The 144179-nt window shown below is 47.3% G+C and overlaps 2 protein-coding genes across 2 annotated transcripts; one reads left to right on the top strand and one right to left on the bottom strand.

Moving 5' to 3' along the window:
• Positions 1 to 16973: 16973 nt before the first annotated feature.
• Positions 16974 to 21896, top strand: SPATA2 (spermatogenesis associated 2). Its single transcript, XM_038750025.1, has 5 exons — positions 16974 to 16997; positions 17325 to 17761; positions 18641 to 19261; positions 19308 to 19471; positions 19532 to 21896. Exons 2-5 carry the CDS (start codon positions 17435 to 17437, stop codon positions 19746 to 19748), a joined length of 1329 nt encoding a protein of 442 aa, XP_038605953.1. The 5' UTR covers positions 16974 to 16997; positions 17325 to 17434; the 3' UTR covers positions 19749 to 21896.
• A 26341-nt stretch (positions 21897 to 48237) lies between these two features.
• SLC9A8 (solute carrier family 9 member A8) lies at positions 48238 to 120825 on the bottom strand. The gene is made up of 16 exons (XM_038750572.1): positions 120767 to 120825; positions 115469 to 115650; positions 111235 to 111315; positions 99292 to 99350; positions 91083 to 91166; positions 85416 to 85517; positions 83926 to 83960; positions 75110 to 75253; positions 72281 to 72419; positions 69839 to 69944; positions 64819 to 64935; positions 61345 to 61427; positions 58449 to 58560; positions 53142 to 53362; positions 51605 to 51751; positions 48238 to 48761 (listed from the first exon to the last, which is right to left on the bottom strand). The coding sequence occupies exons 1-16, from the start codon at positions 120811 to 120813 to the stop codon at positions 48654 to 48656; spliced, it is 1767 nt and encodes a 588-aa protein (XP_038606500.1). The 5' UTR covers positions 120814 to 120825; the 3' UTR covers positions 48238 to 48653.
• Positions 120826 to 144179: the final 23354 nt, after the last annotated feature.

The raw sequence follows: 144179 nt of genomic DNA, 5'->3' as shown, positions 1-144179 counted from the left end.
CCCGCCCGCCCGCCCGCGGTGGCCCGGAAGGCCCAGGAGGAGCCGCCGCCCGCCGCCGGCACGTGACCCGCACACGTGACCCCCCCCACCGCCCGGCCCGCCACGGACGGCCGCGCCCCCTAGGGGACACGGCTGGTAGTCCTTCCTTCGTATTTACCGAGCGCTTGCTGGGTGCGGAGCGCCGGGCTGAGCGCTTGGGAAGCACAAGTCGGCAACAGAGAGAGAGAGAGACGGTCCCTACCCAACGGCGGGCTCAGTCTAGAAGGGGGACAGACGAAAAAACAAAACATATCAACAAAATAAATAGAATAAATATGTACCGGTAACATGAATAAATAAATAGAGTAATAAATACGTACAAACATATAGACATATATACAGGAGCATTCATTCACTCATTCATTCATTTACTCATTCATTCATTCGTTTACTCATTCATCCATTTGCTCGTTCGTTTACTCATTTACTCATTCGTTTACTCATTTACTCATTCATCCATTCACATACTCATTCATTCATTCATTTACTCATTCATTCATTCACATATTCATTCATTCATTTACTCATTCATTCATTCACATACTCATTCATTCATTCATTTACTCGTTCATTCATATACTCATTCATTCACTCATTCATTCATTCATTTACTCATTCCTTTACTCATTTACTCATTCATTCATTCATTTACTCATTCATTTACTCATTTACTCATTCATTCATTCATTCATTTACTCATTCATTTACTCATTTACTCATTCACTCATTCATTCATTCATTCATCATTTACTCATTCATTTACGCATTCATTCATTCATTCATTTACTCATTCATTCATTCATTCATTCATTCATTTACTCATTCATCATCATCATCAATCGTATTTATTGAGCGCTTACTATGTGCTGAGCACTGTACGAAGCGCTTGGGAAGTACAAATTGGCAACATAGAGAGACAGTCCCTACCCAACAGTGGGCTCACAGTCTAGAAGGGGGAGACAGAGAACAAAACCAAACATACTAACAAAATAAAATAAATAGAATAGATATGTACAAGTAAAATAAATAAATAAATAAAGAGTAAAAAAAATGTACAAACATATATACATATATACAGGTGCTGTGGGGAAGGGAAGGAGGTAAGATGGGGGGATGGAGAGGGGGACGAGGGGGAGAGGAAGGAAGGGGCTCAGTCTGAGAAGGCCTTTACTCATTCATTCATTCACTCACTCATTCGTTCACTCCCTTCTAGACTGTGAGCCCGCTGTTGGGTAGGAACCGTCTCTACATGTTGCAAGCTTGGACTTCCCAAGAGCTAAGTACAGTGCTCTGCACACAGTAAGCGCTCAATAAATACGATTGAATGAATGAATGAGTACAGGCAACCCAGGGCTTTGCAGCCAACTTTTCTGTTCTCATTCTTGCTGCGCCTCACCTGCCTTCTAGACTGTGAGCCCGCTGTTGGGTAGGGACCGTCTCTATATGTTGCCAACTTGGACTTCCCAAGGGCTTAGTCCAGTGCTCTGCACACAGTAAGCGCTCAATAAATACGATTGAATGAAGTGACTTGCCCAAAGTCATACAGCAGACAAGTGGCAGAGCAGGGATTAGAACCCACATCCTCTGACTCCCAAACCCAGGCTCTTTCCGCTAAGCCATCCAATCATTCATTCATTCATTCGTATTTATTGAGTGCTTACCGTGTGCCGAGCGCTGTAATAAGCTTGGAAAGTATAATGCAAAAATAAAGAGGGACAATCCCTGCCCACAACCGACTCATGTTTAATTGAGTGCTTACTGTAATAATAATAATAATAATAATTGTGGTATTTGTTAAGTGCTTACTGTTATTATCGACAGGGTGCAAAATAAGTTAACCGGTGTAAATCGGCCGCGGGGTTCGCGAACCCAAGGTGGTGACGCAGATAGGGACGATGAGTCGGAGACATTCATTCATTCATTCAATCGTATTTATTGAGCGCTTACTGTGTGCAGAGCACTGGACTAAGCGCTTGGGGGGTACAAGTTGGCAACATATAGAGACGGTCCCTACCCAACAGCGGGCTCACAGTCCAGAAGGGCGAGATAGAGAACAAAACAAAACATATTAGCAAAATTCAGATAGAGCAGTAAAGGAGGAAGGTGTCTACCTGCCCGTTCACCTCCCGAGAGAGGAATGATTGACAAGCAGCCCTGATCCCATTCCCACCATGTCTTTTGTTGTTACAGCAACGCGGGAATGAGCAATGGGAACTTCAGGGAACCAAAGAGGACCGACAGGACGGTTGTGAATTTTCATTGACCCCTGTTATCACAGCCTTGTAATAATAATAATAATAATGACATTTATTAAGCGCTTACTGTGTGCAAAGCACTGTTCTAAGTGCTGGGGACGTTACAAGGTGATCAGGTTGTCCCACGGGGGGGCTCGCAGTCTTAAACCCCCATTTTACAGATGAGGTAACTGAGGCCCAGAGAAGTGAAGTGACTTGCCCAAAGTCACACAGCTGACGATTGGCAGAGCCGGGATTTGAACCCACAACCTCTGACTCCAAGGCCCGGGCTCTTTCCAGTGAGCCACGCTGGAGTTACTTGTTGTAGGTAGGCCTCACAACCTTGCTGTACAGACGGGAGTTACTTGTTGTCGCCCCCACAACTTTGCGTAGACAGGTGTTACTTCTTGCTGGCCTCGAAGACTGTGAGCCCGCTGTTGGGTAGGGACCGTCTCTATATGTTGCCAATTTGTGCTTCCCAAGTGCTTAGTACAGTGCTCTGCACATAGTAAGCGCTCAATAAATACGATTGATGCTGATGATGCTGGCCTCGAAGACTGTGAGCCCACTGTTGGGTAGGGACTGTCTCTATAGGTTGCCCAAGCGCTTAGTACAGAGCTCTGCATACAGTAAGCGCTCAATAAATACAATTAAATGAATGAATGAATGAATAAGCGCTCAATAAATACGATTAAATGGATGAATGAATGAATGAGCTTACAGTTAAGAGGGGGAGAGAGACAACCGTCTGCCCCTGCCCCTGCCTCCCTGGCCCTGACCGTCTTCCCCTGCCTCCCTGGCCCTGACCGTCTGCCCCTGCCCCTGCCTCCCCGGCCCTGACAGTCTTCCCCTGCCCCTGCCTCCCTGGCCCTGACCGTCTTCCCCTGCCTCTGCCTCCCTGGCCCTGACCGTCTTTCCCTGCCCCTGCCTCCCTGGCCCTGACTGTCTGCCCCTGCCTCCCCGGCCCTGACTGTCTTCCCCTGCCTCTGCCTCCCTGGCCCTAACAGTCTTCCCCTGCCTCCCCGGCCCTGACAGTCTTCCCCTGCCCCTGCCTCTGCCTCCCTGGCCCTGACCGTCTTTCCCTGCCCCTGCCTTCCTGGCCCTGACCGTCTGCCCCTGCCTCCCCGGCCCTGACCGTCTTCCCCTGCCTCTGCCTCCCTGGCCCTAACAGTCTTCCCCTGCCTCCCCGGCCCTGACAGTCTTCCCCTGCCCCTGCCTCCCTGGCCCTGACCGTCTTCCCCTGCCTCTGCCTCCCTGGCCCTGACCGTCTTTCCCTGCCCCTGCCTTCCTGGCCCTGACCGTCTGCCCCTGCCTCCCCGGCCCTGACCGTCTTCCCCTGCCTCTGCCTCCCTGGCCCTAACAGTCTTCCCCTGCCTCCCTGGCCCTGACCGTCTTCCCCTGCCCCTGCCTCCCTGGCCCTGACCGTCTGCCCCTGCCTCTGCCTCCCTGGCCCTAACCGTCTGCCCCTGCCCCCCTGGCCCTGACCGTCTGCCCCTGCCTCCCTGGCCCTGACAGTCTGCCCCTGTCCCTCTGCCCCCCTGGCCCTGACCGTCTTCCCCTGCCCCTGCCTCCCTGGCCCTGACCGTCTTCCCCTGCCCCTGCCCCCCTGGCCCTGACCGCCTGCCCCTGCCCCTGCTCCCCTGGCCCTGACCGTCTTCCCCTGCCCCTGCCCCCCTGGCCCTGACCGCCTGCCCCTGCCCCTGCCCCCCTGGCCCTGACCGTCTTCCCCTGCCCCTGCCCCCCTGGCTCTGACCGTCTTCCCCTGCCCCTGCCTCCCTGGCCCTGACCGTCTTCCCCTGCCCCTGCCCCCCTGGCCCTGACCGCCTGCCCCTGCCCCTGCCCCCCTGGCCCTGACCGTCTTCCCCTGCCTCTGCCTCCCTGGCCCTAACCGTCTGCCCCTGCCCCTGCCTCCCTGGCCCTGACCGTCTGCCCCTGCCTCCCTGGCCCCGACCGTCTGCCCCTGCCTCCCCGGCCCTGACAGTCTTCCCCTGCCCCTGCCTCCCTGGCCCTCAGGGAGTTTTTGCAGTTCCCTCATCTGCAAAACGGGGATGAAGCCTGGGGGCCGCCCATGGGACAACCTGATCACCTTGTAACCTCCCCAGCGCTTAGAACAGTGCTCTGCACATAGTAAGCGCTTCATAAATGCCATCATCATTATTATCATTTCTCTGGGCCTCAGTTCCCTCCTCTGCGAAACGGGGATGATGCCTGGGGGACCACCTCATCGCCTTGTAACCTCCCCAGCGCTTAGAACAGTGACGTGCACACAGTAATCGCTTCATAAATGCCATCATCATCATTATTGTTATTTCTCTGGGCCTCAGTTCCCTCATCTGCAAAACGGGGATGAATAATAATGATGGCATTTGTTAAGCGCTTACTATGTGCAAAGCATGTGAGCCCACCCGTGGGACAACCTGATCACCTTGTAACCTCCCCAGTGCTTAGAACAGTCCTTTGCACATAGTAAGCGCTTCATAAATGCCATCATTATTATTATTATTATTATTTTTCTGGGCCTCGGTTCCCTCATCTGCAAAATGGGGATGAAGCCGGTGACCACCCCGTGGGACAACCTCATCCTCTTGTAACCTCCCCAGCGCTTAGAACAGTGTTTTGCACATAGTAAGCGCTTCATAAATGCCATCATCATCATTATTATTATTTCTCTGGGCCTCAGTTCCCTCATCTGCAAAACGGGGAGGAAGCCTGGGACCACCCCGTGGGACCACCTGATCACCTTGTAACCTCCCCAGCGCTTAGAACAGTGCCGTGCACACAGTAATCGCTTCATAAAAGGCATCATCATTATTATTATTTCTCTGGGCCTCAGTTTCTCTGGGCCTCAGTTCCCTCATCTGCGAAACGGGGATGAAGCCTGGGGGACCACCTCATCACCTTGTAACCTCCCCAGCGCTTAGAACAGTGCCGTGCACACAGTAATCGCTTCATAAATGCCATCGTCATCATTATCATTTCTCTGGGCCTCAGTTCCCTCATCTGCGAAACGGGGATGAAGCCTGGGGGGCCACCTCATCACCTTGTAACCTCCCCAGCACTTAGAACAGTGCCGTGCACATAGTAAGCGCTTCATAAATACCATCCTCACTATTATTATTATAATTATTCTAGGCAACCTTCAGGCCGGCGGGGAGGAGTCTTTTAGACCGTGAGCCCACTGTTGGGTAGGGACCGTCTCTCTATGTTGCCAATTTGTGCTTCCCAAGCGCTTAGTCCAGTGCTCCGCACCCAGTAAGCGCTCAATAAATACGACTGATTGATTGATTTTGCCAATTTGTGCTTCCCAAGCGCTGAGTCCTGTGCTCCGCACACGGTAAGCGCTCAATCAATACGATCGATTGATTGATTTTGCCGATTTGTGCTTCCCAAGCGCTGAGTCCAGTGCTCCGCACACGGTAGGCGCTCAATAAATACGATCGATTGATTGATTTTGCCGATTTGTGCTTCCCAAGCGCTGAGTCCAGCGCTCCGCACACAGTAGGCGCTCAATAAATACGATCGATTGATAGATTTTGCCGATTTGTGCTTCCCAAGCGCTGAGTCCAGTGCTCCACACCCAGTAAGCGCTCAATAAATACGATCGATTGATTGATTTTGCCAATTTGTGCTTCCCAAGCGCTGAGTCCAGTGCTCCGCACAGTAAGCGCTCAATAAATACGACTGATTGATTGATTTTGCCAATTTGTGCTTCCCAAGCGCTGAGTCCAGTGCTCCGCACACGGTAAGCGCTCAATAAATACGATCGATTGATTGATTTTGCCGATTTGTGCTTCCCAAGCGCTGAGTCCAGCGCTCCGCACGCAGTAGGCGCTCAATCAATACGATCGATTGATTGAGAGGAGCCCAGAGCGCAGCCCTGAGGCGCGGGCCCCTCCCCACGGCCCGTTCCCATGGCAACGGGAGCCGCCGGCGCCGCGCGCAGGGCCCTGCTGACGTCACATCCGCCCCCCCGCGACGACCACTTCCGGGTCACCGCCCCGGCGCCTCCTCAGAGGGGGCTTCCCGACGCCCCTTCCTCCTTCTCCTCCTCCTCCTCTTTTTTTCTTCCTCTCCTCCTCCTCCTCTTCCTTTTCTCTTTTTCTTCTTTTTTCCTTTTCCTTCCTCGCCCTCCCCGGCCCCCTCCCCGCCGCGGCGGCCATCTACTTCCGGGTCACGCCCCGCCCCCTTCGCCCCTCCCCCCCCTCCCCCGCCGTGGTGTCGCGCGACGCCGGGGCCTCGGGCCGCTGGGCGTCCAGTACGGGCGCGGCGTCCATCACAGGTGTTTGTCCGGGGGACTTCCGGCCACACGCAGCGCTTACGGCAGTGCTTCGCGCGGAGACGTCGCCTCACAGGTGCCGTTAGTCAGTCAGCCATTCGTATTTATTGAGCGCCTACTGTGTGCACAACACCGGGCTAAGCATTCATTCATTCAGTCGTATTTATTGAGCGCCTACTGTTTGCAGAGCACTGCGCTAAGCATTCATTCAGTCGTATTTATGGAGCGCCTACTGTGTGCAGAACACTGCGCTAAGCATTCAGTCAGTCGTATTTATGGAGCGCCTGCTGTGTGCAGAGCACTGCGCTAAGCATTCATTCATTCAGTCGTATTTATTGAGCGCCTGCTGTGTGCAGAGCACTGGGCTAAGCATTCAGTCAGTCAGTCGTATTTATTGAGCGCCTACTGTGTGCAGAGCACTGCGCTAAGCATTCATTCATTCAGTCGTATTTATTGAGCGCCTGCTGGGTGCAGAGCTCTGGACTAAGCATTCAGTCAGTCGTATTTATTGAGCGCCTACTGTGCGCCAAGCACTGGGCTAAGCATTCAGTCAGTCAGTCGTATTTATTGAGCGCTTTCTGTGTGCAGAGCACTGCGCTAAGCATTCATTCAGTCGTATTTATTGAGCGCCTGCTGTGTGCAGAGCTCTGGACTAAGCATTCAGTCAGTCAGTCGTATTTATTGAGCGCTTTCTGTGTGCAGAGCACTGCGCTAAGCATTCATTCATTCAGTCGTATTTATTGAGCGCCTGCTGGGTGCAGAGCTCTGGACTAAGCATTCAGTCAGTCGTATTTATTGAGCGCCTACTGTGCGCCAAGCACTGGGCTAAGCATTCAGTCAGTCAGTCGTATTTATTGAGCGCCTACTGTGTGCAGAGCACTGCGCTAAGCATTCATTCATTCAGTCGTATTTATTGAGCGCCTGCTGTGTGCAGAGCACTGGGCTAAGCATTCAGTCAGTCAGTCGTATTTATTGAGCGCTTTCTGTGTGCAGAGCACTGGGCTAAGCATTCATTCATTCAGTCGTATTTATTGAGCGCCTGCTGGGTGCAGAGCTCTGGACTAAGCATTCAGTCAGTCGTATTTATTGAGCGCCTACTGTGCGCCAAGCACTGGGCTAAGCATTCAGTCAGTCAGTCGTATTTATTGAGCGCCTACTGTGTGTGGAGCACTGCGCTAAGCAGTCAGTCAGTCGTATTTATTGAGCGCTTACTGTGTGCAGAGCACTGGGCTAAGCATTCAGTCGTATTTATTGAGCGCTTTCTGAGTGCAGAGCACTGGACTAAGCATTCAGTCAGTCGTATTTATTGAGCGCCTACTGTGCGCAGAGCACTGGACTAAGCATTCAGTCAGTCGTATTTATCAATCAATCAGTCGTATTTATTGAGCGCTTTCTGTGTGCAAAGCACTGGACTAAGCATTCAGTCAGTCGTATTTATCAATCAATCAATCAGTCGTATTTATTGAGCGCTTTCTGTGTGCAGAGCACTGGACTAAGCATTCAGTCAGTTGTATTTATCAATTAGTCAATCAATCGTATTTATTGAGTGCTTTCTGTGTGCAGAGCACTGGACTGAGCATTCAGTCCGTCGTATTTATCAATCAATCAATCAATCAGTCGTATTTATTGAGCGCTTTCTGTGTGCAGGGCTCTGGACTGAGCATTCAGTCAGTCAGTCGTATTTATTGAGCGCCTACTGTGTGCGGAGCACTGCGCTAAGCATTCAGTCAGTCGTATTTATTAAACGCTTTCTGTGTGCAGAGCACTGGGCTAAGCGTTCAGTCAGTCAGTCGTATTTATCAATCAATCAATCGTATTTATTGAGCGCTTTCTGTGTGCAGAGCACTGGACTGAGCATTCAGTCCGTCGTATTTATCAATCAATCAATCAATCAGTCGTATTTATTGAGCGCTTTCTGTGTGCAGGGCTCTGGACTGAGCATTCACTCAGTCAGTCGTATTTATTGAGCGCCTGCTGTGTGCAGAGCACTGCGCTAAGCATTCAGTCAGTCAGTCGTATTTATTGAGCGCCTGCTGTGTGCAGAGCACTGCGCTAAGCATTCAGTCAGTCGTATTTATTAAACGCTTTCTGTGTGCAGAGCACTGGGCTAAGCATTCAGTCAGTCGTATTTATTGAGCGCTTTCTGTGTGCAGAGCACTGGGCTAAGCATTCAGTCAGTCAGTCGTATTGAGCGCCTGCTTTGTGCAGAGCTCTGCGCTAAGCATTCAGTCAGTCAGTCGTATTTATTGAGCGCCTACTGTGCAGAGCACTGGGCTAAGCATTTGGTCAGTCGTATTTATTGAGCGCTTTCTGTGTGCAGAGCACTGGGCTAAGCATTCGGTCAGTCGTATTTATTGAGCGCCTACTGTGTGCAGAGCACTGCGCTAAGCATTCAGTCAGTCAGTCGTATTGAGCGCCTACTGTGTGCAGAGCTCTGCGCTAAGCATTCAGTCAGTCAGTCGTATTTATTGAGCGCCTACTGTGCAGAGCACTGGGCTAAGCATTCGGTCAGTCGTATTTATTGAGCGCTTTCTGTGTGCAGAGCACTGGGCTAAGCATTCGGTCAGTCGTATTTATTGAGCGCCTACTGTGTGCAGAGCACTGCGCTAAGCATTCAGTCAGTCAGTCGTATTTATTGAGCGCCTACTGTGCAGAGCACTGGGCTAAGCATTCGGTCAGTCGTATGTATTGAGCGCTTTCTGTGTGCAGAGCACTGCGCTAAGCAATCAGTCAGTCGTATTGAACGCTTTCTGTGTGCAGAGCAGTGGGCTAAGCATTCAGTCAGTCATTCGTATTTATTGAGCGCTTTCTGTGTGCTGAGCACTGGGCTAAGCATTCAGTCAGTCAGTCGTATTTATTGAGCACCTACTGTGTGCACAGCTCTGGACTAAGCATTCAGTCAGTCAGTCGTATTTATTGAGCGCCTACTGTGTGCAGAACACTGCGCTAAACATTGTCAGTCAGTCGTATTTATTGAGCGCCTGCTGTGTGCAGAGCACTGGGCAAAGCATTCAGTCAGTCAGTCGTATTTATTGAGCGCCTGCTGTGTGCAGAGCACTGCGCTAAGCATTCAGTCAGTCGTTTTTATTGAGTGCTTGCTGTGTGCAGAGCACTGCGCTAAGCATTCAGTCAGTCGTATTTATTGAGCACCTACTGTGTGCAGAGCACTGCGCTAAGCATTCAGTCAGTCGTTTTTATTGAGCGCTTACTGTTTGCAGAGCACTGGGCTAAGCATTCAGTCAGTCAGTCGTATTTATTGAGCGCCTGCTGTGTGCAGAGCACTGCGCTAAGCATTCAGTCAGTCGTTTTTATTGAGTGCTTGCTGTGTGCAGAGCACTGCGCTAAGCATTCAGTCAGTCGTATTTACTGAGCGCCTACTGTGTGCAGAGCACTGGACTAAGCATTCAGTCAGTCTTTTTATTGAGCGCTTACTGTGTGCTGAGCACTGGACTAAGCATTCAGTCAGTCGTATTTATTGAGCGCTTACTGTGTGCTGAGCACTGGACTAAGCATTCAGTCAGTTGTATTTATTGAGCGCTTTCTGTGTGCAGAGCACTGCGCTAAGCATTCAGTCAGTCGTATTTACTGAGCGCCTACTGTGCAGAGCACTGGACTAAGCATTCAGTCAGTCAGTCGTATTTCTCAATCAATCGTATTTAATGAGCGCTTTCGGTGTGCAGAGCACTGGACTAAGCATTCAGTCAGTCAGTCGTATTTATTGAGCGCTTACTGTGTGCAGAGCACTGGACTAAGCATTCAGTCAGTCAGTCGTATTTATTGAGCGCTTACTGTGTGCAGAGCACTGGACTAAGCATTCAGTCAGTCGTATTTATTGAACGCTTTCTGTGTGCAGAGCACTGAGCTAAGCATTCAGTCAGTCAGTCGTATTTATTGAGCGCTTACTCTGTGCAGAGCACTGGGCTAAGCACTTGGGAAGGACAAAGTGGCAGCATAATGATTATTATTATTTCAGTCATATTGAGCGCTTACTGTGTGCGGAGCACTGGACTAAGCATTCAGTCAGTCAGTCGTATTTATTGAGTGCTTACTGTGTGCAGGGCACTGGACTAAGCATTCAGTCAGTCATATTTACTGAGTGCTTACTGTGTGCAGAGCACTGGACTAAGCATTCAGTCATATTTATTGAGCGCCTGCTGTGTGCAGAGCACTGGACTAAGCGCTTGGGAAGGACAAATTGGCAACATAATTATTATTATTATTTCAGTCGTATTTATTGAGCGCTTACCGTGCAGAGCACTGGACTAAGCAGTCAGTTGTATTTATTGAGCGCTTTCTGTGTGCAGAGCACTGGACTAAGCATTCAGTCAGTCAGTCGTATTTATTGAGCGCCTGCTGTGTGCAGAGCATTGGACTAAGCGCTTGGCAAGGACAGATTGGCAACATAATGATTATTATTATTATTTCAGTCATATTTATTGAGCGCCTGCTGTGTGCAGAGCACTGGGCTAAGCAGTCAGTCAGTCGTATTTATTGAGTGCCTACTGTGTGCAGAGCACTGGACTAAGCGCTTGGGAAGGACAAATTGGCAACATAATGATTATTATTATTTCATTCGTATTTATTGAGCGCTTACTGTGTGCAAAGCACTGCACAAAGCGCTTGGGAAAGACCAATTGGCAACATAATGATTATTATTATTATTTCAGTCGTATTTATTGAGCACCTACTGTGTGCAGGACACTGGACTAAGCGCTTGGGAAGGACAAATTGGCAACATTGTTATTATTATTATTTTTATTTCAATCGTATTTATTGAGCGCTTACTGTGTGCAGAGCACTGGACTAAGCGCTTGGGAAGGACAAATTGGCAACATTATTATTATTATTTTTATTTCAATCGTATTTATTGAGCGCTTACTGTGTGCAGAGCACTGGACTAAGTGCTTGGGAAGGGCAAATTGGCAACATGATGATGATGATGATGGTGATTATTATTATTATTTCAGTCGTATTCATTGAGCGCCTATTGTGTGCAGAACACTGGACTAAGCACTTGGGAAGGACAAATTGGCAACATAATGATGATTATTATTATTATTTCAGTCGTATTTATTGAGTGCTTACTGTGTGCAGAGCACTGTACTAAGCGCTTGGGAAGTACAAATTGGCAACATAATGACTATTATCATTATTATTATTATTGTTATTATTATGCTGGGCAACTAGAGGGGCTTTGAGCCTAAAGACGCCGCCCCTTCAGGCGCAGAAAGCGGGCAAAGGAGGCCCAGGATAATCACCATGGTGGTCATTCATTCATTCATTCAATCGTATTTATTGAGCGCTTACTGTGTGCAGAGCACTGTACTAAGCGCTTGGGAAGTATAAGTTGGCAACATATAGAGACGATTCCTACCCAACAGTGGGCTCACAGTCTAGAGGATTGGCCCAGCGCTTACTATGTGCCAAGCACGGCGATCCGAATGGGGGAATCGTCCATTCGCTAGCTCGTGTTTGTTCATTCATTCATTCATTTGTATTTATTGAGCGCTTACTGTGTGCAGAACACTGGACTAAGCGCTTGGGAAGTACAAGTTGGCAACATAATGATTATTATTATCATTATTATTGTTATGCTGGGCAACCAGAGGGGCTTTAAGCCTAAAGACGCCGCCCCTTAGGGCGCAGAAAACGGGCAAAGGGGGCCCAGGTTAATCACCATTTTGGTCGGATTTGCCCAGTGCTCACTATGTGCCAAGTGCTGCGATCCAAACGGGGGAATCGTCCATTCGCTCGCGCCTATTTGTTGAGCGCCAACTGTGTGCAGAGCGCTGGGCTAAGGCAGTCAAGTTGGGCGCAGCCCCCCGTCCCACGGTGTCCATCCCCATTTGACAGATGTGGTCACCGAGGCCCAGGGAAGTGGCTTGCCCAAGGTCACGCGGCAGATAGGAGCCGGGATTAGAACCCACGACCTGGGTTCTAATCCCAAGGTGAGCTCGTGGTGGGCCGGGGTTGGCACTCTTTATTGCCATGGTGTAATAATAATAATAATAATAATGGCATTTGTTAAGCCTTCTAGACTGTGAGCCCACTGTTGGGTAGGGACTGTCTCTATATGTTGCCAACTTGGACTTCCCAAGCGCTTAGTACAGTGCTCTGCACACAGTAAGCACTCAATAAATACGATTGATTGATTGATTAAGCGCTTATTATGTGCAAAGCACCGTTCTAAGCGCTGGGGAGGTTACAAGGCGATCAGGTTGTCCCACGGGGGGCTCCCAGTCTTCACCCCCATTTTCCAGATGAGGGAACCGAGGCCCAGAGAAGTGAAGCGACTTGCCCGATGTCCCCCAGCTGACAACTGGCAGAGCTGGGATTCGAACCCCTTTTAGACTGTGAGCCCACTGTTGGGTAGGGACTGTCTCTATGTGTTGCCAATTTGTACTTCCCAAGCGCTTAGTACAGTGCTCTGCACATAGTAAGCGCTCAATAAATACGATTGATGATGATGATGATGAACCCATGACCTCTGACCCCAAAGCCCGTGCCCTTTCCCCTGAGCCACGGCGCTTCTCCACTTTCCCAAGTGCTCCGCGCACAGCAAGCGCTCAGTAAATACCGAGCGAATGAGTCTTGCCACCAGGCCCTGCTGCTTCTGACGGGAGAGGGGTGGGCCGTGGGTTGGCAACTGGAGGGGTCGAAGGGCGGACGTGTTTCTGTGCAGAAACCCTTAAATCCCACGCACGTTGGGCCCTTGGTTCCAGAAAGATGGACGGCAGGACCCGTTCCCCCGGGGAGAGGAAGAAAGCCCCGGTGAGCCCCTGCCCGTTGAATCGGAGGAGCGCGGCGGTTAAAAGACATCCCTCCTTCAAAGCCCGTCCCACCACGGCAGATAATAGGACCAGAAAAGATTCATCAGCCGTTTCTCTCCTCCCCTTCCCTCTCCTCACCCGAAGGAAAACCGTTTCGGACCGAGAGCGACCGTGGTTTTTGCGGCCAGAAAAGACTCATCGGCCATTTCTCTCCTCCCCCTCCCTCCCCTCTCCTCACCCGAAGGAAAACCGTTCGGACCGAGAGTGATCGCGGTTTCTGCTAAACGCTCACCCCGGGCCGCACGCCGGGGTAAGAGGCGGCCCAGGTTGGATCAGACGCCCGGCCCACCCTGGGCTACGGGGGAGGGAGGATGCGTCTTTATAATAATAATAATAATAATAATAATGATGGCTTTTGTTAAGCGCTTACTATGTGCAAAGCACTGTTCTAAGCGCTAGGGAGGTTAGAAGGTGATCAGGTTGTCCCCCGGGGGGCTCACAGTCTTCATCCCCATTTTCCAATCAATCAATCACTCGTATTTATTGAGCACTTACTGTGTGCGGAGCACTGTACTAAGCGCTTGGGGAGTCCAAGTTGGCAACATATAGAGACGGTCCCTACCCAACAGTGGGCTCACCGTCCAGATGAGGGAACTGAGGCCCAGAGAAGTGAAGTGACTTGCCCAAAGTCACACAGCCGACAGTTGGCGGAGCCGGGATTTGAACCCGTGACCTCTGACTCCAAAGCCCGGGCTCTTTCCCACTGAGCCACGCCGCTTCTTTCATCCCCGTGGGCAAGTCACTTAACTTCTCCGTGCCTCAGTTCCCTCATCTGTAAAATGGGGATTAAGACTGTGAGCCCCTTCCAGACTGTGAGCCCACTGTTGGGTAGGGACCATCTCTATGTGTTGCCAACTTGTCCTTCCCAAGCGCTTAGTACAGTGCTCTGCACACAGTAAGCGCTCAATAAATACGAGTGATTGATTGATAACCTGATCACCTTGTAACCTCCCCAGCACTTAGAACAGTGCTTTGCACATAGTAAGTGCTTTATAAATGCCATCATTATTATTATTATTATTATTTTACAGATGAGGAAATTGAGGGCCCGGAGAAGTTGTGACTTGCCCGAGACCACCCAGCCGGCAAGTGGCGGAGCCGGGATTAGAACCCAGTTCCCTCGCGCTTAGTACGGTGCTCTGCACACAGTAAGTGCTCAATAAATACGATTGAATGAATGACTCCCACTCCTGTATTGAGAAGCAGCGTGGCTCAGTGGAAAGAGCCCGGGCTTTGGAGTCAGAGGTCACGGGTTCAAATTCCGGCTCCGCCAACTGTCAGCTGTGTGGCTCTGGGCAAGTCACTTCACTTCTCTGGGCCTCAGTTCCCTCCTCTGGAAAATGGGGATGAAGACTGTGAGCCCCCCTTGGGACAGCCTGATCACCTTGTAACCTCCCCAGCGCTTAGAACAGGGCTTGGCACATAGTAAGCGCTTAACAAACACCATCATCATCATTATTATTATTATTCGCTCATTCATTCGGTCGTATCTATCGAGCGTTTACTGTGCGCAGCTTGGGAGAGTGCATTATAACAACAAACAGACACAGTCCCTGCCCGCCAGGAGCTTACATTCATTCAATCGTATTTATTGAGCGCTTACTGTGTGCAGAGCAGTGTAGCCTACACTCTTGCCACTCGGGTATGCTGCTCAGTCAGTCCGTGGTATTTATTGAGCGCTTAGTGGGTGCAGAGCACTGTAGTAAGCCTGTGGGAGAGGGTAGTCGAACAGTATAAAGACACAGGCTGCTCCCGTCCCAGTCAATCAATCAATCAATCAATCGTATTTATTGAGCGCTTACTTTGTGCAGAGCACTGTACTAAGCGCTTGGGAAGTACAAGTTGGCAACATAGAGAGACGGTCCTTACCCAACAGTGGGCTCACAGTCCTACAGGAGGGCCCTCAAAAGCTGTTACGCTGGCCGCTTTCTCTCTCCCCCGCCAGACTGTAGACTGGTCTACAGTCGGGATCGCCGTCTTAATCCCCATTTTCCAGATGAGGAGAGCAGCGAAGTGACCCGCCCGAAGCAAGAGGCGGAGCCAGGATTAGAACCCAGGTCCTCCGGACTCCCAGTCCCGGGCTCCAGCCACCAAGCCACACCGCGTCGAGCTGGGCCCTGCCCGTCCTCCAGTACCGTGTCGAAGACCAGAAAAGTCTCCGAGCCAGGACGTAAGGCAAACCTTTACCTATTTTGGGGGGGGGGCGGCTTTGAAAGGCCGTCTGTCGTATTCACCCGAGCGTTGAGCCGCGCTTCGCACACAGGCGCTCAGTACATAGGATTGACCCTTTTGGCTTGGTCATAAGCGAACCGAGAAATTTAGCCCCGACCGAGCCGGCCGTGCGAATTCATTGTGAGTTTTTTGGGTTTTTTTCCCCGTTCGGTTCCCCCTCTGGGGTCAGCAGGACCCTCGGGCCGGATCATCATCGTCATCATCGATCGTATTTATTGAGCGCTTACTATGTGCAGAGCACTGTCCTAAGCGCTTGGGAAGTACAAATTGGCAACATATAGAGACGGTCTCACAGTCTGAAAGGGGGAGATGCCTCCAGTCCCGAGCACCCCGCCGGCCGTCGGGAGGGAGCAGCCGACCCGCCCGGAGGGAGCTTGTTAAAATGGGCCGCTGGTCCCCGGGCCCTTTCGGAGGCGGCCTTCGGTCGGAGGCTCCCGTCCGGGGGGGACGGCAGAGAACCGCGCCAGAAATAGCTTCCGCCTCCGCCGCCGGACGAGCGGAGCGGCCTTGCAGACGCGGGACCGGCCGCGGTCGTTTGACTTCAGCTGGCACTTCTTTCGGCGGAGGTGGGAGAAAATCCCAAAGACGCCGCATTCCGCCTTTCATTTTTCCGTCTCCTTTTCCAAGACGGCGGGCCGGGCGGGCCACCTTACCGGGCAGTGTCTGGTAACGGGGATCTTCAAGGGGCCCGCTTTAGAAATGCTCACGGGGCGGTTTTTGAGCCGGCAGAGACGGAGTCTATTAACGAACCGCTTTCGCAGCTGGGAAGCTTCGGTCTCCGGGAAGCACACTCGGCGTGGGTCGTTTTGTTGCGGCCGGCCGAACGCCGAGACTCTCGGTTGGGGACGAATAAGACGTTCGTCTCTTAACGAGGGGTGTGGGGAGGGAGGGCCGTACCAGCCGGCGAGGAGACGAGAAAAGATGCCGAGCGTGAGCAGGAAGGACGAGGAGGGAATCGTTATCTGGGGGGCCCCGGGGGGTGTGTGAGGAGAATCGCTGCCAGGGAAGGCGAAATGGCTCAGCCCGGTCCGCCTCTCTCCCAGGCTTCCCTTTCGTTAGGGCCGGCTGGGGGCCGGCGAAGTCCGGTTCTGGGCAGGGAGGGGGTGGAGTAGCTGTTTTTTGGTTTCTGTTTCTTTAAAATGGCATTTGGGCCACCCTTACTGGGTGCCAGGCCCCGCACTAAGCGCCGGGGCAGACGCAAGCCGCCCAGGTCGGACACGGTCCCCGTCCCACATGGGGCTCACCCCCTTGATCCCCCCGTTTTTCAGATGAGGTAACCGAGGCCCAGAGAAGCGAAGCGCCTCGCCCAGGGTCACCCGGCAGCCAACCGGCGGAGGCGGGATTAGGATCCAAGTCCTCTGGACTCCCGGGCCCGGGCTCTATCCCGTAAGCCTCGCCGCTTCCCCACCCTACGGTAGCATGTCGGAGGCTAGAAAAGCCTCCGGAGCAGGACGTCGGGTGACCGTTCCCCTTCCCGAGGGGTGGGGAGGGGGTGTGGCTTTTGGAAGGCCGTCTTGGGTCGGTCTCCCGACGGCGTCTTTCCGGCCGGGAACCCCGACGGGGGGGATGTAGGATCCTCTCGGATGCGTCTGCCGGCCCCGCGAGTCGAACGCCAGACTCGGGCCGAGCGGGGGTCCGTCGGCGGGGGCGAGGGGTCGATTCTCCCGGAGGTCCGGCCGCCCGCTGAAGGGGCGGGGTGGGGTCCCGTTGCAGAGCCCGCATGGCCGGGGGCCGGCCCGCCGCCCGCCGCCCGGCCGTGGCGGAGAACAGGTAGCCGCGGGAGCCGGCCGGAGCGGGCCGGGCCGGGCCGGCGGCGGCCCCCCATGGAGTCGAGGTACAAAGATGACCTGTTCCGGAAGTACGTGCAGTTCCACGAGGCGCGGGCGGACGGCGCGGACCCCGGGGGCCGGCGGCGGGGGGCCTCGGCCGACGAGGGCCTGCGCGTGGCCGCCTCGGCCCTGCTGAGCCTGCAGCAGGTGGAGCCCCCGGCTCGCTTCCGCCTGCTCCAGTTCTACGAGGTGGCCGAGGGCTCCCTGCGCGGCCCGCGCTCCTCCAACCTGCGGGCCCTGCGCGGGGCCTTCGGCCTGCTCGAGACCCTCGGGATCAACCTCTTCCTCTACCCCTGGAAGAAAGAGTTCAGGAGCATCAAGGTAGGGCGTCCGGGCCGGTCGCGGGCCCCCCTCGCTGCCGAGGATCCCCTCGCGGACGTCCCGGCCCGGCCGTTCGGCGCGGGGCGCCGGGGGAGCGGGCGGTCACCTGGCGTCGAGAGCGATTTCGGCCGGGCCGTCGGCGGGAGGGGCTCTTGCGGGGAGAGGAGAACGAGGAGGAGGCGGCTCGTCGATGGTTCCGTGTGCAGAGCACTGGACTAAGCGCTCGCGAGGGTACAGAACCGCACAGCGGGTGGCTGCCAAGCGGGTTTATCGAGCGCTCACAAGAGAACGGTACCATCGAGTGGATGGGTACCGGTCGGAAGGATTTATTGAGCGCTTACGACGTGCAGGGCGCTATATCAATTGCTCGAGAGGGTCCAGTATAGCGGAGTGGATAGATACGTTCCCGCACGAGGCCCGTCCCACGTGGGGCTCGCGGTCCAAGGCGGCGGGAGAACGGGCGGTCCACCCCCGGGAGCTGGAGCTCGGGAAAGTGAAGTGACTCACCCAAGGTCTCCCCTCAGTCGGGAGCCGGAGCCGGGATTGGAACCCAGGTCTCCGGACCGCTAAACCTCGCCGCTTCTCCTTCGCGACATTTTAAGTTCGGAAAGCGCCTCCTCCGGTTGTTTCCCCCCGCCCCGTCCCCCTCGGCCCCGCCGATCTTCCCCTCGGAGAGCCGGGGTCGGGTCCCCCTCGGGGCCGCCCCGACGAAGCGAATATCCTCGAGGCCGGCGGCCCGGTCGTCGGTCCTCGCGTGCGGCCCCCGAACCGGCCCCCGGTGTCCGCGGTCGGGTCGGGTCCCCCTCGGCCCCCTCGAGCGTCGGCCCGGGTCGCGGGGGCGGCGACGCGGCGGGGAACGGAGGCTCTCTTCTGTCCTAGACCTACACGGGCCCCTTCGTGTATCACATCAAGTCGACGCTGCCGGAGGAGGCGGTGCGGGGGATCCTCAGCTCCCTGGGCTACGTGCCGGAGCTGGGCACGGCCTACCGGCTCCGAGACCTGGTGGAGACGTTGCGCGTGCAGATGGTGTCCTTCGAGCTCTTCCTGGCCAAGGTGGAGTGCGAGCAGCTGCTGGAGATCCACTCCCAGGTGAAGGAGAAGGGCTACTCGGAGCTGGACGTGGTGGCCGAGCGCAAGCGCAGCAAGGAGGACGTGCGCGGCTGCTCGGACGCCATGCGCAGGCGGGCGGAGGGCCGGGAGACCCTGACGGCCGCCTCCGCGGCCCGGGTGCTCCTGCAGAAGTCGGCCAGCGAGCGGGCCGCCAAGGACTACTACAAGCCCCGGGTGGGCAAGGCCTCCAAGTCCGTGGACGCCTACGACGGCGGCCCCTGGGAGGGCAGGAAGGCCCCCCCGCCGGGCTGGCCGGGCCCGCGCGAGGAGCCCGCGCCCGCCGGGGACCCCGATGCCCAGCCGGGCCGCCCGCCGCCCCCCGCTCGCGGCCGGGCCCGGGCGCCCCGAGGAGCCGGCCTCCGCCCCCGGCCGGCCCGAGGAGCCGGACCTGTACACGGCCCCGGACCCGCGGGGCGCCGCCGCCTTCCGCCGGCAGGACGCCCTCAAGCCGGACGTCTGGCTGCTGGGCAACGAGCCCAGCCCCGTCTACCGGCCCAAGCGGGGCCCGGCGGCGTGCCAGGCCTGCGGCCTGGCCGGGCCCGGCCCCTGCCCGCGCTGCGACGGCGCGGCCCTCAAGGCCAACGGCGGCGGGGCCGGCCGGCCGCCCCCCGCCCGCCCCGCCGCCCGGGACAAGCCCCCGCCGGCCCCGGGCCCGGCCAGGCCGCGGCCCGCCGGCTCCTCCTCCCCCCGCTGCAGCTTCTGCAACCGGCCCGGGGCCGCCAACACGTGCACCTTCTGCTCCAAGGTGTCCTGCGACGCCTGCCTCGGCGCTTACCACTACGACCCGTGCTGCCGCAAGAGCGCCCTGCACAGGTTCCTGCCCAGCCACCAGCTGGGCTCCAAGGCCGTCCAGCTCTCCCACCTGGTGTACAGATAGCCGGGCGTCCTCACCCTGCCGCCTCCGCCGCCGCCGCCGCCACCGCCGCAAGGGCCCAGGCGTTGCACCGGCGTCCGAGCCGGACCCCGGCCCGGGGAGCCGAGCTCCCTCGTCGCCCGGGGCGGGCCCCGACCCCCCGAGCTCCCCCCGGCCCCTCGCCACCGGGCCGTCGGGCGGGAGACCGGGCGCTCGGGCTTGGGGTTGCTCGCCCGCGCCCTTCCCCGGAGAGGATTCGGGGCTCCTCCTCCCTCCTACAGCTGGCAGGGAGGGAGAGAGAGAGAGAGAGAGAGACAGAGATAGAGAAAGCGGTCTTGCCGTCCAGGTTAATCACCCACTCCCGGCGGCCAGCGGGCTTCCCGGCGGTCTCTGGGCCGGCAGACCCTTTTCCATTGTGCCAGACTACTTCCAACGGCTCGTCGGTCCCCCTCCCCGCACCCCGACCCCTCCCAAGGGCTGACAGCAAAGCACTTCTCGTCCCACGGTCCGCCGGACCTCCCCTCCTCAAGCGAGAGGACTTCTCCGGACGTTTTCGCCCGCGGGCCCGCCGGGTTTTCCGGTCGAAAACCGAGCCGAGCACCTGCCGTCTTTCGCCACGCTCTCGGCGCCGGACCCCTCCCCGCCGTACCCCGGAACGCCGCCGCCGGACGAGGAGGACCCGGCGGCCTTCGTTTCCGTTGCACGCGTACCGCCGCCTCCTCTCCTTCCTACTGTAAATAGGCGATTGGAAAAGTTTTATTTTTCAATAAATATATCAAACCCGTCGTGCGCTGAAAAGCGGTAAGGTCGCCGCGTAGCCTCTGTCCGGTTTCCCCGAGTGATCCGCCCACCCCGGGTGGAGGGACTTGGGCGGGCCGCGGTCGGGCCCCGGCCACGGTGACTTCTGCACCACGATGGAGAGGGCTGGAAAGCCGCAGGGGAGAAAGTCGTCTCCTCCTCGGAGAGAGCGGCTCCCCGATACACGTCTGCCTACCTCCCTTTTGAGCTCCCGGGGGCTACCACGGGCCCAAAGGTGAGCGTCGACCCGCCGCCGGCTGGATTCGCCCGTTTAAGATATCCTGGGCTCCCTCTCGGCCTCGACCTCCCCCCTTTCCCCAGCGAGGCCCGGGAAACGGGGAGACTCCCTGATTTTCCCCCGCGAGAGGCCTCGAGCGTCAGCCGGGGGTGGCCGACCTCCGTTCGCACCGAGAACCGTCCGGGCTCCGGCCTCGGGGGCCGTCTCCTTTCTCAGGGCAGAGGCTACCGCTCCGTCCCGTTTGCTTTTGGGAATAAGAGCGCCGGGGGCCCAGGGGGATTCGCAACTAGAGCTGGGCTTTTGTGAATCAGAGAAAAAGATTTCAGCCATAGGTTCGACGTTCAAAACCCTTTGGGGCCGAAGCAGTCAGTGGACTTCCAGCTCCCCTTCAAGGGAGCCAGGCCAAGAGGAAACATCTGACTGTTGGAGACCCAAAAAGTCAAACGAAAACGAACTCAACTGAACAAAATGGTACCTTGCTGATTCCGAAAGCTTCCACGGCTCTGAGCTCGGTCGAGATATTTTAAGATTTCTTACCGTGTTTTTTAATCGCTGTCTCTATAAACATATAGACGTGTAGCCGCTAGATCGCTCTGTAGATAACCCGAGGTGTGTAGACGGCCAAATTTAAAGGGGATTTTACTACTGAAACTGACCTGAGCCGTGGTTTCCATTTCTCGTGAGCCTTTCTCCCTTTTCTGAACTGCCCCGCGTGCTCTGCTTCCAAGACGAGCTCTCCCGGTTCCCTCGGCCCGCGTCCATATCGCTACCTGCAGTCAACGGATTGATAGACCGCGACGCCACGTAACTCAGACAGTGAACAGAGCAGGGGTGACGACGTTTTATTTCCGCCTTGAAAGGAAAAAGTCCCGTGTACATATTGTCCCGGAGATACGATCATCTTGAACTGTGTGGAATCGCAAGTGTGCCTGTGGTTTTCTTTATTGATGTGTATCTTATTGTATGAGGTTGCTGTGATTGAGAGAGTAAATATATATATTATATATATATGTACGATATATATATATATAATATGCACATTTGAAATGCAGGTGGTTCGCCTTTGACTTTGACCAGTGAGCTGGCATATTTATTGAAAGATGATTTTCAAAATAAAGGAAGCGTCTTCCATTCTGGTTAAATGGCACCTTCTTTCTGGAGGGTTTTTTGGTGATTGTTGGGTTTTTTTGTTCGAGCTGTAGTTCCAAAATTAGAGCGGCCAGTGCTGGAGTCTAGTTCGTTCTCAGTCGGCCCCCCGGAAGGCGCGTGGATGGGCTGCCCTCAGCGTGGCTCAGTGGGAAAGAGCCCGGGCTTGGGAGTCAGAGGTCGTGGGTTCAAATCCCGGCCCCGCCACATCAGCTGTGTGACTTTGGGCAAGTCACTTCACTTCTCTGGGCCTCAGTTCCCTCATCTGTAAAATGGGGATGAAGACTGTGAGCCCCCCGTGGGACAACCTGATCACCTTGTATCCTCCCCAGCGCTTAGAACAGTGCTTTGCACAGAGTAAGCGCTTAACAAATGCCATTATTATTATTATTATTACCCTCGTCTCCCCTACCCAAGTCGGGGAAGTCAGGGTAAGGCGGTCTCATTTTTCAAATCTTCCAGAAGGCACTGGGAGCCGGGGAATAACGATAATAATAATGGCATTTGTTAAGCGCTTACTATGTGCAAAGCACTGTTCTTTGGGGGAGGGGACAGGAGTGGGTGTGCGGGCGTGTCTGGGGAGGGGCCGTCTCCAGGTACGATGCATCAGAGGAATAATAACTGTGGAATTAATCAAGGGCTTAGGAAGAATAAGAATTACGGTACTCGTTAAAGCACGCATTCATTCATTCAATCGTACTTATTGAGCGCTTGCCGCGAGCAGTAAGCACTTACTAGGTGTCGGGCGCCGTGCTAAGCGCTGGGGTGGATTCGAGACAATCAGGTCAGGCCCAGTCCCCGGGCTCTCCGTCCAGGTGGGCGGCAGAGACAAGTGTCGAACCCCCATTTTGCAGATGAGAAAACTGAGGCCCAGAGAAGTGGAGCCGCTTGTCCAAGACCAAACAGCGGACAGGTGGCAGAGCAGGGGTTAGAACCCAGATCCTCCGCCTTCCGGGCCCATGCTCTTTCCACTAGGCCACCCTGCCAAGCACGGTGCTCAGCGCTGGGGGAGAATCAGGACCGTTACGTCCAACACCGTCAGAGGTGATCAGCAGTCGATCCATCACTCAATCGACGTGGTATTTACTGAGCACTTACTCTGTGCTGAGCACTAGACGTGAAGTGATTGGGAGAGTTAGTAGACGTGTTCCCCTGCCCGCAATAAGCTTACAGTCTACAGCGGGGAAGAGTCACCGGCCTCGCCTCACCGTTTAGGTGAGGGTTGAACCCCTCTGCCCTTTCTGACTTGGTTTCCATCCCGCTGTCGTTCATTCGTTCATTCAATCGTATTTATTGAGCGCTTACTGTGTGCAGAGCACTGGACTAAGCGCTTGGGAAATCCAAGTTGGCAACATCTAGAGACGGTCCCTCCCCAACAGCGGGTTCACAGTCTAGAAGGGGGAGACAGACGACAAAACCAAACGTGGACAGGTGTCAAGCCATCAGAATAAATGGAAATAAAGTTAGATGCACATCAACAAACTAGACTGTCGTACGCAGTCAGTCCATCGTGTTTTTTAAGCGCTTACTGTGTGCAGAGCACTGGACTAAGCGCTTGGGAAGTCCAAGTTGGCAACATCTAGAGACGGTCCCTACCCAACAGCGGGCTCACAGTCTCGAAAGGGGAGACAGACGACAAAACCAAACGTGGACAGGTGTCAAGCCATCAGAATAAATGGAAATAAAGTTAGATGCACATCGTTAACAAAATAGACTGTTGTACGCAGTCAGTCCATCGTGTTTTTTAAGCGCTTACTGTGTGCAGAGCACTGTACTAAGCGCTTGGGAAGTCCAAGTTGGCAACATCTAGAGACGGTCCCTACCCAACAGCGGGCTCACAGTCTAGAAGGGGGAGACAGACAAAACAAAACGTGGACAGGTGTCAAGTCATCAGAATAAATGGAAATAAAGTTAGATGCACATCGTTAACAAAACAGACTGTCGTATGCAGTCAGTCCATCGTATTTTTTAAGCGCTTACTGTGTGCAGAGCACTGTCCTAAGCGCCTGGGAGGGTACAGTGTAACACACAGGTCCCCTGCCCACAACGAGCTTACAGTCTAGGGACCTGCTTCTGTGGGCCAGTGGAAAGAGCCCAGCCTTGGGAGCCAGAGGACCTGGGTTCTGCCACTTGTCTGCTGTGTGACCTTGGGCCCCTCTCCGTGCCTCAGTTTCTGCCTTGGGAAAACGGGGGTTCATGAGTGCTCTATCCACTAGGCCACTCTGCTTCTCTACCCTGTTAAAATTAAGTCTCACACGAAAGCGACAGCAGAGGGAACGTGAACAAGCTGGTAAAGCCACCTGACTTCCTCCCCCTGCCAGATAATAATAAAAATAATAATAATAATGGCATTTATTAAGCACTTACCATGTGCAAAGCACCGTTCAAAGCGTTGGGGAGGTTACAAGGTGATCAGGTTGTCCCATTGGGGGCTCACAGTCTTAATCCCCATTTTACAGATGAGGGAACTGAGGCCCAGAGAAGTGAAGTGACTTGCCCAAAGTCACCCAGCTGACAAGTGGCGGAGCCGGGATTTGAACCCATGACCTCCGACTCCAAAGCCCGGGCTCTTTCCACTGAGCCACGCTGCTTCTCTTCTGCTAGAGACAGTGGTTTCCCTTGTCCCCTTTCCTGGAGAGAACTGGGACACCTCACTTTCCAAGATCGGGGATGATGATGATGGTATTTGTTAAGCGCTTACTATGTGCAAAGCACTGTTCTGAGCGCTGGGGGGATACAAGGTGATCAGGTTGTCCCACCACGTGGGGCTCACAGTCTTAATCCCCATTTTCCAGATGAGGGAACTGAGGCCCAGAGAAGTGAAGTGACTTGTCCAAAGTCACCCAGCTGACAAGTGGCGGGGCCGGGATTTGAACCCATGACCTGTGACTCCAAAGCCCGGGCTCTTTCCACTGAGCCACGCTGCTTCTCTTCTGCTAGAGACAGCGGTTCCCTTGTCCCCTTTCCTGGAGAGATCTGGGACACCTCACTTTCCAAGATCGGGGATCAGGAAGCAGTGGGGCTTCACTGCGGACGCTGTGAGTGACAAAGAAGCAGCATGGCCTAATGGTTAGAGCACAGACCGGGAGTAAGGAAGGACCTGGGTTCTAATCCCGGCTCCGCCACTTGTCCACCGTGCGAACCTGGGCGATTCGTTTATCATCTCTGTGCTTCAGTTGCCTCATCTGTAAAATAGGGAGAAGCAGCGTGGCTCAGTGGAAAGAGCCCAGGCTTTGGAGTCAGAGGTCATGGGTTCAAATCCTGGCTCTGCCAGTTGTCAGCTGCGTGACTGGGCAAGCCGCTTAACTTCTCTGGGCCTCAGTGACCTCATCTGTAAAATGGGGATGAAGACTGTGAGCCCCCCCGTGGGACAACCTGATCACCTTGTAACCTCCCCAGCGCTTAGAACAGTGCTTTGCACATAGTAAGCGCTTAATAAATGCCATCATCATCATCAAAATAGGGATGAAGACTGTGAACCCCATGTGGGACAGGGACTGTGTCCATCCTGATTACCATGTAGCTACTGCAGCGTTCAGTACAGTGCCTGGTGCATTGTAAGCGCTTAAATACCATTAAAAAAAAGCTCCATTTCACTTCTTCACTACAAAGCGGGGTGATGGGATTTAGTAAGCACTTACTATTCATTCATTCATCCATTCATTCAGTCGTATTTATTGAGCGCTTACTGTGTGCAGAGCACTGTACTAAGCGCTTGGGAAGTACAAGTCGGCCACATATAGAGACGGTCCCTACCCAACAGCAGGCTCACAGTCTAGAAGGGGGAGACAGACGACAAAACAAAACGTGTGGGCAGGTGTCAAGTCATCAGAATAAATAGAAATAAAGTTAGATTCATTCATTCATTCAATCGTATTTATTGAGCGCTTACTGTGTGCAGAGCACTGTACTAAGCGCTTGGGAAGTACAAGTCGGCAACATATAGAGATGGTCCCTACCCAACAGCGGGCTCACAGTCTAGAAGGGGGAGACAGACGACAAAACAAAACGTGTGGGCAGGTGTCAAGTCATCAGAATAAATAGAAATAAAGTTAGATTCATTCATTCATTCATTCAGTTGTATTTATTGAGCGCTTACTGTGTGCAGAGCACTGTACTAAGCGCTTGGGAAGTACAAGTCGGCCACATATAGAGCCGGTCCCTACCCAACAGCGGGCTCACAGTCTAGAAGGGGGAGACAGACGACAAAACAAAACGTGTGGGCAGGTGTCAAGTCATCACAATAAATAGAAACAAAGCTAGATCTTAATAATAATAATTATGGTATTAAACACTTATTATGTGTCAAGCGCTGTTCTAAGCACTTGGGAAGATACAAGTTAATTAGGTTGGACACAGTCCCTGTCACTCATGGGGCTCATAGTCAAGTAGGAGGGAGAAGGAGAATTGGTTGAATTCCCTCTATTTTTCTCTGACCTTTCCTGCTTTCCTTTCCTTTGATTCCCTTCTCCTCCCCTGCAGCACCCCACAACACCTGTTCGCCGGTACCCATTCATTCACTCAATCGTATTTATTGAGCGCTTACTGTGTGCAGAGCACTGTACTAAGCGCTTGGGAAGTCCAAGTCGGCCACACAGAGAGACGGTCCCTACTCAACAGCGGGCTCACAGTCTAGAAGGGGGAGACAGACAACAAAACCAAACATGTTAACAAAATAAAATCAATAGAATAAACATGCACAAATAAAATAGAGTGATAAATCCATACAAACATATATACAGGTGCTGGGGGGATGGGGAGGGGGAGAGGAAGGAGGGGGATGAGTGTGGGAAGGCCTCCTGGAGGAGGTGAGCGCTCAGTAGGGCCTTGAAGGGAGGGAGAGAGCGAGCTTGGCGGATGTGCGGAGGGAGGGCTCCTTGCCGTGAGAGCAAGAAGACACGATGGCCTCCCTTCCTGGCCTGTCAGGGCCCTCCTCCAGGGCTCCCCCCTTCTTCCTTTGTCCCCCCGTCCCCCCTGTGTGGGGGGTCCGCACGGGGTGGGGGGCTTTACCGGCCGTTTGTGCCACGGCTAAGTTTAGCGGCCGCCCCGGTGGGAGGGAGAGGGAGACAAGCAGCTCCCACCCCTCGCTGGGCCTGGGCGCTTAGTAAGCACTAAGCGCTTAGTAATAATAATAATAATAATAATGTTGGCATTTGTTAAGCGCTTACTATGTGCAAAGCACTGTTCTAAGCGCTGGGAGGGTACAAAGTGCTCAGGTTGTCCCACGTGGGGCTCACAGTCTTAATCCCCATTTTACAGATGAGGTAACTGAGGCTCAGAGAAGTGAAGTGACTTACCCAAGGTCACACAGCAGACATGTGGCAGGGGCGGGTGCTCTGCACACAGTAAGCGCTCAATAAATACGATTGATGATGATGATGATGATGGGCCTGGGCCTGGGCCAGGAGTTGGGGGCGGCAAGGTCGGGGCAGAGCGGCCCGCAGGCCCCAGCTCGCTCCCTCCCTCGTCCCTCACGCTGTCCGCCCCTTTCCTCTCGCGGTCCAGGACAGTCCCGCAGCAGCCCCTCCAGACCCCGAATGGACGGCGGTCACCCCGAGGAGCCTTTGTGGGCTGGAAAACCCACCGGCCCCATCCAGGAGGCCGTCGGCATTCCAGCCGAGGAGCCTCTTTGGGCTGGAAAACCCACCGGCCCCATCCAGGCAGCCGTCCGGCAATCCAGGCCGAGGAGGCTTTGTGGGCTGGAAAACCCACCGTCCCCATCCAGGCGGCTGTCGGCATTCCAGCCGAGGAGGCTTTGTGGGGTGGAAAACCCACCGTCCCCATCCAGGAGGCCGTCGGCATTCCAGCTGAGGAGCATTTGTGGGGTGGAAAATCCACCGTCCCCATCCAGGAGGCTGTCGGCAATCCAGCCGAGGAGACTTTGTGGGGTGGAAAACCCACCGTCCCCATCCAGGTGGCTGTTGGCATTCCAGCCGAGGAGACTTTGTGGGGTGGAAAACCCACCGTCCCCATCCAGGCAGCTGTCGGCATTCCAGCCGAGGAGACTTTGTGGGGTGGAAAACCCACCGTCCCCATCCAGGAGGCCGTCGGCATTCCAGCCGAGGAGCCTCTTTGGGCTGGAAAACCCACCGGCCCCATCCAGGCGGCCGTCCGGCAATCCAGGCCGAGGAGGCTTTGTGGGCTGGAAAACCCACCGTCCCCATCCAGGAGGCCGTCGGCATTCCAGCGAGGAGCCTTTGTGGGGTGGAAAACCCACCGTCCCCATCCAGGTGGCTGTCGGCAATCCAGCCAAGGAGACTTTGTGGGGTGGAAAACCCACCGTCCCCATCCAGGCGGCTGTCGGCATTCCAGCCGAGGAGCCTTTGTGGGGTGGAAAACCCACCGTCCCCATCCAGGAGGCCGTCGGCATTCCAGCCGAGGAGCCTTTGTGGGCTGGAAAACCCACCGTCCCCATCCAGGAGGCCGTCGGCATTCCAGCCGAGGAGCCTTTGTGGGCCGGAAAACCCACCGGCCCCATCCAGGAGGCCGTCGGCATTCCAGCCGAGGAGCCTTTGTGGGGTGGAAAACCCACCGTCCCCATCCAGGAGGCTGTCGGCATTCCAGCCCCGGCCCCCTCTGCCCGCCATGAGTCGCCTGGGTTTCACATTCTCAATTTGAGGTCAGCTCATAATAATAATGAAAATGATGGCATTTATTAAGCGCCTACTATGTGCAAAGCACTGTTCTAAGCGCTGGGGAGGTTACAAGGTGATTGGGTTGTCCCATGGGGGGCTCACAGTCTTAATCTCCATTTTGCAGATGAGGGAACTGAGGCCCAGAGAAGTGAAGTGACTTGCCCAAAGTCACCCAGCTGACAATTTGAACCCATGACCTCGGACTCCAAAGCCCAGGCTATTTCGATTTGAACCCATGACCTTGGACTCCAAAGCCCGGGCTATTTACACTGAGCCATGCTGCTTCTCATCACATAGACTGTGAGCCCACTGTTGGGTAGGGACCGTCTCTATATGTTGCCAACTTGTACTTCCCAAGTGCTTAGTCAAGTGCTCTGCACACAGTAAGCGCTCAATAAATACGATTGAATGATTGATTGTAGCCTCCCCAGTGCTTAGAACAGTGCTTTGCACATAGTAAGCGCTTAATAAATGCCATTATTATTATTATTATTATTATTATTCTCTGTGCCTCAGTGACCTCATCTGTAAAATGGGGATTGAGACTGTGAGCCCCCCGTGGGGAAAACCTGATCACCTTGTAACCTCCCCGGCGCCTAGAACAGTGCTTTGCACATAGTAAGCACTTAATAAATGCCATTATTATTATCATTATTATTCTCTGTGCCTCAGTGAACTCATCTGTAAAATGGGGATTGAGACTGTGAGCCCCCCATGGGGCAACCTGATCACCTTGTAACCTCCCCAGCGCCTAGAACAGTGCTTTGCACATAGTAAGTGCTTAATAAATGCCATTATTATTATTATTATTATTATTATTATTATTATTCTCTGTGCCTCAGTGACCTCATCTGTAAAATGGGGATTGAGACTGTGAGCCCCCCGTGGGGCAACCTGATCACCTTGTAGCCTCCCCAGTGCTTAGAACACTGCTTTGCACATAGTAAGCACTTAATAAATGCCATTATTATTATTATTATTATTATTATTATTCTCTGTGCCTCAGTGACCTCATCTGTAAAATGGGGGTTGAGACTGTGAGCCCTCCGTGGGGCAACCTGATCACCTTGTTATATGTTGCCAACTTGTACTTCCCAAGCGCTTAGTACAGGGCTCTGCACACAGTAAGTGCTCAATAAATACGATTGATTGATTGATTGACTGTAACCTCCCCAGCGCTTAGAACAGTGCTTTGCACATAGTAAGTGCTTAATAAATGCCATTATTATTGTTATTATTATCATTATTTGAAGCCCCCGGCATTTCCTTTTGTTGTATATATGTTTGTACGTATTTATTACTCTATTTATTTATTTTACTTGTCCATATCTATTCTATTTATTTTGTTAATATGTTTTGTTCTCTGTCTCCCCCTGTGAGCCCGCTGCTGGGTAGGGACCGTCTCTCGATGTTGCCAACTTGGACTTCCCAAGCGCTTAGTCCAGTGCTCTGCACACAGTAAGCGCTCAGTAAATACGATTGATTGATTGATGATTGATTGATTGATTGATTGATATTGGAGTCAGAGGTCCAACCAGCCAGGGAGGCGAATTCTGAGGATGGGGAGAGGGAGGGAGGGAAGGAGGGAGGTTGGCAGCTTACCTGGCTGGCAGGTGGGCTTGTCACATGCAATTCCATACGGAGAGTGTTGACACGGAGGAAGAGATAGCAGGCTGCCATGGAAACCTGGGAATTTATTTTTAGGTGAACCGCATCCGACGATTTTCCCGAGCGGAGCCAAAGTCAGCCGGGTGCCGAGTTAACCCGAAAAGCTCCAGCGCGGCTCCTTGGAAAGAGCCCGGGCTTTGGAGTCGGAGGTCACGGGTTCAAATCAATCAATCGATCAATCGATTGATTGAAAAAAAAAAATCCCCGCTCCGCCACTTGCCAGCTGGGTGACTTTGGGCAAGTCACTTCACTTCTCTGGGCCTCAGTTCCCTCCTCTGTCAAATGGGGATGAAGGCTGTGAGCCCCCCATGGGACAACCTGATCACCTTGTAAATCCCCCAGCGCTTAGAATGGTGCTTTGCACATAGTAAGCGCTTATTATTATTATTATTATTATTATTATTATTATTATTCGTTACTTGGCCAAGAGGAGGCCGTGCTCTCTGGACTGCTCAAAGCAGTGTAGCCTAGTAGATAGAGCCCGGGCCTGCGAGTCAGAAGGATCTGTGAGCCCACTGTTGGGTCAGGACTGTCTCTATATGTTGCCAACTTGGACTTCCCAAGCGCTTAGTACAGTGCTGTGCACACAGTAAGCGCTCAATAAATACGATTGATTGATTGATTGATCTGGGTTCTAATCCTGGCTCTGCCGCTTGTTTGCTGGGTAACCTTGAGTTGCTTCACTTCTCGGAGTCTCAGTTCCCTCATCTGCAAAACGGGGGTGAAGACTGTGAGCCCCAGGTTGGGATAATACTACTACTACTACTACTACTACTAATAATAATGTTGGTATTTGTTAAGCGCTTACTATGTGCCGGGCACTGTTCTGAGCACTGGGGTAGATACAGGGTAATCACGGTGTCCCACGAGGGGCTCACGGTCTTAATCCCCATTTGACAGATGAGGGGACTGAGGCACCAAGAAGTGAAGTCCAGTGCTCTGCACACAGTAAGCGCTTGATAAATACGATTACAGAGAAGCAGCGTGGCTCAGTGGAAAGAGCCCGGGCTTTGGAGTCAGAGGTCATGGGTTCAAATCCCGGCTCCGCCACTTGTCAGCTGTGGGACTTTGGGCAAGTCACTTAACTACTCTGGGCCTCAGTTACCTCATCTGTAAAATGGGGATTAAGACTGTGAGCCCCACGTGGGACAACCTGTTCACCTTGTAACCTCCCCAGCGCTTAGAACAGTGCTTTGCACACAGTAAGCGCTCGATAAATACGATTGAATGAATGAATGAAGTGACTGGCCCAAAGTCACACAGCTGACAAGCGGCAGAGCCAGGATTAGAACCCACGACCTCAGACTCCCAAGCCTGGGCTCTTTCCACTGAGGCCCGCTGTGGGGGAAGAAGGCATTTACCTTCCTTGAATGGCCCGTTTTCTAAAGGAGAATGAAGTCAGTCAGTCTCTCTCTCTCTCTCTTTTCCGAGGTCATGGGTTCAAATCCCAGCTCCGCCAATTGTCAGCTGTGTGACTTTGGGCAAGTCACTTCACTTCTCTGTGCCTCAGTTCCCTCATCTGTAAAATGGGGATGAAGACTGAGCCCCCCGTGGGACAACCTGATCACCTTGTTACCTCCCCAGCGCTTAGAACACTGCTTTGCACATAGTAAGCGCTTAATAAATGCCATTATTATTATTATTATCTAGGTGACTTGCTGTCCTCCAGACTGTAAGCTTCATGCGGGCAGGGAGTGTGTCTACCAACTCTGTTACATTGTTCTCCCCCAAGCGCTTAGTACAGTGCTCTGCATACAGTAAATGACTTGCCCAAAGTCACACACAGCTGACGAGCGGCAGAGCCGGGATTAGATCCCGGAGAAGGAGAAGCAGCATGGCTCAGTGGAAAGAGGCCGGGCTTTGGAGTCAGAGGTCATGGGTTCAAATCCCAGCTCCGCTGCTTGTCAGCTGGGTGACCTTGGGCAAGTCACTTCACTTCCCTGGGCCTCAGTTCCCTCATCTGTAAAATGGGGATGAAGACTGTGAGCCCCAAGTGGGACAACCTGATCACCTTGTAACCTCCCCAGCGCTTAGAACAGTGCTTTGCACATAGTAAGCGCTTATAAATACTATTATTATTATTATTATTATTATTATTATCATCCCACGATCTCTGACTTCTAAGCCTTTCCACTAAGCCACAGCAGCAGGATGTGGACAGCCCACTGTTGGGTAGGGACCGTCTCTATATGTCGCCAACTTGGACTTCCCAAGCGCTTAGTACAGTGCTCTGCACACAGTAAGCGCTCAATAAATAGGATTGAATGAATGAATAAATGATTAGCTTGTATCTACCCCAGGGCTTAGTACAGTGTCCTACCTAGTAAGCCTTTAACAAATACCATTAAAAAGACAAACAAACGAAAAAACCCCTCTCCCTCATCCCCGGACTGCTGAAAGCCGGGTCCCAGGCTGGTACCCAAGACCATTCAATCAATCAATCGTATTTATTGAGCGCTTACTGTGTGCAGAGCACTGTACTAAGCGCTTAACGGCGCTTAGTACCATTCAAACAGGGTGCTCAGCTGCTAGCAGGAAAGACAGCGTGTTGGTGTTTTGTTTGTTTTTCTGGTATTTGTTAAGCACTTACTGTGTGCCAGACACTGTTCTAAGCGCTGGGGTAGATACAAGGTAATCAGGTTGGACACAGTCCGTGTCCCCCATGAGGCTCACAGTCGTGGCTCAGTTTATTTTATTTTGTTAATATGTTTTGTTTTGTTGTCCGTCTCGCCCTTCTAATAATAATAATAATAATGATGGCATTTATGAAGCACTTACTATGTGCAAAGCACTGTTCTAAGCACTGGGGAGGTTACAAGGTGATCAGGTTGTCCCACGGGGGGCTCACAGTCCTAATCCCCATTTTCCAGATGAGGGAACTGAGGCCCAGAGAAGTGAAGTGACTTGCCCAAAGTCACACAGCTAAGTGGCAGAGCCAGGATTCGAACCCATGACCTCCGACTCCAAAGCCCAGGCTCTTTCCACTGAGCCACGCTGCTTCTAGACTGTGAGCCCGCCGTTGGGTAGGGACCGTCTCTAGATGTTGCCAACTTGGACTTCCCAAGCGCTTAGTCCAGTGCTCTGCACACAATAAGCGCTCAATAAATACGATTGATTGATTACTCTATTTTACTTGTACATATTTATTCTATTTATTTTATTTTGTCAATATGTTTTGTTTTGTTGCCTGTCTCCCCCTTCTAGACTGTGAGCCCGCTGTTGGGTAGGGACCGTCTCTATATGTTGCCAACTTGGACTTCCCAAGTGCTTAGTACAGTGCTCTGCACACAATAAGCGCTCAATAGATACGATTGATTGATTGGAGTAGGGCCATTGCAAAAATAAAGTTAAAAAAGCGGTGAGGGACAGGCAGAAGGAAAGAGGTAAAGACCTAAGGCGCAGACAGGGACAAGGAGAGAATGAGAGGAGAAACTGCCCCCACAGCTACCTGTATATATGTATATATGTTTGTACATATTTATTACTCTATTTTACTTGTACATATTTATTCTATTTATTTTATTTTGTTAATATGTTTGGTTTTGTTGTCTGTCTCCCCCTTCTAGACTGTGAGCCCGCTGTTGGGTAGGGACCGTCTCTATATGTTGCCAACTTGTACTTCCCAAGCACTTAGTACAGTGCTCCGCACACAGTAAGCGCTCAATAAATACAATTGATTGATTACTCTATTTTACTTGTACATATTTATTCTATTAGTTTTATTTTGTTAATATGTTTTGTTTTGTTGCCTGTCTCCCCCTTCTAGACTGGGAGCCCGCTGTTGGGTAGGGACCGTCTCTAGATGTTGCCAACTTGGACTTCCCAAGCGCTTAGTACAGCGCTCTGCACACAGTAAGCGCTCAATAAATACGATTGATTGATCGATCTGAATACCGCCCGTCACATCTGCGGACCCCCGGAAAAGTTCTGGGCAAAGAGAGCGTGCAGCATGCCCCACGCAGCCCACGTCCAAAACGCTTGAATATCGCGCGCCTGAGAATCAGTCGAGATCCAGAATGAGTCACAAGCCTGCGTTCAACGGTGTTTTACTGTAAAATAAAATACCCCATTCTCCGTTATCGTCTCCCTTCCTCTACGCAAACCGAGAACAAATAGATTAGCTTAGCCTTTCGCAGAAATCTGATTCTAAGGACTAAAGAACAGAGAGGATTTCATCACAGCTTATTTGGGAAGAAAAAAAGGCCCACCCCTTACTTTACCCGTTGAAAGGCATCACAGCATTTAGAGAACCAAACCGAACACCATCCGCAGAACCGCGGTCGTAAATGAGATATCGTTTGAAAGGATAACGACAGAAATTCAGTCACAGAATGCAGGCAACAGGGAGCTTTGCTTTGCGGAAGCTCCGCGGGGAAGAGAAGAGGGGACCGCTTTGGTTTGAGCAATAAATACGGCTGCCCGGGCAGCAAGCAACGCAATCCGCGGCATCTTGCTGGTGTGACTGCGTTTCTTCGCGGCCACGTTGGGGCAGGGGCCATAAAGTGCAATTTTCAGGTGACACTAGACACACTCAGACAGCATGTCTGTTTCATTTCATTTTCACTTAATCTTATTTATTGAGCGCTTACTGTGTGCAGAGCACCGTACTAAGCGCTTGGGAAGTCCAAGTTGGCAACATCTAGAGACGGCCCCTACCCAACAGCGGGCTCACAGTCTAGACAGAGAACAAAACACAACATATTAACAAGATAAAAGAAATAGAAGGAAGTGACTTGCCCAAAGCCACACAGCTGACAATTGGCAGAGCCTGAATTTGAACCCATGACCTCTGACCCCAAAGCACGTGCTCCTTCCACTGAGCCACGCTGCTTCCTTAGAAGTCACAGTCCCCTCCCCACAGCACCTGTATATATGTACGGATTTATTATTCTTATTTGTGCATATTTACTATTCTATTTATTTTGTTAATGATGTGCATTTAGCTTTAATTCTATTTGTTCTGACATCTTGACGCCTGTCCATGTGTTTTGTTTTGTTGTCTGTCTCCCCCTTCTAGACTGTGAGCCCGTTGTTGGGTAGGGCCCGTCTCTATATCAATCAATCGTATTTATTGAGCGCTTACTGTGTGCAGAGCACTGTACTAAGCGCTTGGGAAGTACAAGTTGGCAACATATAGAGACAGTCTGTTGACCGCTGAGAGAGTGGCTTTCGGAATTCACCCATTCAATCGGATTTCTTGGGCGCTTACTGTGTGCGCAGCACTGTGCCAAGCGCTTGGGAGAGGACAACAGAACGATAAACAGACAGATTCTCTGCCCTCAACAAGCTGACAGTCGAGAGGACGAACTTACATCACCAGGCCTACATAGCCTCCCGGCCGCACCTCAATACGTTCTTTGACCGTTCCTGCCTGCCGCGTGGGACCACAACCAGTTTTCCTAAATGTGACATTTTAATAATAATAATCATCAATCAGTCGTATTTATTGAGCGCTTACTGTGTGCACAGCGCTGTACTAAGCGCTTGGGAAGTCCAAGTTGGCAACATATAGAGACAGTTCCTACCCAACAGTGGGCTCACAGTCTAGAAGGGGGAGACAGAGAACAAAACCAAACTTACTAACCAAATAAAATAGAGTAGATATGTACAAGTAAAATAAATAGAGAAATAAATATGTACATATATACAGGTGCTGTGGGGAAGGGAAGGAGGTAAGACAGACGGTCCCTACCCAACAGTGGGCTCACAGTCTAGAAGGGGGAGACAGAGAACAAAACAAAACATACTAACAAAATAAAATAGAGTAGATATGTACAAGTAAAATAAATAGAGTAATAAATATGTACATATATACAGGTGCTGTGGGGAAGGGAAGGAGGTAAGACAGGAGGAGGCCTTTATGGCATTAAATAAATAATGGCATTTATTAAGCGCTTACTATGTGCAGAGCGCTGTTCTAAGTGCTGGGGAGGTTACAAGGTGATCAGGTTGTCCCATGGGGGGCTCGCAGTCTTAATCCCCATTTTACAGATGAGGGAACTGAGGCGCAGAGAAGTGAAGAGACTTGCCCGAAGTCACCCAGCTGACCATTGGCGGAGCCGGGATTTGAACCCATGACCTCTGACTCCAAATCCCAGGCTCTTTCCACCGAGCCACGCCGCTTTTACGAGAACCGTTACCGAAGAACGGGGGGTACGTATGCCAGTCGCCCCATGAGCCCTGGCTCGCCCCAGGCCTGTACCAAGTGAAGCCACCCAAACATCACGTCAGCATTTCCGACCCAAGACTTGCCAGATGCGTCCTCCCTCTGTGGCAGCTCTGTAGGCTGCCGTCGGTCGGAGATACCAATGAGGATTGACTTGGTTTCCCTTCCTCTCCGAGGAAGCCAGGCTTTACGGCCTAGGAGGTGGGGATCAGGGAAGGGGAGGAGGTAAGGAACTTCTTTTAATCTCGTAGCCACCCCCATGATGTTTACCTGCCGGATTGGTCCTAATAGTTTCAGTGCGCCACTGGGGCCGCGGGAAACGGTGGAGCATTTACTGGAATGGATTTTCTTTCTAATTTACAGTCTGAGGCTTTAGAAATTCAGCTCCTGCTGACACTGACGTGCCCTTGCGGCGAAGCCGCCTTCCACAGAGCGCATCTCCCGGACCCTTGTTAAACTAGAAAGGGTTTAAATGACCCAATTTTGCCTCTCCATCTTCCCGGCGGGAAGTGTGGATTCAGTGACTCTCCACCCACGAACGGAAGAGAGGTGACCGTCCTCACTTTTTCGCAGGCCTCCCCCAGAAGCCTTCCCGTTTGGCGACCCACGAGGCCATCCCGACTGGCGTGCCCGTTCCTTACCTCGGGACTCCTCTACCCTCTCTAATAATAACAATAATAATAATAATAATAATAATTGGCATTTGTTAAGCGCTTACTATGATGTGCAAAGCACTGTTCTAAGCGCTGGGGAGGATACAGGGTGATCAGGTTGTCCCACGTGGGGCTCACAGTCTTAATCCCCATTTTACAGATGAGGTAACTGAGGCCCAGAGAAGTTCAGTGACTTGCCCAAGATCACACAGCTGACATGTGGCGGAGTCGGCATTCGAACCCATGACCTCTGGCTCCGAAGCCCAGGCTCTTTCCACTGAGCCACGCTGCTTGTCTATATATGTATATATGGTTGTAGGTATTTATTACTCTATTTTATTTGTACATATTTATTCTATTTATTTTATTTTGTTAATATGTTTTGTTCTCTGTCTCCCCCTTCTAGACTGTGAGCCCACTGTTGGGTAGGGACCGTCTCTCTATGTTGCCAACTTGGACTTCCCAAGCACTTAGTACAGTGCTCTGCACACAGTAAGCGCTCAATACATATGATTGAAGAGCTCACCTCCTCCAGGAGACCTTCCCAGACTGAGCCCCTTCCTTCCTCTCCCCCTCGTCCCCCTCTCCATCCCCCTCATCTTACCTCCTTCCCTTCCCCACAGCACCTGCATATATGTATCTATGTTTGGACATATTTATTATTCTATTTATTTATTTATTTATTTTACTTGTACATATCTATTCTATTTATTTTATTTCGTTAGTATGTTTGGTTTTGTTCTCTGTCTCCCCCTTCTAGACTGTGAGCCTACTGTTGGGTAGGGACTGTCTCTATATGTTGCCAACTTGTACTTCCCAAGGGCTTAGTACAGTGCTCTGCACACAGTAAGCGCTCAATAAATACGATTGATTGATTGATATGTGTATATGTTTGTACATATTTATTACTCTATTTTATTTGTACATATTTATTCTATTTGTTTTATTTTGTTAATATGTTTTGTTGTCTGTCTCCCCCTTCTAGACTGTGAGCCCGCTGTTGGGTAGGGACCGTCTCTCGATGTTGCCGACTTGGACTTCCCAAGCGCTTAGTGCAGTGCTCTGCACACGGTAAGCGCTCGATAAACACGACTGAATGAGTGAATGAACACGATTGAATGAATGAATGAGTACCCATTGAGTGCTCTTGTCGGTTCACCTAACTGGTCCCTCAGAGCAATCAGGAGAAGAGATCTGGAGGGCTAGAATTATGCCCGATTCACTTTCCGTGAGCACTGAGGAACTGACTGAAGGGTCGGTTTATTGTAGCAATGATCCCAAAGGCCCTGGTCCGGACCCAACGAAAACGAGTAAGAGCTGGGGGCAGGGGGGTGGTTTAAGAGCCGGTGTACTAAGCGCTTAGTACAGTGCTAAGCGCTTAGTACAGTGCTCTGCACACAATAAGCGCTCAATAAATACGATTGATTGATGATGACCGCCGGGAAACAAGAGACCTGTTTAAGGAGGATGTGAGCCCCAACGTCTCAGCTCGTGGATAAAACTGGGAGGCCCAGTTGGGCGCGGTGGGTAACAGATTGGCCCTGGATACCCCCCGCCCCCATAATAATAATAATAATAATAATGATGGCATTTGTTAAGCACTTACTATGTGCAAAGCACTGTTCTAAGCGCTGGGGAGGATACAAGGTGATCAGGTTGTCCCACTTGGGGCTCCCAGTCTTAACCCCCATTTTGCAGATGAGGTAACTGAGGCCCAGAGAAGTGAAGTTAGACTTTTAGACTGTGAGCCCCCACTGTTGGGTAGGGACTGCCTCTATATGTTGCCAACTTGGACTTCCCAAGCGCTTAGTACAGTGCTCTGCACACAGTAAGCGCTCAATAAATACGATTGATTGATTGATTGATTGAAGTGGCTTGCCCAAAGTCACACAGCTGACAATTGGCAGAGCAGGGATTTGAACCCATGATCTCTGACTCCAAAGCCAGGGCTCTTTCCAATGAGCCACGCTGCTTCTCACGGAGCCAAAGGAGAGTTGCTTTTCCATCATATCTCACCATGGCCAGGCCTTTCCCAATCTCCCATTACTGGATCACTCACAGCAAATAATAATAATAATAATGATGGCATTTATTAAGCACTTACTATGTGCCAAGCACTGTTCTAAGCACTGGGAAGTTTACATGGTGATTAGGTTGTCCCACGTGGGGCTCACAGTCTTCATCCACATTTTACAGATGAGGGAACTGAGGCACAGAGAAGTTAAGTGACTTGCCCAAGGTCCCACAGCTGATAAGTGGCGGAGTCGGGACTCGAACCCATGACCTCTGACTCCAAAGCCCGGGCTCTTTCCACTGAGCCACGCTGCTTCTCTAACAAATTTGTTAGAGAAATTTGGTGCTTCTCAACAAATCCCGTTGTTGGGTAGGGACCGTCTCTATATGTTGCCAACTTGTACTTCCCAAGCACTTAGTACAGTGCTCTGCACACAGTAAGCGCTCAATAAATACGATTGATTGATTGATTGATTCTCACAGAGCCAAAGGAGAGTTGCTTTTCCATCATATCTCACCACGGCCAGGCCTTTCCCAATCTCCCATTACTGGATCACTCACAGCAAATCCCGTTGTTGGGTAGGGACTGTCTCTATATGTTGCCAACTTGTACTTCCCAAATGCTTAGTACAGTGCTCTGCACACAGTAAGCGCTCAATAAATACGATTGAATGAATGAAAACGCTCTCACCACTGAATTCGTGAAATTGGTCAAAATTCCAAGAAAACATTTCCTTCTGAGGTTCAGGGAGCCGTCGGCAGGATGGTGCTTTCCCCTCTAGAGTGTAAGCTCGTTGTGGGCAGGGAACGTACCAGCTAACTCTTGTATTGTACTCTCCCAAATGCTTAGTACGGTGCTCCGCACAGAGTAAGTGCTCAATAAAGACAATTGATTGATTGATTGATTGGTTGGTTAGGGGTGATTTCCATCCTCTCTCAGTTTTCATTATTAGCATCCTGATGATCTGACTAGATCAACAGAAAAGGCTCTTAGCTTCACTAGTCCCATTTAAAAGCATCAAAGATATACTTAAAAGGCCCCAATTCCACGCTGATACTGAGCCCGTAGTTGGATAGGGACCGTCTCTATATGTTGCCAACTTGTACTTCCCGAGCGCTTAGTACAGTGCTCTGCACACAGTAAGCACTCAATAAATACCACTGAATGAATGAATGAATACAGTGCTCTGCACACAGTAAGCGCTCAATAATAATAATAATAATAATAATAATAATGTTGGTATTTGTTAAGCGCTTACTTTGTGCCAAGCACTGTTCTAAGTGCTGGGGGAGATAAAAGGTAATCAGGTTGTCCCACGTGGGGCTCACAGGCTTCATCCCCATTTTTCAGGTGAGGGAACTGAGGCCCAGAGAAGTGAAGTGACTTGCCCAAAGTCACACAGCTGAAATTCATTCATTCATTCATTCATTCATTTGTATATATTGAGCCCACTGAGTATATATATATTTTAGACTGTGAGCCCACTGTTGGGTAGGGACTGTCTCTATATGTTGCCAATTTGTACTTCCCAAGCGCTTAGTACAGTGCTCTGCACATAGTAAGTGCTCAATGAATACGATTGATGATGATATATTGAGCGCTTACTGTGTGCAGAGCACTGTGCTAAATGCTTGGGAAGTACAAGTTGGACAAGTTGACAAGTGGCGGAGCTGGAATTTGATCCAGCGCTTAGAAAAGTGCTTTGCGCATAGTAAGCGCTTAACAAATACCATTTAAAAAAAAAAAACCCATGAACTCTGACTCCAAAGCCCGTGCTCTTTCCACTGAGCCATGCTGCTTCTCTAAATAAAATGTGGAGAGAAATTGTCCTTAGGGCTCATCAAACCTCCAATACCACACATATGGCAACATGACTGGCAAAAAAAAAAAGGGGCAAAAGAGTTGGTGGCTTCCATTATTATTATTATAATCAATATCTGAGGCCATCATTTAACTGATATTAGGAAGAAACTGCTAATTTTACCGTGAATAAACCATCGTTCAAATACCATTGCTTGAATACGGGATAAAAATATGGAGAGAAATCGTCCTTAGGGCTCATCAAACCTCCAGTACTAAACATTCTCTGTTTCCAAAAGTCTAATGGCAACATGACTGACAGAAAAAAGGGCAAAAAAGTTAGTGGCTGCCGTTATTCATTCAATCGTATGAGCGCAGAGCACTGCAGAGCACTGTATTAAGCGCTTGGGAAGTACAAGTTATTATTATTATAATCAATATCTGAGGCCATCATTTAACTGAAATTAGGAAGAAACGGCTAATTTTACCGTGAACAAACCAACCGTCGTTCAAATGCCAGGGCTTGAATACAGGATAAAAATATGGAGAGAAATCATCCTAAAGGCTCATCAAACCTCCAGTACCAAACATTGTCTGTTTCCAAAAGTCTAACTTCTATGGCAACGTGACTGACAGAAAAAAGGGCAAAAAAGTTAGTGGCTGCCTTTATTATTATTATAAATCAATATCTGAGGCCATCATTTAACTGAAATTAGGAAGAAACAGCTAATTTTACCGTGAACAAACCAACCGTCGTTCAAATACCATGGCTTGAATACAGGATAAAAATATGGAGAGAAATCGTCCTTAGCGCTCATCAAACCTCCAATACCACACATTCTCCGTTTCCAAAAGTCTAATGGCAACATGACTGACAGAAAAAAGGGCAAAAAAGTTAGTGGCTGCCGTTATTCATTCAATCGTATTTATTGAGCGCTTACTGTGTGCAGAGCACTGTACTAAGCGCTTGGGAAGTACAAGTTATTATTATAATCAATATCTGAGGCCATCATTTAACTGAAATTAGGAAGAAACAGCTAATTTTACCATGAACAAACCAACCGTCATTCAAATACCAAGGCTTGAATACAGGATAAAAATATGGAGAGAAATAATCCTTAGGGCTCATCAAACCTCCAGTAATAATTGTTCTCTGTTTCCAAACATCTAAGTTCTATGGCAACGTGACTGACAGAAAAAAGGGCAAAAAAGTTAGTGGCTGCTGTTATTATTATTATTATAATCAATATCTGAGGCCATCATTTAACTGAAATTAGGAAGAAACAGCTAATTTTACCGTGAACAAACCAACCGTCGTTCAAATACATGGCTTGAATACGGGATAAAAATATGGAGAGAAATCGTCCTTAGGGCTCATCAAACCTTCAGTACTAAACATTCTCTGTTTCCAAACTTCTAAGTTCTATGGCAACGCGACTGACAGAAAAAAGGGCAAAAAAGTTAGTGGCTGCCGTTATTATTATTATTCTAATCAATATCTGAGGCCATCATTTAACTGAAATTAGGAAGAAACAGCTAATTTTATCGTGAACAAACCAACCGTTGTTCAAACACCGTTGCCTGAATACGGGATAAAAATATGGAGAGAAATCGTCCTTAGGGCTCATCAAACCTCCAGTACCAAGCATTGTCTGTTTCCAAAAGTCTAAGTTCTATGGCAACATGACTGACAGAAAAAAGGGCAAAAAAGTTAGTGGCTGCCGTTATTATTATAAATCAATATCGGAAGCCATCATTTAACTGAAATTAGGAAGAAACAACTAATTTTACCGTGAACAAACCAACCGTCGTTGAAATACCATGGCTTGAATACGGGATAAAAATATGGAGAGAAATCATCCTTAGGGCTCATCAAACCTCCAGTACTAAACGTTCTCTGTTTCCAAACGTCTAAGTTCTATGGCAACGTGACTGACAGAAAAAAGGGCAAAAAAGTTAGTGGCTGCTGTTATTATTATTATTATAATCAATATCTGAGGCCATCATTTAACTGAAATTAGGAAGAAACAGCTAATTTTACCGTGAACAAACCAACCGTCGTTCAGATACCACGGCTTGAATACAGGATAAAAATATGGAGAGAAATCATCCTTAGGGCTCATCAAACCTCCAGTACTAAACGTTCTCTGTTTCCAAACGTCTAAGTTCTATGGCAACATGACTGACAGAAAAAAGGGCAAAAAAGTTAGTGGCTGCCGTTATTATTATTATAAATCAATATCTGAGGCCATCATTTAACTGAAATTAGGAAGAAACAGCTAATTTTACCGTGAACAAACCAACCGTCGTTCAGATACCACGGCTTGAATACGGGATAAAAATATGGAGAGAAATCGTCCTAAAGGCTCATCAAACCTCCAGTACCAAACATTGTCTGTTTCCAAAAGTCTAAGTTGTATGGCAATGTGACTGACAGAAAAAAGGGCAAAAGAGTTAGTGGCTGCTGTTATCATTATTATTATAATCAATATCTGAGGCCATCATTTAACTGAAATTAGGAAGAAACAGCTTATTTTACCGTGCACAAACCAACCGTCGTTCAGATACCATGGCTTGAATACGGGATGAAAATATGGAGAGAAATCGTCCTAAAGGCTCATCAATCAATCAATCAATCAATCAATCGTATTTATTGAGTGCTTACTATGTGCAGAGCACTGTACTAAGCGCTTGGGAAGTACAAATTGGCAACACATAGAGACAGTCCCTACCCAACAGTGGGCTCACAGTCTAAAAGGGGGAGACAGAGAACAGAACCAAACATACCAACAAAATAAAATAAATAGGATAGAAATGTACAAGTAAAATAAATAAATAAATATTTATTTATAAATAATATAAATACTTATAAATATTTATTTATTTATTTATTCAAACCTCCAGTACCAAACATTGTCCGTTTCCAAAAGTCTAAGTTGTATGGCAAGGTGACTGACAGAAAAAAGGGCAAAAAAGTTAGTGGCTGCCGTTATTATTATTATTATAAGCAATATGTGAGGCCATCATTTAACTGAAATTAGGAAGAAACAGCTAATTTTACCGTCGCTCAAATACCACTGCTTGAATACAGGATAAAAATAACTGTATTTTTCCAGCAGAGGTCAGGAGAAGCCCTTCTGAGTGATGACGGCGTCATCCTGACTTTCTGGGAAAACCCTGCCCCGTCCCTTGGGTTGTTCTCCAATGTCACAACGCCTTTGCGTTTCTTTAACGCTCATTCACATGGCTGGGTCTCATAAATAATAATAATAATTTTGGTATCTGTTAAGCGCTTACTACGTGCAAAGCGCCGTTCTAAGCGCTGGGGAGGATTTATAGATGTTGGAGAAGCAGCGTGGCTCTCTCATTCATTCATTCATTCGTATTTATTGAGCGCTTACTGTGTGCAGAGCACTGGACTACGCGCTTGGGAAGTACAACCCTCTCCTCCTTCTTCCCCTCCCCACAGCACCTGTATATATGTATATATATTTGTACGTATTTATTACTCTATTTTACTTGTACATATTTATTCTATTTGTTTTATTTTGTTAATATGTTCTGTTTTGTTGTCTGTCTCCCCCTTCTAGCCTGTGAGCCCGTTGATGGGTAGGGACCGTCTCTATATTTTGCCAACTTGGACCTCCCAAGCGCTTAGTACAGTGCTCTGCACACAGTAAGCGCTCAATAAATACGATTGAATGAATGAATGAATGAATGAATGAATGGAAAGAGCCCGGGCTTGGGAGTCAGAGGTCATGGGTTCGAATCCCAGCTCCCCTACATGTCTGCTGTGTGACCTTAGGCAAGTCACTTAACTTCTCTGAGCCTCAGTTCCCTCATCTGCAAAATGGGGATTAAGACTGTGAGCCCCACATGGGACAACATGATCACCTTGTATCCCCCCCAGCGCTTAGAACAGTGCTTTGCACATAGTAAGAGCTTAACAAATGCCATTATTATTATAATAAAGTAATCCTAAACGGGACAACCTGATGACCTTGTATCCTTCCCAGCGCTTAGAACAGTGCTTTGCTCATATCTATTCTATTTGCTTTATTTTGTTAATATGTTTGGTTTTGTTCTCTGTCTCCCCCTTCTAGACTGTGAGCCCACTGTTGGGTAGGGGCCGTCTCTAGATGTTGCCAACTTGGACTTCCCAAGCGCTTAGTACAGTGCTCTGCACACAGTAAGTGCTCAATAAATACAATTGATTGATTGATTTGCACATAGGAAGCGCTTAACAAATGCCATTATTATTATAATAAAGTAATCCTAAACTTGGCAATGAAAATCTTGGCAGCGGGGATGGGGAGAGAAGAATTAAAACAACTTTTACCCTCGCATGGCTCTTCCACGGGACCCGCCCAAACGCCAGTGGAGGAACTGGGGTAATTAGCTGCGGGCTCCAAGGACCCCTAAACCGTTAATCTCAAAGAAGCCCCAGATCCCACACTGAGAACATGTCTCCTCTTTAAGAAGAGTCATTAATTACATGTTCCAACTTGTACTTCCCAAGCGCTTAGTACAGTGCTCCGCACACAGTAAGCACTCAATAAATACAACTGAATGAATGACTCCCCACAGCACATATGTATCTACCTGTAGATATCTGTAATTGATTGTTTTATCTATTTGTATTAATGTCTGCCTCCCCCTCTAGACCGGGAGCTCGTTGTTGGGTAGAGACCGTTTCTATATGTTGCCAACTTGGACTTCCCAAGCGCTCAGTACAGTGCTACGCACACAGTAAGCACTCAGTAAATACAACTGAATGAATGACTCCCCACAGCACATATGTATCTACCTGTAGATATCTGTAATTGATTGTTTTATCTATTTGTATTAATGTCTGTCTCCCCCTCTAGACCGTGAGCTCGTTGTTGGGTAGAGACCGTCTCTCTATGTTGCCAACTTGGACTTCCCAAGCGCTCAGTACAGTGCTCCGCACACAGTAAACACTCAATAAATACAACTGAATGGATGACTCCCCACAGCACATATGTATCTATCTGTAGATATCTGTAATTGATTGTTTCATCTATTTGTATTAATGTCTGCCTCCCCCTCTAGACCGGGAGCTCGTTGTTGGGTAGAGACCGTCTCTATATGTTGCCAACTTGGACTTAGCACAGTGCTCCGCACATAGTAAGCGCTCACTAAATACGACTGAATGAATGAATGAATGAATGAATGTTTACCCCTCAATTTGGGTGGAAGGACGATGTCAACGCTCCGGGAGCTTTTTCTATTCCAGATCAGCCTGTTTGGGGCCCACGAGGCCCAAACGAATGACGTGTGTCTCCCAACCAACTGTAATTCCCAAGAAGGCAGGGCTCACACGCCCTGTCAGGCACTGCTCCAACTGAACCGAGGCTCTTCGCGGATAAATAGGAAGAACGGTGTGGCCTGGCGGAGCTAGCCCGGGCCCGGGTGTCAGAAGGACCTGGGTTCTAATCCCGGCTCCACCACATGTCCGTTGGGTGACCATGAGCCAGTCACTTCGCACTTCACTTTGACACCTGTCTCCATGTTTTGTTTTGTCGTCTGTCCCCCGCTCCTAGACTGTGAGCCCGCTGTTGGGGATGGACTGTCTCTGTACGTTACCGACTGGCACTTCCCAAGTGCTCTGCACACAGTAAGCGCTCAGTAAATACGACTGACTGAATGAATGAATGAACTTCACTGGGTCTCAGACTGTCCGACCTGATTAGCCTGTATCTAGCTCAGCACTTAGTATAGTGCCTTGTGCCTACTAAATGCTTGGCTCAGTGGAACGAGCTCGGGCTTTGGAGTCAGAGGTCATGGGTTTGAATCTGCTGTGTGACCTTGGGCAAGTCACTTAGCTTCTCTGAGCCTCAGTTACCTCATCTGTAAAATGGGGATTAATCAGTCAAGCGTATTTACTGAGCGCTTCCTGTGTGCTGAGCACTGTACTAAGCGCTTGGGAAGTACAAGTTGGCAACATTAAGATTAATTAATCAATCAATCATATTTATTGAGTGCTTACTGTGTGCACAGCACTGTACTAAGCGCTTGGGAAGTACAAGTTGGCAACATATAGACACAGTCCCTACCCAACAGTGGGCTCACAGTCAGATTGTGAGCCCCACATGGGGCTACTTGATCACCTTGCATCCCCCCTCAGCGCTTAGAAGAGTGCTCTGCACATAGTAAGCGCTTAAATACCATCATCATCATTATTATCATTATAAAAAATAAATATAATAGGTAACAGCCACGGTGCTCTCGAGAAAAGGTTCCGTGACCTACAGAATTGCACACTGTACCGAACAAAAGAGCAGGAGCATCAACCTTTGCTCCGAAGCCAGACGAGCAAGACATCGGCCGGGGGCGAGGCCGGGGTAGACAGGCAGCTACTGGCCTTGCTTACAAAGCAGCAGAAGAGAAAGAGACACAGAGAGAGAGAGAGAGAAAATCCATACCCACTTTGCTTCAAACTGACTCTGTTAGCAGCAAACGGACTCTCTGTCGTCAGCTCCCCTCCCACCCCCGGAGCCAGTGTGGGTTCCCCTAGGTCTCGAGACTGTGCTTATTCATTCAGTCGTATTTATCGAAACAGCCGGGGAGCGGGGCTGGTCCAGATGAATCCCAGGGGAAACCTTGCAGCCTTGGGCTTTGGTGGAAGGCTTGTGTTACCCGAGAATACCGCTCAGGCGCAGAGGGAGAAAGTCAGATTTCAAGAGGGCGTTCGTTCTCCCCGGAAGGTGCCTCGGAGTCGGAAAGAGAAATGGATTGATGCTTAAAAAGGACGGTTTGAACAACGAACAAAGTTAGTTATTTGGGTGGCTTGCATTTGGCCCTAAAGGGAGAAACACCGCACAAAGCCTAAGCATGTCTCGCCGGGCTGGTGGAAAGATTCGGAGACGGGGAGGCGGGGGCTCTCCGCCGGCCCCTTGAGAAAGGTGAATTATCTCAGCGTTCACATTCGCTGTCACCGCACTTGGGCCTCTTCTAAAATCTGTACTGTAAACGCTCACAATATTCCCAAGGATCGCTGGAAAGGAAAGTAGCTTTCCTTTCCCTGACCTTTAGCACAATGTGGTGCCTACGTGGGCATAGGCATATTTTTCCTTGGGAGAGGAAAAAAAAAAGGATTTCGAGGGCTTTGCCACTTCATGGAGCACTACTGGCTAGAGCGATCGTGGTATATTAGGCCGCCTCCACGGAAAAATTGCCCAACAAAGATAGCGTGTGGCTACCTGCTCTATTTACCCGGTCCGTCGGGTGAAAGTGAAAATCTGGAAAAGAGCAACTCCCAAAGTGCCTACATGTGTGTAGTAATGGGCCCCTACTGATGTGGGAATTACATCCGGGAATTGAAGTGTGCAAGTGAAGAAACGGCAGATTCTTTAAGGGCAAGGACAGCCAAAGACAAATGGAAAAATTTGACCAGGGAATTGCCACCCAGCTGGGCGTTGATAGGTTATCCTTTCGGTGTCCTCTCCCGAGCGTTTGGCACAGTGCTCTGCTCACAGTAAGCGTTCAATAAACACCCTTGATTGATTGATTGATACCCCAGGCGGCGTCGACACAATTGCGGCGGCTCCGCGGTCCGATGACAACCTCGGTCGGGCAATTCCCGCTTGAAAAGATTTGCCGCGCTGTGCTTTAATGCTGGCGGGGCCTCTGAAGGATGACATAACTTACATTACTGCACCGGTGGCATTTTCGGAGAGGCCTTAAGACGTCCCAAATTGCCTTGCTTTCTCAGCCCCGGGCCCGGAGCGCCGTTGCGGTCTAGCGGGGGTGATCTAAACGGAAACCAGTCAGACCTGTCCTCCTCCTGACTACAGAAGCTCCTGCTCGTCGTCTTCCGAGCCGGACGGTCCCTGCCGCACCTCTTCGTACCACTTGTTGGTGAGCGTTTTCATCTGGATCCGACCATGATGTACGTCCTGAAGCGGGAGACAGGCGGCAGTCGCTGTTGGCGTGGGGCTCAGAAGTCAAAACTGAATTTTGCACTGGATGCTGTACCCTCTGGCCACTGTACCTCGCTCTCGCCTGTCCCGCCGTCGACCCCCGGCCCACGTCATCCCCCGGGCCTGGAATGCCCTCCCTCTGCCCACCCGCCAAGCTAGCTCTCTTCCTCCCTTCAAGGCCCTGCTGAGAGCTCACCTCCTCCAGGAGGCCTTCCCAGACTGAGCCCCTTCTTTCCTCTCCCCCTCGTCCCCCTCTCCATCCCCCCGTCTTACCTCCTTCCCTTCCCCACAGCACCTGTATATATGTATATATGGTTGTACATATTTATTACTCTATTTATTTATTTATTTATTTATTTTACTTGTACATTTCTATCCTACTTATTTTATTTTGTTGGTATGTTTGGTTCTGTTCTCTGTCTCCCCCTTTTAGACTGTGAGCCCACTGTTGGGTAGGGACTGTCTCTATGTGATGCCAATTTGTACTTCCCAAGCGCTTAGTACAGTGCTCTGCACATAGTAAGCGCTCAATAAATACGATTGATTGATTGATTGATTGATTGATTGGTTTTCGCCCCACAGCACTTAGGTCCCTATCCTGAGTTGGTTTATCTTAATGTCTGTCTCCCCCTCTAGGTTGTAAACTCCTTGGGGGGCAGGGTACATAATAATATGCATTTATTTTATTTTGTTAATATGTTTTGAGCCCCTTTCTTCCTCTCCTCCTCGTCCCCCTCTCCACCCCCCCATCTTACCTCCTTCCCTTCCCACATCACCTGTATATATGTTAGTACATATTTGTTACTCTATTTATTTATTTTACTTGTACATATCTATTCTATTTATTTTATTTTGTTAGTATGTTTGGTGTTGTTCTGTCTCCCCCTTTTACACTGTGAGCCCATTGTTGGGTAGGGACCGTCTCTATATGTTGCCAACTTGTACTTCCCAAGCGCTTAGTACAGTGCTCTGCACACAGTAAGCGCTCAATAAATACGATTGATGATGATGATGATGATGTTTTGTTTGGTTGCCTGTCTCCCCCTTCTAGCCTGTGAGCCCGTCGTTGGGTAGGGACCGTCTCTAAATGTTGCCAACTTGTCCTTCCCAAGCGCTTAGTACAGTGCTCTGCCCACAATAAGCGGTCAATAAATATGATTGAATGAATGAAATGCATTTATTAAGTGCTTACTATGTGCAAAGCACTGTGCTAAGCGCTGATACACGTCCACCGACTCCGCTGAACTGCTCTTTCCTAAGCTTGGCACAGTGCTCTGCATACAGAGAGTGCTCAATAAATACCACCGATGGACTGACTGACGACTGGAAGTGTAAATCTCCCTTCCCCGAGAGAATGAGCACGGTCAAAATCCAAGGGTCCATTTCATTGTCTGTCAATTGTAGTGCTTACTGTGTGCAGAGTGCTGTACTAAGCGCTTGGGAAAATACGATTCAACAATGTAACGGCAGCAGCGCAGATGGCCAGATTCCCTTACACTGACCAACACCTCTAAGGGCTTGAGTCTGGCATAATAAGCCAGCCTCCTGGGAAGTAATGGGGAACAGAAAGAGATGTGGTTTGAAAATAAAACAGGACCACAAAGGGTAAGGTTAAACCTAACAGAAGACACATAAAGTACATGAAATTTAGCCAGCATGTGCACCAAGTCACTTAACTTCTCCGTGCCTCAGTTACCTCATCTGTAAAATGGGGATTAAGACTGTGAGCCCCCCGGGGGACAACCTCATCACCTTGTAAACTCCCCAGTGCTCAGAACAGTGCTTTGCACACAGTAAGCGCTTAATAAATGCTATTATTATTATTATCAGGTCAGGATAATGCCGAATTAGCCCGAGGAGGTCCCCCTAAAAAAAAAATCTATCGAGTCACTCGATTCTCCCAAGCTGTTTTGATTGATGCGAACGGGGAAAGGGAAAAACGACGGGTTAAAGCTCTGGGATGAAAACCAAAATTTTGTTCACGAAAGAAATATTCTCCTGTTAATCTCGTACTAAATGTGGCAGCTACAGGACAACCGAAGGGGATGAATTGAATGAATACTTCGCACGGGAGCTTCCTACCTCGGGAGTCTAGGGAATGTGAGCACGTGAAATGGACAAGGCCTCTTGGTTTGCCCGGTCCCCAGAGGAACGGACCAACTCCATTTCATCCACCCGACTGGAGGTTCGCCGCTGCTGATGCCGCAACGGTGCGGGGAAAGGCTAAATTAGCGCCTCTGGAAGTCGTAACACTAACAGGTAAGCAGTGTGGCCCAGTGGAAAGAGCCAGCCCTCAGAGTCAGGACACCTGGGTTCTAATCTCCGCCCGCCACTGGCTTGACACGTGACCTTGGGCAAGTCGCTTAACGCCTCCAGGCCTCAGTTTTCTCCTCTGTACCAATGGAGAGAAGATACCTGTTCTAAGCAGCGTGGCTCAATGGAAAGAGCACGGGCTTTAGAGTCAGAGGTCATGGGTTCGAATCCCAGCTCCACCAACTGCCAGCTTTGTGGCTTTGGGCAAGTCACACATCTATGGGCCTCGGTTACCTCATCTGTAAAATGGGGATTACGACTGAGAGCCCCAAGTGGGACAACCTGATCACCTTGTATCCTCCCCAGCGCTCAGAACAGTGCTTTGCACCTAGTGAGTGCTTACCAAATGCCATTATTATTACTATCTTCCTCCTCTTTAGACTGTGAGCCACGTGCGGGAAAGGACCAGGGTCTAATCTGCCCATCTTGTGCCTATCTCAGTACTCAGTTCAGTGCTTGGGACACATCCCACCGTTACCAGCACCATTACTGCAAGCAAAACCCACCTCCTGCGTCAACCTCCTGGTGAAAAAAGGATTCAGATACTTGGCATCGAGCCACAGGAAGCCTTTGAGATCCTGCCGTTTGATGTAGTGAGCTTCGTACTCTTCTTCGGTAAGCTCCGACAGGTGCTCGGACTCGATGGTGTTACCCTAGGGAGAGGGCGGGAGGAAGATTATTTCCCGTGCTGAGAGTGAAAGACACATAGAACCGGAAAACCGGCACCTCCCCGTCTCCCCCTCCTGCCAACTGATCGCTCCCCATCCCCTGGCCCAAAGTGGCAGGCCCCGCTGCCTCAGTACCCCGCTTCTGGGACCTTTTCTTAAACCGAGCTGAGTTCTGGCCGGTACCGGCCTCCTTCCAGCTTCTTAGAGAAGGGAATCTCTTCTCTAAGGGAATCACGCTTTAGAGAAGCAGCGGGGCTCCGTGGAAAGAGCCCGGGCTTTGGAGTCAGAGGTCGGGGGTTCAGATCAAGTCAGCTGTGTGACTTTGGGCAAGTCGCTTCTCTGGGCCTCAGGTACCTCATCCGGAAAATGGGGATTCATTCTTTCATTCAGTCGTATTTACTGAGCGCTTACTGTGTGCGGGGCACTGGACTAAGCGCTTGGGAAGTCCAAGCTGGCAGCATCTAGAGACGGTCCCTACCCAACGGTGGGCTCACAGTCTAGAAGGTGGAGACAGAGAACAAAACAAAACGTATTAACAAAATAAAATAAATAGAATAAATATGTACAAATAAAATAAATAGAGTAATATGGGATGAAGACTGTGAGCCCCCCGCGGGACAACCTGGTCACCTTGTAACCTCCCCGGCGCTTAGAATGGTGTTTTGCACATAGTAAGCGCTGAATAAATGCCATTATTATTATTATTATTATTTCTTGGAAGGCTGAAAAGCCCACGCTTGTTGATCCTCTCTTCCCGCTTCATGCTGGGGGACCCTTTTCTTCTCAATAAGAACCTCGGTGAAAAGTCCTTATGGCCACCTGTGTGCCCAGCTGGTCCTTATTAGTCCCGGGCCACTTCACCGCGGAAGTCAGCCCCGCTAGGGAAACATCCAAACGCCCAGCGAGGGCTCCGTGTGACTCAGGGAAGTGACTGTTGGCCCTTCCCGGCGGGGGAAGGGACAAACCTCTCCGCCTCCAAGTGGAAGCTTCGGGCCAGGTTTCAAGGCCGGAGAAGGATCCAGGCCAGATCCGGGAGGGAGAACCGGTTCTGTCCGAGGAGATGGAGATCTCAGGGATGATGGGAAACTCCTGGCCGGTCTCCATTTTCAGCTGATCCAGAGCCCGCATGAACCACCACCTAGGCCAACTTTTGATTTTTCAGAGAGCTCCAAGAATGGAAACCCCATTACCTCTCCCAGTAGCCTATTCCGGTATTTTATTAACAGCGAAGTCAAGAGGTTCTCGTACGGCCAAACAGAATCTTTCCCACTTCTTCATTCCCCAGAACAAACGGTTAGTATCTGCCCCTTAAAACAACCTTGAAGATAGTTATTCAATCACCTCCTTTTCGTCCCCAAACGCAGTCAACGCCTACCATTTTTTCTGTTTTGCTGAGATTGATATCCTTCTTGTTCTTTTTCCGCACTTTGGAATCTTCGATATCGATCAGTCGGATGAGGGGCATCGTTCCCCCTCCCAAAAGCAAGATGGTGAACAGGACGATGATGATTGTCGTGGTCCCGATCAGCTGCCGCTTCTCGATGGGTTCCAAACCTAAATGGAGGCTCAGGGCATAGGGAATTGCCCCACGTAAACCTGGACACAGAGAGAGGGATGGAGGGATGGAGGGAGGGAGAGAGAGAGGACAGGAGAGAGAGAGGAGAGGCAACATTAAAAGGAATAACTGGTGGCAAGAACTGCTCTCAATATTTTGAAAATTTGACAAAATGGTAACAGAGCTGAAATAAGTCACCTTACAGCTCTCGAAGAACATCTTCTTACAGTAGAATTGAATTTCAGATATTGACAGAAATTCCCACAGCACATTTCCCATTTTCTTTCATTTTTTTTTTCCTGAATAATGCTCCCACCCCTGAGAAAAGGTATTGGGTCGGGGAAACTGGGATCTAAAGCGGTTAGGTGACTCAACTTTCAAAAGTCATCCAAAGTGCCAATGCCTCCTTAGCCAGAACACCCCATTTCGCCCGAGGCCAATGTGAAATGTCAGTTCTTTCGCACTGTATGTTCCCAAGCGCCTTAGTACAGTGCTCTGCACACAGCGTTCAATAAACTGATTGATTGATGGAGTGGAGCTGCTTAAATTCAGATGTACCCTAAAAACACATCGCCATACCTGTGGGACTTGGTAGAGACTACAGATTGAGCTTGACTTCCAGAGTAGTTCCTTTTTTTAAATGGTATTTATTAAGCATTTACTATGTTCCAGGAAACTGTAATAATAATAATAATGATAATAATAATAATAATAATAATAATAATAATAATAATAACGATGGCATTTGTTAAGCGCTTACTATAGGCAAAGCACTGTTCTAAGCGCTGGGGAGGTTACAAGGTGATGAGGTGGTCCCACTGGAGGCTCACAGTCTTAATCCCCATTTTACAGATGAGGTAACTGAGGCCCCGAGAAGTGAAGTGACTTGCCCAACATCACACAGCTGACAGTTGGCGGAGCCGGGATTTGAACCCACAACCTCTGACTCCAAAGCCCGGGCTCTTTCCACTAAGCCAAGCTGCTTCTCTCAACTGTACTACTGTACTCTCTTCGTATTTATTGAGCGCTTACTGTGTGCAGAGCACTGTACTAAGCGCTTGGGAAGTACAAGTTGGCAACATAGAGAGACGGTCCCTACCCAACAGTGGGCTCACTCTGCTACTCTCAACTGTGCCTCAGTTCCCTCATCTGTAAAATGGGGATTAAGACTGTGAGCCCCACATGGGACAATCTGATCACCTTGTACTTGTACTTCCCAAGCGCTTAGTACAGTGCTCTGCACACAGTAAGCGCTCAATAAATACGATTGATTGATTGATAGATACATGTGCGTACAGTCTCAATCACCATTTTACAGATGAGGTAACTGAGGTGCAGAGAAGTGAAGTGACTTGCCCAAGGTCACACAGCAGATACACGTGCGTACAGTCTCAATCCCCATCTTACAGATGAGGTAACTGAGGTGCAGAGAAGTGAAGTGACTTGCCCAAGGTCACATAGCAGATACATGTGCGTACAGTCTCAATCCCCATTTTCCAGATGAGGGAACTGAGGCGCAGAGAAGTGAAGTGACTTGCCCAAGGTCACACAGCGGATAAATGTCGGAGCTGGGCTTAGAAACCATGATCTTCTAGACTGTGAGCCCATTGTCGGATAGGGACCGTCTTTATATGTTGCCGACTTGGACTTCCCAAGCGCTTAGTACAGTGCTCTGCACACAGTAAGCGCTCAATAAATACGATTGACTGATTGATTTGGACTTCCCAAGTGCTCAATCCAGTGCTCTGCACACAGTAAGCGCTCAATGAATACGATTGATTGATTGACTTGGACTTCCCAAGTGCTCGGTCCAGTGCTCTGCACACAGTAAGTGCTCAATAAATACGATTGAATGAATGACCGAATGAAGTGGCAGAGCTGGGATTAGAACCCAGGTCCTTCTGACTGCTCAATAAATCCACCGGAGTGATTGGATGATTTCAGTGTCTGTCCCCCCAGCTCGATCAGAAGCTAGCTTAGCCTCGAAGGCAGGTTCACATCTACGAACTACTCTCCCCGTGCTGAGCGGAGTGCTCTGCACACGGTGGGTGCTCAATAATGGGATGCGCCTATTTTCTAACCCGAAACAAAATGTACGGTGACTGGTAATCTCTTCTAGGTCCTAGATCATCATCATCATCAATCGTATTTATTGAGCGCTTACTATGTGCAGAGCACTGTATTAAGCGCTTGGGAAGTACAAATTGGTAACATATAGAGACAGTCCCTACCCAACAGTGGGCTCACAGTCTAAAAGATAATAATAATAATAATAATAATAATAATGATGGCATTTATTAAGCGCTTACTACGTGCATCGGTGGGTGCTCAATAATGGGATGCACCTATTTTCTAGCCCGAAACAAAATGTACGGTGACTGGTAATCTCTTTTAGGTCCGAGATAATAATAATAATAATAATGATGGCATTTATTAAGCGCTTACTACGTGCATCGGTGGGTGCTCAATAATGGGATGCACCTATTTTCTAGCCCGAAACAAAATGTATGGTGACTGGTAATCTCTTTTAGGTCCGAGATAATAATAATAATAATAATGATGGCATTTATTAAGCGCTTACTATGTGCCAAGCACTGTTCTAAGCGCTGGGGGGTTTACAAGGTGATCAGGTTGTCCCACAGGAGGCTCGCAGTCTTAATCATCATCATCAATCGTATTTATTGAGCGCTTACTATGTGCAGAGCACTGTACTAAGCGCCTGGGAAGTACAAGTTGGCAACATATAGAGACAGTCCCTACCCAACAGTGGGCTCACAGTCCAAAAGGATGATGGCATTTATTAAGCGCTTACTATGTGCAAAGCACTGTTCTAAGCGCTGGGGGATACAAGGTGATGAGGTTGTCCCACGGGGGGCTCACAGTCTTCATCCCCATTTCACAGATGAGGGAACTGAGGCACAGAGAAGTGAAGTGACTTGCCCAAAGTCACACAGCTGACAAGTGGCAGAGCCGGGATTTGAACCCATGACCTCCGACTCCAAAGCCTGGGCTCTTTCCCACTGAGCCACGCTGCTTCTCTAATCCCCATTTTACAGATGAGGCACAGAGAAGTTAAGTGACTGGTATGCGCCTTAAGGGCAGGGATCATGTCTACCAACTCTATGGGACCGTGCTCTTTCAAATGTTTAGTACAGTGCTCTATAATCAATAGGTGCTCAACAAATACCATTGATCAGTTTGACTGTAAACCTCTATCATCATTTTTTCATACGGCGCTCTGACAGTGTTTCCGCGGGAAATTGCTTTTGAGGTATCAATAGGATGGATATTTTCCAGCTTGGGTGAGCAATAGAGATTTTCACCTTTCAGGTTTCCAGAGACAAAGACTTGGGAGTCCGAGGTCATGGGTTCGAATCCCGGATCCGCCCCATGTCTGCTGTGTGACCTTGGGTAAGTCACTTCACTTCTCTGAGCCTCTGTTACCTTTTGATGTAGTCATTCATTCATTCATTCAATCGTATTTATTGAGCGCTTACTGTGTGCAGAGCACTGGACTAAGCGCTTGGGAAGTACGGGAATATGAGGGTGGAATGAGGAAGATGAATCCAGGACAGTGCCAAGGTTATGGATTGGTGAGCTAGGGAGGATGGGTGGTGTGATCTACAGTGTTAGGAAAAACATGGGGAGGACAGGATTTGGTTGGGAAGATCATCATCATCATCAATCGTATTTATTGAGTGCTTACTGTGTGCAGAGCACTGGACTAAGCGCTTGGGAAGTACGGGAATATGAGGGTGGAATGAGGAAGATGAATCCAGGGCAGTGCCAAGGTTATGGATTGGTGAGCTAAGGAGGATGGGTGGTGTGATCTACAGTGTTAGGAAAAACATGGGGAGGACAGGATTTGGCTGGGAAGATCATCATCATCATCAATCGTATTTATTGAGCGCTTACTGTGTGCAGAGCACTGGACTAAGCGCTTGGGAAGTACAGGAATATGAGGGTGGAATGAGGAAGATGAATCCAGGGCAGTGCCAAGGTTATGGATTGGTAAGCTAGGGACGATGAGTGGTATGATCTACAGTGTTAGGAAAAACATGGGGAGGACAGGATTTGGCTGGGAAGATCATCATCATCATCAATCGTATTTATTGAGCGCTTACTGTGTGCAGAGCACTGGACTAAGTGCTTGGGAAGTACAGGAATATGAGGGTGGAATGAGGAAGATGAATCCAGGGCAGTGCCAAGGTTATGGATTGGTAAGCTAGGGACGATGAGTGGTATGATCTACAGTGTTAGGAAAAACATGGGGAGGACAGGATTTGGTTGGGAAGATCATCATCATCATCATCAATCGTATTTATTGAGCGCTTACTGTGTGCAGAACACTGTACTAAGCGCTTGGGAAGTACGGGAATATGAGGGTGGAATGAGGAAGATGAATTCAGGACAGCGCCAAGGTTATGGATTGGTGAGCTAGGGAGGATGAGTGGTATGATCTACAGTGTTAGGAAAACCATGGGGAGGACAGGATTTGGTCGGGAAGATGAGGCGTTCGGGTTTTTTTATGGCGTTTATTACGCGCTTACTATGTACAAAGCACTGTTCCAAGCGCTGGGGAGGCTACAGGGTGATCAGGTTGTCCCACATCATCTGTAAAATGGGGATTAAGACTGTGAGCCCCCCGTGGGACAACCTGATGGCCTTGTATCCCCCCCCGCCTGGCGCTTAGAACAGTGCTTTGCACATAGTAAGCGCTGAACAAATGCCATCATTAATCAATCAATCGCATTTATTGAGCGCTTACTGTATGCACAGCACTGTACTAAGTGCTTGGGAAGTACAAGTTGGCAACATATAGAGACGGTCCCGACCCAACAGTGGGCTCACAGTCTAAAAGGGAGAGAAAGAGAACAAAACCAAACATACTAACAAAATAAAATAAATAGAATAGATGTGTACAAGTAAAATAAATAGAGTAATAAATATGTACAGACATATATACATATATACAGGAGCTGTGGGGAAGGGAAGGAGGTAAGATGGGGGGATGGAGAGGGGGACGAGGGGGAGAGGAAGGAAGGGGCTCAGTCGGGGAAGGCCTCCTGGAGGAGGTGAGCTCTCTCTCACAACACACAGTTCTTCTCTTCAGGAGATGGCACTTACCGCTAAACCACATGATGAACATCATCTTTGGGGTGATCTTATGGTCTCGGAAGAAATTCAGGAGGTAGGAGAGGGGGAAAATGTTCACGGCTCTGCCGAACAGCACAAGCACCTGTCAAGAGCAGGCAAATCATTCTCAGCGTCAACAGAAACTCCTGACTCTGCAAGCCGCGGCTGGTGAACTCAGCCCCTGTGGCGGTGAACGCGTGCTCCAGGAAAACAGATACAAACGGTACAAAGTCCCCTGACATTTCAGAGTCATCCAAAGGGTGCGGCATTTTAGATTTGGGCTTCCATCCATCTGTAAAAGGATCGAGCCACCCATTCCTCTAGACTGTAAGCTTGTTGTGGGCTTATCATAAATAATCATTTATTATTATATTATATATTATTTATTATATTGTAGTATATATTATTATTTTATATAGCATATATTATATTATATATTATAAATAATTATTATAAATAAATTTGTTTATTTATTTTACTTGTACATATCTATTCTATTTTATTTTGTTACTATGTTTGGTTTTGTTCTCTGTCTCCCCCTTCTAGACAGTGAGCCCACTGTTGGGTAGGGACTGTCTCTATATGTTGCCAACTTGGACTTCCCAAGCGCTTAGTACAGTGCTCTGTACACAGTAAGTGCTCAATAAATATGATTGATTGGCTATTAATTACATATATATTATAATCATTATATTATATTGTTATATTATTATAATTATATTATAATAATTGTATGTTATATTATTATTATTTATATATTATGTATTATGTATATGTTGTGGGCTTATATTATTAATATAAATAATAATAATATGTATGATAATAAAATAATAATGGCATTTGTTAAGCGCTTACTATGTACAAGGCACTCTTCTAAGCACTGGGGAGGATACAAGGTGATCAGGTTGTCCCACAGGGGGGCTCACAGTATTAATCCCCTTTTACAGATGAGGTAACTGAGGCCCAGAGAAGTGAAGTGACTTGCCCAAAGTCACACAGCTGACAATTGGCGGAGCCGGGATTAGAACCCACATCCTCTGAATCCCAAGCCCTTTCCACTGAGCCACACTGCTTCTCTATTTGTTTTTTTTATTGTTATGTTGTCCTCCCCCAAGGACTTAGTACAGAACTTTGCACACAGTAAGCGCTCAACAAATACGACTGAGTGAATGAATGAATTAAAATCCGTTTCTGACCTAGAATAGGAACTAGAGACAGAGACGCTGCCAATGATTGTACTTTCCTAATGCCCAAGGAGCGTTTGGAGATATCGAGAGATTCTTTTTGGCCCACTCTCGCTTTGGACCAACTTCCCGAATCGTCTTCCTAACCGCTGGCGTCCAGCGGAACCGAGAAGCCGCTATGTATAATTCATTCACATTAATGTCTGTCTTCCCCTCTAGACTGGAAGCTCGTTGTGGGCAGGGGTGTCTGCTCATTCCGTTGTATTGTGCTCTCCCAAAGCTTAGCAGAGTGCTCTGCACATTCGTTCATTCAGTTGTATTCACTGAGCGTTTACTGTGTGCAGAGCAGTGGACTGAGCGCTTGGGAAAGTACAGTACAACAGACACTGCCCCTGCCCACAATGAGCTCACAGTCTAGAGGGGGATACACACAGAAAGCGCTCAATAAGTACGATTGATAATATTGTTCACTGCAGGGTCCAATCCATCCATCAATCAATCAATGGTATTTATTGAGCACTTACTGTGTGCACAGCACTGTACTAAGCGCTTGGGAAGTACAAGTTGGCAACATATACAGTCCCTACCCAACATCATCATCATCATCAATCGTATTTATTGAGCGCTTACTATGTGCAGAGCACTGTACTAAGCGCTTGGGAAGTACAAATTGGCAACATCTAGAGACAGTCCCAACCCAACAGTGGGCTCACAGTCTAAAAGGGGGAGACAGAGAACAAAACCAAACATACTAACAAAATAAAATAAATAGAATAGATACGTACAAGTCAAATAAATAAATAAATAGAGTAATGAATATGTACAAACATATATACATATATACAGGTGCTGTGGGGAAGGGAAGGAGGTAAGATGGGGGTCTGGACGGTGCCTGGCATATTTTGAGCAGCTTAGTCACACTGTACTCTCCCAAGCGCTTAGTACAGTGCTCTGCACCCAGAGTAAGCGCTCAATAAATACGACTGATTGCTTCTGACGATCAGTACAGAGGTGGCGACTGTATTTTGGCAATTAGGGTGAGCAGCTGCTAAGAAAACCACAATGCCAACCGGCATGCACACACCCAAAGAAACTGCTCACTAATCCCCACCTGAGATGGTCCTTGCCCTGTCTTGCCCGACTGACTCAAGTGATTTTGTAGATTTGGCTCTCAGGTGCTGGGAAGGCCCGGGAGACACGAGTCCTGGGTTCGAATCCCGGCACCGGCTTTGCGGTGGGGCCTTGGACAAAGTCACGTACCTTCCCTGTGCCTCGGTATCCCCATCCGTACAATGGAGATTCGACACCCGTTCTCCCTCCCCTGACACATGTGGGACCAGGACCCTGTGGACCTACTTATCTTGCATTCACCCCAGCGCTTAGTACAGAGTAAGAGACAAAATTACCCATTCAGACAGCGGCTCTTTTAATGGGAAAGATGGACAGGGAAGAAGAGATACGCTATTCCAAATGTCACTGAAAGAAATGAGTTCTGGAAGCCTCGGTTTGTTTCATTTCACTCTTAAAAAGAAACTGAAAGTCACTCTGAAAATGACTCAAAAGGGGTTTCATAAAAGCCAAGGCTCCCTAGACTGTAGGGAGCAAATTGGTGAGCTTTCTTAAATTGCCGGCATGCCCGTCTTCACCTTGGTGAAACTAGGGCCTAGGTGAACAGTGCAATGGGAGCAAAGGAAGGTACTTACAATGCACCAGATGACGAAGGAAATTTCAAACTTGTGCGGGAAACTGAAAATCGACAGACCAAGGAATGCGAACACACATGTTTCTGAAACCAAAGGAGAAAAACTCTCAGCCCCAACTACCTTCTTCGATGCTGCGAAAGACACAAAACAACTCAAACCCCTGACCTAGCGAGGCAAATCCAATAGAGCGATTTGCTCTCTTCCGTAAAGGTCCGCGACTGCCATCCTGCCAGTATTTCGACCGTTTCCCACATCCCACAGATAGGGAACAACAAGCAGAAACTTCCTGTGATTCGGAACTTCTCATTCAACAGGCCGGCTGTTTAAATGTTTTCCCAAAGGGGCACCTGTCGGCTAGGGACACGACGACTCTACAATCAATCCGTCCCTTTACTGAATTGAACATTGTGGCCAGAAAGGAGTGACAGTAGGAATTAAACAGGGTGTGTATGTGTGTGTTTGTGGGAGAGAGAGAGTGTGTTAAAAGCACTGGTTGCTCTAATCCAGCTTTCTCAGAAGGATGTCACAGCAGGCTGGACTTGGCCTATTGATGAGTAGTTTTACCCACCAAGATACAAGTGTGTCCCTGTCCCCTCCGTGCTACCCCAAATCCCATCCCCCTTGTCCTGTCGTCATCCTCCTTCCCCGCTGCTGCAGTGGTTTACTTGTTTTGATGTCTGCCTCCTTGTTTCTAGACTGTGAGCCCGTTGTTGGGCAGGATTGTCTCTATCTGTTGCCAAATTGTACTTTCCAAGCGCTTAGTACGGTGCTCTGCACACAGTAAGCGCTCAATAAATACCATTGATTGAATGAATGAATGGCCAGGATCTGTTCCCACAAAGAGTTACGCTCCCCACCCTCTGCTTCACGTGCAGCCACAGACGACAATTATCCTCTATTTTCAGGGTGACAGCATTCCCTTAAATGGGCAGTTTTTGAAATTGGTGCTCTCCTTAATTGCGGCCGCTGCTCAAATCGTAACAAGGCCCAAGGACAAGAAGCAACCTGGGAACCGTATGGATTAAAACCGAAGAATGACTAAAGCCTGAAACTCATCAGAGAGTTAGGTAATTAAAAACCGCCTTGGACTACTTATGGTTGGACTGCTCGGGTTAGTTCAGGGGGCATCGACCCGCTCCGTGCTCAGTATACCGATGGCTACCTGATAAACAGTCTGGTATGGCAAAGTTTACTCTGCTGTTCTTGCTGGAACCTGGAGATTCATTCGTTCAATTGTATTTATTGAGCGCTTACTGTGTGCAGAGCACTGTGCTAAGCGCTTGGGAAGTACAAGTCGGCAACAGATAGAGACGGTCCCTACCCAACAACGGGCTCACAATCTACAAGGGGGAGGCAAACAACAAAACAAAACATGGAGACAGGCGTCAAAATCGTCAGAACAAATAGAATTAAAGCTACTTGAGATAATAATAATAATAATAATAATGGCATTTATAAAGTGCTTACTATGTGCAAAGCACCGTTCTAAGCGCTGGGGAGGTTACAAGGTGATTAGGTTGTCCCACAGGGGGCTCACAGTCTTAATCCCCATTTGACAGATGAGGGAACTGAGGCCCAGAGAAGTGACTTGCCCAAAGTCACACAGCTGACAATTGGCGGAGCTGGGATTTGAACCCATGACCTCTGACTCCAAAGCCCATGCTCTTTCCACGGAACCATGCTGCTTCTTTGCTGAATGATCAAAGCCCTTATGTCTTAAAATCCGAATGGGCCATACCCGATCTACTTTCTGATTCAGTGCACCGTGATCATAAACAAGGTCGGCTCTTACACGATCTACGATTCATTTTGGCTTTCAAAGTCATTACAAAGCGCACACTGTGAGATGAGTTTCCTGGTTCCAGCCGGGCTGCTCTGATACTATTGCCGAGCTTAGGCGGTGGCTTCACTCTTGAGGAGCTGGCCCTGGGCTATCTTTGTGGTTTGGAGTTCACTTTTCAAATCATTTCAGCTGTTCATCTCTGAATTCCTCCTAGGCTGGAGATGGCCAATTTTTAAGACCCGGCCTGCCCGTTGTACTCTTTATGCAGGCTTGCTCTGGTTCACGGAATGGAAGACTGAAGATTTTTTTGATTTGTTTTTGTTACCCCTTAAGTAGGTCCAGAATTCTGTGGCGCTTTGGCCGCTGCCACGCTCAGGACCGGAAGAGAAAGAGGCACCGATAACTCCTCAACTCGCTTCAGTGAGCCAAAGCTGGTAGCTCAGAGCCTAGCACTGCAACCGTTGAGGAGCCTGGGTTATTTTCACTTCAGTTCTTTGACCCTAAGTGGGTTTTGGATGTAAAATCCTTGCAGGAGCGTCAGAATGGGCTGCATCCCTGTCCGCCTGCTCCCTGGGGCACCCGCTGTCCCGGTGAGAACTGGTCGGGATGAGAGTGTGAGGGGTGCTATATCAAACGCTAGCCCTGGAATCGATTCCTCCGTGGGGATTCCCTGTCTTGGACCGACATTTTCCCCCTCGCCCTCTATCGCCTTTACGAGATTGGATGAAACCCTGCTAAACTGACCACGGCGACACTCGTCTTTCCCCCAAAGTCTTCCCCAACTTTCACGTTAATGTGAGCGCCAAGAGCTTTCCATCTCTTAACCGTGACTATTTTAAGGATATTTGCGATCCATCTACCCAACATCAACTCCTCCTTTCTTTGCAACATCACGTGCCCCTGCCCAGACCCTCCATCCTCAATGTAATTCTATCCTCTTATCTGGTCTCCCACCTCTTCCCCTTCCAGGAATGGCATTTCCTAGACATACCACTTAGGGTACATGACTCCATTTGCAGCCTCCTAGTGAATCCCCTATCCCCCCGGGGGTCGAAGATCGGAGGCCTTCAAATTTCTGCTCTGGCCCACGCCCCTCTTCTTGGCTCTTTTAGCTTCCCACACTCTCTATCACAGTCAAGTTTAGCTTGTAGAGCCCTGCGCCTGAGTTGTCTTCTCCCACTTTTTGAATCTTTACCCCTCAAAGCATTTCCCTGTTCCTCTCTGCCCATCCCCGTTCTCCTTCAGCGAGTTTTCCCTGATGAATCCCTCTACCCCCCTCCCCGCCCCACAGCACTTGTGTATAAATGTACATATTTATAATCATAATTCTATTTATTTTATTAATGATGCGTATGTCTCTATAATTCTACTTATTTATAATGATGCTACTGATGCCTGTTCATTTGTTTTGATGCCTGTCTCCCCCCTTCTAGACTGTGAGCCCATTGTGGGCAGGGATTGTCTCTGTAGCTGAATTGTACTTCCTAAGCACTTAGTACAGTGCTCTGCATACAGTAAACACTCAATACATATGATTGAATGAATGAATCCCATTTGCTTTTTTAATCTCCCATTAATGCCACTATTATCAATTCATTATACCCATCCCATCCACCTATCTTCTTTCATGCAAGGGAACGCTGCATGTCAGCACGCAGGAGAAATCGGGAAGGTGAAGGAACAGAACCTACCACACATGAAGGCAACGGTTCGAAGGGTTTGTTGCATCAAGATCTGGGTAACTGGAGAAAGATTATGGTGTGTGTAATGGGACATCACAATGCCAGAGAACAGGATGGCCATGATACCTGCAAAAACATTTTTAAATGATGTTATCGCAAACAGAAAACGGGGGCCAGAAAAATCACCTACCCCATGTGACTAAATAACACTGTTGCCTTTTTTTCTCCAAGATTTCAAACACCTAAGAGATTTGGTCTTTCACTGGAAGAATTCAAACAAAAATTAGGTGACCTTCTCAATGCTGCTACAAGACAAGCATGCAAATCTTCCGGCTGGAAAAGAGCTTAAAAGGGCTTCCATTTCCACTCCTGCCTTCAGGAAGTACGTGATTTTTAACTAACTGAGACAGAAGAAAATCTATACTGATTAAAAGATGTACTTTGAAAAAGATGTCACAATATTCCTAGGAATGTTCTTTCTTGCCTAATGGTGGCACCTGTTAAGCACTTACTAAGTGCCAAGCACTGTACTAAGCACCAGGGCTGACACAGTCTCCGTTCCTCATCCGGCTCATCCTTTAACACAGGGGGAGAACAGGAATTTTATCCCTGTTTTACAGATGGAAAAACTGAGGCACAGAGAAATTAAGGGACTTGCCCATGGTCACACCACGTAAGCGGAAAACCTGGGTAATAATAATGTTGGTATTTGTTAGGTGCTTACTATGAGCCAAGCACTGTACTAAGCGCCAGGGCTGACACAGTCTCCATCCCACATTGGGCTCATGCTCTAACATGGGGGGGAGAACAGGAATTTTATCCCTGTTTTACAGATGGACAAACTGAGGCACAGAGAAATTAAAGGACTTGCCCAAGATCACACCAGGTAAGTGGAAAAGCTGCGTAATAATAATAATAATGCTGGTATTTGTTAGGCGCTTAGTATGTGCCAAGCACTGTTCTAAGCGGTGGGGTAGATACAAGGTCATCAGGTCATCCCACGTGGGGTGCAGTCTTAATCCCCATTTTACAGAGGAGGTAACTGAGGCACAGAGAAGCTAAGTGACTTGCCCCAGGTCACACAGCGGACAAGAGGTATTAAAACCCAGGTCCTCTGTCACTCAGGCTTGTCTCTTTCAACTTGGCCACACAGCTTTTCGCCTCTAAACGAATCCCTGGAATTTACTTTTTCAATTTATTTTGCATTTGTATTGACCTCAGTGGAGTTGAAATACGATTGATTGATCGAAGGAAAGAAAGTGTCATTAGCTTTGGGTTTCAGATCAATGAAAATGCAACAAATACAGTACCTCACAACTTTCCCCAGTGAGGGGATTACTTATAACTTATAACTGTAGTCGTCAGGATTGCCTGAAGACCTGTTCTGGAAAAAGCACCATACTAGGTCCTCTAGATTGTAAGCTCATTGTGGGCAGGGAATGTGTCCACCAACTCTGTTATACCGTTATATTGCACTCTCCCAAACTCTTAGTAGAGTGCTCTGCACACAGTAAGTGCTCAATAAATACGATCGATTGATTGATTTGGAAATATTCAGAAATCTAAGATACCATCCCTGCCTTTCAGGAGTTTATTACAACCTAATGGAGAAGTCAAGCACACATACGATGATGAACAGACAGTCGTTCAGTGTACACGACCAGAGAAAAGCATAATGAATAATAAAATACATCAGGAGAAACACTGATTCGTGAATTTGGTGGGGGACACATCAGCGAAGACAGGAAGGCTCTGAAGTAGGGAAATGATCTGGCTTGGGGCTAACGACGACAGCACCAATAATTGACTATTATAATTAGCTCCAAAGACAGTGAACCGTGAAAATAAGGCACCGTAATTACACTCTAAAACCCGTTCTACTGTGTTCCGTAAACCTAATTTTGGGAACTGATGTTTCCAATTGAAAAGTAAATCACATGTAATTCAGCGAAGCCACTTCAACGGGCAAGTCTATTGCATAAACATCACCACCTCGACATAATGGAGAAAATAACGCAGCAAGGAAGCCGTTAATTATGCAGCAATTGCCGGAACTGGTATCTATTCTGAGGAATTAACTAATCCCTTTGTCGCCTCACGTTTTTGTATAAAGGAAACCAAGGAAATGAAACCCAAAAATGGCCCTTCCATTAAAAAGCCGGGCAAATAGTAGAGCAGAAAAGAAGGAAAAATAATCAGGGACAGGAAATCACTTGTTTTTCCTCAACTCTATCCTCTTTTGCTCCTTACCATAATTGTTATATTATAGATTGTACATATGTTCTATTGGCTATATTGAGGTATTAGGATTCAGAGGTGCCAATCTTTCATTTTGAGGGCATTTGAGGGTGAAAAGGGGGCAGGCTTATTGAGCGGGGTGAGGGGTTGGATTCAAAGAGCGTAGGGCCCAGAAGAAGCAGAAAACGCCCACCACTTGCATTTTAGAGATGCTATTGATTCTGCTGTCCGCTCCCAAGCACTTAGTACGGTGCTCTCCACATTCTGAGGGACTCAAAACTACTGACTGATTGCTAGATTTCTTCCATTACTGAACAGCTCGCCCTGGAAAATATTTCTTCACGCACAATCTTTCAGGAAGACAAGTCAATTTACAGCCCAAAATACTAACTTGGGTGAATGGACCTATTTCTTCCAGATAATAACTGATGGGATATTTTCTGGAAGCAGGGGAAAAATAATGTACCTGGGCTCCTGTCACGAAGAATGCTCACGTTAGTAAACTCTGCTCATGACGAATGCTCATTCACGTTACAGCTCTCAAGCGCTTAAGACAGCGTTCTACACATTCATTCAATCGTATTTATTGAGTGCTTACCGTGTGCAGAGCACTGTACTAAGCGCTTGGGAAGTACAAGTCGGCAACATAATAATACACATAGTAAGCGCTTAATAAATACCACTGATGATGAGGGATGAGCATCGGTTAAATCACATGCCACCCTTTCTCCTCAATCGCTGGGTTTTTCAAGAGTTGACCATTTAGCTCACGTGATTCCTGGCATTAAATAGAACAATTCTATGAATTATAATAGGTGATGTGTTTGGTTTTGGGAACCAATCACAGTGAAACCTGAATAACAGGGGAAAGAGTAAGGGAGTGAGGGAGAGATGGAACCATAGGAAGAAAGAGGATTGCCTTCCTCCTCATGTCACACTAACTAGAAATCTGGTGTCAGAACTGGGGTGATGGCAAGTTTAATAATGATAATAACAACGATACTAATAACTGTGGTATTTGTTAAGCCCTTACTACGTGCCAGCCACTGTTCTAAGCGCTGGGGTAGATACCTCATCTGTAAAATGGCGATGAAGTCTGTGAGCCCCATATGGGGCAGGGACTGTGTCCAACCTGTTGACCTTGTATCTACCTCGGTGCTTAGAAGAGAGCTTGGCACATAGTAAGCGCTTAACAAACCTTATACTCTCCCATTCCCCTATCAGTAATTTATTTTAATGTCGGCCTCCCACTCCAAACTATGAACTCCTTGTGGGCAGGGAACATGCCTCTTTACTGTATCGTTCCCTCCCAAAGGTACAGTGCTTGGCACACAGTAAGCGCTCAATGAACACCACTGATAGATGGATTGTTAAAAACAGATCAAAATACTATATTCATATTAAACCTTAAAAATCAAATCAATCAGTCCTCGGTATTTACTGAGTGCAGAGCACTGTTCTAAACGCTCGGCAGAACAATAATAATAATAATGGCATTTTTTAAGCGCTTACTACGTGCAAAGCACTGTTCTATATACAAAATAATTAGCAGACAGTTTCCCTGCCCATAACGAGCTTACAAACTATAGTTGATTCATTGATTCTCTCTCCATGTAGCCCAGCTGCCCTCTAATACTCTAGGGAGTGGCAAGAATGTATGGAGAAAACAGAGTTGAGATTCAACTGCAGATCCTGGGTTCCTAGTTCAAATCACTGAATAAAGCGTCTCAAGAATTTTATTTACGTATTTATTTAATGGTATTTGTTAAGTGCTTATTATGTGTCGAGCATTTTTCTAGGCACTGGGTAGATTCAATTTTAACCAGGGTGGATACAGTTGCTGTCCCATGTGGGGCTCACAGTCCAAGTATGAAAGTAGGATTTAATCCCCAGTTCACATTTGAGGAAAATGAGGCCCAGAGAAAGTGACTCACCCAAGGTCACGGAGCAAGCAATTGGAAGAACTGGAATTGGAATCCAGTTTCTCTCATTCCATCAATCAATTTTATTGAGTGCTTACTGTGTCCGGACCTGACTGTACTTAGAGCTTGGGAGAGTACAATAAAACAGGGTTGGTTGGTAGACACACTCCCTGCCCACAGTGAGCTCACAGCCTGGAGAGGGAATCAGACGTCAATCCAAATAAATTACAGATACGCACAAAAGTGCTGTGGGGTTGAGGGAGGAGTGAATAAAGGGAGCAAATCAGGGCTTTGCAGAAGGGAGTGGGAGAAGAAGAGAGTTTAGTCAGGGACGGCCTCTTGGAGACGCGCCTTTGATAACGCTTTGAAGGTGGGGAGGGTAATTGTCTGTCAGATAGGAAGAGGGAGGGCGTTCCAGGAAAGGGGAAGGACTTGGGTGAGAGGTTGGCGGAGAAAAGACGAGATCAAGGTACGGAGAGTAGGTTGGCATCAGAGGAAGGAAGTGCGTGGGCTGTGTTGTAAAAGGAGGCCACTGAGGTGAGATAGGAGGGGGCAAGGTGACTGAATGCTTTCAAGCCGATGGTAAGGGGTTTCTGTTCGATGTGGAAGTGGATGGGTAATCACTAGAGGTTCTCGAGGAGGGGGGAAACACGAACTGAACGATTCCCAGGCCCGGGCTCTTTCAATCAATCAATCAATCAATCGTATTTGAGTGCTTACTGTGTGCGGAGCACTGTACTAAGTGCTTGGGAAGTCCAAGTTGGCAACATCTAGAGACGGTCCCTACCCAACAGCGGGCTCACAGTCTAGAAGGGGGGGGGGGGCCACACTGTAGGCCACACTGCTTCCCTTTCTCCCACGCAACCTACCTGAGAGCGAAATACCTTCTGCAAGTCCATAAGGAAGGTAAGCAAAGATGATCATCATTCCAAACTCCAGGGAGGGTGTTTTTCTTAAATCGATGTGCTTTAATACTTAAAATGCACTTATTAAGGAAAAAAGTTTCCAAGGACGACGAATGGCCAACAACCCCTACCTCAAAACCCCACAAAGCTGGTTTTCTTTGTTCACTTCTGTATCGTGAAGAGGTTTCAAATACCAACCAAATACTCCTGAAGAAGGGTCACTGGGAATTTTCTTTTAAAATCAATTAACATTAGGGATTGAAAAGGATGTGAAAACATTTTGAAATTTCAATGGCTTTCTGAGACAACCAAACAGCCTGAGCAGAAGCAACGGACGTCGCCTCTGGGGTAACTCTTGATGATCTGTGGCTCATCCCAGGAAGATTCCCTAACATTTAGCTGTGGCAAATTGGTTTTTTCTCTGCGGCCTGGGCTCCACTGACCAAAGGCTGCCTCTCTCAGATGACCGGATAGGCCTCGAGCCACCTCCCATTTTAAATTATTTTATGTTACTCTTGCCACTTCCCAGCACCTTGTGTACGCGTAGAGAAGCAGCGTGGCTCAGTGGAAAGAGCCCGGGCTTGGGAATCAGAGCTCATGGGTTCTAATCCCAGCTCCGCCACTTAGCGGCTGTGTGACTTTGGGCAAGTCACTTAACTTCTCTGTGCCTCAGTTACCTCATCTGTAAAACGGGGATTAAGACTGTGAGCCCCATGTGGGACAACCTGATCACTTTGTATCCTCCCAGCACTGAGAACAGGGCTTTGCTTAGAAGCAGCGTGGCTCGGTGGAAATAGCTCGGGCTTTGGAGTCAGAGGTCATGGGTTCAAATCCCGGCTCCGCCAACTGTCAGCTGTGTGACTTTGGGCAAGTCACTTAACTTCTCTGCGCCTCAGTTCCCTCATCTGTAAAAAGGGGAATAAGACTGTGAGCCCCACACGGGACAACCCGATCACCTTGTAACCTCCCTTTGCACACAGTAAGCGCTTAATAAATGCCATCATTATTAATATAGTAAAAGCTTAACAATACCATCATTATTATTATGATTATCATTATAATCCAAAATGCATTTTCAGCTCTAAACGCTTAAGGTTAGGGGTCTGAGGACTCTCCAGGGTGTGGATGGTGCTTTAAAACAACAAACCCCGATTCGCCTGGCCAGAGGACCTCACTGCCTATTTTCTTAGCTAATTTAATACTTTGGCTCCAGTGGAAACCTCTGGATCATCATCATCAATCGTATTTATTGAGCGCTTACTCTGTGCAGAGCACTGTACTAAGTGCTTGGGAAGTACAAATTGGCAACACATAGATACAGTCCCTACCCAACAGTGGGCTCACAGTCTAAAAGGGTTAGGGGCTTGAAGAAATGGAAAAAAACCCAACCACCCACAATCGGGGACTGTTTTCCTTTTCCCTCCACCCTTCATTTGCTAACGTCATTAGGAAAACCTGTCAAATGATAACAAATTTAAGATAGCCTAATTTGGTGAGAAATTAAGAGCGCCTGGAAAATTCCTCCTGTGTCAAGGCAGAAGTCGCACCCGTTACAGAACAGGCCGTCTGTTCCGCCCACCTCCCAAACTAGCTGCTTGACAAGACGGCCCAGGTGGCAATTGTCTAACTGTGGTATCGGGCGGGCATAGAGACAGCCTGTCCATTGTTTCTGTTTTTGACATAATAGCAGTGTTTTTTTTTAAAGCGACCGAGGTGACTGGTTTAATCAAGTATCTCTCCGTTTCTCCGGCTGGAGGACCCTACAGGTTGTTAAGCAACCAAATTAAACTGTGAAGAATGCTTTCAGAGGGAGCCCTTTTTAGAAAAACTCAGGCCATTTTCACATCCCTTCAGAAAACGCTTTTGGTGGGGCCGTGTGATTTTCTCAGTTGGATGACTTTGGATAAAAACGGCGTTTTCCTCATTTTCGGCTCTTCGGTAGTTTCGTTTACCTGGAAACTGGTAGACGGGAGAATGAAATGCAATTACATCTGAAACGGAGTTCACTTGCATCGACAATTTAGAAGATACTATCACTTCCTCTAAGTGCTTCCATTTAAGCCACAAAAATTGGATCCTAATTATATGACAAGTATACAAAGACTGTCCAAAGACAGATTAGAAATCTTTGCCATTAAACATTGGTGTTATTAAAATATAGAGTCTGGGGCAAAAATCACCCCCTTAAGGGAATTCCTCAGCCCTTAGGGAGGATTCAGGAGCGGGTGGCTGAATGGGATTATTAACGGGATTATTTCTAGACTGTGAGCCCTCTGTTGGGTAGGGACTGTCTCTATGTGTTGCCGACTTGTACTTCCTAAGTGCTTAGTACAATGCTCTGCACACAGAAAGCGCTCAATAAATACGATTGATTAAGTGGACACACCGACTATTTTTAAAGGATATCAATGCAGAAATCAGGCCAGTGAGGGTGCCAAGTGCCGCAGAACCAAAGAACATCTTGAGAAAATAGCCAAGAGCTTGCCAAAACGTTTGCCATCCACTGACGTCTGACATATTTTTTCTGGTCAAACCTTCTGCCGTGCTAGGATTTGAGAGAGAAAAAGAAAAAGAGTTCAGGAGGGGGAGGCTGACAAACGGGGGGGGAAGTTATTAAGCTAGACCGATGATGCTTCAACCAAGGGGCACCTGAGCCCCTTCTAGACTGTGAGCCCACTGTTGGGTAGGGACCGTCTCTATATGTTGCCAACTTGGACTTCCCAAGTGCTTAGTACAGTGCTCTGCACACAGTAAGCGCTCAATAAATATGATTGATTGATTGAGCCCCGATGGGTCACGGATGACGGCTCTCAATTCCTCCAGATCGGTCCTCGTCCTTTCCCGGCCCTGTGCCCGGCACAGTGAGAAAGGGGCGAGCAATCTGCCCAGTGCTCCTGGCACCCTTTTCCCAAAATATCCTGCTCAGATAAAAGGGAGTTGGAATGAAAGAAGGCAAACTGGGGGCGGAGCAGGAAGTGGGCACTCTTTGCCCACCTCCACTTTTATTCTTGGGCAGGTTCCACAATCCGTCACTGCCATTTACTAAGCATTTACTGAGTACAGAGCACTGTGTTAAGTGCTTGGGAGTGTACAATATGAGTTGGTAGACAATGTCTGCCCTCGAGGAATTTACAGACACTAAAATAAATTTCAGATAATTTCACCACAAAAATTAACCCAGAGTGTAAGACCCTGGTGCCCACTCTTAAAATGTTTTTTCCTAAGACACTGGAAGTGGCATGTCATAAGAAATCAAGTATTGATTTTATAATGTTTTTTCCTAAGACACCTGTATATATGTATATATGTTTGTACATATTTGTTACTCTATTTATTTATTTTACTTGTACATATCTATTCTATTTATTTTATTTTGTTAGTATGTTTGGTTTTGTTCTCTGTCTCCCCCTTTTAGACTGTGAGCCCACTGTTGGGTAGGGACTGTCTCTATATGTTGCCAACTTGGACTTCCCAAGCACTTAGTACAGTGCTCTGCACACAGTAAGCGCTCAATAAATACAATTGATGATGATGATAAGAAATCAAGTATTGATTTTATCTTCTAGACTGTGAGCCCACTGTTGGGTAGAGACTGTCTCTATATGTTGCCAACTTGTACTTCCCAAGTGCTTAGTACAGTGCTCTGTGCACAGTAAGCGCTCAATAAATACGACTGATTGATCTCCAAAGGGAAAGAAATTCTGTGAAAATACGAATTTGGGGTTATTCCCATGAAGTATCCTTGTAATGGAAAAAAAACAAAACAGACTACGTTATTTACTAACTTCATAAGAATCTTTTATACTCTAATGAAAATTAAGAGTGACAGATGTGTACTTGGATTTGTTTCTTGGGTTTTTTTTTTTTTACTATTTTATTTTTTAACCAGATAATTTCCAATACTCACACTCAGGTTCCCCACCATTTAAAAAGGAAGAGACTAATGTGGATCCAGATTTACTTCTGTGTATTTAATTTACTGCCCAAGACAGCTATTGAGCTCAGCTGCAGCAATTATCTTAGGAATTAATTGTCTTAGTAACACATCAAGGCTAAAAATAACTTAAAGTTCATTGGCTTACAAAAAAGAAAATATTTAACCCTACAGCTAGACAATAATGATGGTATTTGTTAAGCGCTTACTATGTGGAAAGCACTGTTCTAAGCACTGGGGGGGGGGATACAAGGTGATTGGGTTGTCCCATGTGGGGCTCACAGTCTTAACCTCCATTTTACAGATGAGGGAACTGAGGTACAGAGAAGTGAAGTGACTTGCCCAAAGTCACATAGCTGACAAGTGGCGGAGCTGGGATTAGAACCGGGCTCTTTCCACTGAGCCATGCTGCTTCTCTAAATTCATTCATTCGTATTTATTGAGCACTTACTGTGTGCAGAGCACTGGACTAAGAGCTTGGTAAATCCAAGCTGGCAACATATAGAGACGGTCCCTACCCAACAGCGGGCTCACAGTCTAGGAGGGGGAGACAGACAACAAAACATATTAACAAAATAAAATAAATAGAATAAATATGTACAAATAAAATACACTTCACTTCTCTGGGCCTTAGTTACCTCATTTGTAAAACGGAGATTACGACTTCAAGCCCCCCGTGGGCCGTGGACCGGTGTACAAATTGATTAGCTTGTATCTTGTATCTACCCCAGTGCTTAGAACAGTGCCTGGCACATAACAAATGCTTAACAAATACCATTAAAGAAAGAAAAAGAGAGAGCCTTCAAGGCTGGGATGCTCAGCAACGCCTCGGGCTCTAGAAGGGATGTGACGGCAAGGACAGTCCAATCACGTACACTTACTGACGGCAGTTTCATTTTTTCCTTAAAACTTATTTCCAGGAGAAGAGACCCTCCTGCTCTCTGCCCTTGCCCTTTAAATAGGCAAAGAGAACTTGATCTGCTCTGTAAATGTTGCAAACTTGCAAACCTGTACTTCCCTAGCGCTTGGTACAGTGCTCTGCACGCAGTAAGCGCTCAATAAATACGACTGAATGAATGAATGAATGAATGAAAAGAAAGCACCTCCGATGGCTTTACGGCGTAAAAAACTTGGGGGCAGAAACAGTTAACTGGAGGTTTGTTTTATTAAACTCTCAAGGTGAAGTTGAGCTGTGAGTGGGTAAAAACAGACGTTCGGAAGATGAAAATGGTTGCCCTGTTAAAATCATAACTCCTCCAAGAAGCCTTCCCTGATTAAGCCTATCTCACATACATACTTACTTTGTGAGGACGATAGAGACTGCATCGTTGAGAATACTTTCTCCAAAAACAAGCATGTTAAGCACCGGATCCACGTTAAGAGCATTGAAGATGGCAATGGTAGCCACTGGGTCAACTGCAGATATTAAGGAACCAAATGCAAAACTGTAAGAAAAAAGAAAGAAGAAAAAAAGGTGAGCCACTGCCTTTTGTCACCTGCAGAGTCCAATGGGAGGACAGTATATATAAAAATTAAAAATAACCCAACCGAAAGCAGAATGGTATTGATTCAAATGAACCCCACGAATTATAGCTGGAGTAACAAGACAGAACGCCATCGAAATCGTCAAAACGTTCTAGTAAGGCTACTTAAATTTAGGGGAAAGAAGAATGGAAAAGTGAAATCATCGGAAGTTAGCACTTAAGAACTATAAATATCCAAAATGGGCATGGGGAATACTCTAAAAGTGTAACTTTCTTGAAGAGGTGTATGTTAAAGATGCCAATAAAATAGATCACTATTGCCATCTACGCTGCTTAGAGAAGCAGCGTGGCTCAGTGGAAAGAGTACGGGCTTTGGAGTCGGAGGTCATGGGTTCAAATCCCAGCTCCGCCCATTGTCAGCTGTGTGACTTTGGGCAAGTCACTTCACTTCTCTGGGCCCCAGTTCCCTCATCTGTAAACTAGGGATTGAGACTGTGAACCCCCCGTGGGACAACCTCATCACCTTGTAACCTCCCCAGCGCTTAGAACAGTGCTTTGCACATAGTAAGCGCTTAATAAATGCTATCATTATTATTATTATTATTATCTACAAGAATGCTCTTCCCCAGGAGGAACGGTGGTATTTTTGAGGCTACTGTGAACCCGCTACTACAGAAGGGATTCGCATTCCTATGTCAACGTGAGGAATATGGGAACAACTTGCTCCGTGTCCCCTCTCCTAAAATATGAGTCCCATTCACACGGCCCTTTCTGGCACCGTGCCTCTTGTGGAAATCCCGAGTTGTGTCTATCCGACTGGTAGAAATACCCCCTCTTCTTGATTGGAGCTGTTCTTCCATCCACCGATCAATCAATCAACGGCCTTCATTGGGCACTTACTATGTGCAGAGCACTGAACTAAGCACTTGGGAGAGTACGGTACAACAGAATTGGTGGCACGTTCCCTGCCCACAAGGAGCTTACGGTCTAGAGGGGGAAACTTCCCTAGTTCCTCATCCCTTTTCTTTTCCTCTCTTGTTGCCGTTCTTCTTGGGTCCTGGAGGACTGGGATTGGATTATCTACCTCTATTGAATTCCACCGGCTTGCAACCATGCTCTTCAAGTGCTCAGGAAGATTACGGATCGATCCCACACCTATGTTCCTCCGTCTGTTTTTCCGCTTACTAATTTCTACATATTGGTTGCTCTTTTGATCCTTTCATTGCCCCGCGACTCCACTGACTCCCAACCCAAATAACTGCCAAGTGCACGCAGAGACCGTCTACAGCATTTACCCTTTTCTTGTCACTGAATCTCTCTCTGTTGGCCTGCCTCTCCCGCTGGATGTTATTTTGTACTTGTTCATTCAATCGTATGTATTGATGATGATGATGATGGCGGCATTTGTTAAGCGCTTACTATGTGCACAGCACTGTTCTAAGCGCTGGGGAGGATACAAGGTGATCAGGTTGTCCCATGTGGGGCTCACGGTCTTAATCCCCATTTTACAGATGAGGGAACTGAGGCTCAGAGAAGTTAAGCGCTTACTGTGTGCAGAGCTCTGTACTAAGCGCTTGGGAAGTCCAAGTTGGCAACATATAGAGACGGTCCCTACCCAACAGTGGGCTCACAGTCTAGAAGGGGGAGACAGACAACAAAACATATTAACAAAATAAAATAAACAGAATAAATATGTACAAATAAAATAAATAGAAAGAGTAATAAATCAATCAATCGTATTTATTGAGTGCTTACTATGTGCAGAGCACTGTACAAAGCGCTTGGGAAGTCCAAGTTGGCAACATATAGAGACGGTCCCTACCCAACAGTGGGCTCACAGTCTAGAAGGGGGAGACAGGCAACTAAACAAAACATATTAACAAAATAAAATAAATAGAATAAATATGTACAAGTAAAATAGAGTAATCAATCAATCATATTTACTGAGCGCTTACTGTGTGCAGAGCACTGTACTAAGTGCTTGGGAAGTCCAAGTTGGCAACATATAGAGACGGTCCCTACCCAACAGTGGGCTCACAGTCTAGAAGGGGGAGACAGGCAACAAAACAAAACATATTAACAAAATAGAATAAATATAAACAAGTAAAATAAATAGAGTAATAAATATGTACAAACATATATACAGGTGCTGTGGGGGCAGTTTCTCCTCTCATTCTCTTCTTGTCCCTGTCTGCGCCTTAGGTCTTTACCTCTTTCGTTTTGCCTGTCCCTCACCACTTTTTGAATTTTATTTTTGCAATTTTTTCCCTACTCCACATTCTCTTCTCTCTCTGCCCACTTGAGCTCCCCCAAAGCTACTCCCCTTTTCTGAGCCTTCCTAGTCCGCGCTTTTCTCTGGTGGTGATTACGGTATTTGTTGACTGCTTACTAGTCCGGCACTGTTCTAAGTATTAGATTCAAGTTAATCCGGTTGGCCACAGCCCCTCGCTAAGTAGGAGCCCCTCCTTAGCCCACCAACTCCAAACTCCCTCTTCTTCCTCCTCCTGTCAGGAGCTGCTTTCCTCTTTCTCGGTTGTCACCACTTGGATGCAAAGCGTTGCAATAATAATATCAATAATAATAATAACAATAATAATAATAATAATGGCATTTATTAAGCACTTACTCTGTGCAAAGCACCGTTCTAAGCGCTGGGGAGGTTACAAGGTGATCAGGTTGTCCCACTGGGGGCTCCCAGTCTTACTCCCCATTTTCCAGACGAGGGAACTGAGGCCCAGAGACATTAAGTGACTTGCCCCCAGTCACACAGCTGACAGCTGGTGGAGCCGGGATTTGAACCCATGATCTCTGACTCCAAAGCCCGGGCTCTTTCTACTGCGCCACGCTGCTTCTCCACCCTGTGCTCCACTGAGGAAATCCGGGTTGCACAGAGACTGTTGCATCAGGGCAGGCTGGACCCTGACAATTTGCTGCTTTTTTTATCCAGAAGAAATGGAGTTGGCCTGGCATAAGAGAGTTGGTCTGCTCACTGGTCTCCTACTTGGGGGGAATAAAAAGAGGAGGTTGTCTACTTGCAGCCCCCTCTCTCTTTGTGTCATATCCAGAGACCCTCTCTGCATGTCCTCCACTGTTTTTTCCCTCTCTCACAGCGCTTACGTAGGTCTCCGTGATTTAATTCTTTATATTAATGCCTGTCTCCCTCTCTATCAATCAATCGTATTTATTGAGCGCTTACTGTGTGCAAAGCACTGTAGTAAGCGCTTGGGAAGTACAAGTTGGCAAAATAGAGACAGTTCCTACCCAACAGTGGGCTCACAGTCTAGAAGGGGGAGACAGAGAACAAAACCAAACATACTAACAAAATAAAATAAACAGAATAGATATGTACAAGTAAAATAAATAAATAGAGTAATAAATATGTACAAACATATATACATATATATACTCTCTAGACTGCTCCTTTTGGGCAGAGAACATGCGTACCAACCCTGTTACTTTTATACTCTCCCGTGTGTTTAGTACCATGTGCTCCCAGTAAGCGCTCAATAAATATGGCTGATCGCTTGACACCTGCCCTGAAAAGAAAAAGACGGAGACAACCGTATTTGGGTTCAGTCAATCAATCAATCAATCAATCAATCGTATTTATTGAGTGCTTACTATGTACTGTACTAAGTGCTTGGGAAGTCCAAGTTGGCAACATACAGAGACGGTCCCTACCCAATGGCGGGCTCACAGTCTAGAAGGGGGAGGCAGACAACAAAACAAAATATATTAACAAAATAAAATAAATAGAATAGATATGTAGAGCACTGTACTAAGCGCTTGGGAAGTCCAAGTTGGCAACATATAGAGACGGTCCCTACCCAACAGCGGGCTCACAGTCTAGAAGGGGCAGACAGACAACAAAACAAAACATATTAACAAAATAAAATAAATAGAACAGATATGTACAAGTAAAATAAATAAATAGAGTAATAAATACGTACAAACATATATACATATATACAGGTGCTGTGGGGAAGGGAAAGGCGGGGGGGATGGAGAGGGTTCAGTTCTACCTAGAGGTGTTAAGTACTTGATAAACCACTTCCAATGATTTTGGGAACCCAAAAATAACAACTGTATTCATTTATTTAATTTTGGTTAATATTCTGCAGTCATCTGGGCTCTCTGGAAGCTTTGCTTACGTTAGGTACTTAAAAGTATTGGACATAACGTTGGCAATGATATTCACCGAAACAACAGGCAAATAATTGACAGTAAGTATAAGAATGTCAGCTCCTTGTTTATTTCAGGAAACAGAAGCCAGAGATGTTATCTGGATCATAAAATAGATTTTTTTAAAAAAAGAAAACAAATAGTTCTGAAAATAGCCCTTAACGTCTGCAGAGCTACATCACTTAAACAAAAATTGTTTTACACAAATCACACAGCGCCTTAGGTTTTAGTTGTGGGTATCCCTGGAACAAGGAGCCATTCTAACAGAGATCCGATATATTATCTGTCTTTTAAAATATTTATTCCCAGTCTGAACAGCCAACAGAAAGGGCTGAATAAAACCCAAACAAGGCCATCGTTTAACTGTGCTATATCTGTAGTTCCACTAAGCGTTCACCCTCTATCCTTTTACGATGGAGGACTACGGGGCTTAATTTAAAGTCGGGTTTTCGGGTTTAAGTCAAATGCAGAAAATGGTAAAGGCACAAGATGGAAGGAGTTGAGCTCCTCACAACACTTTCGGGTTTATTTTCAAAATGCTTCTCTGACCCATGAAAGGAAAGCAGTACGCGTGTGAGCCCCATGTGGGACAACCTGATCACCTTGCATCCACCCCCAGTGCTTAGAACAGTGCTTGGCACATAGTAAGCGCTTCACAAATGCCGTCATTATTATTATTATTTTTATTACAATGCCTTGGTTCCTAATCCAACCGAGCCAATATAGCCATCCACACTGATACTCACAGTAAAAGCTCTAATAGGGTACAAATCCAATCACGGGGACGGGTCCTATCTTTTCTTTACCCCCCAGGCGGCAAAATAATTGTCCAAGAGAAGCAAGAGAGTTGGAAATGGGATTTTAACCCTGGAGCTCATCCTGTGATTCATTCATTCATTCGATCGTATTTATTGAGCGCTTACTGTGTGCAGAGCACTGTACTAAGCGCTTGGGAAGTCCAAGTTGAGCTGGTCCCTACCCAACAGCGGGCTCACAGCCTAGAAGCAGCGTGGCTCAATGGAAAGAACCGGGGCTTTGGAGTCAGAGTTCACGGGTTCGAATCCCGGCTCCGCCACTTGTCAGCTGTGTGACTTTGGGCAAGTCACTTCACTTCCCTGTGCCTCAGTTCCCTCATCTGCAAAATGGGGATTAAGACTGTGAGCCCCTCGTGGGCCAACCTGATCACCTTGTAACCTCCCCAGCGCTTAGAACAGTGCTTTGCACATAGTAAGCGCTTAATAAATGCCATCGTTATTATTATTATTATAGAAGGGGGAGACAGATGCTTTGCACATAGTAAGCGCTTAATAAATGCCATCATTATTATTATTATTGTAGAAGGGGGAGACAGATGCTTTGCACATAGTAAGCGCTTAATAAATGCCATCATTATTATTATTATTGTAGAAGGGGGAGACAGATGCTTTGCACATAGTAAGCGCTTAATAAATGCCATCATTATTATTATTGTTGTAGAAGGGGGAGACAGACGCTTTGCACATAGTAAGCGCTTAATAAATGCCATCATTATTATTATTATTGTAGAAGGGGGAGACAGATGCTTTGCACATAGTAAGCGCTTAATAAATGCCATCATTATTATTATTATTATAGAAGAGGGAGACAGATGCTTTGCACATAGTAAGCGCTTAATAAATGCCATCATTATTATTATTATTATAGAAGGGGGAGACAGACAACAAAACAGAACATATGAACCAAATAAAATAGAATAAATATGTACAAGTAAAGCAAATAAATAGAGTAATAAATATGCACAAACATATATACATATCTACAGGTGCTGTGGGGAGGGGAAGGAGGGAAGGCGGGGGGATTGTGTCTAGGCTGTCCCTGGAAAACAAAGTTAACTGGGGATTGCTAAGGACAGTGAGAAGTGGAAAGCAGCTTGCAACAGTCTGGTTTGCGTTACCGAGTGGAAAGGGCCCTGGGGCTGGGAATCAGGGGACGTGGGTTCTAATCCCAGCTCCGCCAGGCGTCTGCTATGTGTGTGAGACCTTGGGAGAGTCAAGCAGCGTGGCTCAGTGGAAAGAGCCCGGGCTTGGGAGTCAGAGGTCGTGGGTTCAAATCCCGGCTCCGCCAACTGTCAGCTGTGTGACTCTGGGCAAGTCACTTCACTTCTCTGGGCCTCAGTTCCCTCCTCTGGAAAATGGGGATTAAGACTGTGAGCCCCCAGGTGGGACAACCTGATTACCTTGTATCTACCCCAGTGCTTAGAACAGTGCTTGGCACAGAGTAAACACTTAGCAAATACCACCATTATTATTATTATTATTATTAACTCACTTTTCTGGGCCATGGGTATCTCAACTGTAAAACAGCGTGGCTCAGTGGAAAGAGCCCGGGCTTGGGAGTCAGAGGTCGTGGGTTCAAATCCCGGCTCCGCCAACTGTCAGCTGTGTGACCTTGGGCAAGTCACGTCACTTCTCTGGGCCTCAGTTCCCTCATCTGGAAAATGGGGATTAAGACTGTGAGCCCCCAGGTGGGACAACCTTGTATCTACCCCAGTGCTTAGAACAGTGCTTGGCACAGAGTAAACACTTAGCAAATACCACCATTATTATTATTATTATTAACTCACTTTTCTGGGCCACGGGTATCTCAACTGTAAAACAGCGTGGCTCAGTGGAAAGAGCCCGGGCTTGGGAGTCAGAGGTCGTGGGTTCTAATTCCGACTCCGCCACTTGTCTGCTGTGTGACCTTGGGCAAGTCACATCACTTCTCTGGGCCTCAGTTCCCTCCTCTGGAAAATGGGGATTAAGACTGTGAGCCCCCAGGTGGGACAACCTGATTACCTTGTATCTCCCCCAGTGCTTAGAACAGTGCTTGGCACAGAGTAAACACTTAGCAAATACCACCATTATTATTATTATTATTATTAACTCAGTTTTCTGGGCCACGGGTATCTCAACTGTAAAACAGCGTGGCTCAGTGGAAAGAGCCTGGGCTTGGGAGTCAGAGGTCATGGGTTCTAATCCCGACTCCGCCACTTGTCTGCTGTGTGACCTTGGGCAAGTCACGTCACTTCTCTGGTCCTCAGTTCCCTCATCTGGAAAATAGGGATTAAGACTGTGAGCCCCCAGGTGGGACAACCTGATTACCTTGTATCTACGCCCGCGCTTAGAACAGTGCTTGGCACAGAGTAAACACTTAACAAATACCTTATTATTATTATTATTAACTCACTTTTCTGGGCCACGGGTATCTCATCTGTAAAACAGTGTGGCTCAGTGGAAAGAGCCCGGGCTTGGGAGTCAGACGTCGTGGGTTCTAATCCCGACCCCGCAACTTGTCTGCTGTGTGACCTTGGGCAAGTCACGTCACTTCTCTGGGCCTCAGTTCCCTCATCTGGAAAATGGGGATTAAGGCTGTGAGCCCTCTGTGGGACAACCTGATCACCTTGCACCTCCCCAGCGCTTAGAACAGTGCTTTGCACGTAGTAAGCGCTTAATAAATGCCATCATTATCATTATTATTAAAATGGAGATTAAGACTGGGAGTCCCAAGGGACTGTGTCCAACCTGATTGGCTTGTATCTGCTCCAGTGCTTAGAACAGTGCTTGGTACACAATAAGCGCTTAACATATACCACAATTATTATTATCCCCTCCATCTTACCTCCTTCCCTTCCCCACAGCACCTGTATATATATGTTTGTACATATTTATTACTCTTTGTACATATTTATTACTCTATTTATTTATCTTACTTGTACATATCTATTCTATTTATTTTATTTTGTTAGTATGTTTGGTTTTGTTCTCTTTCTCCCCCTTCTAGACTGTCAGCCCGCTGTAGGGTAGGGACTGTCTCTATGTGTTGCCGACTTGTACTTCCCAAGTGCTTAGTCCAATGCTCTGCACACAGTAAGCGCTCAATAAATATGATTGATTGATTGATTCAAAATGAAAAGTGACAAAACGTGTGATGGCAGACCTGACTGTCTCAAGCCCCAGGAACAGGGTAAGCTTTACCTTCCTGGCAAACGAGGCTACTGTTGAAAAAACATCATAATAATACTGGTAATTAAGGGCAGACCTTGTGCCAATCCCAAGTGCTTAGTACAGTGCTCTGCACACAGTAAGTGCTCAATAAATAAGTTAAAAAAATGGGCTCACAGTCTACAATGTGAATGACATTGAATGACATTGATTCATTGAATGAATGACTACCCAGTGCTGGGGTAGAGACAATACAATTAATCAATCAATTGTACCTGAGCCTGTCTAGGGCTCTAGTTCAGCTAAAGAACACCATTTTTCTCTCTCCAACTTCCATTTCTCACCTCGTGGTTCGGCCGTTTTCCGTGTCCCTTCCTTTTACCTGGAGGGTCAAAGTCACCCTGTGTCAGCCCTGCTCAGGAAGGCTCGGAGAAAAAAAACGGTCTTAGCTCTAGTTAGTAACGAAACACTGTTTTTAGGAATATTTACCTGTCGGTCATGTTGAGTTTAGAAATCACATCAGCCTGTGAAGAAAGAAACACAGTTGTAAGAGGAGACCTGAGGAGGGGAAAATGTCTGTTTCTCCTATCAAACAGACGGTCCATCTTTACGATCAATCACTCAAAGGTATTTATTGGGCCATGTTTTGTCATCAAACCATGTATTTATTGGGCCACGTTTTGTCATCAAACCATCAGAAAAATGGACAAAGCTCCCATGTTTTAGTTGAATCATGAAACCCACGTACTCAAATCACTGGAGATACTACAGAGCTAAATAAAACACTGCAAAGAGACACTGTAATCTTCTCGAACATTAATATCTGAATTAGCCCTTCGCTTCCTGGAAAAGACAGATGCATCTTGGTGCTGAATGATTTGACGTACTGGGGTAAAAGTCAGCCTGGTTAGTCTTTGGTCTTCTACACTGTGAGCCCGCTGTCGGGTAGGGACCGTCTCTATATGTTGCCAACTTGGACTTCCCAAGCGCTTAGTACAGTGCTCTGCACACAGTAAGCACTCAATAAATAGGACTGAATGAATGAATGAATGAATGAATGGTCACTGCTGGCAAAAAAAAAAATCTGCTACATTACAGAGTGGTCATCCAAATTCAATCGTATTTATTAAGCGCTTACTGTGTGCAGGGCACTGTACTAAGAGCCTGGGAAGTACAAGTTGGCAACATATAGAGACGGTCCCTACCCAACAGCGGGCTCATATTCTTGGAATGCTTTCATGTAAATCAGCTCAAACGTTTCAAATGACTTTCATATGCCAATCATGCCCAAAATTATTTAAAAGTAAAAAATCAAGCTGTGGATGCCAAGTTTTTTACCCAATTAGGGGGGTGGCAGGGAGAAGGACTGTCAATTTGAGTTAACTTGAGGAGTTAGGATGCCCCAACCCCGAAATAAAGCCAAATAAATCAATTGGTCAACCAATCGTACTTATTGAGCGCTTACTGTTTGCCGAACACTGTACTAAGCGCTTGGGAGGGTACGATATAAGAGTTGTAAACACATTCCCTGCATACAAAAAAAAAAAGAAAATAGACTTCTGTTTCTTGCGTATAGCTTGGAAACTTAACTGGAGTTTGTCCAATGATCCTTGCATTGGCCTAGGGGCTCCTTAATGGTTAGGATGGATTTTTTAAAGTCATTTAAGCTTGAATCAGCGTATCAACTAGTGGGGGTTTACCTCGACCGTGAGAAATCTGCCTGTTTCCCGCCGCGTCTGCTTCTTAATGCAACATACGCCCCTCATCCTCCCCCATAAAGTCAAAGTGGTTCGGGCCTATGCAAAATAATTTCATTCAAATGCAAAATTTTTCAGTGGTTCCAGGATCCAGGACCGACCGAACCGTGGCCAAGAACTTGGACTTAATCCAGGAGGGACTTGGCGGCCCACACCTGAAATGTTCACTCCACGACCCGCCGAATCCGGTACCGGTTTTGTGGGTTTCGCTGTTCTCCTTACCTGACCTAGAAAATAAATTCCTCCGCCCACAACAAAAGCTGAAATCGCTGTGCCAAACACAGCGAAAAGGGTGATGGAACCGATATTCTGAAAGAAGTTCCCCTAAAAAACAAAAAAAGTTGAGGAAATGTATTTGAGGGGGGTTAAAAACAGAAAGGGTCCAGCGCTATACACCCCACCACGCCCTCACGCCGTCTCCCGGAGGACGCGGACTTCATCAGTAATTACTGCGTCAAACCAGGCCTTGCCCATCCAATTTCGTTTTCATTAGGTTGCAAGGGAGAAGCGCACTTAAAAAAGTGAAAAGGGAGCGCCACAGATTCCATTATAAATGTCTGAATCTCTCCCAGTCCTTTAATTCCAAAACTACTAGTCCCCCAGAAGCTCTCTCAATCAATCAATCGTATTTATTGAGCGCTTACTGTGTGCAGAGCACTGTACTAAGCGCTTGGGAAGTACAAGTTGGAAACATATAGAGACAGTCCCTACCCAACAGTGGGCTCACAGTCTAAAAGATAAAGATACGCAGTCACCGGGTCAGAGTCCTGCCTGGAAACAGGAGAATGGCCCCAATGACCCTCAGGGTCCCTGATTCTTCGTTCAATGAATCAAAGGCCTTGGGGCGGGGGGCGGGCAAGATAAATATCAAACAGACATCAAACCAATCTGCCCACACAAGCATCAGTCCAGGCGGTACCAATCTGGTTTATTCTACTTCCCAGTTTGGGGGGGCAAAGGTGCACGATTCAACATCAACGTCATCAGCCAGAAATGTGCTTCCACCATCTCCCGTTGGTCCCCTCCCCACCCACAACTGGGATAAATTAGCCTCTTTCCTTTTTGTACGGAAAGGATCTCGCTTACGATGTGAGAGACAATCTTGCCTGGAGGAAGGGAGGTGAGCAGGGCAATGACCCTGGACCCCGTGCCAAGACAGAGACCCTCACATTTGGCGTAAAGTCTACGACCTGCTGACGGGGGAATGAATGGGTGGCCCCAGCAGTGTCGATGTGGGCCTCGCCACTTCAGCATCTTGCGGGCAGGTGGCTTGGCCAAGGGGGAAGTCCGTAGGAAGAGGGAGGGAAGCTCCCCGAATCAATCAATAGTATTTATTGAACGCTTCCTGTTTGCAGGCCTCAGTTACCTCATCCGGAAAATGGGGATTAAGACTGCGGGCTTACCTCGACCATGAGAAATCTGCCTGAGAAACTCCCTGTTCCCCGCCGCGTCTGCTTCTTAATGCAACATACGCCCCTCATCCTCCCCCATAAAGTCAAACTGGTTCGGGCCTATGCAAGATCATTTCATTCAAATGCAAAATTTTTCAGTGGTTCCAGGATCCAGGAACTGTATCTCCCCCGGCGCTTGGCACGTAGGAAGCGCTTAACAAATACCACCATTATTATTATTACTTTCTCCTGATAAAGCAGTCCGGTTAGCTGCCTCGGACCCCTAAGGTATCGGGAATCGTGCTGTTCTTTCAGGCGACAGCTTTGTGTCAGTCCAAAAGACTAAAAGGCTGAAATAGAGACGAGCGGTATAAGACGTAGAATAATTATATGTACCTGGTGAATTTTTAGAAATACAAGTGCCCTCAATATCTGCTTGAAAATCTCTATCTGATGCTGAAAATTCCACACCATCCCTTCGTTGCTCTGCTTAAATGGCAAACTAAGGATGCTGGACTGGTTTCTGACTCCTTTTCCCTAAAGAACCTCCCTATGTTCTGTCCTTTGAAGCAGGCAGTATACAGGTACTAGCATTAAAAGGATGTTGTTTCTGAAAGGCAAAACATCCATCAAGAACAGCCGGACACCAAGGAGACTGAAATTAAACATTTAATCAATTGACGGTATTTATTGAGGGCTTACTCTGTCAAGCACTAAGCATTTGGGAAAGGATAATTCCGATGGAAGACCTGATCCCTTGGGAAAGCAAATGCGACAGAGTTGGTATATACGACCCCTGCCCACGAGGAGCTGACGGACAATAAAAAACGTTACAGATAGAGGAAATGGCAGAATGTAAGAATATGTATTTAAGTGCTGTGATGCTGGGGGTTTGTGTGGGTGTGGGGGATTATCAAGTCCTAGGAGGGTAAAGATCTAAAAAAACAGAAGGGAGGGTGAGTAATGGAAATGTGAGGTGTCACAGAAGGCTCTTGGAGATGCGATTTTAGGAGGTCTGTGGAATATGAGGGGTGATTGACGGGGGTGCCAGGCCAGAAGGAGCGCACGGTAAAGGGGGCGGCAGCGGGATAGACAAGATCGAATGAGTAAATTGGAGTTAGAACATTGGGTGGCCAGGCACTGACATCACCTTCCCTCATTTTAAGGCTTCAACAGAGCCACGGTCCACCTCAACAACCCTCAACCCAAAAAGGTGCCAGGCTGAAGTGCCAAGATCTGGTCTACAGTGCTGACAACATGAGCTTCAGTCCCACTGCTTTTTTTTAAAGAGGGAAACCTCGGGTTGTGGCAATCTGACGCATGAGTCGACGGGCTGGGGGATGCTTGGGAGCAGGAAACGTTTTCTGTCCCACTGAAGGGGGAAATAACACCCCTAGCAAATCTCATTGACAGGCCCACCCGCAACAACTCCACTGGCAGAAGTGTGCAAAACGCGCCCCGAAACACTCCTCTCTGCCATCCTCGGCCTGGCAACGTTTCCCGAAGCTTGTAGGTGTCGTTTATAATTTTAACTTCATGCTATTTCCGGATGCGTTCCGAAAAAGAGTTGGCTTTTCAGTTACACCTTTGTCTTATCTCTCTCTTCCCCATCTGCTCTTTCGACTCCCCCGCTTCTTTTTCCCAACTGCTTATCTTCTTCCATGGGTTTCCTCTGCATCGCTGTCCTCTCCCCTCCTTGCAATTTTCCTCTTCTGATGACAATACTGCCCTAACCAAACTGGGGAGGGCTGGGGGAATGGAAGCACTGCGGAAAGGAGAAATGAAGAACGCAGTGCTAAACCACTCGACGAAGTGGGGAGGGTGTGGATGATAAAAGAGTAAGGGGCAAATTATCCAGGTTGGAGTTCCTGTTTCAGACCACCCCTAAACTACTGTTTTCTTCACCGGCCCAACAAAAAAGCGCCGCTTCCTGTTTCCAAAGGGATGAAAGACCGTCCGTTCAAAGGAGGAAGTTGCAGCGCTTAGAAGCAGTGTGGCTTAGTGGAAAGGGCCCGGGCTTGGGAGTCAGAGGTCACGGGTCCTAATCCCAACTCCGCCGCTTGTCAGCTGTGTGACTCTGGGCAAGTCACTTCACTTCTCTGGGCCTCAGTGAACTCACCTGGAAAATGGGGACAACCTGACTGCCTCGTATCGACTCCGGCACTTGGAAGAGCGCTTAACAAATACCATCATCAAGTGGAAGAAGCTACGGGAGATTCTGGACGTGGTGTGCCGCCCCGCAGACTGCAATTCGAGGATTTGTCCAGGATTGAAAAGTATCCCCTGACTGTTAGTCAGTCGTTTGGTCGTACGTGTCTGTTTACTGTTGTACTGTCCTCTCCCAAGAGTTCAGTACAGTGCTCTGCACATAGTAAGCGCTCAATATGTAAGATGTTATACTGGAGACAATCTGCCTCATCCTGGCAACCAATCCAATCGTATTTACCGAGCACTTACTAAGTGCAGAGCACTATAATAATAACGTTGGCATTTGTTAAGTGCTTACTATGTGCAAAGCACTGTTCCAAGCGCTGGAGGGGATACAAAGTCATCACGTTGTCCCATGTGGGGTTCACAGTCTTAATCCCCATTTTACAGATGAGGTAACTGAGGCTCAGAGAAGTTAAGTGACTTGCCCAAGGTCACACAGCAGACATGTGGCGGAGCGGGATTCGAACCCATGACCTCTGACTCCAAAGCCCGGGCTCTTTCCACTGAGCCACGCTGCTTCTAACTTAGCACTACGCTAAGCGCTTGAGAAGAGACAATACACCGTTCCCTGCCTACAAAGAGCTTACAGTCTTGAACGGAGAGCCAAGGCCAATTTTATGAGGTCGAATTAAGTATGATCACCTGGACGATAGCCCTTAAAGGACAAGTTTTTTCACTTGTAATTTTCTGATCTGGTTTTCTTGATCTGCTGCTATTAATCCTCAGTAGACAGAGCACTTAAAATAACGCAAATATCACAACTGGGTTTCCTAAATAAAGTGCTTCCATCTGTGATTTTCTTTTCTCTGCTAATAGTTTGTTTGATTTGCTAATTAAAAATAGATTAAACTGATCGTGTTTGCTCTTTTTAGGAGGATCCGAATCTGAGTTAGTGCCGTGATTATTAAGGTAGGCCAGGAAGAGATGCCAATATTAATCTTGGAATAAAAAGTTCAGAGTGATTTAAACTAGAAATGCAGAGAAAAGCAACAGCTGGAAAACACCTCTCTTCATCATACAAGGCTTCTCCCCAATATAATAAGCACATTTTTCTTTATCGCCGCTTACAGTTTAGTGGTACCGGGCATACATTAGGTATTCAATTAATTTCATCTGATGATTCTCGCTTTAATTTGAATGGGAAGACTGATTGAATCAGCAATCAAAAATGCACTGGCAAATTCAGGAACATTAAAACCTAGAGGAAAAACAAATTAAAAATCTGTCCCTATAGAGGGGCAGCCCAGTCTTGGGGCTAGAGTTCGGGCTTTGGAGTTGGAGACCTTGGCTTCTAAAACCGACTTTGCCATTTGACTGCGGTGTAACTTTGGGTAAATCACTTAACTTCTCTGTGCTTCCGCTTCCTCGTCTGTAAAACGGGGATTCAATACCTGTTTTCCCTCCTAATTAGACTTTTTGAGCCCCAAGTGGGACAGGGACTGTTTCTGATCTGATTGTTCTATCTCCCCCAGTGCTTAGAACAGAGCTTGACACACAGTGAGGCCTTAACAAATGCCACAATTATTATCATTAATTATTATTATATATCTTTTGGTCTCATTCTGTTCACAGATATCCCAGAATATTTATTGTGTGAAGCGCTTCAACCATTCCGCAATGAGAAACTCTGTCCTACGCATCCACGGTGGCCAAATTATTTTTCTCTCCACCACCTCAAACCCTTTGTTCCCATCAGGATAACAAAAATTGCATGCTCTAATAAAAAAAATTAAAGCATTATATTTTGCTTTTAACATTGTAAATTCCTTTATCCTCCACCCACGGATTTATCACATTCCTATCTATAAAAGTTTGAAAAAAAGAAAAGGATGCATTTTTTAAAAAGTCAATTCTTCTGTATTAAATTTTTAAGGATAGTTGGAATCGGTGGAGGGTTTTTAATCACGCAGACACTTTTCCACTTGTCCTGGAAAAAAGATGCATAAAACATTGTCCCGTGCTCGTCGGCATATATTTATTAAAAGTGATGTAGAGCAATCTACAGCATTTGTTTCCAGTTTCAATTAAGGAATTGACTTGTGAATTTTCTCAGACTGACCTCCTCTGACAAGTCTTTAACTTCTAGCAAGCAGCAGTCAGATGTTCAATTGCCTTCTACCTTCGTTTAGTAGGCAGCCTTATTTGAGGGTCCGATCTTTACGCGTCATAAAGAGAAGCTATTAAATCTAAGCAAATCCACAACTTGTAAATAAATACATTAATTCATCGCCTTACTAAACTCGGAGAATTAACTGGGTTAGAAGATTTATGGCTCAATGAATCTTACCTTGTGTAAGGAATATCCTGACTCAAATATAATAGGTGGAAGCAAGAGGAGAAAAAACATGTTTGGGCGAAACATTTCTTCTTCCTGCAAACAAGAGCCATGAGCATTAAGGGCACAGGGGTTTGTAGATTTATAATCAGTAACATAAAATCACAGATGAAAAGCAAAACCATTATCCTTTAGAACCAGCGTGGCTCAGTGGAAAGAGGCCGGGCTTTGGAGTCAGAGGCCATGGGTTCAAATCCTTGCTCTGCCAATTGTCAGCTGTGTGACTTTGGGCAAGTCACTTCGCTTCTCTGGGCCTCAGTTCCCTCATCTGGAAAATGGGGATGAAGACTGTGAGCCCCCCGTGGGACAACCTGATCACCTTGTGACCTCCCCAGCGCTTAGAACAGTGCGTTGCACATAATAAGCGCTTAATAAATGCCATCATTATTATTATTATTATTACCATTCACGGAGAGAGACAACAGACGATGAAAAGGATTAAAACCTGTGTCTTGCCTCTGAGACAGGGCAGTAGGGAAGAGAACATTGCGAAAATAGTTTTAAAATGAACTTCTACTCCATGGCTGGAAATGGAGACAGCAGAAATTAATACTAATACTTACTACGGTAACACTTGTTTAGCACGTATTGTGTGTTGAGGTGCTACAGACACACGGTTTTCCAATTGGACCCCTTCCCTTTCCCACGTGGGGCTCACGATCTGTTTTTATCCCACTCAACAGATGAGGAAACTGAGGCCCAAACTGGTTAAAATGACATGCCCAAGGTCACTTGGCAGGCCAGTGGCAGAGCTGACACCAGAACCAGGGTCTTCTGACTTGCCAGCCCTGTGATCTTTCCACTACGTCACGCTGCCTTAGTAATCGCTTTCAGCTTGGCCTAGTGAACAGAGCATGGGCTCGGGAGACAGAAGGACCTGGGTTCTAATCCTGCCTCTGCCACTTGTCTGCTGTGTGACCTTGGGCAAGCCACTGCACCTCTCTGGGCCTCAGTTCCCTCATCTGTCAAATGGGGATTAAGACTGTGAGCACCATTTGGGACGGGGACTGTGTCCAATCTGATTAGCTTATATCCACCCCAGCGCTTTGAACGGTGCTTGACACATAGTAAGTGCTTAACAAATACCATTATTATTATTATTACATTCTGTGCATCTCCTCAAAGGAAAAAGAAAATGACTTAAGTCTATTTTAAAGCAGGGGAAACTACAGACTTCTTACAGATATAAGACTGCAACCCAAAATAGAAAGCATTTCTATTTCTGCCTTAGCCATCAAGGTTTTTTTTTTAAAAAAAAAATACATGTATATGGAACTATCCAAAAAGTAACAAGATCCAAATTCCCAATCTTTGAGTGATTGGGAATATGGGACGGGGCCTGTGTCCAACCTGATTAGCTTATATCCACCCCAGCGCTTAGAACGGTGCTTGACACATAGTAAGTGCTTAACAAATACCATTTTTATTATAATTATATTCTGTGCATCTCCTCAAAGGAAAAAGAAAATGACTTAAGTCTATTTTAAAGCAGGGGAAACTACAGACTTCTTACAGATATAAGACTGCAACCCAAAATAGAAAGCATTTCTATTTCTGCCTTAGCCATCAAGATTTTTTTTTAAAAAAATACATGTATATGGAACTATCCAAAGAGTAACAAGATCCAAATTCCCAATCTTTGAGTGATTGGGAATATGGGACGGGGACTGTGTCCAACCTGATTAGCTTATATCCACCCCAGCGCTTAGAACGGTGCTTGACACATAGTAAGTGCTTAACAAATACCATTTTTATTATTATTACATTCTGTGCATCTCCTCAAAGGAAAAAGAAAATGACTTAAGTCTATTTTAAAGCAGGAGAAACTACAGGCTTCTTACAGATATAAGACTGCAACCCAAAATAGAAAGCATTTCTATTTCTGCCTTAGCCATCAAGGTTTTTTTTTTTTAAAAAAAATACATGTATATGGAACTATCCAAAAAGTAACAAGATCCAAATTCTCATTCTTTGAGTAAGTGCAAACCTTTGCCAGCTATAGAATGCCACAGTTTCTTTGCTAAAGCCGTTCGTTTGTGATAACGTGGTTCTGCCAGTACTATTAAAAGTTCCCCATCCAAAGCCCTCATGGTTCCCCTTTTCGGTTAGCAAACTTGGCCGGAAATCTAAGATAATATTCGCGGGTGAAAGATGCCACGCATGGAAAACGAATTCTCCATGTGTTTCCTCTCAACATCTGAGAGACTGCAGCGGAGGCTAGGAAGTTGTCCTCATTAACCATTTGGTCTTTAGAAGCTAAGAGCCACTAGTGAATCAATCAATCAATCAATCGTATTTATTGAGCGCTTACTGTGTGCAAAGCACTGTACTAAGCACTTGGGAAGTACAAGTTGGCAGCATATAGAGACAGTCCCTACCCAACAGTGGGCACACAGTCTAGAAAGGGGAGACAGAGAACAAAACCAAACATACTAACAAAATAAAATAAATAGAATAGATATGTACAAGTAAAATAAATAAATAAATAAATTAATAAATAGTGAAGTGAAGTGTGAATATAAATAGTGAATATAAATAAATAGTGAAGATAACTTATAGCTTCAAAATGTGGTCACCTTCCCCTGGTTAACAAAACCACTTCAACTTTCGGCCTATAATTATCAACTCTGTTCACTGACTTAGAAATGAGTTGTGGGAATTTTTTACTTTGGCTGGGGGGTGGGGAAAGAAGGGGAAGCCAATCACTCAATCCATCAATGGTATTTATCACTGTAATTTATCATTAATGTATATATGTGGGTACATATTTATTGCTCTATTTATTTCTTTATTTATTTTACTTGTACATATCTATTCTATTTATTTTATTTTGTTGGTATGCTTGGTTTTGTTCTCTGTCTCCCCTCTTTTGGACTGTGAGCCCGCTGTTGGGTAGGGACTGTCTTTATGTGTTGCCAACTTGGACTTCCCAAGCGCTTAGTACAGTGCTCTGCACACAGTAAGCGCTCAATAAATATGATTGATTGATTTATCGAGCACTTACTATGTGCAGAGCACTATACTAAACAGCTGGGAGAGTACAATACCACAGAATTAGCCCACCTGCTGTCTGCCCAAATCCTCAAACCCAAATCACTTTATTCGTGGCCTTTACTATGCATCCTACATAAATAAATTTTCCAAATTCAGATTTTTTCCTGTGAGCCATTAGTCTGTGAGCCCCATGTGGGACAGGGACTATGTCCAACCTGATTAGCTTGTTATCTACCCCAGCGCTTAGAACAGTGCTTGACACACAGTAAGCGTTTAGCTTGTTATGGGCAGGGACTGTTTCTGCTAATTCTGTTTTATTGTACTCATTTATTCATTCAATCGTTATTTATTGAGCGCTTACTGGGTGCAGAGCACTGTACTAAGCGCTTGGGAAGTACAAATCAATCAATCGCATTTATTGAGCGCTTACTGTGTGCAGAGCACTGGACTAAGCGCTTGGGAAGTCCAAGTTGGCAACATATAGAGAAGGTCCCTACCCAACAGTGGGCTCACAGTCTAGAAGGGGGAGACAGACAACAAAATATTAACAAAATAAAATAAATAGAATAGATATGTACAAGTTAAATAGAGTAATAAATCAGCAACATAAAGAGACGGTCCCTACCCAACAACGGGCTCACACTCCCAAGCACTTATTACAGTGCTCTGCACATAGTAAGCGCTCAGTAAATACGACCGATTAATGATGATGATGGCATTTATTCAGCGCTTACTATGTTCTAAGCATGAGGGGGGGATACAAGGTAATCAGACTGCCCCACATGGGACACACAGTCTTAATCCCCATTTTCCAGATGAGGTGACTGAGGCCCAGAGAAGTGAAGTGACTGGCCCAAAGTCACACGGCAGACAAGTGGAGGAGCCGGGATTTGAACCCGCGACCTCGGACACCCAAGCCCGGGCTCTTTCCACTGAGCCACGCTGCTTCCCAAATTAACAAATTAACAAATGCTAAATACCAAATGTGTGCTCGTGAGCAGCGCCAGAATAAAATACTGCGAGGTAGCATGCGTTTCTAACCAAGCAATCAATCAATCGATCGTATTTATTGAGCACTTACTGTGTGCAGAGCACTGTACTAAGCGCTTGGGAAGTACAAGTCGGCAAAACATAGAGACAGTCCCTACCCAACAGCGGGCTCACAGTCAAGCTTTGGTCCGCGTTTTAGTGTTCAGAAAGAGAAATAAACAATTAACCTTCTTATCTCTATTCCTCAACACCCTATAAGTGGTATGGCTTTAGGCAGAGATAATTAGGTGACCTTATTTATTATTTATCTAACAGTATTACAGCAACCCCATTCAAGTTGGGGCAAGCAGCGTGGCTCAGTGGAAAGAGCCCGGGCTTTGGAGTCAGAGGTCATGGGTTCAAATCCCAGTTCTGCCACTTCATTCATTCATTCATTAAATCGTATTTATTGAGCGCTTACTGCGTACAGAGCACTGTACTAAGCGCTTGGGAAGTACAAATCAGCAACATAAAGAGACGGTCCCTACCCAACAACGGGCTCACACTCCCAAGCACTTACTACAGTGCTCTGCACACAGTAAGTGCTCAGTAAATACGCTAGATTAATGATGATGATGGCATTTATTAAGCGCTTACTACATGCCAAGCCAACAGTGGGCTCACTTAGCTGTGTGACTTTGGGCAAGTCACTTCACTTCTCTGGGCCTCAGTTACCTCATCTGGAAAATGGGGATTAAGACTGTGAGCCCTCCGTGGGACAACCTCAGCACTTAGAACAGTGCCAGTGCTTAGAACAGTGCTTTGCACATAGGAAGCGCTTAATAAATACCATTATTATTATTATTATCCTCCCCAGCGCTTAGAACAGTGCTTTGCACATAGTAAGCACTTAATAAATGCCATTTTTTAAAAAAGTTGCCAGGAAAAGAGCCTTCCAACGAGCTTCAGGTGTGCGCGGACTCTCTTGCTTCATGTTCAGAAACACCTGACGGTTGTTTATGTAGAAGACGCAATTATTTTGGAACTAGTAAGTGCAGGAGAAAGGAATGTAGGCTGCTGGGGGAAAATCAATTTAGCCGGGAGAAAGCTCTGATTGCTTTGCTTGATTCATTGCCTCTAACGGACGAAACAAGAGAACAAAAGACCACCTGAGGAAAGTCATTTTGTTTCTCTGGGCCTCAGTTACCTTGTCTGTAAAATGGGGATTAAGATCATGAGGCCCATGCGGGACAGGGACTGTGTCCGACCTGATTAGCTTTATCTACCCCAACACTTAGAACGGTGCTTGGCACACAACAAGTGCTTAATAAATACCAAAATTATTATTATTATCACAATACAACAGAGTTGGGAGATATGTTCCCTGCCCAGAACAAGCTTATCTCTGCCTCACAAAACACAGAATTGTCACCCTCCCTCTAATATGGGGGGGAAAAAAAATCGAGCCCTTTCTACTTAGAGAAGCGGCATGGTGTGGTGGCTACAGTTTGAGCCCGCTGTGGGGTAGGAACCGTCTATGTTGCCAACTTGTACTTCCCAAGCGCTTACTACAGTGCTCTGCCACACAGTAAGCGCTCAATAAATACGACTGAATGAATGAAGTGTATTTATTGAGCACTGTGCTAATCAATCAATCGTATTTATTGAGCGCTTACTGTGTGCAGAGCACTGGACTAAGCGCTTGGGAAGTCCAAGTTGGCAACATAGATGGTCCCTACCCAGCATCATCATCATCATCATCAATCGTATTTATTGAGCGCTTACTGTGTGCAGAGCATTGGACTAAGCGCTTGGGAAGTACAAGTTGGCAACATATAGAGACGGTCCCTACCCAACAGTGGGCTCACAGTCTAAAAGGGGGAGACAGACAACAAAACCAAACGTACTAACAAAATAAAATAAATAGAATAGACATGTACAAGTAAAATAGAGTAATAAATATGTGCAAACATATATACATATATACAGGTGCTGTGGGGAAGGGAAGGAGGTAAGATGAGGGGGATGGAGATGGGGATGAGGGGGAGAGGAAGGAAGGGGCTCAGTCTGGGAAGGCCTCCTGGAGGAGGTGAGCTCTCAGTAGGGCCTTGAAGGGAGGAAGAGAGCTAGCTTGGCGGATGGGCAGAGGGAGGGCATTCCAGGCCCGGGGGATGACGTGGGCCGGGGGTCGATGGCGGGACAGGCGAGAACGAGGCTTAACGGTGAGGAGATTAGCGGCGGAGGAGCGGAGGGTGTGGGCTGGGCTGGAGAAGGACAGAAGGGAGGTGAGGTAGGAGGGGGCGAGGGGATGGACAACCTGGAAGCCCAGGGTGACGAAGGCCAGGACTGAGAAGAGTCCTTGTTGCCAACTTGTACATCCCAAGCGCTTAGTACAGTGCTCTGCACACAGTAAGCACTCAATAAATATGATTGACGATGATGATGAAGAAGAGGAAATGGAGGGAAATCAGGGCAACTGAAAAATGAAAGAAGCGAAAGGGAGAGGAAGAATGAGGGATGGAATGAGTACATCAGTAGAGGGACACCATGCTTAGAGCAGGCCAGGTATTTGTCAAAAACCAAGTATTACCCTGATTTGTACCGGGGAGTATGATTTTCAGATTTAATGACCCAGCTCTGGGGGATTAAGCCTTGGAGTATTTGATTCAATCAGCGGTATTTATTGAATGCTTACTGTGGGCAGGGCACTGTTCTGAGCGCTTGGGAGAGTACACAGCAACAGAGTAGGGAGGCACTTAGAGAAGCAGCATGGCTCCGTGGAAAGAGCAAGGGCTTTGGAGTCAGAGGTCATGGGTTCAAATCCCGACTCCGCCACTTGTCAGCTGTGTGACTTCGGGCAAGTCACTTAATTTCTCTGGGCCTCAGTTACCTCATCTGTAAAATAGGGATAAAGACTGTGTGCCCCACATGGGACAACCTGATCACCTTGTAACCTCCCCAGCGCTTAGAATAGTGCTTTGCACATAGTAAGCGCTTAATAAATGCCATCATAATCATCAAAATCACTTTCTTTCCACAGTTGGACATTACAAGTATCAGTCACCCTGAATTACAGGCACACATCCTCCCAAACATTCAGCTTTGCAGAAACTCAAAACGGAGAAAACAGAAGTATTAGAAACTCAGGAAATCCTTGCATAACACGAATTTTATCCTTGAAAACCTGCTTGAACACTGCTTGAAAGAGAAGCAGTGTGGCTCGGTGGAAAGAGCCTGGGCTTTGGAGTCAGAGGTCATGGGTTCAAATCCCGGCTCCGCCACTTGTCAGCTGTGTGACTTTGGGCAAGTCACTTCACTTCTCTGGGCCTCAGTTCCCTCATCTGGAAAATGGGGATGAAGACTGTGAGCCCCCCGTGGGCCAACCTGATCACCTTGTAACCTCCCTAGCGCTTAGAACAGTGCTCTGCACATAGTAAGCGCTCAATAAATGCTATCATTATTATTATTATTATTATATATTAGGAGTTTCTGCGGTATTCTCTGGGCCTCAGTTCCCTCATCTGGAAAATGGGGATGAAGACTGTGAGCCCCCCGTGGGACAACCTGATCACCTTGCAACCTCCCTAGCGCTTAGAACAGTGCTCTGCACATAATAAGCGCTCAATAAATGCTATCATTATTATCATTATTATTATTATATATTAGGAGTATCTGCGGTATTAGAATTTGTCTAAACACTTGGAAACATTCAGAAGCCTCGGATTTTTCCGTAATTACAAAAGATAGAAGGGTTTAAGAACGTCACGGGTTTAAAGAGGGTTTGCTTATATGTATTTTTATGTGTGGGTCAATGTGATTTTTGTCTTTTTTTCTGCCTTTGTCCCAGAGGGGCGTGTCTCTCCCTGCTTACACACATGAAGCTCAGGGTGTGGGGTACTGCGTGTAGCCTTTCTTTTTCGGCGTCTATGTTTAGCTTTCTTTTTATATGTTACCAAGTAGGAAATGCTCTCTTCCTCAGCTGCGGTTGTGTTCCCGGCTCCCTGCTCTCTGATGTTTTGTGGTTTTGTTAACCACAGTAAAACAAAAGCTTCTACACAGGTCAGAACCTGTCCATCTTTGGAACAGCGGTAAAGCAAAACTCAGGGCATATGGAAAACATGATTTGCCTGGAGAATCCCAGTGCTCAGCAAAAAACATGGGCATCAGCCATATGATGTTGAAATAGTTGTAAAAATACCTTCCAGTTTGCCAGTTGTTGAGACTCTATGATTTTTATGACTGCTCCCATGAGGATACCTAGAAAAAAAATAAAAACAACAGTTTCCATTTGGCAGTCTTGACCACCAAAACCCCCTGCCCGGGTATTTTTTTTTTTAATCAATCAATCAATCAATCGTATTTATTGAGCGCTTACTGTGTGCAGAGCACTGTACTAAGCGCTTGGGAAGTACAAGTTGGCAACATATTTAAAAACTTCTACCACCTTCTAAGACACTGTTTATGCGTGGCTCAGTGGAAAGAGCGCGGGCTTTGGAGTCCGAGGTCATGGGTTCAAATCCCGGCTCAGCCAATTATCAGCTGTGTGGCTTTGGGCAAGTCACTTCACTTCTCTGTGCCTCCGTTACCTCATCTGGAAAATGGGGATGAAGACTGTGAGCCCCCCGTGGGACAACCTGATCACCTTGTAACCTCCCCAGCGCTTAGAATAGTGCTTTGCACATAGTAAGCGCTTAATAAATGCCATTATTATTATTATTATTATTATTATTTCCAAATTGAAAACTACAAAAATCGATACAATCAGCAGAACGGCTATATTCTCCTGCTCCGAGTCTCTCTTGTTAGGGACAGAGCCCTGCGGCCAAATGCTTGCGAAACACTCAAACAAAAACACGTATAAGCAGCTCTCATCACATTTCATAAGCTAGCTCGAGGTAACGTCTGCGGAAATCATTCAGCGGTGGGAAGTTCAGGAGGTTGCGTGTGGAAGCTCATGAAAAGATTGAATCAATTCTCTGCGGAGCTTGCGACATAAAACGCGAAAGTGAAGCAGAACCTTCTTGACATTCTGTTTGAAGGGGAACCGTTCTGGCCTCCCATTTACCCACTCTCTTCTCCCACTACATCCCAGTTCACACTCTTCATTCCTCCCACGCTGCCCTACTCATTATAACACGTCTCTCCCACTGCCGACCTCCTGTTCATCTCTTATCCTTCCTTCCTTCCTCTCCCCCTCGTCCCCCTCTCCATCCCCTCATCTTACCTCCTTCCCTTCCCCACAGCACCTGTATATATGTATATATGTTTGTACGTATTTATTACTCTATTTATTTACTTATTTTGCTTGTACATATCTATTCTATTTATTTTATTTTGTTAGTATGTTTGGTTTTGTTCTCTGTCTCCCCCTTCTAGACTGTGAGCCCACTGTTGGGTAGGGACCGTCTCTAGATGTTGCCAACTTGTACTTCCCAAGTGCTTAGTACAGTGCTCTGCACACAGTAAGCGCTCAATAAATACAATTGATTGATTGATCTCTTCCCCAGTTGCAATTCCCTCCCCTTCGGCATGCTACAAACCTTTCCGCTCCTCCTCTCCACGGCCCTTCTCAAGTCTCATCTCCTCCAGAAGATCCTCCCCGGTTCATTTCTAATCACCCTCCTTTATATCCCCCAACTCCCATGTTAGCACTTTGGGCCATCGAGGCATTAAAGTACTCCTGTACATAATAATAATAATAATAATAATGGCATTTATTAAGCGCTTACTATGTGCAGAGCACTGTTCTAAGCGCTGGATGCTTTATGTCTATTTTTTCCCGTGGTATCTGTTAATAATAATAATAATGATAATAATGATGATGGCATTTGTTAAGTGATTACTAAGTGCAAAGCACTGTTCTAAGCGCTGTGGGGATATAACATGATCAGGTTGTCCCACCGGGGGCTCACAGTCAATCCCCATTTGCAGATGAGGTAACTGAGGCTCAGAGAAGTTAAGTGACTTGCCCAAGGTCACACAGCAGACGTGGTGGAGCTGGGATTCGAACCCATGACCTCTGACTCCAAAGCCCGGGCTCTTTCCACTGAGCCACGCTGCTTCTCTGTGCTTACATTTGTTCATTCAATCGTATTTATTGAGCGCTTACTGTGTGCAGAGCACTGGACTAAGTGCTGGATGCTTTATATCTATTTTTTCCTGTGGTATTTGTTAAGTGCTTACATTAGTTCATTCAGTCGTATTTGTTGAGCGCTTACTGTGTGCAGAGCACTGGACTAAGCACTTGGGAAGTACAAGCTGGCAACATATGGAGACAGTCCCTACCCAACAGCGGGTGCACAGTCTAGAAGGGGGAGACAGACAACAAAACAAAACATATTAACAAAATAAAATAAATAGAATAGTAAACGCCAGGCATTGTACTGAATGCTGGGGTAGAGACAAACTAATAATAATAATTATGGCATTTGTTAAATGCTTATTTCGTGGCAGGCACTGTACTAAGCACTGGGGTGGACGGAAGCAAATCAGGTTGGACACAGTCCATGTCCCACATGGGGCTCATGGTCTTAATTCATTCAATCGTATTTATTGAGCGCTTACTGTGTGCAGAGCACTGTACAAAGCGCTTGGGAAGTACAAGTTGGGCCCAGTGTAGAAGGGGGAGACAGAAGACAAAACAAAATATGGAGACAGGGGTCAAAATCATCAGAATAAATAGAATTAAAGCTAGATTCAATCGTATTTATTGAGCGCTGTGTCTGGAGCTCTGTACTAAGCGCTTGGAAAGGACAAGTCGGCAATAGATAGAGACGGTTCCTGCTCAGCAGCGGGCTCCCATTCATTCATTCAATCGTATTTATTGAGCGCTTACTGTGTGCGGAGCACTGGACTAAGCGCTTGGGAAGTACAAGTTGGGCCCAGTGTAGAAGGGGGAGACGGACGACAAAACAAAACAAGGAGACAGGGGTCAAAATCGTCAGAACAAACAGAATTAAAGCTAGATTCAATCGCATTTATTGAGCGCTGACTGTGCGCAGAGCTCTGTACTAAGCGCTTAGGAAGGACAAGTCGGCAACATATAGAGACAGTCCCTCCTCAACAACAGGCTCTAGTCTAGAAGGGGGAGATGGACGACAAAACAAAACATGGAGACAGGGGTCAAAATCGTCGGAGCAAATAGGATTAAAGCTAGATTCAATCATATTTATTGAGCGCTGACTGTGTGCAGAGCTCTGTACTAAGCGCTTAGGAAGGACAAGTCGGCAACATATAGAGACGGTCCCTCCTCAACAACGGGCTCCAGTCTAGAAGGGGGAGAAGGACGATGAAACAAAACATGGAGACAGGGGTCAAAATCGTCAGAACAAATAGGATTAAAGCTAGATTCAACTGTATTTATTGAGTGCTGTGTCTGGAGCTCTGTACTAAGCGCTTGGAAAGGACAAGTCAGCAACAGATAGAGACAGTCCCTCTTCAACAACGGGCTCCAGTTTAGAAGGGGGAGATGGACGACGAAACAAAACATGGAGACGGGTCAAAATCGTCAGAGCAAATAGGATTAAAGCTAGATTCAATCATATTTATTGAGCGCTGTGTCTGGAGCTCTGTACTAAGCGCTTGCAAAGGACAAGTCAGCAACATATAGAGATGGTCCCTCCTCAACAACAGGCTCCAGTCTAGAAGGGGGAGACGGACGATGAAACAAAACAAGGAGACTGGGGTCAAAATCGTCAGAACAAACAGAATTAAAGCTAGATTCAATCGTATTTATTGAGCGCTGTGTCTGGAGCTCCACTAAGCGCTTGGGAAAGGACAAGTCGGCAACATATAGAGACGGTCCCTGCTCAACAGTGGGCTCCCATTCATTCATTCAATCGTATTTATTGAGCGCTTACCGTGTGCAGAGCACTGGACTAAGCGCTTGGGCAGGACAAGTAATCCCCGTTTTACGGATGAGGTAACTGAGGCCCAGAGAAGTGACTCGCCCAGGGTCACATGGCAAAGAAGGGGCAGAATCCAGCGCTTAGAACAGTGCTTTGCACATAGTAAGCGCTTAATATAGTAATGGCATTTATTAATAAATAAATTAAATAAAGAAAATAAATTAATAAATGCCATTTTAAAAAAACTGGGATTAGAATCCAGCTCCTTCTTACTCCCAGGCTCTACCCACTAGGCCACACTGCTGCTCTACTCTCTACTCAATCAATCAATCGTCTTTATTGAGCGCTTACTGTGTGCAGGGCACTGTACTAAGCGCTTGGGAAGTACAAGTCAGCAACACATAGAGACAGTCCCTACCCAACAGCGGGCTCACAGGTAGTCTACAATACAGTCTACTACTTCCTCCTCCTTTCAGTTCACTCTCCATCATCAGATTGTAAACTCTCCGAGAACCGGGACCACGCCTCCGGACTCTAGAGTGCTCGACCTGAACGAGTTATTAACAGCTTTGGCATACAAACTTTTCACCTACATCAAAGGCAAACTGGAGTCAGAGGTCATGGGTTCAAATCCTGCCTCTGCCAATTGTCAGCTGTGTGACCTTGGGCAAGTCACTTCAGTTATCTCATCTGTCAAACGGGGATGAAGACTGTGAGCCCCCCGTGGGACAACGTGATCTCCTTGTAACCTCCCCAGCGCTTAGAACAGTGCTTTGCACATAGTAAGCGCTTAATAAATGCCGTCATTATTATTATTAGTAATGATGGTGCATATTTTCAGAATACCACTTACCATCACTCACTGCCACCTTGCTACTGAGCAACGTGCTTAGAGCTAGGAGCAATAAAAGGTGATTCGACTGGACGTAATCCCTGCCCCACCCGGAGTTCACAATCTAGGATTTAAATTTAACTTAATTAAAAATAGTCTTGTGGGCTACTTCCTTTATCTCATGTGGAACGGCAAAGGGAATTTTTACACAGGAAGGAGTGTCTGACTAATCATCTCGGCAGAAGCAGCGTGGCTCAGTGGAAAGAGCCCGGGCTTTGGAGTCAGAGGTCATGGGTTCGAATCCCGGCTCCACCAATTGTCAGCTGTGTGACTTTGGGCAAGTCACTTCACTTCTCTGGGCCTCAGTTACCTCATCTGGAAAATGGGGATTAAGACTGTGAGTCCCCCGTGGGACAACCTGATCACCTTGTAACCTCCCCAGCGCTTAGAACAGTGCTTTGCACATAGTAAGTGCTTAATAAATGCCATTATTATTATTATTATCTCAGCATGGCGTAGCAGATAGACTTGGGAGTCAGGTCGTGGGTTCTAATCCTGGCTCTGCCACTTGTCTGCTGTGTGACCTTGGGCAAGTCCCATCGCTTTTCTGGGCCTCAGTTACCTCGTCTGGAAAACGGGGATTGAGACTGTGAGCCCCACGTGGGACAGGGGCTGTGCCCAACCCGACTGGCTTGTATCCACCCCTGTGCTTAGTACAGTGTCCGACACGGTGTAGGCGCTAAACAAATACCATAATTATTATTATCATTAACGACGGAATTTATTGAATACTTACTGTGTGCAGAGCACTGTACAAAGCACTTGGGAAAAGGCAAGAGTTTGTAGATATGTTCCCTGCCCATAAGGAGCTGACACTCCATTTCTTTCTCCTTGCTTTCCTTTCCCCGATCCCACTTATCTTACTTCTTAAATTCCCCTTGACTTCTCTTAACGCTTTAAATCCTTCAAGAGTAGGGACCGTGCCTTCTTCATTTCAGTAACGCCCGGCCACCTGGTTCAGTGCTTTGCATGAAGTTCCCTAACAAATACTTGTCGCCCCTGAAGTTGACTTGCAGATTGAGAAAATGCAAAGACGTTCACCTGGCTAAACACCTAGTCTCAATTGCAAAACCCAACCCGACCTTCAAAAGGGCCGGGGCCCGCTGAATTATTGAAATAATTCGGGCATCTTGCCGGCACCTTTCCCCAAATATCTGGGCCACACCCAGGACGCTCTTGGTTTTTATTTTCACTTTGATGACTCCCTCTTCAAATGACTATTTAACTGTGATGGGAATGAACGTTTCAGATGGTTCGGCGTGGCTGCGCTGTGACGAGAAGCAACGGTGAGCCCTGGTTTGGGCTTTAAAGCACCCCATCATCTCCTTCTCTCTCTCCCTTCCACGCCATCCTCTTTATTCCTCTCAACCTATTCACCCTGCCTCATTCTCATCTCTCCCACCAACTCGTTCACCCCCTTTCCTCCAGCCATGAACTCTCTCCTACTTCGATTCTGCCAGAACTCGGATTTCCCCGGCTACGAAACCCTCTCTGAAACCGCAAATTCCCCAGGGCGGTCCGGAGAGGACTCGGGGAGCGGTCCGGGAATGCTGCGGGAATGAAAGAGGAGGTTCCCGGAAGCATCCGCGGGTTCGTTTCTCCCTCTGCCCTCCTTCCCCTCCCTCGCCCCACCCCATTCTTGGCCCACAGCCCAAATGGAAAGTAAGCCATCACGGTTGCCTCATCGAACGCTTCCTCTGTAACTCTGTGATTGGGCTCCTCTTAACTGTATTCTACAGATTCTGTAATTATACGGTGCTTTGAAATCCGTAATTACTATATTATCTAAACCTCTACCTTTTCTGCCCGTAAAATATCACGAGGCTATTGTACGACAATGCCTTGACAAAGCCACCTAACGCTTCAGAGATGCTTTAAAGCAAGACTATTTGGGCACCGCACCAAATTAACCAACTACTCCGAGACAGAGGTTCAAACTCACTTCCCTTCTGGCTTCTCCATCCAGGGGGAAATTAGTTTGCACCACAAAACCACCCACCAGTTGGGAGCAATTGGGGCCTGAGATGAAAGCAGCAGTCTGAGGTACAAGGAGAAAGAAAATGAGCCCATTATTGTGAATTGCAGGCGGCTCGCGATTACCCCGGGTTTGCAATCAGGGGTCACAGATGTTTGAGATTCCACTGAGGCAGAGAGGTGGGAGAACAAGGCTGGGCGTTGATGATGGTATTTGTTAAGTGCTCACTATGTGCTAGGCACTGTACTAAGCCCTGGGGTACCCGCCCCAAATCGGCAGCTCTGTTTCCCTCAGTCGCTATCCAAATACGTGGCATTAATTGCTCACTTGTACAATTCTTAATTCCAGGGCAGAGCCGAAGGCCTTTACGGTTCTGGGCAGTGTGGCCGTTTTGGGGTTCTTCTACGCTCCCATCCCGATTCCTCTTTCTTCTGAATCCCATCCCCTTCCTTCCCTAACCCAAGTGGAGCGACGCTTTCTCCGTCCCCATCCTGGAGAGAGGGAGAAGGAAAGCTCATCGTGGGCAGGGAATGCAACTGCCAACTCCCTCGTGTCCCACTTTCCCAAGAGCTTCGGGCGGTGCTCTGCACATAGTAAGCGCTCGAAAAATACCAGCGATTGATTGAAAGGAAAGAAGATACTTTTTAACGGCATTTTTTAAGCGCTTACTATGTGCCGGGTGCTCTACAGCAAGGCTGGGGTAGATGCAAGCTTATCAGGTTGGACACAGTCCCTGTCCCACCTGGCTAACTGTGGCCCAGAGAAGTGAAGTGACTTGCCTATGGTCACGCAGCAGATCAGTGGTGGTGCTGGGATTAGAACCCAGGTCCTCTGATTCTCGGGTCCGTGCTCTTTCCACTACGCCATGTCACTTCACGGGGAAGGCGTGAAGGCAGTTCGCAGGGGTGGCGAGAGAGGAGCAACCCAAAACTAAGACGTTCATCTCCAGCTCCCCGTAGAGATGCTCAAGGGCTCTGTAGCAGTTGCCTCCTCGGATTAGAGAAGCAGCGTGGTTCAGTGGAAGGAGCCCGGGCTTTGGAGTCAGAGATCACGGGTTCAAATCCCGGCTCCGCCAACTGTCAGCTGTGTGACTTTGGGCAAGTCACTTAATCAATCAATCAATCAATCGGATTTATTGAGCGCTTACTGTGTGCAGAGCACTGGACTAAGTGCTTGGGAAGTCCAAGTTGGCAACATATAGAGACGGTCCCTACCCAACAGCGGGCTCACAGTCTAGAAGGGGGAGACAGAGAACAAAACAAAACAAAATAAAATAAATAGAATAGATATGTACAAGTAAAATAAATAGAGTACTAAATACGTACAAACATATATACATATATACAGGTGCTGTGGGAAAGGGAAGGAGGTAAAGCTGGGGGTATGGAGAGGGAGAGGAGGGGGAGAGGAAGGAGGGGGCTCAGTCTGGGAAGGCCTTCTGGAGGAGGTGAGCTCTCAGTAGGGCCTTTATATAGTATAAATCAATTCAAATGATGGTCTTTTAATTCACTGTATATTGCATTTCTTATCCAAAGCAGTCTCTTGATTTTTCTAAATTCTAAAATGCCAAGTCATACCACTGTATCCATTTAGTGTTTCGGTCATCTAGCAGATCTCTGGGCATCTCCTCTAGATTGTAAACTCGCTGTGGACAGGGAACGGGTCTACCAACTCTACAGTACCGCACTCACCCCAAACGCTTAGTACAGTTCTCTGCACACAGTAAGCGCTCAATAATTACGATTGAATGAATGAGAGTGAATGCGAGCAGAAGACAATGTACTTTGTAAACTGCTGAGCAGGACACCTGGTATCCGTGTCTGCTACAGAAAAGAACGACCACCTGCAATGACATCAGAACAGTCGGACCTTAGGAAAATAAATTTTGGAAAGCTGAACTTCACATGCTTTGGTCTCCTCAGAGGTCTACTTGGGCGATCGCTGTCCACTATGCAAAAGTTCTCCTCACCCAGCGCCTAAAATTCTAGACTTTTCAAACAGAATACCACAATATTTCCCTGAAAGTGAAAATAAACAGAAAGAACGAACAGTGCAAAGGTTATTGGAAAACTTATGCTCAGCTTGACGTCTTGGGGTTTCCTGCTTCTTCTCATTTCTCTACCAAAGTGGTCGAAAAGTTACAGAATGACTTTCTAACCACCAGCCCTGGATGCTGAACTCAGCAGCTGAAGATCACATTTTCAGCATTTCCTTCCACCTCACCTTCTCATTTCTTCCTCCAGAGCCAGTCATTTCTGCGGCTACAGAGTTCTCAATCCTTTTCATGCTTTGCCACTGGCCACAGGCCTTGAGTCACTCTGTGGCCTCAGTTTTACCCATCAATATAGCTAGTTTCTCATTCTGAAAAAGTACCATAGATAAGAACGCAATGAAAAGAGGATTTTTCCCAATTTAGTTGGAGAACGCTGAGGTTTATTTTCAAATGAAAATCAAATATGGGGAGTGGGGGTAAGCAGGAAATAGTTTTGTCATTTTAGATTTCTTCAAATACAGCTTCTCGGGATATATATGAATGCTTAGCCTAAATTGAATTCTATGACAGGAGACGGGATGTGCCAATAATGAATTTGCAATCCCCAATCTAAAAGATAACTGAGAAAATTCCAATCTTGCGTCAAAGAATTAATGACCCTTCCTTTTTGGCGGCTTCTTTTGAGTTCTTTTTGGCCCAGCACCTGGAAAGTTGCAACATTCCCATTCTGGGAAAGCACTTCCTCTGGCTTCTGTCTCTTATTATCGAACACACAGCAGTTTGGATAGCTTTGCCAGTAACTCCAAAGTCCACTGCCAATATAATTAAGAACTTCTTGACTTCCAGCAAAGAACTCCTTGACTTCAAGCACAGCTTCCCCGTGTGAAGTATTCCTAGCCCAACAAATCAACTCAGGAAAGCTAGAAACAAAACAGCACACTCAAGTTTACTTCACCCAACTTCTTCCAAGTTGGTTATCACCACGGCTGCAATTTTTCTTTCCCCCCTCAGCGGCTGCCCTTTGGGCAACCGCCACAAAATACGATGCATGTGTGAACTTTTTTAACAAGCAGTAAATCAACTTCAGAAAGCAACCTACACATCATCGTGAAACTGGAACAAGTTATGAATCTGGCCCTTCAGATGTTTTATTTTCCCGGTTCAGAAGGGCTTCTTGTCTAAGCGCGCATCTCGAACGTGAAGGTCTTGCTAACTAAAAGAACCTGTGAGATTTACCGAAGGGCAGCTGATACCTCCGCTATTCTTTCTACCCTCCTTTCCCGGAGAGTAGGCTAAAAGGGCATGAACCGACAGATGCGATCTGAACTAGGAACTGGGACTTTTAGAACATGAATGATGTTTTGTTCCTCTGGTTTTAAGGCTGCCCTAGAAGTAGTGCTGAAATCTTCTAGGAAATGCAGTCAGAAAGCTCCTCGGAGAGACGACTGAAATACTTTCTCGAGGAAAGTAAAATCCATTAAGCCAGAAAGGAGTCAGAGTCAAACTTCTTTCCTGACTAGCAGTGTTTTCCGGAGGACAGGACCTTTTTCCCAACCACGGTTGGAGAGGGAAAAAAAGACACTAAAGCTTGGTGGGATGGGACTGAGGAGCCGGGAAGCAGGTGCAGAGTGGAGACTGGCCAAGAGAGCTTCTGGGGAAAAGGCTTCGGAGAAAAAGGAAGGGAATTAACTTGGCCGTAGCAATTACTTATGATGTTGTTGGGGTGGGGAGAGGAGGAAGGGCGGTGTTCGTTTTCTGCTGATATAAATCAGCAAATAGTGTGGGTCATATCCTCAGGGTGCATATACTGTGAATGGCTCTAAACTGGGCCACCTCTGAATATCATCCCGAGTGAGGGGCAGCTGTGAGGACAAAAGGGATGAGGTGGCAGTTGGGGGCGAGCGGACCGGCCACGTCCAGTTCTAACTACTCTAAAAGGGGTGACTAAACCCACAAGACAGGGGACGTCAATTTGGGGAGACAAGGAGGAAATGGCAGTGGCGGGATGAACAACTGAAGACAAATGGCAGGTACACAGAGAGGGGTGAATGGAAGGATGGAGTCCTTTCCCGACCCATGGGATCTTCTATCCGAGGACCATTTAAAATCCAGAATCTGGGTCTTCAAAATATTGCTTTTGCCCAGCCCGCTTTCAAATGCCCCATTTCAATTAACCGTATAACGGCTGTTCCAGGAAAATGAGGGTTAGAGGAACTCTTGACTGCTGCAGATGGCATTCGTTCATTATGCAATTTGATCGTATTAACTGAGCACTGACTGTGTGCAGAGCACTGTACTAAGCGCTTGGGAGCGTACAGTGTAACAATAAACAGACACATTCCCTCCCCATAATGAGCTTAGAGTCTATCAGGGGGCATCTAAACTCTAGAAAAATGACTGAAGAGACTGCGGGCATCCTGGAAGCATGCCCAGAGGTGATGAACAGCCTTTAGGAGCTGGGAATGAACATCAGGGAACACGCTAAAAGTTACTGGGGAGGCCCTTGGAAGTGAAGCCGTTCAAAGCCTTGCCTATCTATAATAACGGGCCTTGGTAAATAATAATAATGATGGCATTTGTTAAGCGCTTACTATGTGCAAAGCACTGTTCTAAGTGCGGGGGTAGACACAAATTAATCAGGTTGGCCACAGTCCCTGTCCCACAGAGGGCTCACGGTCTTAATCCCCATTTTACAGATGAGGGAACTGGATACGAAACAAGTTTGCGTCTCCAGTGGACGAAGAGGAGCTGATTATTCAGCTACTGTCGCTAGCTGCTAGTCGGGAATTTGTGGAAACTACCATATCCACATTTCTAAGTGCATTTCGAATACTGAAGAATAGCTTAGGCGTCTCCTGCACGCTTATCCATCGATGATATTTACTGAGCACGTCCTGTGTGCACTGCACTGTACTAAGCGTTTGGGAGAGTACAATACACCTGAATCGGTAGACACGCTCCCTGCCCAGGATGAGCTCAAACTCTAGAGGGGGAGACAGATGTTAATATAAATGCAGCTATGCTAGCCCACACGACTGGTCAATTGTTACGTTATAAACCGTTTCAAAGACGATGAGATCTTTTTTCTCTGAAAGATAAATTAGAAGGTGAAGAAAGGAAAACGCAAGGCAGAAGGAGGACATGAAAAATGGGAATTTGCATGTGCTGGCCTTTCTTCAGCGCTTAGGACAATGCTTTGCACATAGTAAGCGCTTAATAAATGCCATTACTATTATTATTTCTCACTTTGCTCAGTACGGTTACTTGAAGGAGGCCAGGAAAAAAAGGCACGCCAGAATTAATTGGGGTTTTGAAAAAACAAAGGAAATTGAATTAGCAGAATTACTTGTTCTCAGTTAACATTTGCCAATATGCAGTCCAGGAATGAAAGTCTGCTTTCTCAAGGGGGTAATTTTTCCATAATGGTCACTTACCTAAAGAAACAACAGCAACGCTCTCCGGTAAGAAGTGCAGTCTGTATCTGATCAGTAAATGCACCAATATGATGCAGATTGCTGCGGAGGGGGAAGAAAAATACTTTTACAACTTCCTTTTACATAAAAGCAATTTCCAAAACCCTAGAAATGAGATTCAACTGGGCATGTTTAAGAGCTGTTTTTCAAATTTTGTCATCGCCTTTTAATAATAATAATAATGATGATGATGGCATGTTAAGCGCTTACTATGTGCAAATAATTATCTAGTCACATTTCAAAGTGAAAAGAAGTCATGCAGAAATCCTCCAAAATCCACTTAGAACTAGTCCATTATTTCAATTGAATATAACTGTGCTAGAAGACATAAAAACAAGCAATATTCTGCTTCAACTGTTACTGTTGGAAAAAAAAAAAAATCCTACCTTAGTGGTACCTAAATTCTAAAGAATGTATACTGTTCTGGAGATCTGAAAATCCAGGGAAGGGATTCTCAAACAACTGGATAGAGAAATCTGGTGTGGAAATGTACTCAGATTTGCCAAAATATGTGCTTTCAGTGGGTTTTGGCTAGAATGTCAGTCGGTCAATGGTACTTATTGATCACTTACTGTGCGCAGAGCACTATACTGTGCGCTTGGGAGAGTACAACACAGTTGGTAGACATGTTCCCTGCCTAAAACGAGCTTACAGTCTAGAGGGCGAGACTGTCTTTAGGGAATTAGAGAACATTTGACTGATATTTGGCAATAGTCAATCGCATTTATTGAGCGCTTACTGTATGCAGGGCATTGTACGTAGCGCTTGGGAGAGGACAATATAATAGACACATTCCCTGCCCACAACGAGTTACCAGTCTAAAGGGGGAGACAGGCATTAATACAAACTATAAATACGTATATAAGTGCTGTGGGGCTGGAAGCGGGGGAAGAATAACTGAGGTGTCGGACAGAACAGCTCACGCGACACCAGAGCGGGCGAGAGTGACAGTGTGACTTTTCCTCAGTGAGACGTTTTAGGAGAACACAACCCCAGCCTTAAAGGAGAACTGGGAATTTGTGTGTAAATGCAGAATACCCATGTGTAATTTTCCCAAGCGCTTAGTACAGCACACAGTAAGAGCTCAATAAATACGACTGAATGAATGAATCTGGCATTACAATTCCGTTTCCTATCTCTTGGGAGGTAGGTGTGCGTTGCATAGGTGGACAGCAGTAATCCACGATTATAATCTCACGGCAAGTTGCTTTATGGATAAAGATCGGTGCATTATTAGGTTACATTTCCTTTCTAATACAATCTATGAGACACGGCATAATGTGCATCTGGAACTCTTCTAGACTGTGAACCCGCTGTTGGGTAGGGACCGTCTCTATAGGTTGCCAACTTGGACTTCCCAAGCACTTAGTACAGTACTCTGCACACAGTAAGCGCTCAATAAATACGATTGAATGAATGAACTCCCTCGACCCCACCCCAGATCTGAAAGGCTAACGTCCTACCCTTCCAAAAACCACCTCCTCCAACGTGCCTTCCCCAGTTAATTCCCAGCATCCCAACAAAAAATAAATCCATTAGCCATCGTGATCACTTCCGTACCCCTCCTCGGCACTTTCACATCTGCGCCTTGTCAATTGTGAACTCGTTTATTTTGGTCACTGCGAGCATTTTTGATTTCTGTCTCCCCCTCTAGAGTGGAAACTCCTTATCAATCAACTAATAATGATAATTGCGGTATTTGTAAAGCGCTCACTATGTGCCAGGCACTGTTCTAAGCGCTGGGGTGGATAAAAGCTAATCGGGTTGGACACATTCCTGTCCCACATGGGGCTCTCAGTCTTAATCACCGATGAGGTAACTGAGGCACACAGAAGTGAAGGGAGCAGACAAGTGGTGGAGCCAGGATTAGAACCCAGGTCCTTCCGATTCTCAGGCCGGCGCTTTATCAATTAGGCCACGCTGCTCCTCTATAGTACGTATTACAACGTGTGGAACCTTGTCTAAGCGCTTGGGAGAGCACAATACAACAAAATTAGCCATCATTCCCTGCCCACAGTGAGCTTACAGTCCAGGACTGTGACACTGGCTTATTCTGTACTTCCCCAGAGCTTGGTAGAGTGCATCGCTTCTACATATTCAATACGCACTGTACTGCCTTTATCATCATCATCATCAATCGTATTTATTGAGCGCTTACTATGTGCAGAGCACTGTACTAAGCGCTTGGGAAGTACAAATTGGCAACATATAGAGACTGTCCCTACCCAACAGTGGGCTCACAGTCTAAAAGGGGGAGACAGAGAACAAAACCAAACATACTAACAAAATAAAATAAATAGAATAGATATGTACAAATAAATTAAATAAATAGATAGAGTAAAAAAATATTTACAAACATATATACATATATACAGGTGCTGTGGGGAAGGGAGGGAGGTAAGATGGGGGGATGGAGAGGGGGACGAGGGGGAGAGGAAGGAAGGGGCTCAGTCTGGGAAGGCCTCCTGGAGGAGGTGAGCTTAGGGGTCGCATCGCCAAATTTGACAGTCCTCTGGGAATGGATTTCTTCTAATGAGTGTCCTCCCATGCCGAATTATGAGCCAAATTGGGCGAGGGACCCAGATCCAAATCCAGTTTGCCCCCAAATTACCATCTGCCCTCCCAAACCCACCGGTGCGCTTTCGATGAGGTTTCAGACTCCTCATCGCTCGCCGTTCTCCGAGTCACGTTCTGTCTTTTGGTGGCCGTTCAACAGTTATCATCACATTCCACCCAGTCCTTCCATCTCGTTTAGATAAAAGGCCTCTAAGGGTACAGCTCTGATGGCATCAAGAAACGGCAACTGCTAAAACATCTTTGAAGACACCAGCTTGTACTTGAGATGGCATAGTTCATGCCAACTTGGACTTCCCAAGCGCTTCGTACAGTGCTCTGCACACAGTAAGCGCTCAATAAATATGATGGAATGAACGAACTCCCTAGACCCCACCCCAGATCTGAAAGGTGAAAGTCCTCCCTGCATTCAAAACCCTCCCGAAAACCCACCTCCTCCTCCCAGTTAATTCCCAGCATCCCAACAAAAAATAAATCCATTAGCCATCATGATCACTTCTAAACTAATAACAACAACAGTGGCATTTGTGTCAAGCACCGTTCGGAGCACTGGGGAAGATAGAAGATAATCAGGTCAGATCCAGTCCCAGGCCCACATGAGGCTCGGAATCTAAGTAGGACGGAGCGCTGGCATTGAATCCCCATTTTACAGATGAGGTAACTGAGGCACAGAGACGTGCCCAAGACCACCCAGCAGGCAGGGGGTGGAGCAGAGATGAGAACCCAGGTCCTCTGACTCCAAGGCATGTGCTCTTTCCACGAGGCCATGCTGCTTCACTGTAAAAAGTACCAAAATGTCCAAAAATGCGGAACAAATTACTATTCAACTGTTTCTTCCTGCCAAATTCATCCTGCTGTTATATGGCTGCTCTTCCTCCTGCTCCCGCCACAGGAATACGCTTTATGTCTACCAGTCGCCCCCAATAAATTGTAAGATCACTGAGGGTGGGTAATGTTTTACTTTGGGTGCACTCTCCCAAGTACAGTGCTCTTGCACCCAGTGAGAACGCAATAAATACCACTGATTGATAGATGGATTTGGCAACATATAGAGACAGTCCCTGCCCAACAGTGGGCTCACGGTCTAGAAGGGGGAGACAGAGAATAAAACCAAACAATAAAATAAAATAAATAGAATAGATATGTACAGGTAAAATAAATAGAGTAATAAATATGTACAAATGTATATACAGGTGCTGTGGGGAAGGGAAGGAGGTAAGAAGTGGGGATGGAGAGGGGGACGAGGGGGAGAGGAAGGAAGGGGCTCAGTCTGAAAGGCCTCCTGAGGAGGTGAGCTCTTAGTAGAGGTGGATTTCATTTCTATTTAGATTTCATTTCCATTTAGATTTCATTTCCACTTCGATTTCATTTCCATTCACCATCATCATCAATCGTATTGATTGAGCGCTTACTGTGTGCAGAGCACTGTACTAAGCGCTTGGGAAGTCCAAGCTGGCAACATATAGAGACGGTCCCTACCCAACAGTGGGCTCCCAGTCTAGAAGGGGGAGACAGAGAACAAAACCAAACATACTAACAAAATAAAATAAATAGAATAGATACGGACAGGTAAAATACATAAATAAATAAATATTCAGCAAGACAATGTTTCGGCAATCACCTAAAACAAGGAGGCTAAAGAATATAGTCATCCCGCTGGACTGTTCCTCTTGCTGCGCCTGCTCTCCGGTCTGCACGGGAAGGATGGGTTTCGCCGGCGTGGGAACGACCAGTTTGGTGGTGGTGGCGGCCAGGGTGGTGTGGAAGGTGACGTTGAACCCATCGCGGGTGGCATTGGGGAATCTGCCGGGGACGGAAAAGCGGCCGGATTAGACACGCGCACACACGGAAGTTTGCATCAATCCACTCTTATCGGACTCTCGATGAGCTTCCAACAGATCAATCGATCAATCAATCGTACAGATCTTAACGGATGTTGCTTTCCGCTCCGTCCTCTCCTGGTTCTCCTCTTATCTCTCCGGTCGTTCTTTCTCAGTCTCTTTTGCAGGCTCCTCCTCCCCCTCCCATCCTCTTACTGTGGGGGTTCCCCAAGGTTCAGTGCTTGGTCCCCTTCTGTTCTCAATCTACACTCACTCCCTTGGTGACCTCATTCGCTCCCACGGCTTCAACTATCATCTCTACGCTGATGACACCCAGATCTACATCTCTGCCCCTGCTCTCTCCCCCTCCCTCCAGGCTCGCATCTCCTCCTGCCTTCAGGACATCTCCATCTGGATGTCCGCCCGCCACCTAAAGCTCAACATGTCGAAGACTGAGCTCCTTGTCTTCCCTCCCAAACCCTGCCCTCTCCCCGACTTTCCCATCTCTGTTGACGGCACTACCATCCTTCCCGTCTCACAAGCCCGCAACCTTGGTGTCATCCTCGACTCCGCTCTCTCATTCACCCCTCACATCCAAGCCGTCACCAAAACCTGCCGGTCTCAGCTCCGCAACATTGCCAAGATCCGCCCTTTCCTCTCCATCCAAACTGCTACCCTGCTAATTCAAGCTCTCATCCTATCCCGTCTGGACTACTGCACTAGCCTTCTCTCTGATCTCCCATCCTCGTGTCTCTCTCCACTTCAATCCATACTTCATGCTGCTGCCCGGATTATCTTTGTCCAGAAACGCTCTGGACATATCACTCCCCTCCTCAAAAACCTCCAATGGCTACCGATCAATCTGCGCATCAGGCAGAAACTCCTCACCCTGGGCTTCAAGGCTGTCCATCACCTCGCCCCCTCCTACCTCACCTCCCTTCTCTCCTTCTACTGCCCAGCCCGCACCCTCCGCTCCTCCACCACTAATCTCCTCACTGTACCTCGCTCTCGCCTGTCCCGCCATCGACCCCCGGCCCACGTCATCCCCCGGGCCTGGAATGCCCTCCCTCTGCCCATCCGCCAAGCTAGCTCTCTTCCTCCCTTCAAGGCCCTGCTGAGAGCTCACCTCCTCCAGGAGGCCTTCCCAGATTGAGCCCCTTCTTTCCTCTCCCCCTCGTCCCCCTCTCCATCCCCCCGCCTTACCGCCTTCCCCTCCCCACAGCACCTGTATATATGTATATATGGTTGTACATATTTATTACTCTATTTATTTATTTTACTTGTACATTTCTATCCTACTTATTTTATTTTGTTGGTATGTTTGGTTCTGTTCTCTGTCTCCCCCTTTTAGACTGTGAGCCCACTGTTGGGTAGGGACTGTCTCTATGTGATGCCAATTTGTACTTCCCAAGCGCTTAGTACAGTGCTCTGCACATAGTAAGCGCTCAATAAATACGATTGATTGATTGATTGATTGATTCCGCTGACTCGTCAACGTCATGATTTCTGCAAACTACTTTTGACTAATGCATCCCGACAGGCTGCGACTCCGAGCGCAGAGCGAGGACGACTGAAAGAAGGACTGCGCTGCACACGGTAAGCGCTTAATAAATGTAATAATAATAATAATAATAATAATAATAATAATAATAATAATAATGATGGCATTTGTTAAGTGCTTACAATGTGCACAGCACTGTTCTAAGTGCTGGTGGGGGGCGGGGAATACAAGGTGATCAAGTTGTCCCACGTGGTGCTCACAGTCTTAATCCCCATTTTCCAGGTGAGGGAACGGAGGCTCAGAGAAGTGAAGTGACTTGCCCGAGGTCACACAGCGGACATGTGGCAGAACCGGGATTCGAACCCGTGACCTCTGACTCCAAAGCCCGGGCTCTTTCCACTGAGCCACGCTGCTTCTCTATCTGCGCTTCTCTTAGACTCTTAGACCGTGAGCCCACTGTTGGGTAGGGACCGTCTCTATATGTTGCCAACTTGTACTTCCCAAGCGCTTAGTACAGTGCTCTGCACACAGTAAGTGCTCAATAAATACGATTGATGATGATGATGATGACTGACTGCAGTGCTCTGCATTGTTGGGTAGGGACCGTCTCTATATGCTGCCAACTTGTACTTCCCAAGCGCCTAGTACAGTGCTCTGCACACAGTAAGCGCTCAATAAATACCATTGAATGAATGAATGAATCCAGGAAGCGCTCAATAAGAAGCAGCGTGGCTCAGTGGAAAGAGCCCGGGCTTTGGAGTCAGAGGTCATGGGTTCAAATCCCGGCTCCACCACTTGTCAGCTGGGTGACTTTGGGCAAGTCACTTCACTTCTCTGAGCCTCAGTTACCTCATCTGTAAAATGGGGATGAAGAGTGTGAGCCCCCTGTGGGACAACCTGATCAGCTTGTAACCTCCCCAGCGCTTAGAACAGTGCTTTGCACATAGTAAGCACTTAATAAATGCCATCATTATTATTATTATTAATAAGAGCTCTACAGAGATGCAAGAAAAGGGCTCAAGAGTAGCAGCGTGGCTTAGTGGCAAGGCCACGAGCTTGGGAGTCAGAGGTTGTGGGTTCTAATCCCGGCTCCGGCACTTGTCTGCTGTGTGACCTTGGGCAAGTCACTTCACTTCTTTGGGCCTCAGTTACCTCATCTGTAAATGGGGATGAAGACTGTGAACCCCACGTGGCCCGCTGTGGGCAGAGACTGTCTCTACTTGTTGCTGAACTGTACTTTCCAAGTGCTTAGTACAGCGCTCTGCACACAGTGAGCGCTCAATAAACACGATTGAATGAATGAATGACAACCTGAACACTTTGTATCTAACCCAGCACTTAGAACAGCGCTTGGCACATAGTAAGCGCTTAAAAAATGCCATCATTAATTAATTTATTAATTAAATACCACGGATTGGTTGAAATTTGTACGAGTCGTGGGTTCTATAGGGCGGGGATGGAGGTTCGGGCGAGAATGTGTGCCTTTCTGGGGCTCCTCTTGGGGCCTCGCTCCTCAATAATAATAATAATGATGGTATTTGTTAAGCGCTTACTATGTGCCAAGCACTGTTCTAAGCACTGCGGAGGTTACAAGGTGATCAGGTTGTCCCACGGGGGGCTCACAGCCTTCATCCCCATTTGACAGATGAGGTCACTGAGGCCCAGAGAATAATAATAATAATAATGGTACCAGAGAAGAAGAATAATGATGGTCTTTAAGCTCTTACTCTGTGCCTAGCACTGTTCTAAGCGCTGGGGTAGATACCAGGTGATCAGGTTGTCCCACGGGGGGCTCACAGTCTCAATCCCTATTTTACAGATGAGGTCACTGAGGCCCAGAGAAAAATAATAATAATGATGGTATCAGAGAAGAATAATGATGGCATTTAAGCGCTTACTATGTGCCAAGCACTGTTCTACATACTGGGGAGGATACAATACAAAGTGATCAGATTGTCCCAAGGAGGGCTCACAGTCTTCATCCCCATTTTCCAGATGAGGTCACTGAGGCCCAGAGAATAATAATAATAACAATAATGATGATGGCATTTATTAAGTGCTTACTATGTGCCAAGCACTGTTCTAAGCCCTGGGGAGGATACAAGGTGATCAGGTTGTCCCATGTGCGGCTCACAGTCTTCACCCCCATTTTACAGATGAAGTCACTGACTGAGGCCCAGAGAATAATAATAATAATAATAATGGCATTTGTTAAGCGCTTACTATGTGTGAAGCACTGTTCTAAGCGCTGGGGAGGATACAGGGTGATCAGGTTGTCCCACAGGGGGCTCCCAGTCTTCATCCCCATTTGACAGATGAGGTCACTGAGGCCCAGAGAATAATAATAATAATGATGATGATGATGGCATTTGTTAAGCGCTTACTCTGTGCCAAGCACTGTTCTAAGCGCTGGGGAGGTTACAAGGTGACGAGGTTGTCCCACGGGGGGCTCACAGTCTTCATCCCCATTTTGCAGATGAGGGCACTGAGGCCCAGAGAATAATAATGATGATGATGATGATGGCATTTATTAAGCGCTTCCTAAGTGCCAAGCACTGTTGTAAGCGCTGGGGAGGATACCAGGTGATCAGGTTGTCCCACAGGGGGCTCACAGTCTTCATCCCCATTTAACAGATGAGGTCACTGAGGTCCAGAGAATAATAATAATAGTGATGATGATGATGGCATTTATTAAGTGCTTCCTAAGTGCCAAGCACTGTTGTAAGCGCTGGGGAGGATACAAGGTGATCAGGTTGTCCCACAGGGGGCTCACAGGCTGCATCCCCATTTGACAGATGAGGTCACTGAGGCCCAGAGAATAATAATAATAATGATGATGATGATGGCATTTATTAAGCTCTTACTCTGTGCCAAGCACTGTTCTAAGCATTAGGGGAGGTTACAAGGTGATGAGGTTGTCCCACCGGGGCCTCACAGGCTTCATCCCCATTTGACAGATGAGGTCACTGAGGCCCAGAGAATAATAATAATAATGATGATGATGATGGCATTTATTAAGCACTTACTCTGTGCAAAGCACTATTCTAAGCGCTGGGGAGGTTACAAGGTGATCAGGTTGTCCCACGGGGGGCTCAGTCTTCACCCCCATTTTACAGATGAAGTTATTGAGGCCCAGAGAATAATAATAATAATGATGATGGCATTTATTAAGCACTATGTGCCAAGCACTGTTCTAAGCGCTGGGGAGGTTACAAGGTGATGAGGTTGTCCCACAGGGAGCTCCCAGTCTTCATCCCCATTTGACAGATGAGGTCACTGAGGCCCAGAGAATAATAATAATAATGATGATGATGATGGCATTTATTAAGCTCTTACTATGTGCCAAGCACTGTTCTAAGCGCTGGGGAGGTTACAAGGTGATGAGGTTGTCCCACGGGGGGGCTCACAGTCTTCATCCCCATTCTACAGATGAGGGAACTGAGGCCCAGAGAAGTGAAGTGACTTGCCCAAAGTCCCCCAGCTGACAGTTGATGGAGGGAGGATTCGAACCCACGCCCTGTGAGTCCCTGGGCCTCCCCTCCCCCCCCGCTTCCGGCTCCCTCCGCCCCTCCCCCTCCCCCGCTCGGAGCCCACTCACTCGGCTTCCGCCATCTTCGCCCCCTTCCGGCGAACGCCAGGAACCATAGAGCGGCGGACGCGCCCCGGGCTAGCGCGCCCCCCCCGCTCGCTTCCACTTCCGCCGGAAGGCCGGAGCCGCGGGGGGCCTCGGGGCCCCTCTGCCCCCCTCGTCTCGCTGGTCGGAGGGCGGGTGACGTCATCGGGACCGGAGGGAGGGGGCGGTCACGTGGCTGCCGGGGCCTGGCCTTCGCACGCTTCTCACACACCGCGACGGACTGGCCCTAATAACAACAACAACAACAACAATAATAATAATGATGATGATGGCATTTATGAAGCGCTTACTATGTGCCAAGCACTGTTCTAAGCGCTGGGGAGGTTACAACAGGATGAGGTTGCCCCACGGGGGGCTCACAGTCTTCATCCCCGTTTTACAGATGAGGGAACTGAGGCCCAGAGAAATAATAATGATAATGATGATGGCATTTATGAAGCACTTACTATGTGCAAAGCACTTTTCTAAGCGTTAAGAAGGATACGAGGTGATCAGCTTGTCCCACGAGTGGGCTCACAGTCTTCATCCCCATTTTACAGATGAGGGAACTGAGGCCCAGAGAAATAATAATGATAATGATGATGGCATTTATGAAGCGCTTACTATGTGCAAAGCACTTTTCTAAGCGTTAGGAAGGATACGAGGTGATCAGCTTGTCCCACGAGTGGGCTCACAGTCTTCATCCCCGTTTTACAGATGAGGGAACTGAGGCCCAGAGAAATAATAATGATAATGATGATGGCATTTATGAAGCACTTACTATGTGCAAAGCACTTTTCTAAGCGTTAGGAAGGATACGAGGTGATCAGCTTGTCCCACGAGTGGGCTCACAGTCTTCATCCCCGTTTTACAGATGAGGGAACTGAGGCCCAGAGAAATAATAATGATAATGATGATGGCATTTATGAAGCGCTTACTATGTGCAAAGCACTTTTCTAAGCGTTAGGAAGGATACGAGGTGATCAGCTTGTCCCACGAGTGGGCTCACAGTCTTCATCCCCATTTTACAGATGAGGGAACTGAGGCCCAGAGAAATAATAATGATAATGATGATGGCATTTATGAAGCGCTTACTATGTGCAAAGCACTTTTCTAAGCGTTAGGAAGGATACGAGGTGATCAGCTTGTCCCACGAGTGGGCTCACAGTCTTCTTCCCCATTTTACAGATGAGGGAACTGAGGCCCAGAGAAATAATAATAATAATGATGATGGCATTTATGAAGCGCTTACTATGTGCAAAGCACTGTTCTAAGCGTTAGGAAGGATACAAGGTGATCAGGTTATCCCACGGGTGGGCTCACAGTCTTCATCCCTGTTTTACAGATGAGGGAACTGAGGCCCAGAAAAATAATAATAATGATGATGGCATTTATGAAGCACTTACTATGTGCAAAGCACTGTTCTAAGCGCTGGGGAGGTTACAACAGGATGAGGTTGTCCCACTGGGGGTTCACAGTCTTCATCCCTGTTTAACAGATGAGGGAACTGAGGTTCAGAGAACAATAATAATAATAATAATAATGGCATTTGTTAAGTGCTTACTATGTGCAAAGCACTGTTCTAAGCACTGGGGGGGGGGGATACAAGGTGATCAGGTTGTCCCACAGGGGGCTCACAGGCTTCATCCCCATTTGACAGATGAGGGAACTGAGGCACAGAGAAGTGAAGTGACTTGTCCAAAGTCACACAGCTGACAATTGGCAGAGCCGGTATTTGAACCCATGACCTCTGACTCCAAAGCCCGGGCACTTTCCACTGAGCCACACTTCAACAACAACAACAACAACAACAACAATAATGATGATGATGGCATTTATGAAGTACTCACTATGTGCAAAGCACTGTTCTAAGCACTGGGGAGGTTACAAGGTGATCAGGTTGTCCCACGGGGGGCTCATAGTCTTCATCCCCATTGTACAGATGAGGGAACTGAGGCCCGGAGAAGTGAAGTGACTTGCCCAAGGTCACACAGCAGACAAGTGGTGGAGCCGGGATTTGAACCCATGACCTCTGACTCCAAAACCCGGGCTCTTTCCACTGAGACACGCTTCAACAACAACAACAACAATAATAATAATGATGGCATTTATGAAACGCTTACTATGTTCCAAGCACTGTTCTAAGCGCTGGGGAGGTTACAAGTTGATCAGGTTGTCCCACGTGGGGCTTACAGTCTTAATCCCCATTTTACAGATGAGGGAACTGAGCCAGAGAAGTGAAGTGACTTGCCCAAAGTCACGCAGCTGATAGTTGGCGGAGCCAGGATTTGAACCCCTGACCTCTGATTCCAAAGCCCGGGCTCTTTCCACTGAGCCACGCTGCTTCTGTAAAATGGGGAAAAGTGATAGCCCCCCCATGGGACAGCCTGATTACCCTGTATCTACCCCAGTGCTTAGACCAGTGCTTAGCACATAGTAAGCGCTTAACGAATACTATAATTATTATTATTATTCTAGACCATGAGGCCACTGTTGGGTAGGGACCGTTATTATAGGTTGCCGACTTGTACTTCCCAAGCGCTTAGTACAGTGCTCTGCACACAGTAGGTGCTCAATAAATACGATTGAATGAATGAATGAATGAATGAATGAATGAATAGGGGCTGTCTCTATATGTTGCCAACTTGTACTTCCCAAGCGCTTAGTACAGGGCTCTGCACACAATAGGCGCTCAATAGATACGATTGAATGAATGAATGAATGAATGAATGAGGACCGTCTCTTTATGTTGCCAACTTGTACTTCCCAAGCGCCTAGTCCAGTGCTCTGCACACAGTAAGCGCTCAATAAATACAACTGAATGAATGAGTGAATGAATGAACAAGTGGCAAAGTCGGAATCAGAACCCACGACCTCATTCAATCATATTTATTGAGCGCTTACTGCGTGCAGAGCACTGGACTAAGCGCTTACGGAAGTACAGTACAAAAATATATACCTGTATACATGTATATACGTTTGTACATCATCAATCGTATTTATTGAGCGCTTACTATGTGCAGAGCACTGTACTAAGCACCTGGGAAGTACAAATTGGCAACATATACAGTCCCTACCCAACAGTGGGCTCACAGTCTAAAAGAACATATTTATTACTTATTTATTTATTTATTACTTCTATATATTTATTTATTTTACTTGTACATATTCATTCTATTTATTTTATTTTATTAGTACAGTGCTCTGCACACAGTAAGCGTTCAATAAATACGAGTGAATGAATGAATGAAGGAACAATAAACACATTTGGCGAGCTCACAGTCTAGCTCTTGTGGGCGGGGAATGTGCCTGATGTTCTATCGTACTCTCCCAAATGCTTAGTACAGTGCTTTGCACAGAGTAAGCACTCAATAAATACAATTGTTATTAATAACAACAATAATAATAATAGTAATAGAGTGGAATAATCAGCAAAGTATGAACTGATCAGACACAGTCACTGCCCCACGTGGGGCTCACTGTCTAAGAGGGAAGGAGAATATGTTTCTCATTATGTTGCCAACTTGTACTTCCTAAGCGCTTAGTACAGTGCACTGCACACAGTGAGCGCTCAATAAATACGACTGAATGAATGAATCCTCATTTAATAGATGAAGGAACAGGGGCAGAGAGAGTTAAGTGACTTCTTCATGGCATTTGTTTAGCGCTTACTACATGACAGGAACAGTACTGAACGCTGGAGTGAATTCAAACTAATCAGGTTGGATGCAGTCCCCATGAGGCTCACAGTCATCCATTCATTCATTCAATCGTATTTATTTAGCGCCTACTGTGTGCAGAGCACTGTACTAAGCGCTTGGGAAGTACAAGTTGGCAACATATAGAGACGGTCCCTATTCATTCATTCATTCATTCAATCCTATTTATTGAGCGCCTACTGTGTGCAGAGCACTGTACTAAGCGCTTGGGAAGTACAAGTTGGCAACACATAGAGACGGTCCCTATTCATTTATTCATTCATTCATTCATTCATTCAATCGTATTTATTGAGAGTTTACTATGTGCAGAGCACTGTACTAAGCGCTTGGGAAGTACAAGTTGGCAACATATAGAGACGGTCCCTATTCATTCATTCATTCATTAAATCCTATTTATTGAGCGCCTACTGTGTGCAGAGCACTGTACTAAGCGCTTGGGAAGTCCAAGTTGGCAACATATAGAGACGGTCCCTATTCATTCAGTCATTCATTCAATCGTATTTATTGAGCGCCTACTGTGTGCAGAGCACTGTACTAAGCGCTTGGAAAGTACAAGTTGGCAATATATAGAGACGGTCCCTATTCATTCATTCATTCATTCAATCGTATTTATTGAGCGCCTGCTGTGTGCAGAGTACTGGACTAAGCACTTGGGAAGTCCAAGTTGGCAACATATAGAGACGGTCCCTATTCATTCATTCAATCCTATTTATTGAGCGCCTACTGTGTGCAGAGCACTGTACTAAGCACTTGGGAAGTACAAGATGGCAACATATAGAGATGGTCCCTATTCATTCATTCATTCAATTGTATGTATTGAGCGCCTACTGTGTGCAGATCACTGTACTAAGCGCTTGGGAAGTCCAAGTTGGCAATATATAGAGACGGTCCCTATTCATTCATTCATTCATTCATTCAATCGTATTTATTGAGCACCTACTGTGTGCAGAGCACTGTACTAAGCGCTTGGGAAGTACAAGATGACAACCTATAGAGACGGTCCCTACCCAATAGTGGGCTCACAGTCTAGAAGTCTCAGTCCCCATTTTCCAGATGAGGCAACTGAGGCATAGAGAAGTGAATGACTTGTCCAAGGTCACCCGGCAGACAAAGGGCAGAGCCAGGGTGAAGATGGGGAGTTTGTGGGGATTCCCCCTCCCGGAACTTCCTCCCCTTTCAAATCCACCAAATCCACTTCTCCATTTCCAAGTCCTCCGGAAAACCCACCTCCCTCAGGAAGCATTACCCAACCAAATTTCCACTTCCCCACATCGTGACTTGTTGGCCCAACAACCGTCCTTTGCTCGGGGGTGTGAACGAATATAAATACACAACTTCTTTATTTTTCCATTCTCGTGCAATACGGTAGCAAGCCGTAATAATGATGGTATTTGTTAAGCGCTTACTATGTGCAAAGCACTGTTCATTCATTCATTCATTCATTCAATCGTATTTATTGAGCACTTACTGTGTGCAGAGCACTGTACTAAGCGCTTGGGAAGTCCAAGTTGGCAACGTATAGAGACGGTCCCTACCCAACAGCGGGCTCACGGTCTAAAAGGGGGAGACAGAGAACAAAACCAAACATACTAACGAAATAAAATAAATACAATAGATATGTTTGTCCAAGGTCACACGGCAGACAATATAATAATAATAATATTAGACTGTGAGCCCACTGTTGGGTAGGGACTGTCTCTATATGTTGCCAATTTGTACTTCCCAAGCGCTTAGTACAGTGCTCTGCACATAGTAAGCGCTCAATAAATACGATTGATGAATAATAACGATGATGGCATGTATTAAGCGCTTACTATGTGCAAAGCACTGTTCTAAGCGCTGGGGTAGATACAAGGTGATCAGGTTGTCCCACGGGGGGCTCACAGTCTTCATCCCCATTTTACAGATGAGGGAACTGAGGCCCAGAGAAGTGAAGTGACTTGCCCAAAGTCACACAGCTGACAAGTGGCGGAGCCGGGATTTGAACCCATGACCTCTGACTCCAAAGCCCGGGCTCTTTCCACTGAGCCACGCTGCTTCTCCTACTTACTCTTCACCGTACCTACTTTCCCTCCTTGAACGGATGCATTTTAGGCCCGTCAGACTCACCTGTTATAGAAATGACGGTGTTTGTTAAGCGCTTACTATGTGCCAAGCACCGTTATTATTTATTTATTTATTTTACTTGTACATATCTATTCTATTTATTTTATTTTGTTAGTATGTTTGGTTTTGTTCTCTGTCTCCCCCTTTTAGACTGTGAGCCCACTGTTGGGTAGGGACCGTCTCTATATGTTGCCAACTTGGACTTCCCAAGCACTTAGTACAGTGCTCTGCACACAGTAAGCGCTCAATAAATGCGATTGATGATGAAGATGATTAGACGGTAAGCTCCTCGGGGGCAGGACCTGTGTCTTTTTTATTTTCACTGTAATTTCCCAGATGCTTAGTGCATATAGTGGCTCAGTGGAAAGAGCCCGGGCTTTGGGGTCAGAGGCCGTGGGTTCAAATCCCGGCTCCGCCACTTGTCTCTCTATGTTGCCAGCTTGTACTTCCCAAGCGCTTAGTACAGTGCTCTGCATGCAGTAAACTCTCAATAAATACAATTGATTGATTGATTGATTGTCAGCTGTGTGACTTTGGGCAAGTCGCTTCACTTCTCTGGGCCTCAGTTCCCTCATCTGGAAAATGGGGATGAAGACTGTGAGCCCCTCGTGGGACAACCTGATTACCTTGTATCTACCCCGGCGCTTAGAACAGTGCTTTGCACATAGTAAGCGCTTAATACATGCCATCATCATCATTATTATTATATTGTCTGCCGTGTGACCTTGGACAAACGTATCTATTCTATTTATTTTATTTTGTTAGTGTGTTTGGTTTTGTTCTCTGTCTCCCCCTTTTGTCATCATCATCAATCGTATTTATTGAGCGCTTACTATAAAGACTATAAAAGTCTTTTAGACTGTGAGCCCACTGTTGGGTAGGGACCGTCTCTATATGTTGCCAACTTGGACTTCCCAAGCGCTTAGTACAGTGCTCTGCACACAGTAAGCGCTCAATAAATACGATTGATTGATTGATTGATTGATTGATTTGCACATAGTAAGCGCTTAACAAATTGTTACCACCATTACCATTATTATTATTATAGTAGGCCCTAGGTAAATATCTACTGATTGACAAGATGAAGAGAGAATTATTTTCCAGCTGTTCACCTTATCTCACAACCCCAAGATGCAGCGTAGGAACTTCAGAACAGTGCAAAGCACTGTACTAAGCGTTTGGGAGAGCACAATTGAACATCAGACACATTCCCTACCCACAAGAGCTAGACTGTGAGTACAGTGCTCTGCACACAGTAAGCGCTCAATAAATACGATTGATTGATCGATTGCCAAAAGTGTCCGTTTATTATTCATTCATTCGTTCATTCAATCATATTTATTGAGCACTTACCGTGTGCAGAGCACCGGACTAGTAAAATAAAACAAAATAGAATAAATATGTGCAAATAAAATAAATAAATAAGCCAAAAGAAGCACTTCTTCTTACAGTGGGTGAAAGAGGTGAGGGGAGAAAAGGGAGCAAAAAGCAAAAAGGAAGATTGAAGTAGAGAGATCGCGATTGCAGGGGACAAAACGATGACAACTCCCATTCATTCATTCATTCATTCAATCGTATTTATTGAGCGCTTACTGTGTGCAGAGCACTGGACTAAGCGCTTGGGAAGTACAAGTTGGCACCCATCCAACCCCGGCGTTTCTTCCCTGGTCGTTGCCGCTGAAGCCAAGAACGGTGGCGGACTCTTGTCAGAGAAGCAGCGTGGCTCAGCGGAAAGAGCCCGGGCTTTGGAGTCAGAGGTCATGGGTTCAAATCCCAGCTCCTCCAATTGTCAGCTGTGTGACTTTGAGCAAGTCGCTTCACTTCTCTGGGCCTCAGTTCCCTCATCTGTTAAATGGGGATGAAGACTGTGAGCCTCCTGTGGGACAACCTGATCACCTTGTGACCTCTCCAGCGCTTAGAACAGGGCTTTGCACATAGTAAGCGCTTAATAAATGTCATTATTATTATTATTATTATAGGCAAGAGAGTGAAATGGAAAAGATGGTTCCAGGGTGATGGAGCTGGTGTTTGACAGTCAGGGCTTAATGAGAGGCTGTGGTTTGTGCAGACTGCAGCAGCCCGGCTTCCGGCCGCGGCAGATTCAACCCCGTGGCTCGGTTGCCAAAGTAATCAATCTAGTGTATGATTAGGAAGCCAAATGGCCAAATAGAAAGAGCACGGGTCTGGCAGTTGGAGGACCTGGGTTCTAATCCCGGCTCTGCCGCTTGAGCTCACCTCCTCCAGGATGCCTTCCCAGACTGAGCCCCCTCCTTCCTCTTCCCCTCTTCCGCCCCACCTTACCTCCTTCCCCTCCACACAGCACCTGGATATATGTATATATGTTTGTACAGATTTATTACTCTATTTATTTATTTATTTATTTATTTATTTTATCTGTATTTATTTTATCTGTATTTATTTTATCTGTATTTATTTTATCTGTATCCTCCCCAGCGCTTAGAAACAGTGCTTTGCACATAGTAAGCGCTTAACAAATGCCAATTATTATTATTATTATTACACGGTAAGCGCCCAATAAATACAATTGAATGAATGAAAGAGTGCTTCCCCAGTGATCATTCATTCATTCAGCCAATCGTATTTATTGAGCGCTTACTGCGTGCAGAGCCCTCCAGGAGGCCTTCCCAGACTGAGCTCCTTCCTTCCTCTCCCCGTTGTCCCCCTCTCCATCCCCCCCATCTTACCTCCTTCCCTTCCCCACAGCACCTGCATATATGTATATATGTTTGTACATATTTATTACTCTATTTATTTCGTTATTTAGTTATTTTACTTGTACATATCTATTCTATTTATTTTATTTTGTTAGTATGTTTGGTTTTGTTCTCTGTCTCCCCCTTTTAGACTGTGAGCCCACTGTTGGGTAGGGACTGTCTCTATATGTTGCCAATTTGTACTTCCCACGCGCTCAGTACAGTGCTCTGCACATAGTAAGCGCTCAATAAATACGATTGATGATGATGATGAAGTCCAAGTCGGCAACATATAGAGACGGTCCCTACCCAACAACGGGCTGACAGTACAGTGCCTGGCATGTAGCAAGCACTTAATACCACAGTTAATTTTACTCGCGATACCGTGTGTATGTGTCTGTGTGTGTGTGAGCCATCCTTCTAGACTCCTTCTAGACTGTGAGCCCACTGTTGGACTTCCCAAACGCTTAGTACAGTGCTCTGCACACAGTAAGCCCTCAATAAATACGATTGAATGAATGAATGAATATGTTTGTACATATTTATTACTCCATTTATTTATCATCATCATCATCAATCGCATTTATTGAGCGCTCACTATGTGCAGAGCACTGTACTAAGCGCTTGGGAAGTACAAATTGGCAACATATAGAGACAGTCCCTACCCAACAGTGGGCTCACAGTCTAAAAGGGGGAGACAGAGAACAAAACCAAACATACTAACAAAATAAAATAAATAGAATAGATATGTACAAATAAAATAAATAAATAAATAAATAGAGTAAAAAATATGTACAAACATATATACATATATACGGGTATTTATAGTATTTATCTTACTTGTACATATTTATTCTATTTATTTTATTTTGTTAATATGTTTTGTTTTGTTGTCTGTCTCCCCCTTCTAGACTGTGAGCCCGCCGTTGGGTAGGGACCGTCTCTCTATGTTGCCAACTTGGACTTCCCAAGCGCTTAGTCCAGTGCTCTGCACACAGTAAGCGCTCAATAAACACGATTGAGTGAATGAATATGTACATATTTATTACTCTATTTATCTTACTTGTACATATTTATTCTATTTGAATCTATTTGCGGAACAGCAGGCTTAGGATTTCCTTGGAAAATCCAAGCTGAGGTCTGGCTGGAGTTTTGATTTGAGGGGTTGCCATCAGGGGACTTTCTGCAGCTGCTGCCGCTCCGTGTTGCCAGGGAGCCACGAGCGCCAACGCAGAAATGAAGCCGCTCCGTCACGACTTCCCTTTTCTCCTTGGCGGGAAAGGCCTGAGAACGGAAGTGGGAGCGGGAGAAATCCCAGGACCCCAGCCATCTCACTCACCCCCTTGATTTGCTTTAAACCGACTGTAATCTCAGTTTCTCCCCACTTTTGATTCCCTGGGATTTTCATTCAAAAAGACCACGTCTCTTTGTACGCTGAGACTGTCCGAGATCTAGCCCAGGCCTCTTTAGAAAGGTCACGCATTAATCCCTGTTTCCCAGAAGCCTGGGAAAATTCCCACTGTGCCCAGCTACTGAGTCAGCCGCTGAGGCCCAGAACTTCCCATGATTGGCATTTTCCCGGATGACGTCACCCGGAGATGGACCAAGAGCGTACTTAAATCCAAAGTGGGGTGGTTATTCCCAGGCTGAAGCTCCCCACGGGGAAATCAAGGCTACTCATTGGGCTACTCAGCTATTCAGTCTGAATGTAGTAATAATAATAATAACAATGGCATTTATTAAGCGCTTACTATGTGCAAAGCACTGTTCTAAGCTCTGGGGAGGTTACAAGGTGATCAGGTTGTCCCACGGGGGGCTCACGGTCTTAATCCCCATTTTACAGACGAGGTAACTGAGGCGCAGAGAAGTGAAGTGACTTCTTAATCCCCATTTTACAGACGAGGTAACTGAGGCGCAGAGAAGTGAAGTGACTTGCCCAAAGTCACACAGCTGACAAATGGCAGAGCCGGGATTTGAACCCATGACCTCTGACTCCAAAGCCCGGGCTCTTCCCACTGAGCCACACTGCTTCTCCATAATAATAACAATGATGGCATTTGTTAAACACTTCCTATGTGCCAAGCACCGTTCTAAGCGCTGGGATAGATTCATTCAATCGTATTTATTGAGCGCTTACTGTGTGCAGAGCACTGTACTAAGCGCTTGGCCGGGACTGTGTCCAAATCTTGTATCCACCCCCGCTCTTGGAACACAGTAAGTGCGTAACAAATACTATCATTATTATCATTATTATTATTATCATTATCATTTCCCACACCTATTCATCTCACAGCCCTCTCCAAGTTCTGGTCAAAACATTTATCTTCAAGGAGTAAATGTTAAGTTCACGTCTGAGTGACAGGGATAAAAATATTCTCTCCGGAGAGTGTTTCTCATCGGGTCAGGGACAGGATAAAGCTGGATGAAAAGGAAACAGCAAACTACGTCCTTATCTCTCGCAGGATGGAACATCATGGCCTAGCATTCAGGCCTCAGAAACGTGGGGCCTCCGCTGCTTCTCATCTCTGCTTCTTCCACAGACAGAGCCAAGGACGCAGGAATAAATGGGCCTTGAACGCAGGGGATGATTCATTCATTCATTCAATCGTATTTATTGAGTGCTTACTGTGTGCAGAGCACTGTACTAAGAGCTTGGGAAGTACAAGTTGGCGACACGTAGAGACGGTCCCTACCCAACAACGGGCTCACAGTCTAGAGGGATGAGGGGAGGAGAATGGGGGTGTGAAAAAGAGTCGGGAGGAAGGGGAGAGGAGAAAGGGTTGTGTGAAAGAATAATGGGGTGTGAAAAAAACTGAGGAGAAGAGGGTGTGAAAAGGGCCTGGGGAAGAGTGGAATGGGGGTGTGAAAAGGGGGTGAGGAGAGGGGAATGGGGGTGTGGAAAGGAGCTGGGGAGAGGGGAATGGGGGTGTGAAAAGGGGCTGGGGAATGGGGGTGTGAAAAGGGGCTGGGGAAAGAGGGGGCTGGGGGTGTGAAAAGGGGCTGGGGAAAGAGGGGAATAGGGGTGTGAAAAGGGGCTGGGGGAGAGGGGAATGGGGGTGTGAAAAGGGGCTGGGGAATGGGGGTGTGAAAAGGGGCTGGGGAAAGAGGGGAATGGGGGTGTGAAAAAGGGCTGGGGAAAGAGGGGAATGGGGGGGTGAAAAGGGGCTGGGGAAAGAGGGGAATGGGGGGGTGAAAAGGGGCTGGGGAAAGAGGGGAATGGGGGGGTGAAAAGGGGCAGGGGAATGGGGGTGTGAAAAGGGGCTGGGGAAAGAGGGGAATGGGGGGGTGAAAGGGGGCTGGGGAATGGGGGTGTGAAAAGGGGCTGGGGAAAGAGGGGAATGGGGGTGTGAAAAAGGGCTGGGGAAAGAGGGGAATGGGGGTGTGAAAAGGGGCCTGGAGGGTGAAAAGGGGCTGGGGGAGAGGGGACTGGGGGGGTGAAAAGGGGCTGGGGGAGAGGGGAATAGGGGTGTGAAAAGGGGCTGGGGAAAGAGGGGAATGGGGGGGTGAAAAGGGGCTGGGGGAGAGGGGAATGGGGGGGTGAAAAGGGGCTGGGCAAAGAGGGGAATGGGGGTGTGAAAAGGGGCTGGGGGAGAGGGGAATGGGGGTGTGAAAAGGGGCTGGGGAAAGAGGGGAATGGGGGGGTGAAAAGGGGCTGGGGGAGAGGGGAATGGGGTGTGAAAAGGGGCTGGGGAAAGAGGGGAATGGGGGGTGAAAAGGGGCTGGGGGAGAGGGGAATGGGGGGGAAAGGGGCTGGGGGAGAGGAGAGTGGGGGGGTGAAAAGGGGCTGGGGGAGAGGGGAATGGGGGGTGAAAAGGGGCTGGGGAGGAAGAAGGCGGTGGTGGGGGGATCGGGCGGCGGGGGGGATCTAGGTGTCTGGGTGCGCTCCCGGGGCCCTTTGTGCCTCTGCCTCTGACATGAGAAATGGCTGATCTCCTGATCTCCTAAAGGAGTCCTTAACTGGATTCCTGCCAATACGGCATTGAGCAAAGATGCCCACCACATGGGCTTTCTGAGCAGGAATCCCAGCCTTGATCTTCCCAGCTCTCCGACAAGACCGGACTGAGAATTTGAGTCAGGGCTCAAAAGAAGGCCCCAGATGGCAGCTCTCTGGCCTGTTCGCTCTGGGCAAGTCACTTAATTTCTCCGGGCCTCATTTACTTCATCTGTAAAGAAGAGATTAAGACTATGAACCCTATGTGGGACAAGGACCATATCTGATCTGACTGTATAGTATCTATCTCTGTTTTTAGTACAGTGCCTGGAGAGGAGCAGTGTGGCTCGGTGGAAAGAGCCCGGGCTTTGGAGTCAGAGGTCATGGGTTCAAATCCCAGCTCTGCCAATTGTCAGCTGTGTGACTTTGGGCAAGTCACTTAACTTCTCTGGGCCTCAGTTCCCTCATCTGTAAAATGAGGATTAAGACCGTGAGCCCCCTGTGGGACAACCTGATCACCTTGTAACCTCCCCAGCGCTTAGAACAGTGCTTTGCATATAGTAAATGCTTAATAAATGCCATCATTATTATTGTATTATTATTGAACAAATCCCATTTTTTTAAAAAAAAGTCTGTGTGGTTTTTTGTTTGTTTAATGGTATTTGTTAAGCACTGTAATATGTGCCAAGCACTATACTAAACACTGGGGTAGATACAAGATAATCAGTTTGGACACAGTTCATGTTCCACACGGGGCTCACAATCTCAATCCCCATTTTACAGATGAGGGTACTGAAACCCAGACAAGTTAAGTGACTTGCCCAAGATCACACAGCCGTGACCTCCCATTCCTCCTCTCCCTGAAACTCTCGAGCTCCTTTCTACCCCAACATTCAAAATGAAACGTTGGTTCCTGTGGCATTCGGGCTCCTCCTTAATACTGAAGCCCACAGAGTCCCCAAACAGGCCTGAGCCACTGACTCAAAAATATTAGACGTGAATTGGGATATTGGGATACACATACACGTATCCTCTGTGCTCTCCCTCCTGTTCCAATTCCAGCACTAGACCTAGAATTTGGCCCATAAATAATAGAAGGCTAAAAGTTTTTTTCAGACACGCACACACGTTAAGATCTCACTATCGACTGTATCATCTTTAATATGAAGTCTTTCTCTCCTTTTCTCTCTCTTATTCTCTCTGTCTCCCTCCATCTCTCCCTCTCTCTCTAAGACCAGAGTAGGAGGCAGGATCAGAATAGGGAAGTTTTCCTTTCCCCCCTGCACCCCCGTCACAAAGTCCGGGAAATCTGATCATTTTGACTAGGCTTTTGGGACTGGGGGTTTGAATCAAAGGGGGAAGAGGTGATGGAAAAGGATTTCCTCTTCCTAATTTATTGCAGAATGAAGCGGCTTGCTAGAGTGTTTACATCTGCGGGATCTTGGGTTAAGCTCTGAGGATGATCAATCAATCAATCAATCAATCATATTTATTGAGCGCTGACTGTGTGCAGAGCACTGTACTAAGTGCTTGGGAAGTACAAGTTGGCAACATATAGAGACAGTCCCTACCCAACAGTGGGCTCACAGTCTAAAAGGGGGAGACAGAGAACAAAACCAAACATACTAACAAAATAAAATAAATAGAATAGATATGTACAAGTAAAATAAATAAACAAATAGAGTAATAAATATGTACAAACGCATATACATATATACCCAGGGCTCAGTGGTAGCCGAGCTTCAGCTAATGGGATTATGGATAATAACGGTCCCTCATTTCACTGCAGGCGGGTGGATGTGGGAACAATTCTCCACCGCTGCTCAGAGTAAAATAAAAATGATTACTGGAAATCTATTGTCCCACACATCTTGCATTCTCCTACCCAATCACCCTCCGGGACATGTGGACAGGTGTCAAGGTCGTCGGAACAAAAGGAATTAGGGAATTAAAGCTATACGCAATCATCTGTCCCATCCCCACAGCACATATGTATATATCTGTAATTTATTTATGTATATATTTATTTATATTAATGTCTGTCTCCCCCTCTAGACTGTGAGCTCATTGTGGGCAGGAATGTGTCTATTTGTTGTTGTACTGTCCCAAGCACTTAGTACAGTGCTTTGCACACAGTAAGCGCTCAATAAGTATGGTTGAATGAATGAATGGATGCATTCAATTGTATTTATTGAGTGCTTTCCCCATTCTGGCACTTTTGTTATATTGTATAATTATATTGTCCTCTCCCAAGTGCTTAGTTCAGTGCTCTGAGCACAGTATGTTCTAATATTCTTTTCCAGCTCTACTCCCAACCCAGCAGTGTGGCTCAGTGGGAAGAGCCCGGGCTTGGAAGTCACAGGTCACGGGTTCTAAACCCGACTCCGCCACTTGTCAGCTGTGGGACTTTGAGCAAGTCACTTCACTTCTCTGGGCCTCAGTTCCCGCATCTCTAAAATGGGGATTAAAACTGTAAGCCCCATGTGGGACAACCTGATCACCTTGTATCTCCCCCAGCGCTCAGAACAGTGCTTGGCACATTTATTTATTTTATTGTACATATTTATTCTATTTATTTTATTTGGTTAATATGTTTTGTTTTGTTCTCTGTTTCCCCCTTCTAGACTGTGAGCCCGCTGTTGGGGTAGGGACCGTCTCTAGATGTTGCCAACTTGGACTTCCCAAGCGCTTAGTCCAGTGCTCTGCGCACAGTAAGCGCTCAATAAATACGATCGAATGAATGACTAGTAAGCGCTTAACAAATACCATCAATATTATTTGGAGTAAAACCTACGATTTAATTTTAATGTCCATGAACAGTCACGTCCCATCAGATCACAGGACGGCAGGGTGGGTAAGCGGAAACATGACATCAAGATAAAATTTCCCCCCTTTCTGTTCCCGTGAACTTCTGGTGGGGGGAAAGGCCGGCGGGGAGGGGGGAAAAAGTAGCCGCTGATGGCTCTTTTTGGACAGATCTTCAACCAAAGAAAGGTGGAGGAATCTTCTCCTCCATTTCCTCTTAAACTCCCACCCACTCCCAACACAGCCTGAGGTCCCATATGGTGAAATTATTCCTGCCATAAATTCTTTACAGCGGCGATGACTAATTAAAATGATCCCTATCGCCCAAGTGCCGAGCCTCCGGGGAATCTGTACATCTTGTGTTTGACGGAATAAATGCAAAGAGGTGATATCATCATCAGTGGCATTTATTGAGCGCTTTGTGCGGAACACTGTATTGAGAGATTGGGAAAGGAGTTGGCGGGCACGTTAACCGCTTGAAATGAGCTCACACCCCTCTCCATGTTAAAAGCAGTTAACTTTTCCTTCTGTAGCGCTTTAAAGCAGTCTGTACAGGGAGATAGAAGACTCCAATTCAAAATGTAATAATAATAGTAATCATAATGGTATTTGTTAAGCGCTTAGTATGTGTCAAGCGCTGTTCATTCATTCATTCAATCATATTTATTGAGCGCTTACTGTGTGCTGAGCACTGCGCTAAGGTAATCGGGTTGTCCCAAGTGGGGCTCACAGTTTTCATCCCCATTTTACAGATGAGGTAACTGAGACACGGAGAAGTTAAGTAATAATAACAATGGCACTTGTTAAGCGCTTACTATGTGCAAAGCACCGTTCTAAGCGCTGGTGAGGATACAAGGTGATCAGGTTGTCCCACGTGGGGCTCACGGTCTTAATCTCCATTTTACAGTTGGTGTAACTGAGGCACAGAGAAGTTAAGTGACTTGCTCAAAGTCACACAGCTGACAGTTGGTTTAGCCGGGATTAGAACCCATGACCTCTGACTCCAAAGCCCGGCCTCTTTCCATGAGGCCACCTGCTTCTCTATATATCATTTGCAATGCTTTGTCAACCTTTTAAGCGGGCCCCATTTAAGGGCATATTCCTTTAAATGGGAGCCATTTGGAAGGGGACGTCATGGAGGGACCGTCTTAAAAACAGGCTAGATGGAAGATCAGGACTAGTCCCGGAAGGTCAGGTGAAGCCTAGGAGGAAAAGTGAGTTGGTAGTCCAGTGGGGAGGGTGGTTTGGCAAAGATTACTTTGGCAGCTGTTCTGGATAGGGGCAGGGTGACTCACGAGGAAGAAAAGGGAATGGAGAGTTTAGAAGGATGTTTGGAAGTAGGTCAGAGGGAGAAAGGGAAGGAAGAAGGGGCACAGGCCAGTTGGCTTCCCTCCCAAATCTCAGGCACTGGTGGCCCGTGAGCTGAAGAAACAGGAAGGAGAAATCGTCGGTGATAGGGTCGTCATCATCATCATCATCAATCGCATTTATTGAGCGCTTACTATGTGCAGAGCACTGTACTAAGCGCTTGGGAAGTACAAATTGGCAACATCTAGAGACAGTCCCTACCCAACAGTGGGCTCACAGTCTAAAAGGGGGGAGACAGAGAACAAAACCAAACATACTAACAAAATAAAATAAATAGAATAGATATGTACAAATAAAATAAATAAATAGAGTAATAAATATGTACAAACATATATCCATATATACAGGTGCTGTGGGGAAGGGAAGGAGGTAAGATGGGGGGATGGAGAGGGGGATGAGGGGGAGAGGAAGGAAGGGGCTCAGTCTGGGAAGGCCTCCTGGAGGAGGTGAGCTCTCAGCAGGGCCTTGAAGGGAGGAAGAGAGCGAGCTTGGCGGATGAAAGCTTCCCTTCCGTCCTCGGCGCGGGAAACCCAGACACAAGGCATCAAAGCCCTCCCCAGTCCAGAAGCCGTGCAGTCATCATCATCATCATCATCAATCGTATTTATTGAGCGCTTACTGTGTGCAGAGCACTTGGGAAGTACAAGTTGGCAACATATAGAGACAGTCCCTACCCAACAGTGGGCTCACAGTCTAAAAGGGGGAGACGGAGAACAAAACCAAACATACTAACAAAATAAAATAAATAGAATAGATATGTACAAGTAAAATAAATAAATAGAGTAACAAATATGTGCAAACATATATACATATATACAGGTGCAGTGGGGAAGGGAAGGAGGTAAGATGGGGGGATGGAGAGGGGAACGAGGGGGAGAGGAAGGAAAGGGCTGGGTAGAGCCCAGGCCTAGGAGTCAGAAGGACCTGGGTTCTAATCCCAGCCCTACCACTCATCCGCTCTGTGACCTTGGGCCAGTCGCTTCGCTGCTTCTGTGCCTTGGTCACCTCATCTAGAAAATGGGGATTAAAACTATCAGCCCCATGTAGGACGTGGACTGGGCCCAACTTGATTAGCAGCAGCGTGGCTCGGGGGAAAGAGCATGGGCTTTGGAGTCAGAGGTCATGGGTTCAAATCTCGGCTCCGCCAATTGGCTAACTGGGTTGGATACAGTCCATGTCCCACGTGGGGCTCACAGTCTTTATCCCCATTTTACGGATGAGGTACCTGAGGCACAGAGAGGGGAAGTGACTTTTTTTTTAATGGCATTTATTAAACACTTACTATGTGCAAAGCACTGTTCTAAGCGCTGGGGAAGTTACAAGGTGATCAGGTTGTCCCACGGGGGGCTCACAGTCTCAATCCCCATTTTATCATCATCATCATCATCAATCGTATTTATTGAGCGCTTACTGTGTGCAAAGCACTGTACTAAGCGCTTGGGAAGTACAAGTTGGCAACATATAGAGACAGTCCCTACCCAACAATGGGCTCACACAGATGAGGTAACTGAAGCACAGAGAAGTTAAGTGACTTGCCCAAAGTCACACAGCTGACAAGCAGCGGAACCGGGATTAGAACCCATGATCTCTGATTCCCAAGCCCGGGCTCTTTCCACTGAGTCATGCTGCTTCTCACGCTGTAGGCTTGTAGGGTGGAAATGTTATTTTACACTAAATCCCTACTCCCCCGTCTCCTCAGGGGTGATGGATCTGCCTAATTAACTAGGGATTCTGCCATCCCTGAAAATCAATGTTTGAAAGGGCAGGTGCGGTGGAGATTGGGAATATCCATTGTTCATCTCTGTTTACAGAAACCAGGAAGCCAGTGGCTACAACTACAATAGATCCCAGATGGATGATTTTCCGTTCAAAGCAGATTTAATTAATTCTGCCCAATTAGCAAAGCTCTGATCCCTTCTAAAGTTATTTCTTTTCTCATCGCATCTCCAAGAGGCCTTTCCCAGTTAAGAGCCCTCATTTCCTTGACTCCTCAGTCCTTCTGCATTTTCTATGCAATTGGAGCTGTAACATTTAAGCACTTGATATTCACCCCATGGCACTTATAATACATATCCGTGATTTATTTACTTATATTAGCATCTGTTTCCACCTCTAGACTATAAGCGTTTTGCGGTATTGAACTCTCCTAAGCTCATCATGGTCAGGGAACACGTCCGCTAATTCTGTTACATTGTCCTCTCCCAAGTGCTTAATCCCGGCTCCGCCACTTGTCAGTCAATCAATCAATCGTATTTATTGAGCGCTGACTGTGTGCAGAGCACTGTACTAAGCGCTTGGGAAGTACAAGTTGTCAGCTGACATTTGTTAAGCGCCTACTATGTGCCAAGCGCTGTTCTAAGCGCTGGGGTGGACAGTGCTCTGCACACAGTAAGCGCTCAATAAATACGATTGAAAGAATGAATGAATACAAGGTGATCAGGTTATCCCACGGGGGGCTTATCATCATCATCATCAGTCATATTTATTGAGCACTTACTATGTGCAGATCACTGTACTAAGCACTTGGGAAGTACAAATTGGCAACATATAGAGACAGTCCCTACCCAACAGTGGGCTCACAGTCTTAATCGCCATTTTACAGATGAGGCAACTGAGGCACAGAGAAGTGAAGTGACTTGCCCAAGGTCACACAGCAGACGAGTGCTTGAATAGTCCCTGTAGACTGTAAACTCGTTGTGGGCAGGGAACGTGTCTGTTATATTGTTCTGTTGTAATAATAATAAAGACATTTATTAAGCGCCTACTATGTGCCAAGCACTGTTCTAAGTACTGGGGAGGTTACAAGGTGATCAGGTTGTCCCTTGGCGGGCTCACGGTCTTAATCCCCATTTTACAGATGAGGTAACTGAGGCCCAGAGAAGTGAAGTGACTTGCCCAAAGTCACACAGCTGAGAGTTGGCGGAGCCGGGATTCGAACGCATGAGCTCTGACTCCAAAGCCCGGGCTCTTTCCACTGAGCCACGCTGCTTCTCGAACTGGCTGGAAAGGTTTCTTGTCCCGGTGGCTCCTTTCCCACACAGCTGCTCTTTCTCAAGGCCCTTGAAGGCAGTGATTGATTTTCTAGCCCTGTGAGTGCTCGGTCACCCCAGCGACCTTCCATTGTTTCCTAAAAGACAAGAACCAGCTTGGCAGCATCCTTTCCCTCTAGTCCAGGAAGCAGGAGTTGATTTTTTTGTTGCTGTTGTTTCCAAGTGCATAATCCCCTCTATCACTGACCATTTGGTCACATAAATTCAGGTACCGTATCAGCCTCCTCTCCGATCTCCCATCCTCCTGTCTCTCCCCACTTCAATCCATAGTTCACGTCGATGCCCGGATTGTCTTTGTCCAGAAACGCTCTGGGCATGTTACTCCCCTCCTCAAAAATCTCCAGTGGCTTCCAATCAACCGACGCATCAGCCAAAAACTCCTCACCCTCGGCTTCAAGGCTGTCCATCCCCTCGCTCCTTGCTACCTCACCTTCCTTCTCTCCTTCTCCAGCCCACCCCTCACCCTCCGCTCCTCTGCCGCTAATCTCCTCACCGTACCTCGTTTTTGCCTGTCCCGCCATCGACCCCCGGCCCACATCCTTTCCCTGGCCTGGAATGCCCTTCCTCCACACATCCGCCAAGCTAGCTCTCTTCCTCCCTTCAAAGCCCTACTGAGAGCTCACCTCCTCCAGGAGGCCTTCCCACACTGAGCCCCCTTTTTCCTCTCCCCCTCCCCACCCCCCGGCCCTACCTCCTTCCCCTCCCCACAGCACCTGTATATATATTTGTACAGATTTATTACTCTATTTTACTTGTACATATTTACTATCCTATTCATTTTGTTAATGATGTGTATATAGCTTTAATTCTACTTGATCTGATGCTTTTAACACCTGTCTACATGTTTTGTCTTGTTGTCTGTCTCCCTCTTCTAGACTGTGAGCCCGTTGTTGGGTAGGGACTGTCTCTATATGTTGCCGACTTGTACCTCCCAAGCGCTTAGTCCAGTGCTCTGCACACAGTAAGCGCTCAATAAATACGATTGAATGAATGAATTTCTTATGACCACCTCTTCCAAGTAACCTCTGTGGCTGCTGCAGTGAATTGGATCATTTTCCCTTTCATCTTCCCTTTTCTTTCTCCCTGTCTCTTCTCCCCTCTCTGATCTCCCCCCTCACCGGAGAAGTCACTGTACTTCTCTGTGCCTCAGTTCCCTCATCCGCAAAATGGGGATTCAGTACCTGTTTTCCCTCCTACCTAGACATAAGGCTCACCGTCCATATAGGAGGGAAAACACGTATTTTGAAGTTGAGGAAACCGAGACACAGTTAAGTGACTTACCCCCCAAAAAATCACACCACAAACCAGTGGTGGAGCCTCGATTAGACCCCAGATCCTCTGACTCCCAAGCCCTTGGTCTTTAGAGAAGTAGCGTGGCTCAGTGGAAAGAGCCCGGGCTTTGGAGTCAGAGGTCATGGGTTCAAATCCCGGCTCTTCCAACTCTCAGCTGTGTGACTTTGGGCAAGTCACTTCACTTCTCTGGGCCTCAGTTCCCTCCTCTGTAAAATGGGGATAAAAACTGTGAGCCCCCCGTGGGACAGCCTCATCACCTTGTAACCTCCCCAGCGCTTAGAACAGTGCTTTGCACATAGTAAGCGCCTAATAATAATAATGGCATTTATTAAGTGCTTACTGTGTGCAAAGCACTGTACCATTATTATTATCATTATTTCTGCTAGTCAAGCTGCTTCTCTGTTGCACTGTGCTGTCTCAAGTTTTTAGTACCCCTTTCTGCATACAGTAAGTACTCAATAAATACCACTGATTGATTGACCTATTGTACTCATTCATTACTTCGTATTAATTGAGCGCTTACTGTGTGCAGAGCACTGTATTAAGCGCTTGGGAAGTCCAAGTCGGCAACATATAGAGACGGTCCCTACCCAACAACGGGCTCACAGTCTAGCAGAGAAGCAGCGTGGCTCAGTGGAAAGAGCCTGGGTTTTGGAGTCAGAGGTCACGGGTTCAAATCCCCGCTCTGCCAATTGTCAACTGTGTGCAAGTCACTTCACTTCTCTGTGCCTCAGTTACCTCATTTAGAAAATGGGGATTAAGACTGTGAGCCCCCCCCCGTGGGACAACCTGATCACCTTGTAACCTCCCCAGTGCTTAGAACAGTGCTTTGCACATAGTAAACGCTTAATAAATGCCATTATTATTATTAGAAGGGGGAGACAGAACAAAACAAAACATGTAGACAGGTGTCAAAACTGTCGGAATAAATAGAATTACAGCTATGTGCACATTATTAGCAAAATAGAGTAGTAAATATGTACAAGTACAATAAATAGAGTAATAAATCTGTACAAATATATACAAATGCTGTGGGGAGGGGAAGGGGTAGGGCGGGGGGGATGGGGAGGAGGAGAGGGTAAAGGGGGCTCAGTTTGGGAAGGCATCCTGGAGGAGGTGAGCTCTCAGTAGGGATTTGAAGGGAAGAAGAGAGCTAGTTTGGCGGATGTGTGGAGGGAGGGCATTCCAGGCCAGTGTTCTGCACACAGTAAGTGCTCAATAAATCATCATCATCATCATCAATCATATTTATTGAGCGCTTACTGTGTGCAGAGCACTGTACTAAGCGCTTGGGAAGTACAAATTGGCAACATCTAGAGACAGTCCCTACCCAACAGTGGGCTCACAGTCTAAAAGGGGGAGACAAAACCCAACATACTAACAAAATAAAATAAATAGAATAGATGTGTACAAGTAAAATAAATAAATAGAGTAATAAATATGTACAAATCCCACTGATTGATTCCTCTCTTCCAAAGTTTGGAGGCAGTTTGGCCTTTAGGTGAAAAAGTCAGAGCTTCATCTCTGCAGCACCGAGACTCGCCCACGTCCCAAGCATTCGGCTCATAGGCCTCGGGGCTCCAGCTTCCTCAGTTTACATATGAAAACCCTCCGGGCCCAGCGGAGGACAATAAAATCCTTTGCTGATCAGCATTTTGCCTCTCCCTGCTCATGTCCTGCCCTACTCGGTTGGGTGTGGGAAAGGGAGGGGTGAGGTGATCTAAAACTCTAGGCTAATTAGTGACCTCAGGTCATTATAGCTCCTCATCAGCGCTTTTTCTTTAATGGTGTTCCTTAAATGCTTAGAGAAGCAGCGTGGCTCAATGGAAAGAGCCCGGTTTTTGGAGTCCGAGGTCGTGGGTTCGAATCCCGGCTCCACCACGTCAGCTGTGTGACCTTGGGCAAGTCGCTTAACTTCTCTGAGCCCCAGTTCCCTCATCTGTCAAATGGGGATTACGACTGTGAGCCCCACGTGGGACAACCTGATCACCTTGTATCGCCCCAGCGCTTAGAACAGTGCTTTGCACATAGTAAGCGCTTAACAAATGCCATCATTATTATTATTATTTAGTAGGTAAACTCTACCAAGTGCTGGGCTAGCTCTGAGCTAATCAGGTTGGACACACTCCTTGTCCCACTTTTCTTTTTTTTTCTTTCAATCATATTTATTGAGCGCTTCCTGTGTGCAGAGCCTTACTGAAGGCCCACCTCCTCCAAGAGGCCTTCCCCGACTAAGCCTCGCCTTTCCTCTCCTCCCACTCCCTTCTGCGACACCCTGACTCGCTCCCTTTCTTCAGCGTGGCTCAGTGGAAACAGCCCGGGCTTTGGAGTCAGAGGTCACGGGTTCAAATCCCGGCTCCGCCACTTGTCAGCTGGGTGACTCTGGGCAAGTCACTTCACTTCTCTGCGCCT

The sequence above is a fragment of the Tachyglossus aculeatus genome, chromosome 8 (genome assembly GCF_015852505.1).
Source record: "Tachyglossus aculeatus isolate mTacAcu1 chromosome 8, mTacAcu1.pri, whole genome shotgun sequence".
Classification (NCBI taxonomy): domain Eukaryota; kingdom Metazoa; phylum Chordata; class Mammalia; order Monotremata; family Tachyglossidae; genus Tachyglossus; species Tachyglossus aculeatus.
The sequence above is the reverse complement of the archived record's forward strand: the minus strand, read 5'-3'. Positions and strand labels throughout refer to the sequence as shown.

What these genes read in the sequence shown, in the direction of transcription:
- SPATA2 (XM_038750025.1), top strand. Translation starts at nt 17,435, where the DNA reads ATGGAGTCGAGGTACAAAGATGACCTGTTCCGGAAGTACGTGCAGTTC. An exon ending in AAGAGTTCAGGAGCATCAAG is followed by an intron (nt 17,762 to 18,640) that starts GTAGGGCGTCCG and finishes CTTCTGTCCTAG; the next exon opens with ACCTACACGGGCCCCTTCGT. An exon ending in AACGGCGGCGGGGCCGGCCG is followed by an intron (nt 19,472 to 19,531) that starts GCCGCCCCCCGC and finishes GGGCCCGGCCAG; the next exon opens with GCCGCGGCCCGCCGGCTCCT.
- SLC9A8 (XM_038750572.1), bottom strand. Translation starts at nt 120,813, where the DNA reads ATGGTTCCTGGCGTTCGCCGGAAGGGGGCGAAGATGGCGGAAGCCGA. An exon ending in CAGGATATTCCTTACACAAG is followed by an intron (nt 85,518 to 91,082) that starts GTAAGATTCATT and finishes TTTGTTTTTTAG; the next exon opens with GGGAACTTCTTTCAGAATAT. An exon ending in CCAGGAGGTTGACGCAGGAG is followed by an intron (nt 48,762 to 51,604) that starts GTGGGTTTTGCT and finishes CTCCCGCTTCAG; the next exon opens with GACGTACATCATGGTCGGAT.